Source organism: Sinohyriopsis cumingii, chromosome 15, assembly GCF_028554795.1.
Source record: "Sinohyriopsis cumingii isolate HCF-2022 chromosome 15, ASM2855479v2, whole genome shotgun sequence".
Classification (NCBI taxonomy): Eukaryota; Metazoa; Mollusca; class Bivalvia; order Unionida; family Unionidae; genus Sinohyriopsis; species Sinohyriopsis cumingii.
In genome coordinates, this window is record NC_142975.1 from 118,101,776 (window position 1) to 118,245,954 (window position 144,179).

Genomic DNA, 144,179 nt, shown 5'->3' on the forward strand with positions numbered 1-144,179 from the left:
CAGTTAAGTCCAGAGGGGAAATGGAAGTAAGACTAGCAGAGCAGTCGGAGTCGACAAGTCTAGTCGGTGGAGAGAGTCGAGGAAGAGGAGGAAAAGGAGTTGAGGAGGAGCAAGTGTAGAAGGAGGAGGAGTATAGAGAAGTCGGAGAGGAGAGGAAATTTGGAAAAAGTCGGGAGGAAGAGAAGAAGGATTTGAAGGAATATGAGAGAAGAATACACAGATGAGTACAATGCAAGTCAGGTGGAAAGCTATTTCACACTACTAATCAAATGATGCTATAGGTTAACACAGGGTCGAGCGGAAGGAGAGTACTTCGGAAATTTAAAGCGCATTACTATTGAATCGTTATTATTAAATTGTTATTCGTTCACTTTTTTTGTATATTCAATCATTTAACCGTTGGCACTGCTGACTGGGGTCTCGGGGCTATACGTTTATCTTTCACTAATTTAACTTCCAACTAGGGGCCCCTGAGTGGCCGAGTGGTCTAAAGGACACACGGTACTAATTATACGGAAGAACTGTGAACCAGTCTAGAAATGGGTGAAGAAATGATAGAGTATTTACAGGTTTGGTGGTCCATAATTGGTTAATAATGAAAATTAAAATTTTAGGAAAAATATCTTTTGAGAGCTTGTCCTATATGTAATGTAAAAAAAATATTGACAAATTTCTACTGATGCAATTTTAGCATTTTTACAGGCTTGACTCAGGAGTACTCAATACTGAAAGTAGCACCTGATTCATTTGGTGCAGAATCAATAACACGTGTTTCATGCACATGTATGTAAACAAATTGCCGCGGGTCATATGGTGTTCTCCACACATAAGCTTGCACCAAGGTTAGATGTGCACGAAAAATTATAGGTGTCATTATCAGCACCCATAAATTTTAAGTTATTGAATTTTGAATATGACAGTGTTTCCATATGTTTACCATTGGAGTGGAATTAGTACCGTGAGTCCTAAAGCGCTCTCCGTTACGGGTCACTGCCATCTCATCTCTGTCTGCGTGGGTTCGAGTCTAGGATTCGGCCAATGTGGGTATGTGAGAAAGCTTGCCAGTAGCTTCTCGTGGGTCGGTGGTTCTTCCCGGGGTTTTCCCGGGTTCTTCCTCCACCATTAATACTGGCCTCCATGCATAGCCTATCGTGTGCTGAAAAATGGCGTTAAACCCCACAACAACAACAACAGCAACAACTTCCAACTAAAATCGAGTCTGGGTGGGACTCTTATAATAATTTAAATAGGATATTAGGAGCAACACACCCAACCATAACACACCTAGCACAGTGGCGGCATAACAACCCCGTCAGGCCGCAAGATGAATGACTCAATATTTACCACATGGCCCCTCTAAGTTCATAGACGTATAATCTTGAAAGTACACTGGTTTTTATTTTGCAAAAAAAAAAAAAATTATCATGAAAAGCGCAAAAAGAATTATTTTTTTCTTGAGATTTTGTTTCATTTTAATTCAAATAAATATTTTTTTTTTTATTGAGTTTGGAAATTGAATCAAAGAATGTGAATAAAATTTGCTACCTGAAATAGAGCTTCAACCCATTATGAAACTATTAAATAATGAGTATAAATTTTCAACTTTAACAGACCTTTTCACTATTTAAAGAAAAAAACTAATCCTGCTGAATCAGCAGAATTATCGAAAGTTTTTCTGCACCATTTGACGGTAAATCTTACTCCCTTGTTTATGCAAAACCAAACTCTCACAAGCTCTGCGCAAGTTTACATTATTGATTTTGTTGTTGTTGTTGTTGTTATTATTATTATTATTATTGTTAATTATTATTATTATTATTATTATTATTATTATTATTATTATTATTATTATTATTATTGTAGTAGTAGTATAATGGTAAACAATGAAACCAAAGGTGCAAGGGGAACAATTATTGTAGTTATGTGTTCACAATTTTACCATTATTTCCCTTTAATTGATGGTTTGCAAATTGTTCAGAAACGACTGTGAAAGAAAGGATACTGCGATAAAACAGAGTTCCTGGCTGGAAAAAAGAAAATATAATTAATTTCAGGAATTTAAATAGTTTTAAAATAACACTATTTTTCATTTTTATTTAGTTGTTTGAATATTCAGTTTTGGTGACGATCAAGTTTTTAGGTCGATAAAAAGATTTTGCCAACTTCTTTTCGTCATTAAATTTCTGATAAGAGTTATATCCCTTGATTAACGTAATAGATGGCAGAACAGTCACGGGCGGAGATATGGGTAAGTGGGGCTGTCAAAATTCAACAAAAGTCGACCGTTCGTCTGTTTTTCTATTGTTGAAAGAAGCGTGTATAAATAACATTGTGGTCATGCACTGAATATGCATGAATTTTATAGCATATATATGCATTGTATACATTTTACTTAGCATTCAGTCATCATCAGTAGGAATGTATTTTTCAGGCTTCAGGGACTTCTTACGTTGAAGGCTTCGTGACACGGGCACTTGATTCGGGGCTAAACTAATGTGTACACTGTTAATTGGTGAATGTACACATTAGTTTACCCCGGCATCAAGTGCCTGTGCTTCGTGATGGTCAGTACTTAAGAATATATAGACGCCAACCCAAATACTGGACTCATCAATCATCAGATGAAGCAAAACACTATAGTTACGCGTCGCTGACGCTAGCATAATTTGGTCGACTGACGCTAGCGTAATGGACAGGTGACCGACGCGAGCCAAATGTTGGAAGAAAAAACAAAAACAAACAACAACCCTAGGGGCAAATAATCATACCGAGTGACAGCATTATCTTGCCTCACTTGACCCTCCATGGCCCGTTCTGACACAGGACCCTGTCTATCATACTATGAAATTCTCTTTTATATAGTTGAAAAATAAGCAATAGACTGTACCAAAAAAAAAATCTGAATGATAGTTTCTCAGATTACTACTGTGACCCATTCTGACAACTGACCCTCAGTTTAACAGGATTGCTTTATTGCCTTCTTTAACATTTGACTTATCTCTGCAACCTGTTCACAGAAGTTGGGCCTTCTGCTCATAAAATAAACTAATTTTAGTAATGACAGTTTTCTTTGCTTCCCAACAGATTATGAAAAGAATTTTCATGCACAGTATATTCTTCCTTTCATCACTTTTCATGCATTCATTAGTTAATTTTTACAGTTAGTATTTGTATGCCTTCCAATACAGTGACATGCCACAAATGATGCAACTCCTGGTTGACTACCAGTGCTGAGAGAAAATTTCTGCTCACACACAGGTCTAGGGCTGTTAACTTTTAAAAAGTTAAGCCGTAACTTCAATTTCCATATGCCCCATATTGCTCCCATTTCTCTATTATTTGTCACACAACGTTGCAATTGCTGTACTTCAAATATGAAAAGATACAAACAAATTTGTATTAAAATTACGTGTTTAGTTAGATCTCAAAATAGTTTGCTTAAAGTAATGTTTTCCTGCAGGCAGTGGGGTCTGTCATTGCTCTATGAAGACTTCATAACCATTGGAACAACAGTGTTTCTGTTCATTATCAATTGAAGCATGTCTTGCTTTGTACTGTTTCTATGTACACCTTTGATGTTCATAGGTACCAGTTGTGTATATTTTACCAGTGTTGCATTACACCAATGTAAACATGAGCAAGGGACAGCTGTTATTTTTCATTAAACTTTAACTTGAAACACAAAATGAGACCCTTGAAAAATAAAAATACTTGAATGTTTCTGCTGAAATCATATTTTAGTTGTTCTTTACTTTTTATTTCACCACTGCTGAAAGGTGGCCAATTTTTAATCAAAGACTCAAAAGCCATCATGGAATGTATTTGATCCCTTTACTAATTATGGCAGTTGGCCTAAATTCTGCTGGTTAGGCAGAAACTCAGCAGATTTCAACAATAAAGTGATCAGTTAACAGCTAGTTGTGTTCACATTTTAGCCTTGATACCATTACTCATCCACACATCATTGCACTGGTTGCAACAAATACTAGAACAGTTACAGGTTCTGTGATGAATGATATTTTGTCTTACCTCTAGTAAAATTACATGTGTGTAAAAGTGAATTAAGTGCTAATTATATGTAACCCAGACAATCTGTACTTTATTCATATGTAACATGGTTTGCTTTGTACACACAGTTTACAGCTTTTGTTAGAAGTGTCACAAGTAGATGATCATGGTGAGGGTAAGGGACATAAATTAGAATAATTAATAATTTTACATGTCTTTCATCATCTTGAAAATAATTTTCTGCATTTCATCTGAGCAATTAAAGTTTTCTCAGGTAAATAAGATTTTTGTTTTCAACAACCTGCTGGGCACATCACTTACAATACAAGAGGACCCTAACTGAAATAATAGGGGCCATGGGCATCGGGCTATCCAATTTTTGTATGCACAGATTGTATTGACATTATGGACACAAAATGTGGAGTATTGAAACAGAATGGCATTTACTTGGGGTCTTCATTATTTTGTAATATGACCACTGCAGTTGATAATTTCTTCAAGTCTTCAAGAAATAGTGCATTGTGAAGCTTTAACATAGTCTTTTATGATCAGTGTCAATTTTTTTGTGTGATTAGCAGATACTTATCAGTGTCTTCCAAAAATGGATGTACTTTCAACCATAGTCATGCAGTTGGCGGTGAACAGATGACATTATTAACTTTTCAACTGATTGTGACTAAAAACATTGCTGAGAGACACACACTTGTTGGTGGCTTTCATTTTATTTGATATTTAATAAATGTTTGCACTATAATTTAATGAGTTTTGACTCTACATTTGGCTTTGATGATTAGAAATGTACCTATGTTCATTGATTCATAAATTTAGTTGAGAATCTTTTATTAGCCACCTCATTGTTTGGTGCTTGGTTGTGTAAGCAGTTTAAAGAACAAATGTATGTCAGATATAGTTTGATCAGTGATTGACAGAATACATTAAAGACAAACAAAGAAGACTTAATGTCTTTATTATCAGTGGATCAGTAATAATAAGATTAATACATTAAAGTTAAGATCAGTTTCCAAAAGGCCCAACCATTGATTTAGATATATGTACTCGTATTTCTGATGTTTATTAGCACAAAACTTCAAGAAATTGATGAAAATTACAATTTCAGGATCTGCACCACACTCATTTTATATTTGAGTTTTATCACAGCCTCTTCCTCAAGATGATAAAACTTTTTACACATTATTTTTTATGTTTTAGCTGTATTTATAAATAGATCTTTTAAAATATGTTTCAGCAAACATTGTGACAAAAAATGTTTAATGAATAAAGATAGAACTTTCAGTTGTTTATCATCATTAACTGAACAGTAGCAGTGATTGTGTGTTATCATCATCATCATCATCAGTCTCATGACCTAGTGTGGTTGTTGAGGCACTGTGCTGCTGAACATCTGACCTGTTCCCTCTACTTGTCTCGATCATGTGCCAATGCCTGTGTCTCCGCAAAACTTTTCCTGGTCCATTCTTTGATGTTGTCAGTCCACTTTTTTCTCTGTCTACCTCTCCTTCTGCCACCCTGGACGCTGCCCTGCAGGACTGTTCTGGATAGACTGTTGGCTCTAGTGACATGGCCATACCATTTCAGCTTTCTCTTTTTGACAGTGGTGAGGAGGTCCTCATATTGGCCTACTTCATGCCTGATGGTGTTACACACTTCTTCATTTGTGATGTGGTCCATGTAAGAGATGCCAAGGTTGGTTCTGTAGCATCTCATTTCAAGTGACTGGATTCTTCGTTGTAATTCTGCTGTCAGGGTCCATGCCTCACATGAGTACAAAAAGACTGAGATGACTAAAGCTCGCAATAGTCTGATTTTAGTTTTCAGACATATTCTTGTCTCTCCATATGGGTCTTAGCTTTGACATAGCTACCATTGTTTGTGCTGCTCTTGACAAAATTTCTGCTCTTGATCCCTCTTCAGTGATTATGGAACCAAGATATTTGAACTGGCTCATTGTTTCCAATTCATGTCCTCTGACTTTAATCTTGGCTGAGATTTGTTTGCCACTATTTGTCATCAGTTTTGTCTTCTCAGCGCTTATCTCCATGTTGAATCTGGAAGATGTTTCATCCAGGTTCTTCACTAAGGTGGCTAGCTCGTCTTCACTGCCTGCCAGCCCATCAATGTTGTCTGCAAAGCGGAGGTTGGTGATGTTACACCCTCCAATGCTGACTGTCCCACAGTGGTTTTCCAGGGCTTCGCTCATGATATGCTCTAAGTAGATGTTGAAAAGCGTGGGTGACAGGAGACATCCTTGACACACTCCCACTGTTGTCTGGAACCAGTCCCCCACAGAACCTTGGGCAATTACTGCACTGGTAGCCTTGGCGTACAGCAGCTTGATGGTATTGGTTAACTTTTGACCCATGTTATACTTCTTCATTGTGGCCCACAATGCCTCATGCCACACTCTGTCAAAGGCCTTTTTGAAATCTATGAACACATGATAGATGTCTTGTTGGTGTTGCGAGTACTTTTTGCACAGAACCCTGAGATTAAATATTTGTTCTGTTGTGCTTCTTCCACTCCAGAACCCGGCCTGTTCTTCAGTGATTATTTCTACTGCTTGTGGTTTCAGTCTGTTCAAGATGATCTTCAGCATTACCTACTAGCATGGCTGATCAAACTGAATGTTCTATAATTTTGGCACAGCTGGAGATTGCCTTTTTTGGGAAGTGTTATAATCAGTGACTGGGTCCATTGTGTTGGCCATTCACCTGTCTGCCAGATCTTGTTGCAGATTTTTGTTAGTAGCTCTTTCACTGATTCTCCCCCATTCTTGATAAGTTCAGCTGGGATGTTGTCTACTTCAGCTGCCTTCCCATTCTTCAGTGCTCTTATTGCTGACTCCACCTCTTCTTTGAGAATGGGGAAGTCATCATCATTTGTGTGTGTTATGACAATGTTATATATGCATAGAACTGCATGTAACGACAGACATTACCACTGAATACTGAAAACTTCATGTCCACCATTGTTTTTTGTAGCCAATGGCAGCTGGTAAAATGCTTTTAGTAAGTAGCTAATTAATGAAAGCATCTTGTTGCTCAGTTACAAAAAGTCACTTGGTAATGGCTTGATAATGGTGATTTATATAGATGTCATGTACTTACATTATCCAGTTGAGCTTTGTTTGTTTTGATGAACGTTACAGTTTTTCTTATGTTCGTGTAAGATCAAAAGTGCATGATTTTTGCAAGCTTGCTTATGTTTAAGGGTGATTACAAGTTGTGTGTCTTGCTGTGGGTTTAATGGTTTGAGTCTAAGATTCAGCCAATGTGGGCATGTGAGAAAGCTTGCCAGTAGCTTCTCGTGGGTCGGTGGTTCTTTCCGGGGTTTTCCGGGTTCTTCCTCCACCATTAATACTGGCCGCCATGTATAGCCCATCGTGCTGAAAAATGGCGTTAAACCCTACAACAACAACAACAACCATTTTTCAACACAAAATAGGCCTGGCCATATAAGGTGGAGCAAGAACCCAGGAAAACCCTGGGAAGAACCACTGACCAACAAGTAGCTTTTGGTAAGCTTTCTCACATATCCATGTTGACCAAGCCCGAGACAGGAACCCACACAGGCAGAAGTAAGACATCAGTGAATTATGATCTGTACAGGCTAATGCCTTAGACCCCTTGGCTGCCTAGGGCCTCCTCCATTAAAAATCCTTTTGATCATGTACTACCAGACAAAATCTTGGAATTTATTAAATATAATTTATATGTTGTCTATACAAGCTTATAAGACGAGTCCAACTGTAAACTGTTCAGGCCCAGATCTGCCATTGCATAATATGCCATCAAATCTGGGTCTGTGCAGTTTGTTTGGAATAATCAGTAGAACAAACAAACTAGACCCTGATCTTCAGGCACATTATGATATGGCAGTTCAGGATCTTTGTTGTTTGCAGTTTGGCTCTAATTATAATTGAGTATGCTGGGAAAGACATTTTGAATCATTCTTGGGACTCTATCATTTATTAAAGATTGGTTGATACTTTCATTATAGTGTTTAAGGTAGTGATGAATCATCAATTGTAACAGATCACCTTTCATTTATGGTAGGATGTACTTGTTGAAATGTAAGTAAAAGTTAGATTGTAAGAGATAAAAATTAGATACAGTATTATCAGAGAGATCCATCACTGTTTACAATGGTGAGATCTAACAATAGCACAGGAAGTAACACCAGCACCATAATAAGGATCAAGTTCTCCAAACAAGTTTCTAAAACAAAAATGGAAGGTATCAAAGGTATTTGATTGGAAATGTTTATTCAGGGTCTGAAATTTCACTTCTGATGCATAAGTCCAGAACTAGTAGGACCTGGTCCACACAAGCCAAGGGTTGGTCCAACAGCTAAGTCTGACATATGAATGTGTGTGTGTGTGATTTGGATTTTTAACATAGCCTTAACAACTTTTCAGTCCTATCGCTACGATGTCTGCAGAGTGGCAGTTGGAAGTGATGTCTAGCACTGGGGCATCATTCCGCAGTTATGTGGCATTATCCTAACACCAGATTGACGTCCTAACACTAAACTCTTAATGCTGAGTGCCTAGAAAGGCAGCTGTTAGTACCATTTTTTATAAGTCTTTGGTATGACTTGACCAATGTTCAAACCTGTGGCCTCCCACTTCGAAGACGAATGCTGTAGCGACTAGGCCGTCTGAACGGTCTGACATGTGAATATTTACTACAGTGCATTAACAGTAATGAATGACTGAAAAAATAACAGAATTAATAAAAACTAAAAATTCAGACTGATACCTTATTGCCTATGCAGTCATATAAATATTTTGATAACTTAAATATACCGGTATGTATTTTAAAATTTTCAAATCACAGGGTTGTGCCTTCTATTGTTGGATCATATTTGAAACTTCAAGACAAAGTTATCCCCAAAAAATATCAAGCACCCATATAAAATAAAACATTTGCCATTTAAAGCTCATTCACTTCCATTAAGACAGTCATAAGCCTTAAAATTAACTAGTCGCTTGGCAGGTAGCCTGAGTTTTCTCTGACCTTTGCCACTAAATTTGAGACATTTTGACCTTTTTGTTGTTATAAGTATCTAAAGTGGAGATGGGAAAGTCAGAGAAAACTCAAAATGCCTGACAGATTGCTCAACCTCAGATGAACTTGGCCCTAGGAGTTTATGCCATGGCCCTTGGAGTGTAAGTGTCAAGTGTTGTTTTCTCAGAAGAAAGTAATCAGTGGGAACTGGTCTTATCAGGATGTAAATGAAGTAGTTCTCATCCCTCTGACATTATAAATAACTAGATATGCACTCTGCTTTGTAAATGTTCAGGGAATCAGGGTCTTGATGATTGAAAGGGGTGTGTTTGTTTACTGTATAAATGACCTTTTTGATGCAACTAATATGCAAATTGTTCAAGCTATCCAAACAATGTTCACTGGATTGTAATAGGATTAGGTTTAGCCATAGACAAATAAATTAAGGCAGCTGTTAATCTGTTGCTGGTTTCTAATCATCATTTTGATCAAAAGACTTGTTGCACATTTGTTGATGGGGCCCTGGCTGTGTGGTCTAAGTTGCTTGACTTTATCGATCACTGACATCTCACTCCATCCACATGGGTTCAATATTCTGCCCTGCAAATGTGGGTACATGTTAAAGCTTGCCAGTACCTTCCCATGGGTCAGTGGTGCTTTCTAAGGTTCATCAAGGTTCTTCCTCCACCAAGTGAACTGGCTGCCATGTATAGCTTACATGCTGAAAAATGGTGTCATCCCAATAACATAACAATACCTGCATATGTTTTGACACCTTTTATTGGTAAGCATTGTTCAAAAGTCTTAATCCATAATATTATAAATCCTTTAGCAGTGTTTGGAACATTTCCATTTTATAATACATTTTTATTTATAAAAATTAGTGCCAATATTTTTAGACTTATTTTGTTTGTGGGAGAAATTGTTAAATATCTATGTTTTGGTGTCTGGTACATTTTTTTAGTGATTATCGTATGTGTATGTTTCTATTGGCAACTTGAAATGATTTCTTTGGTACTAAGCTCAAGGCTGCAGATGAGCATGATTTCATGTGAGACTGGCTAACAGAAAGTAGGTTAGAGGTGTCTGGTTTTGAGAAAGAAAACAAAACCAAAGAGATGGAAAAATTTGTGGAATGAATCCTGGAACAGGACAGTCCCAAGGACCGAAAACCTAAAAAATAATAGAACATTATTAGTGCTATGCACTCAGTATCACAACTAATGAAAAATGCAGTGGCAACCCAGGATCATCAGGTCCAGAAATAAAGGATTTTGATCAGCCAGCTGTTGAGAAAGAGAAGTTTGTTTGAGAACACAGAGAATGTAGTAAGCTGTGTTTTTTAAGACTATAAAAGAAAAAATTGTCTGGTTGTGGTTACTTGAAAAAAGAAAACACTAGGCTTAGGATGATGTAGGTAAAAATGTTTTATTATTTTTGGCCAGGCCAATTTAAATGAAGCATAACCTAGGAAACAAATACCATTCACATACTGAATTAAATATGGATTATAGTTACAACCCTTTAATGGTTGATTCTTTTTAGCTAAATTCTAAATATTTCATAATGAATGAACATTAGAAATCTGACACAACATATTGGTGACACAAGAATATACACATTATGAATTATTGCACGTCAGAAGAAATTGTGTTGTTATTAGGACTCCTAGTTTTAGGGCTGGGGCTGCAACTGTTTCCAAGGAAGGATTTCTTTCGGAATTGTATGGCAGACCCTGAATGAGTCAGTGAATTTTCAGGTTGAATGCAAAGCATGATTACTGTATGGGTCCTTTCTATAAAATTAAAAATGCAGAATAATGACAATTGATACTTTACTAGTCATTGCCTATTGAAATTATGAAAACTACCAGTCTGACAGGAAATCCACTAGCATCAGGCTTGCAGACTGACACCATAATATTGAAGTAAAACTTTTGAACAGCACCTATGGCAGGCAATGACAATACCTTTTTTGTAGCTAACATGGATAAATTAGCTTATATTAATTGATATGCATGTATATTTGCTTGTAACTCCTGATAGGTGAAAGACCATCTGCTGGGAAATCAAATTACGAATTACAAGATCATTGTCAAGATTTTAGAATATACATGTACCTCCACATCCAAAAAGTTAACAGATGTATAAAATCTCTCTCTCTCAAATTTTTTAAAATTTATATATATAAATTGAGAGAGAGAGAGAGAGAGAGAGAGAGACATTAAGTATACTTTCACCAAACCATGAATCAGATATTTATGTTAAATAACAGTTTAAAATATATGTTGCAGTTAGTATGGAGAAGCAAAGCTAACAAAATTCCAGCAGAGAATAATGGTGGAAAAATTATGGAAAAGTTCAACATATATTTCCACTCCCTCTAATTCAGATCCAAAAGCAGTTTGCATAATCCCATAACTACCATTACATAACATGCCATCAGATTTGGTTCTGTGCATTTTTTAAGGAGTAATCAGTAAAACAAACAACATAGACCCTGATATGTCTGCATATTATGTAGTGGCTAAACAGGGTTTAGGTTGATTTCCATAGGACCTAACTTGCATGCGAGTATACAGGAATACATTTTTTCATTATGTAACATTGATTTCAAATGGCCACGTCTCCATTTAAAAAAATGTAATTAATGTTAATCTGCTGAGCCTTTTAAATATATTTATTTTTGTCTTTGTAATTTTCTCAAAACTGATGTTCATTGAGCACAATTTCATTTCTTCTCGATTTGCTTTATTGCATAGCTGCGTTTTGTGTTTCAGATTTTCCAGTGACAAAAAGATTTGTCCTTTTTTGGCTTTATATTGATACTTTAAGTGATACAGGCAACTAAAAGTGTTAAGATTATTTATTCTTTTATTTCTTTTATCAGTCCTATGGATCTCTTGTTACTGAGAAATATGTGAGATATCAGCAATATAGATATGAAACCACTGCACAGGCGTTTAAAGAAGATTTATTGATTACTTTAACCCAAACATTGAAGCTTCCTAACCATATAGCATTACATGTGTATTTTTAACTCGGCAACAAAATTCTTCACTTAAATCTATCTGGGATTCATCAGTAGTCGTGTGTGCTTCTGCAGAACACACTTGACACAGTTCTCAACAGCATGTATGTCGGCAGAGGTCATGATTATATACTCTGGAAACAATTAGTTAATGCCCAAACAATGACAATTATTTAAACATAATTGCCTGGTAATAATGCATTTTGAAGAATGCTTAGAGAAAGAGCGAGTATTTGTCTATGGACATGATTTGATGTATGATTCTGCAAAACATTCCCTTCAGAGTGATTTGTTACTACATGTACCATAATCACTGTAAATTGCAGGGATTTAGTTTCCTGAAGATTTGGCCATTTTTATTACCTTTACTATTTTTATTGCATAATTTATAATGTTCTTACTATATAGTCAGCATTGTGCTGATGTGCTTACATACATACATACATACATACATACATACATACATACATACACACACACACATACATACATACATACATACATACATACATACATACATTGGTCAGTTTTAAGTATATAGGTAAGTTTTTTTTTGTTTTTCTTTTCTAGAATGAATATACTGACAGTGTATGTATGATGGCAGATATGTGACAAGACATGTACAGATTATTGCTGAGATTTTCATGCAAGACAGACTTAAAAACATTGAACTGGCATGACAGAAAATCCTACAAATGGTCATGATGTAAGTATACTTAAATTTTACAGTAAATTTGGAAACAGTGAATCCAGCTCTGTCATTACATGATTTGCTAGGGTCCATGCTGTTCACTTGGAATCACAAGTAGATTGGTTTGGCATTTTCAAGCACATTAACGCTTAATGATTAGGTGGAGCCTAGTACATTAAAATGCATGGTTAAAGGACACACTACGATGGCTAATCTGATGGTGGTAATCTAAACCTCTTGCCATTTTTGTCACAAGTCCAATGGATTACTGTGGTTCAGCAGAGTTGTAAGCAAAATAAATAATATATTCTTTTATCTGCTGGCAGGTTTTATAAAATTGCAGATGTGGGGATATGCTGTTTGCTATTGGCAACACGTAAAACAGTGGCAACTAATGGCATGTTGTTCATGATGTTACAGTCATCAGGTGTAAATTCTCAATAATTTCCTCCAGATTAAGTTTTTAGTCTTTTACAGTACATGTACAGCTGTCTAAAATTTATGCCATTTTTCATCTAAAAAAAACTTATGACATCTGGGGTAGAAATCTTTAAACTGTGGTTGTCACAAAACTGGTTGCTCAGCAGATCTGTCTGGTTGCATGATGAAGTACTCCAATTGCTGTAATCAGAATCATTCAGTTACTTTTGTCAAATATACACTTGTAACTCACCATTAATCATGCTAATGGAAAGCGTCACACTTATTGATGCACGTATTTAATCTGTCTGAGATAACCAAATTAAAGTTCATTGAACAATAACAGATTAAAGGAGATTGAACAATTTTTCTTTTTTAATGGTCTTTTGTAGTCCAATAAATTAGTCCCCAAGCCTATAAAGGTTTTGCACATTGTTCATCAGCTTTCAAGTAGTTGACCAAAACTGACTAGAAACTTTTTTATCTTTTACATTTATATTAGTTTACATCATTATAACTGATGTTATTGTTAGTCCAGTACTACTATTCCTATGTCTAAAATGTAAGGTAAATGTTCCATGTGGGTTTTTAGTTTAGGCATTCCTCTACAAGCTAGTATAGTATGTTATAACAGTTGTAATTGGTTGGATTCTTCATACTTGAAATATTCCTTTAGCTAAAGTTAGCCAACAGAAACAAATGTCTTGTGTAGACTACAGTAAGTGCCCACGTCTTTGGCTGGCCATTGGGAAAGCATACTACTAGAGCACAGGTATTGTGTTAAGTCAAAGATTAAAGATACCACTACCATATGTTGTTGTGTTGGCAAAAGACAAGCATTCCCTGGTCTTGTTTCTACAAGTATTTGCCCCAAGGGGCTAGTAGGATGGACTGCAATTACTTGATCAGATATTGAATAGCCAACACATGTAGATTAATGTAGCTTTTTACTGATATATGTCATCCAACACTCATCAGGGCATTTGTATGGAGATAATATGGGCACCTTGCTAAAGGTACCCAGATGGACAAATTATTGGTGGAATGTTTATCACTGGGAAATATATAAATTCCATTATAACTTTTAACATATTAGTTTCTATTAATATTTATTGGGTTGCCCGACTGGGTTTTCACTTTAGGAATAATGGCAGTATTTCATGCAATTTTTCATGCCCTTCAGTGTTTCATTTACCATGAGGCCAAAAAAAATGATAATTAAATGTATCAAATTCTTTCATACATAGAAGTTCATTTAAAAAAAAAAATCCTGTACATTTTCGTACATAACATTTTTGACCGCTCTGGTGGCCTGTGGTTAGATTGTCTGCTCCGGATGCGAGACGTTAGTTGTGTGTTCGAACCCCAGATGAGTCATACCAAAGACTTCCAAAAAATGGTACTAACAGCTGCCTTGCTATTTGCTCAGATTTAAGATATTAGTGTTAGAATTGGTCGGCCTGGTGTCAGGATAATGTGACTGGGTAGTAGTACATCATGCTACATGTCTGCAGTATGATGTCCCAGTGCTAGACATCACTTTAAACTGCCACACTGCAGACATCATAGTGATATGACTTGTAAAATTGTTAAAGCTATGTTAAAAATCTAAATCACACACACACATACACACAAATTTTTCTATTTGGAGATTTACATTTGCAAGAGTGATTGAAAATATTGCCCTTTTAATTTTACAACAAAGAATAGGAGATTAAAATCAGTTGTTTTTGTTGCTTTTTTAATCAGTTATTTTTACTTTCATTTCGATGTATAAAAAACGTAGAAAGGTTCCCATTTTAAATAACTTCAAAAATATACCCAAGTACGATTTAGGTACATCTAGTGACCAAGGCATCATTTTGCTAAGCATGTTATAAATAGTAATGAACTTTGTAAGTTCATAACTGAGGCATCATATAGTGAAACAGGAGATTAAGAAATTTAATAATCATTTATAATCATGCAGAAAGGTTTATTTAAAGGTTTCATTTATAACACATGTTTTGGTACTTAAATCCATAATTAGGTTGAGAGCAAAATTAAATGAAGCAATGTTATTTTTATTTTTTACATTGGTACTGTCAAGTTCCCAAGCATTGTGTCACATTAACCTTGTTTAGGTTCAAGTATGTCACATTATCCTTGTTTAGGTCCAAGCATGTCACATTAACCTTGTTTAGGTCCAACCCTTTTTTTTTCATGCATGGTCAATACTCCCAAATAATATTTTTTTACGTGTACATTTTTTACTCTGAAAACAATAAAAAAAATCATGTACAAACAAATATATGAAATAGAATGCCAGCATTAATATTCAGTAATTCCAGGCTCCCATACAAGGGACATTTCTACCACTGCAGATGCATCAAAGAATAAATAAGCTTGTATCATATAAATGCCTAATGACCTACTAATGTTGGACTATACAGCATATTTGTGCATTTTGTGCAAATAAATAGACATAAAGTGTGTAAAGAATTTGTATTCATTCAGCTAAAGCATTTAGTCCATTGTGTCAGCATATTTTTCCTGCCATTTCCTCCAGTTAGTATTTTTTAATTTTGTGTGCATACAGTCAATATAAACTATGTAATTTGGACAAATTCAAGGTGTTCTATTCACATTTGAAATGAAAGTACATGTACATGTATGATTGATTGCACCCCAAGATAGGCTTGATCACTAATTTCTTTGACACATTCTCAAAGGCACAGTAAACATCTTGATCAGTGATTAAGATTCAATCAGTACTCACAAAATACTCTTTTGATGTTTCAGAAACTAATTAGCTCCAAAACCAGGGAGTAAAATACAAGCTTCATTAAAATCTGATATTGAACTTAGCAGTGTTTATTTTTATTTCTTCAGTTGACAAATCTTAAAAACATTTTTTATGAGACTATTAGTCACCATACAAACTTGTCCTCATTCTCCAAGTAAATAAAAGCATTAAATAAAAGCATCAGACTCACTCTCACGTAGGTCTAGGGAACCATGGTTCTCATGATTAATGTAATGTATTGAAAAGCCAACTGTTCTTCTGTGTTACATACCAGTGCATTTTTGCCAGTTTGTTTAAAATAGCACATGTCCTTCCTTGGAATGTTGGGTAGCACAGTCGTTCCCATCAAACTTTTATAATTTACTAAAACAATTTGCATATATTAAAGTAGTAATATGAAGTTACTGTGTTTAGAGTTTTTATCAGATTTTTTAAAATGTTATATAAAAAAGATTAAGAAATGAATACTGAACCGAATGTTGACATTTACTGTGTCTGTACTGTGAGGATTATTTTTCAAAATGAAGTTTCCTTATTCAAGTCACAGAATCTTAAAGCTATAAATCATGTTAAGATAGACTCCTATATTGCTTATTGTGTACCTTTGCCATGTGAGGGTCTGGTAAAACGATTAATTGATCTCTCTTAGTAATAGAAGGTGCATGGGTCAGACTTTCTGCATGTGAAACTTCTAGGCATTTTTGCATGACTCAGAACATTTCTAGACATTTTTGCATGACACAGAACATTTCTAGACATTTTCTGTAGCTATTCAAATCAAAATAATTTTGGAAACCTCTAAAGAATTTAATGATGCGTATGGTACTGAAAGCCAATCACACATTAAAAATATCCATGTATGGATGAAATATGGCATAGTCTTGGCACCAAAATGATGTAGGGATGACCTCATGTCTTTAACCAAAGAAATTGCCTTTCAAGTTATTAAGAGGAAAGCTTGGATTTGTTTAAAACAAACCCTTCATGACAAAATCGCAGAGAACCATGTAAGAAGCTGATTGAACAAGGATTTCTGCTAATAAAATATGATAATTTACAGTTGTTATATTGAAACAGGTACTTTTGTTTGCAAATTAGAGATATTCCAATATTGTGCCACCAGATTACAACAACCAAAATGAATTTTAATGTAGCCTTATATAAACTATTATTTTCAGAGTTTACCATGATACGCTTTAAATTAGTCATGGTAGAGTGAGATCCAAACACTATTTTGTACAGTATTGATCACTCTTCAGGATCTGATTATTTTAATGGACAAGGAAAACTGCAGTAGTCTGATGCAGTGACTGATATGTTTAATGCTGGAAAAATTGTTGAAGCAGTTAATAAATCCTTGACCTCAATGCATGTGATCATTCTCAGTCTCCCAAATTGCAAGCCTTCCATCAAGGGATTTGAATTTCTCTTGCTCAAGTAACCATTCACCTTTAAATTTTATTATGCACTTTTGAGTCTACATTTTGTCTTCCCTGTACACTGCATTCTTTTTATCATCTATCAATGATGATCAACCTTGTGCTTATGATTGACACCCAGGCTAATCAAAGTCAACAACACATTCTGTAAGCTATTGAAATTGATTGGCAGTGGGCTTCCTCTATTCAGATAGCATAGGATGCATATGATTCAGTTATTTTAAAACCTACTTTATTTTTCTTGGGTCTTATTTGTGTGCTTCAAGGAGTTCATACGGTAGACCTTTCTTGGGTCTTATTTGTGTGCATCAGGGAGTCCATAAGGTAGACCTTTCTTGGGTCTTATTTGTGTGCTTCATAAGGTAGACCTTTCTTGAGCAAAAGAAAATAAGTTAGCATTATAATAGCATCATTGGCAGTCCTAAAGGTGAACGTTGTTCTGTTACTAGTCACATATATTAGACTAACCTGGAGGAATATGATTTTGGCTTAACCAAACACTTTTTTTAAAGTAATATACTTGCAGCACACTTTTGGCATAACAAAGAAATTACACAATTATAACATAATTATTTGTTGTTGAAATCAGATAAAAATCCAGAATAAAGTGATTATTGAGTTTTGGATTAATTCATTACTTTGGATTTTTGTGGAATCATTCAGAGACATTCCGAGTTGTGTCATTGTGCTATATTAAGACATTTCAAGATTTTGAGATTTTAATACACAATATTGAGTCTTTTCTGGATAGACTCGGTGAATCTGAACTTATAATTAATGCATTGGATTTTTTTTAAAGGTAGCAAAATTAAATATATATAGTCAAACATTTCACTAGCAGTTACACATGGGGAAAATGCAAACCTGGCCATTGAACACAGGTGACCTCTATACACAGTAACCCCTTTCAAAATTGACTTTTGAGCAAATATTATTATTATTATTATTATTATTATTATTATTATCAAGATTGCTTTATGTGCATGTTCCAACAAAATCATATATGTTATTCTCGCCAAATTTATGTTCCAAATAAGATTACTGCATCTTGTTTATTTTCATCCATCCTACAAATGAAACCATTATTGATATAAAATCTGCATCAATCTTAGTACATTTATCCTTTAAAATAATGTCTGGATTAGTTAGTTGTTCAACTCGCCAAGATCAGAAGACATTTGACTTGTGTGAAAAGCCTGTTATGAATAGAAATTAAAAAGAAGCCATATATGGCTGTTCTTTATGACACTTGAACCAAAACCTGACCTACAGACATGTTTTGAGAGAGATGTAACTTGTATCTCATCTCAGAGATCAACCTTTTTCCTCAGAGATGGCTTTAATTCACAGGCAGGTAACAAAGATATCTAACTATACCTATCACACTGGCAAACGGTTTCTCCCATTTCTGCTGTGATAACACCACTACCGGTACTTTTCTCTTCATGTAGAAAATGAATTGCTTCAACCCTTGACCTTAATGATAAAACCTGCCTCACTTTTGAATTTGACAGTGACACAGTTACACTATCAATGTTTCTGGAGTAGGGGGAGTAGCAAAGGTAAGAAATATTTGCACATTGATTCACATGATATTGCTTTATGTATAAAATGCCTTCATCAAAAAACTGAGCTGTAGATACATGCCAACAACTACTTAAGCATTGTTTGGTTAGGAAACACCTGGTCATAGTGGAAAGCAGGTGATCATTTCATACTTGACATTTGGATAAGAATTCTGCGGGGAAAAATTAGAATGGTCATTGAGAACAGGTGAACTGAAACATTGTGGAACACCTTGTACAGTAGAACTTTGATTATCCATCACCCTATTAACCGTCATTGTCTGTTAACCATCAGGGTATTATACATCAAAATATTAAAACAGGTACATGTACATATGATTTTTTGATGACCACCATCAGGGTATTATACATCAAAATATTAAAACAGGTACATGTACATATGATTTGTTGATGACCCAGTTAATTGTTTAATATTTTTTATGTAAATATTCTTTTACCTGTCTTTTCTCGTATCGGTCATGATCTCGGTCCTGCACCTTTATGGATAATCGAAGTTCTACTGTAATAACAAATCAGGATGCACCCCATATATACCGCATTAATCAGCAATTATTTTACATTAGTTTTTATGTACATGGGTTATTTTGCATTCCAAAATGTGACTGATCAATGTTAAAATTGTACTACTTCCTTTGCCCTTCCTTAAGCCTTTAATATTGTGCCAGATAATGGCATTAACTACAGTTGATCAGAACAATGATAAGTATCAGATAATTGATTGAAACAGTACAATGAATGAAATCAGTTATTCAGGTTGTTTTGGATTATGTTTCTCCACAAGACAACATGGTTTGTAATGCTAATAAGGACTGGTGCAGACGATATGATTGTGCTCTTACATCTTTCTATCTGTTTTTTGAATCAGTTTTATATAATTTTTTCATGTTTTCAGTATAGATAGCTTTGATAGACAAGAGAGAATCACTGTTCAAAATATTTATCCATTTTCAATCAGGGTCAGTAATTCCAATTGGTACCTATTGGTCATGCAAGGATAATGTAAGGAAAATGGTTCCAAAATCCAGATTTTCATGTTTAAAAGCTATGGGGAGATCAGCTGGTTGAGCATTAGACTCCTAATCCAAGGGTTGATTCTCTCCCATGTCAGCTTGGTTAGACAGCCTGGGTGCTTGGGAGAGATTCTTGCCTCCTATTTCTTTGGTATGACAGAGCCATGATGGTGTTAAAAGTACAGTACCATTAAAACTAGACAATTTTTTTTAACTGGGATAATTTATATTAAAATTTTACTTGCTTTAAACAATGGTTGAGTTAGGTAATTGGCATCCTGTGTCAGCAAATTAATTTTAAAAAACAACATCTAGCTAGTTAAATTGTTTCAAACATGAAATTATTTAAAGTTTTCACAAAGAGTGGTTTAAATTTTGTAAGTTTTTATTTTAGTGATTGCTAAGAAGTGGTTTAGTGTATCTTAGTAGGAACAACCAACAATGTTTTCATTTCCTTACAGAATTTGATTTACACATCATCTCTTCCATCAGATAGTAAAATGATGTCCATTTATTTTGAAATGTTAACAGTGATTAAAGGAAACAGAACATTTCCTGCCTGTGTCCTCCATTATGTGCTTAGTGGATGTTGTGTGTTTGCATTTGCCAGCTGAAGCAGGTGAATAATTCCTAGTATTGTGCATGTCAATGGGCAGATTACTGCATCTTTAAAACTTACTGTACCTGGTGTTTATGACAATGCTTAAAAATATTATTTATGTACCAGTAGCAACAAGACTTCAGGAAACATTTATGTAGGATAAATGTCTTATATTTGCCACACACATGAAGAGAGTCAAGACTTACTAAAGCGTTCTCATTAGATAAAATAGAGGGCTGTTCCATGGCATTTTTGTTTAAGATTTTATTTTGTGTTAATAAATAGTAGCCATAATTATTAATGTTGATACTACATTTTGATAGGATTTATTTTTACAATCAAAATGTGAGACTTCTCATTGACATCAATTTCTCTGCTGCTAAAAAAAAATCTGTATGGTACAGAACGGTTAATGACATTGAAATTGATGCATCACTATGGAGTCTATAAATGTTGTTGTATCGCACATATGAAGAAAATTAATGCTTCTTATCTTGTTACCTGTATTATCTTCCCCTTACCACCATGTAATGGTTTGGTTGGCATGGGTGGGTTGCTATTTTTATGTAAATCTGTTTATAAAACATGTTCACTTCAAAAGCACAGGTCACAAAGTGTTCAAGATACATTTATCTCATTAAAACTTTATATACTTATTGTACTAATGGTCCAGATGTGACTTTTGTAGTTCACAATTCTTTAAATTTCAATATTTGTAATGTCCTCCCAACCAAATTTTGGTACACGTGTTAAGTAAGTTGTGTAATGTTGCTTTTTGATACTTTTATGATGTGATTTGGATTTTTAACATAGCTTTAACAATTCTTCAGTCATATTGTAATATGTCTGCAGTGTGGCAGTTTATAGTGATGTCATGCATTGGGGCATCATGCTGCAGACATGTATCATTATGTCCCACCCAGTCACATTATCCTGATGCACCAGGCTGATGAGTCCTAACACTAACCTCTTAATGCTGAGTGCCAAGCGAGGCAGCTGTTAGTACCATTTTTGTAAGTCTTTGATGTGACTTGGTTGGGGATCGAACCCATGACCTCCTGCATCAGATGTGGACGCTCTAACTACTAGGCCACGGGAGCAGTTCTTTGATACTTTTAATATTCTTAATTCAATGTTTGTTATGTCAACATGGAAAGAAAGCATAATAAAATTAGTACAGTATATAAATTGAGCGTAATACACCATTGCATTCAGGCATAACTATTGTAAAAATTGATAATACTTTGCCTTACTTTAATTAGCCAGGGACCTGTTGGCATGGTTCCTTGGTCATATATATGAACTCTGGATGACTCTAGGGCAAGAAACATTTCAGTCTGGGTTTACTATATTGCAGGACTGATTAGCAACCTGAAATATGTACCTACATGTATAAGGTTGATTCATTATCAGTATTGTATGAAATACCAAAGGCTGCATGCATACTGCCTTTTTATAAGGCCCAAATTTCAGTGTGTGAACATAAAACTAGATGTATGTCTCATCCCATACTATTTTACACCTACCTGTGTATTGTGACAGGTCAGACGAAGGTCTGCATTGTATTGAATTGGGTAGCTGTCAACAGGTTTGTGAGCCCATTTACAATTTAGGTGATAGATACAGGGTATATTCATTAGTTTTGTGTCTGTTGTATCCAAACACTTGTGCCAAGTGATCTCTTTCTGTCTCTATCTTGATCTCTCTCTCACACACACAGGTACACACACACACAGACACATAGAGTATGACACTGTGAACTGTAATACTCTAAAGTTCCTGGAATAAGCTGCTGGAATTAGGAATTCTGAATGATGTTGAAGTGTTCCTTACATGTTATACATAATGGTAAGTGAATTGATGGATCATGCAGACTCAAACAAAAAAATATTTAATATGAAGCAAGCCAGCTTAAATTTGTATCAGTATTTCATGTGATAATGACTTGTATTTTGACAGATTTGTTTCACAACATATTGTTATATAACCCAGTCATGAATTACATCTCCTTAATACAGGCATACCAACGTTTGTAAAATATAGTAGGAATTGGTGGCTGTGCAGTGATATATTGTCATACATCAACAATATTGGTACATTAGCACATTCAAGATTCTTGGAATTCATTTGGAACATGCTATACTTTTGGGCTTGTGATAGAACTTTTAGGATTATTTGGATTTAATTCATAATGCTGTTAAGTTCCTCTTAGATTTTCATTTTATAACTTAACTAATTAAATTATTTATTGATTTTACATAACTTGTTTCTGCGACTTAGTTTAAGACCATAGAGTCTTTATACATGAGATATACTGATTTGAGGTGGACTTCATATCGATTTACAGTTAGTGAAACTTATGGGCTTTAATTCTTAAGAAATTAGGATTTGCGTCTCCACCTTTGTCATTAAACCATGAATTTTGGTCATTATAGGACTCTAGATGCACATCAGTTACAGTTATTTACAATACATAGTTAAGTGGATGTTCATTGAGAGGTTTGTATTAGGCAGATGTTCTTCAAGTTTAGGTGGTTAGATGGATGTTTTTTATTCACATAAGGATTTGGATTTAATAATAATAATAATAATAATAATAATAATAATAATGACTTTAATATAAAAAGAGTAACACAATTAGCTAAGAACTAATCTATCTTGAGGCCGTCAGAAAAAGGAATGTATTTATTTAAGCGGCATCTCTGAAGCCACTGGATATACAGTATGACCACGCTATAGTACGCTCCATTATAACACGAATTCGGATATAACATGGTAGTGGCATGGCTCCTGAAATTTTATGTACATTTATTTTTCTTGTACACACAAAAAAATTCTTTCTTATATATATGGGTAAAAAACTTGTTTATCATTTTGGGGAAGAGATCGCACATGAATAATAGAAGATGATTGTGGCATGGTTCCTGAAGTTTTATATGTATTTTCTCGTACACAATTTTGTTGTTGTTTTTTTCTTCTTAAAAGTTCAAAAAATAATGTGTAAAATTTGTATTCTGGGATTGCATAGGGCTTAGCCAGTGTTGCAAACTGCAGTTTTTTTTCCTTATTGAAGGAAAAATATATTATCTGGCAATTTTTGTTTTTGCGACATTGTTAGCTGTTTAAATTTGTCTATTCAGCCATTGGTTTGGAGTGGAGAAATTCAGAGGCCCCATGAAAGGGAAGCCTCAAACTTGATATAAAATGCACTGAAATTTATCTATTTTTACATATTAAACAATTTCTTTGTCCATATTGACAAACCATCTTAATAGTGCATTGTTATATCATAATCCACTTCTGTTGATATCAAGCATGAGTACTGTATGTTGTGAGATATCCGCTTTTTTCGTTGTTGACATTTATTGTAGCAGAGATTAACCAGATGAGGCATTATCTCCTAATCATCAGATTTTTTACTGCTTGCTAGTAATTAATATATTTGCATTGACTGACATTTGTATGTGGATGGTAAATAAAATTCCTCGTCTTTTCATTCAGAATTAAATCTTACAGAATACTCACATTTTCTGTAGTAATCCTTGTCATCCGACCGGAACACCTTCATCCTATTGGTCATTGACCCTTTGTTAAATTTCTTATGCATGCGTGGAAGGCAGCATTATTCTGCTACCACAGATGTAAAAAAACAAAAAACAAACAAACACCATCTTACTTGTTGGTATATTCAGTAGACAGGGAGGAACAGTAACCACAATCGACCAAACGATGGCCAATTCCTTTTTAAAAAAAAGTGCCCAGATAAAATAGTTTGCTGAAATTTCAAAGAAAACAGATTACCTTTGAAGCACAGATTGTTATGAAAATGTACTAAGCAAATGGAAAAGAAAATCAGTCTCAATCATGCAATACAATTATTTGATGTTGCTGACACAATAAGAAACAGGCTTTTGTTTTGGTTCTCCAAAGCTTCCCTTGAGCACGGTGACTTCAATAATGCATGCACCCTTCATCAGAGAAAGCCAACTACAGTCTTCAATGAAAACAAAGTACCAGTACTTGTCATCAAAGGAAGTCAGCACTAAACTTTTCAACATGACTGGAACGCATTTACTGTGCCATGAAAGTTTCATTTTTGCAGGGAAAACATTTATGCTTACAAATGCTACCTTAAAACAAAAACTAACTTTTACCGACATAGGATGTACTGAAAAGTAAATGTGGTTCATCATTCATTATGTGAGTGTGCTACGTTTTCCACTGAATTCAGACCTATATGACTTGTGACAAAATTTTAAATCTTTGTGTGTGTATATTTGTGATGGAATTGCTTGTATTGTGGAATCAATGTATGTGATGAGATTTGCAGGTGAGTACATGGTGTTGATACTCTATTCATGCTATGCATAAGACATGCATATATAAACAGTATACATGTATATGTACCAATCTGTGGTTCTCTAAATAAAGTAAAATATATATATGCCTTCTCTGTTTTCACTACTGGTGTATTTCCCATTTAATATGTATCTATTTAAGATGGTAACTGTGCCAATAAAGCACACTGCCCGCATTTATTACCTTACCCCCCCATTTAAAATTTTTGGGGGTAAAGGCATAATTTTCTTCAGCTAACTGACCTGGTTGTTTATAACATGGTTCGGTCTACAACACGGTTAGATTCTATGGCTCCCAACTACCAAGTTATCACAGGTTCACACTGTATTGGGTTTGGAAGAATGAAATAGAGTGGGCATTTATAATCTCAACTGGAATGCTATTCCAGAGCAAAGTTCCAGAGTATTGGAAACTTTCACAGGTGGGGAGTATTGCCAGGTAGCCTGTACTGGAATAGTGATTGTAAATATTCAGGAGCACTATTATTGGATATCCTGTACAATAATTTGGCTTTTCTCAAGCGGATTTGGTCTTTAATAGGTAAGATTTTTAACATACCAGCTAAATTTTCCTTGCATTCTTTCTGGATTGGTATTAGCCCAAATGCTCTTTTTTGAAGATGTGCCAACTTTGCTTTGTTTTTATGATTTGAATCACCCCATATTGTATTACATTAGTCTAAATATGGTTGTATGTAGCTGCTATAAAATAGTTTTCTGTGCCTTTCAGTGAGAAAATGTTTTATCCAACTGAGAAGCCATAAACTTCAATTGACTTTTTTTATTATGTTCAGTCCATGATAGGTTATTATCTTCCAAAACACCATGTAGTCTATCGTGACAGACCATTTGCAGATTATTATCCTTCTCTGTCAGAAATAGTTCATCACTATCAAGATTTGTCCTTTTATACCATGTTGAGATAAGTAATATTTTAGTTTTACCAGTATTTCCCACCATGCCATTGCATGTGCACCAGTTGTCCAGTTTGTTTAAGACATTCATTAAAGAAATTTCAAGTTCATGCTTTGTGTTTTGGATGTCTGACAATATTGTGTCATCTGCATAGAGATAAGTTGGTGATATTGAATCCCTTAGTAAAAAGTGTAGGTCATTAATAAATAAAATAATAGTTTTGGATGAAGAATTGAACCTTGTGGTACTCCTTACCTAATTGTTCCAGGTTCAGACAGAACATTATTTATATAAACATGTTGTGTTCTCTCACTTAAGTATGAAGTAAACCATCTAACTGCTTTCATCACACTGGTAGATTTTCAGTTTCTTGAAAAGGATTTCATGATTCACTGTGTCATAAGCTTTCCTGAAATCTACAAATACAGATCCTATAATTCTACCTTGGTCAAGTACTTGAAGCCATTTATCAGTTAGGGAGATAAAGGCAGTCTCACAGGAATGTTTCTGTCTAAAGCCTGATTGATTAGGGTAGAACAGCACCTGTTTGGTTAAATATGACATCAATGGGTCATGGACATGTTTTTCAATCAATTTTGACAAGTTTGGCAGTATTGAGATTAGCCAGTAGTTATCAACATCATCCTTAGAAAACAATTTGTGAATAGGAGTTACTTTTGCAGTTTTCCATAGTTTGGGTACAGATGAGGTTGCAATACTTAAATTGATTATGAATGTTATGCTATCTAAAATAGCAGAGGCAGAAGATTTAATGAGTCATGGACCAGTCTGATCAAGTCCTGTAGCTTTCTTAGCATCAAGTTCACTGAGACATTTTTTAACAAATTGTTTTGATACTGGTGAGATAGAGAAACATACATCCTTAGAGATTTTGCTGCTGCAGAACTTTTTCAGTTCATTAAAGTTGTTTTCTATTGCTGGTTCTTTTAACTTTATGGTAATGTTGCTGAAAAAAGCATTGAAAACATTTGCATTGTCAATGTCATCAGTGACTATAGTGTCATTTACCAGAAGTGAGTGAATTTTTATTTGTCTGATTTATATGTGTTCCTCAAGTTAGTTCTTCAAAGACTTTCCAAATGGAGCAGTGATTGATGATAATTTTTTTTTTAGCTTTTTAAATCATATTTGTTATTTTATTTCTCCATACTCTGTATTGTGCATGGGTTCCCATGGCCTTCAGTTGGTCTTGTGTTTTCATAGCGTCTAGGATTTCAGTAGTAAGCCAATTAGGTTGGATTTCAGTCTTTACTCAGTGTACTTTCAGTGGTGCATGCTTAGAGGCTACATCCATAAATAAGTCAGTCCACATCCTCAGAGCCTCATCTATGTCATCCAAATTCCAAATTTTGGATCATATTCCATGGAACTTTATATAGGTCATTGAAAAATTGTAAGTGATAGTTTTGTGTGTATTTTTCTTATTTCTCATGTATTTAACCTTTCTTGTCAAAAAAGTATGATAGTGGTCACTAAGACCAACATTTGGTCCATTAATACAAGCCACATTGGTTGGTTGGTTGGTATAAATGTGATCAATAAAAGTGCTTGATTTTTCTGTTACCCTTGTGGGCTCATTTACCAGCTGGACTAAGCCTAATGATTCAATAAAATTACATCCAGTTGTTCCTTATTTGAATATTGAGAAGGTCCTTATTTATATCGCTGAGTATATGTTTCTTTCTCCTGTGCAAGGGCATTTTCCATTTGTTTCAAAAAGTTATTATTCCAAATTGTTTTTGAGGAAAGTGGCCTATAAATGAAACCAACTAGGAATATATGTTAATGTTTCTCAGTAGTTGAGAGGTTCCTTTCCTACTTAAATGAATTTTGTCTCTCTGGTAGAAACTTAGGTTGACATCCTGGTTCTGAAGAAAGAAGATGTGTATTGTGGAATGTATTGTAGGTTGAAGTCTTCACATAGGTCAATTATCAGATCACTGATTTCTTTCTCCCTGGTGTCCACACGAGGAGGTTTGGTTTGAACTGGCACCTGCTGTTTTTTTTTTACATGTCATTGCTCATGTTATCTTTGCCAGACATATTTCTGAGCTAGGGAACATTTTTGGATATAGTTTTACAATTGGGTCTTGGTATAGGCAAAGGCTTGCATGGATGGTTTTGGTTCAGGTTGGAGTTAATATGGATATGCTTGCTGCCTGGGACCCAGCTTGTTTTTGTTTCCCTCAGTACAGTTTTCGTACATTTTCAAACATTTGGTTGCCTTGGTCAAAGTCGCCAGCTTCAGATGTATGAAGTATTTTAAAAAGGGAACAACACAGCTTGCCAGAGGTTTGTTTGTTCCCAGTACTCTCCCTGAATACCCACTTGTCCCATATTTTGTTCATAGCTCAGTCACTTGACTTGGCTAGTAATTTCAACATGAGCTTGCTCCATTTGAGGGTCTGAAAAGAGTGGCACATATGGGATTTTCGAAAATCCACTGGCGATCTCTTTCCATGTCTTGGTTCAGTCATAGGCACAAATGTTTGTTCAGAACATACTGCAATGTTTTTTGGTGTGGATTGCTGCTATAGCTTAATTTTGAGATGTTCATGAAGAGCTGTGTGCTCATAGAGAAAATTCAGTTGATATTACTGACAGGATTCGGCATTGTACACATTGATTCTGGTTATTCAGTTGAATTGTTGGACCTCTGCAATATTTTCCCCCAATGGAACCAGAAGTTTTGGTCAAGTCAATCGTGGAGAAACATTTTCTGAAATTCATGCTATCTTTTAGTCACAGAAGATATTTGGTGGTAGGTGCATTGACAAAAGCCAAGTTGATTCATTGATGAATATGTATGAGAGCCTCAGCAGCATTAGTAGATGCAATATGATGGGCATTTTCCTCATTTGCAATCACAAATGCAAATTTGCCCCATGAAGGAATTTTGATACGTAACTGTAATGCTGTTCCATGAAGCTGCTTTATAGTTTGAACACAGCTTATCTGTGTGAAGTCCTAATAATGTTAGCATATTGGCTTTCTTGTGTCTTTCAGTAACCTTATTCCATGGTCTGACACAAGGGTCTCAGAATCGCAGCCTATGGAGTTATTTCCTGCAATGTCCCTCCATGCCTACTGAATAAACCAATAATTAATAAAGCAATTTTTTATTCAAAAGCCTGCCAGTGTTTGTAAATATTTTATTGTTATATGATTTACTTTTTTGTTTCCAACTTTTCAACTGGCTTTCTATTTCCAACATCTCAACTTGCTCTCTGTTTCCATCATTTCAACTGGCTTTCTGTTTCAAACATTTCAACTGGCTTTCTGTTTCTGACATTTCAACTGGCTACCTTTTAATGAGCTGCTTTCGCTTCATGAAGAGATTTCAGTGATGCGGCCCGCTGGCCAATGTACTAGTCCTCGTGTGACACTCACAGTGTGATTTGAGTTTGAGACCCCTGGTCTTGCACAATTAGCTTGAGCTGAATCGTGGTCAGCATAATCTTTTAATGCAAAGCATCATCGAATTGATATGTTTTTGTAGTATCATTTTTTCTTGGCCAGGATTAAAAATAACAAATCTTTCAGTCCTGAATAGTCTTTCATTGACTTCATTGTTATTTTCCTCTGAAACTACATTTTCTGCAATAACAACAGCAACATTTTCCTCATTCATTTTAGCAAGTCTTCTTGAGTGATAATTCTTCAGAATGAATCACATAGTTGGCATAACTGATTTTGCAGCTTGACTTGAATACCACATTTAGGGCATGGTCAAGCAGTAGTACCAACATGTAAAATGAGCAAGCATGATTTAAAGAGGTCATAATGACATGTTTCACCACAAAGTTTTTGTTTTCCAAGGCATATGCCTTTGCATCGATTGCATCCCAGTAAAGTTATATATGTTTGTGGCATTCATTTGCTTCTTCAGTTCATTTATTTACATTGCCATTTGTTTTAACTCCTATGCATATGGTGGTACATGGATAATGAGGTCAAGAAGGTGATGGACTGGAATTTTACCAATTCCATCATGTGATGTACGATGTATTTATTTTTGGGTAATTTGAAAAAGTAAGTCAGGATATTGATAATAAATAGGCTTCTTCTTTCTGGAATGTATAAAGTTCATCTACAAGCCTTGAGTGCTTATATATCATGGCTATGGTTTTGCTTCATTGGATTTGGAAATGGCTTTGGAAAATTTCTCCCACTGTCTATATTGCTCCATTTCTGCAACATCGTACATTGGAAGGCTGGTGAGTGTTGATGCCATTGATGTATTATAATTACCATGGCATTTTTTAAAATCGATTTACCCTTAGTGTTCCTCACTGGTGTAATAGGGTGGTGTATTGATTTGATATCATCCACACTTCTTCAGGTTTTTAGTTATCGTTATCTAGGAGATGATTGACCACTGTGTTATTGCCTGGATTGAATAAACAATAAAATAAAAATTAAATAAATGGATGGAATAACAAATCTGAGCAGAGATATAGAATAGAAAATATCTTATGACACCTGTTTCAAATGGATCTTGTTGAAGCTACGTTAAAAATCCAAAAACACACAGACACACACATTATCTTGAATTCATGGAAATTCTAGCAGGCCAGTAGAAGATAAGTCCCTTTGAGGTTCTCTTACTTACATCATGCAGTGAATACGAAAATTGAAGTTGGTTGTAAGTCTTGATACTAATCTGGTAAAGAATAATTTTCAATCATAATTGAAAGTAGCCTATTCACTGTGTGGCTTAAATGATTGATGAATTACTTTAATTGTACATGGGAAAAACATTTTGATTATGTCCTTTACATTGGTACAGATTATGAGTTGCTAAACATGCAGACAGTCTAAGAAAAGAGCACAAATTGGCAATCAGTTTTGTGTTGATTGGGAGTAGTTCTGTGTGTGTTACTGTAGGTTTTCTTTTTATTAGTTTACACATCACTACTTACTAAGTAAACAAACAAATATTTGAGTTCCAATTTCCACTTAAAAATATTTGCAAACAAGTACCAGTATTTTGATTAGGGGTAATTTGTTTTCCTCTCAGATCGTCTCATGTCAGCATATGTTCTGTGTTGCCTTCCCTCTTTAGCTCAATAATGCCCTTGGGGGACAGCAACAATAAATTCTGGCACTTGCCTGGGCTTTGAATCTACCCTGTTATCATGTACCTTTTGTATTGACATGTCATATTCATTCTTGGAATTGGAATGTGCATAAATATAGATTCTTTATAGGTGTTGAAATTGTAAATATTTGAAACCTAATGCTGTGTGAATAGGCAAGTGTATCAATATTCAGCTGAGATTAATATTTCTCACTTGGGTATATAATACAGGTACCACATATACTTGCTTATAAGATGAGGCTAACTGCAAACAGTACTGAAGTCCATTAATACTCAGGTGTAATAAATGGTTACTGGAGATCTGGTCCCTAGATAGTTTTGGCTATAGGTTACATCTCCAAGTGAAGCATTTTGTACATGTATTAATTCATATGCAGAAAAGACATGACCTTGCAAACTATAATATATTTGTGTTTTGTTCTTGCTATTAAATGTTTGTTTTGAGTTATATAAGGGTCATCATGTGATGTAATTTTTATCTCTACTGGTCAAAGACCAAAAAAGCTTATGTGATGGCCTGTTCTCCATCATCTGTCAGTCCTTTAGCACAAGTTTGTTTTCAAAGTTTTTGATAAAACTAATTGAATGATTACAATGAATCTTTATGCATATAGTTCATACCATGGTCCATTGGTTGGAAAATGAAAATGATTCTGCTTGGATATTTTGAAATCTGATTGCTGGTCCTCCAGGAAAGATGGTAATATTGACATGGTTTTTATTGATCCTAATGGAAAAAGCTGCCACTCTGACCTTTAGTATGGTCAGTATGGTGGCCAGATAAAAAATAATTGCTGCTTCCTTGGAATGTATTGGTCATAGCAGCATTGTGTTTTCAACAGAAGACTTCTTATGATGTCTAGAATGTCCCATAGCCACCATGCTGCCATACTAAAAATCTTGTTTACCAAAGTATGTTTGGTTCTACTAAAAATGGTGCCAATCTGACCTTCACTATGGCCACAACGACATGTTGAAAGTTTTACTACTCTTATGTTGATGGTCATACTGATATGGAAATTTCAAAAGGACTTCTACGGTGTCTAGTAGGCCTTAATGACAATGGTGCTGACCTGATGTCTAATATGGCCACATTGGCAGCCATCTTGAAAATCATAAGATTCTGTCAGAAAGAGGTCAGTTACAGTATTGTTACATCTTTATTAAGTAACAAACCAGCTACAGAAGAAATGTTCAAGTGTAATATTTTACCTGAAAAGCACCATCAAGAATATAACTTAACAGATTCAAGAATTAAAGTAAAGCTGATACATTAGTCAGTAGAATTAAAAATTCACTTTTAAAATTCTTTTATGTTCTCACAATTATTTCTGTATGTTTGTAATTTTCATAATCTTTATTTATTGGGATTTTCTCAATTTCAAAATATGTAAAAGAAATGTTTGTAACTTTCCTGTTTCAAGAATGGTACAGTAATGGTTATTTCATTACATACACTCTTTAGTGAGGTTAGGACTATCATGCTAGAATCAAGAACTTCCTTTCTTTTGTGCCCGTATTAGACATCAGGTCTTCACCATTGCCATTAAGGCCTACTTTTCTTGCCATGCACCAAATTCTTGTCTCTTATCTTGGAGCAGGAAGATTGGATTTGTCACACCTGTATTCTCATTTTCTTGGTATGTTATAGTCAGTAATACCTTGATAGGGTCATTCAAGCCAGCCAACAACAACAGCAACACACCCTCCATTGTTTTCACAGCTGTCAGCTTGTCATGAGATGGTAAATTACTGTAGGTAATGTATCTCAGACTTGTCTTAATACTGATCATAATCTTTGATCCCAAACAGTGCCTGTTTTATTGTACACTAAATTTAGAAAGGGGAATGTAGCTCAGGTTTCTATTTATTGAAGTGGACAGGAAGACAAGGTATGTAACAATTTAAAATAATAGCCTCTCTTTTGTAGATGTGCCTTTCCCCATGTCTGGAACTTTAGTTGATCTCCCTTTATTGAATGACCCAAAGGCATTAGCTGATTGTTGATGGTTTGACTATTATAAATTAAGTTCATGCTGTTGGAGAAAATTTCAACTTTCACCTTATGTAATGGAATTAATTTCCATTCTCATTTAATACTTAGATGTTAGAGTTTGATAATGCCAGTTCACATGCAGAGGTATGTGTACCATATGTACTTTCTTAGAAGTTTAGTCCAACTGCAATCAGCATAGACCCTGATCTGCCACCACACAAAGCACTGGCATATCACGGTATAAGTTGTTTGTTCGGCTGATTGCTCCTAACCAACTGCATGGAGAAAAACGTACAAGTGCATTATGTAATGGCAGATCTAGGTGTTTGCATTTGGACTTCTAAGTGAGTAAAAGTCATAAACATATGCTGATTTTTAGTGTAAGACAGGAAACTTGATTGTGGATATATATGGACTAATTAGAAATTGTGTATCATTATGTAGAGGATGAGTGTAAAACTTGAGTTACATTGTACTTGCTGGACTCTATCACTAAAGCCATTGTTAAAGATTGTATTGGATGTTTTTCTCTGGATGGTTCTAATGTTCCTGGTGTCCCTCATCACAATGTTGAAGGTAAATACAGCATGTAAAATGGAACAAAAGATAACTATTTTGAAAACAGCGGCAAAATGGCTTTTATTTCTTTATTAACTTAAGTTGGATATAAAACATGCAGAGGTATGTGTACCATATGTACTTTCTTAGAAGTTTAGTCCAACTGCAATCAGCATAGACCCTGATCTGCCACCACACAAAGCACTGGCATATCACGGTATAAGTTGTTTGTTCGGCTGATTGCTCCTAACCAACTGCATGGAGAAAAACGTACAAGTGCATTATGTAATGGCAGATCTAGGTGTTTGCATTTGGACTTCTAAGTGAGTATGTATGGCAAGTGATCTCTTATTGCATCATGTAAGTTCTTAAGTTGATAAAAGAATTTAGACCCATGGTTTCATCTCCATTTGATTTTAACTGTGGTTATTGTATACGATTATCTTGAATGTTGTATAGAATATTTGTTGTAACAAGATAATGGGGTTGGATTTTGGATTTACAACAGAACACTTTTGATGGTGACACAGATACACTGTTTAATGATGAATGTCATGAATGAGAAAAGAATTATGATTAAAATGTGCATGTATAAGATCCAAATATTGGACAAATTAACATAATCTGCACAAACCTAATAATGCAACAAATGAAAATACAAATAAATGACCTTAAACAGTACAAGGACAAAGGTAAATGATTCACAGTGATTTCCCATGACAAAAAGAATGATGTGTTTTACTCAGATAGTAACAAATGTGGTACTTTATTCAGATACATGTAGTAAAATGTATTCACTCAGATAGTGAAAAATGAGGTATTTTACTCAAACAGTAAAATGATGAAAACAAAAGGATAGATATACAAAATATCTTTACAGTTCCAAAACACTGGGTATTACAAACCCCAAAACTAGCCCACGGCTAAAAGATTCCATGTATGGAGTTACACACTCCATCACCTGCACACTTGGCTACCAGTCACACTGGTCAATCAAGCACTCAGTATTCCAGTTAGTCACCAGACCACGATTCAATTCCTTGGTTAATCAAGCATTCAGCGCTCACCAATTGGTCAGGAATACTCGATCACCTGCTACTCTACAGCTTTGACTCTGATCAGCTGAAAATACATCTGTGTACTATGCATGACACGGGCATATACAATAAAAAGTAATGATGTTATGTATGGTAAGCTACACAAATTACATTATTGGCACAATAATTACAAAACAATAAATAGGTTCATAATTGATCCTACCAGTGCCTGATAAGAATCCTACGGTACTAAATGTTTCTTAAAAATACAACTTTATATTGCTAATATAAATCTCTTGCTAAGTCACTAACAAGAATAGAAAATATTTACATTATGCTAATATTTGTAAACTGAAGCTACGTAGAAAATATACAAAAATAAACATGGTAGTACAATAGTTATAACTTATACACAAGAAATTAATAAATAACTCACATACCTCTACAGCTGAAGATGCTCAAGTCCTTAAAGTAGACCACTCACTGACAAGACGTTCCATAATGTGTAGATTTAGTCTTACGGTGAGGCATTTATACACAGACTATGCTGCCATTCATCGTTTGTGTGCTGGAAGTATTCATTTCTTCCCGTCAAAACAAAAGCACTTTGCACATGCGGCATAGGATGAACCAAACTTTGTTTCAAAATATTGTACAATATACATAAATCACCCTCGGGTATCGTTGTACACAAAAAACAAAACCCAAGTACATGTATTTAATAAATAAAAGGATTTATACAATTCCATTACATTTGTAAGTCTTTCCTTTTACCAGTGCAAGAGTTCACATCATGTAAATGCACTTTATATACATTTGCCTGCTCTATCTTCAGAAAGAGTATGGATTTAACAATGCATGTTTTGTTGTCAAAACCATTTTTGTGTGTGTTTTGTAAGGGTGTATTGCCATTTTTTAGATCATGGCAATCAGTATTATAACAGGTGGATTAAGAAAGAACCTGGTACGAACCATTGACTTGCCCATGAGAAGCAGCTAAATGAGCTTTCTCACATACTCACATTATAAGGTATATTGTATGAAGGGATTAAACAATTCTAAGATAGATTGTCATTGTGCAGACTCGTTAGCATATCACATTGTAGAAAATCAGTATTACACCAATATGAACTTGTCATTACACTATTTGATCCTGAACATTTAATTCAAATTGGTTGAAAAATGAAGTTATTTAATTTGTATGTGTTGTATAGTGCCAGTGGCTGGGTGATAGACATTGTCTTTGGCCAGTTACCCATGGATTTCAGAACATGCTTGATATTTTTGTGATAGGTTCTTTGTTCCATAATCAACACAAAGATCCAAGATGTTATTTACCAATGTCATAGTTGTACGAGAAGAGATTAATAACTCATAGGCTGTCATCAAAGAAAATGAAATGGGCAATTGGTTGAAAATTTCTTTCAGGTTAATTCAGTAAATAGTACTATATTTCAAATTAGTTACATCACATAAGTTTCACTGAAGTTCAAGAGAGAAAAAAGCATGAAATAAAATAGATTTGGGCAAAACTGACCATCTATTGATGTGATAAAAAAATATAAACAAATTTGAAGATAACTTTACTGCTCCGAAAAATTGACCATCATCACTTTTTGTTAAGTCATTGTTGGCTTTGTTTTTTGTTTGTTCCTCTTCTGTTCATTGATTCTGATTGTTTTGTCATCTTGGGGAGCTACGGATGCTCACTGCTTGGGTCATGGGTTCAGTACCCATCCAGGCTAGACTCAGAAGATTTGAGCGTCCAGTGCTACAGTAACATCCGCCGTCTTATACCCACAAACATACGTGTGGTGAGAATATAGCTGCATTATAGACTTTCGTGATTTTTGTGATATATTGACAAAATGGTGCTTTGATGTACATGGGGAACATTTAACGCAGATGAGAGATATCCGGAAAGGCTGGAAGGAGGCCATTTTGTTCGATTTCCGCCTCCAAAACGTGATTTGAAAAAGGTCATATGATGAATCAAAGTGGTTGACTGCATGAACAGCTTAATGTCGCCAGAATAAACCAACACATGGTCATTTGCTCAAAGGTAATTCAGTTTAGATTTCACTATGGTAAATATGTATATGTAGTATTCTAGAAAGTAATGTTAAATAGAAAAATATCTAATACACATTTTGTAAGGCTGGCTTATGTAATCGTTGTTATCATTTGTTAACTACATTTTTTTCAGTACATCATATGCTTTACATTACGGCCAAGTTTATCACATGGAAGAAAACCCCAGGAAGAACCACAGACTCACGGGAAGCTACTAAAAAGCTTTTTCAAATGCCCACATTGGTAGGTGAGATGGCAGTGACCAGTAAAGGTGAGAAGCTTTGACCACTCGGGCATCATGGTCACCCTGTAATATTAGTGCTTTAATTATAAGTATATAATTATCCCATACCAGCCCTCTTGATGGGGTCCCAAAGTGGCCGGGTGGTCTAAAGCGCTCACCATTCCAGATCACTGCCATCTCACCTGTCTCTGCATGGGTTTGAGTCTCAGGCTCAGCTAACTTGGGTAGGTAAGAAAACCTGCCAGTAGCTTCTTGTGGGTCGTTGATTCTTCCTGGAGGTTTGCAGGGTTCTTCCTCCACCAGTTATATTGGCCAGCATGTATATCCTATCATGTGCTGAAAAATGGCGTTAAACCCTACAACAACAACAACAACAACAAACCCTCTTGATATTTTTATCTTGTATTGAAGGAATTAACAACAGGTTAAATACATCGGGTTATTGTCAGTGCTTGTATAATGGAGCATATTTTTATGTTATGCCTATTATGAACCTCTCCAGTGTCCTAGTGGTTAGAGCGTCCACCTCGGATGCAGGAGGTCGTGGGTTCGATCCCTGGCCGAGTCATACCAAAGACTTACAAAAATGGTACTAACAGCTGCCTCGCTTGGCGCTCGGCATTAAGAGGTTAGTGTTAGGACTGGTCGGCCCGGTGTCAGGATAATGTGACTGGGTGGGACATCATGCCACATGTCTGCGGCATGATGCCCCAGTGCTAGACATCACTAAAAACTGCCACACTGCAGACATCGTAGCGATATGACTGAAAAATTGTTAAAGCTACGTTAAAAATCCAAATCACACACACACGTTATGCCTAGGTCATGAATAAGAATTCTTTATTTCAGACTACATTGTCCATACATCTAAATTAAAATATAGATATAAAATAGGTCTTGAATCAATGCATAGTAACTGTGTGTTTTCTTTAATGATACATGCTCATCCGTCTGTAAATAGAAATCTGGTGTATCATTGAATGCTTTTGCAATGGTCATTTTCCTAGCAGAGAAGGGGCATTTAATTTCCACAATCCACATACTCCATTGTCACATAGTTTCCCGTCAGGCGAGGCACCCAAAAATGAAAAGTAATTATTAACCACAAAGCAATACTCATCGAAATACTTAGAACGATACAATTCAAGATACTTTTCTTTAGCAGTTTTCTCGTGTCTTTTACCATATTCAAGAGCTTTGGCTTTCACATCATTTTTTGAAAATAAACTCTTAAAAATCTTTTCACTGGGTTTAGATTTTCTTGATAACTTTTCCAAAATTAGATGCTGTAAATCTATTTTTTCTCTAATGAAACCAGTGATTCGATAAGGCCTGATTTCTTGTCTGTACCTCAGTGTCACATGGATTTATGCACTTTGTGTTCTCATTGAGTAGTTTGAACTCATTTGGTAAACACACTGGAGAAGCCCTTGGCACAGATGTATTACTGCAATCCTGAGCTATTTGTGTAGTTTCTCTCAGGTACTTTGTCTGAAATGAAGAAAAGGAATACTTTTCTTATTATTTCAGGGATATCAGCAATGGATATGTTAGCAGTTGCAGCTGAGAATCAGGATCTAAGGCTTAAATTGTCAAATAGTTCAGGAGGGATACAAGAGCTTCAACTTAAAGTGTCAGCAAAAGATAATGAAATTCAACATCTGAAGAAAATAATTGCCAAGAAACAAATATTGAGTGTAGCAATTGTGAAATATAAAGAAAACACAGTGAAAAATTTGTTTAAATACTATACAGGAATCACATACATAAGATTTTTTAAAGCTTTATTTGCCTTTCTAACCCCTAGTGAGTGTCCAGTCAGATATGGACCAGGATGAAGGGATACAGAAAGCCTTATCCAGGAAGATGGACTGTATTTTAACAATATGTAGGCTTAGGCATGGTTTTGGTTTAAAAGATTTGGTCACACGGTTTGGACTCTGAGCACAGTCAGCTAGTGTTGTGTTTAACACATGGCTTGGACTCTGAGCACAGTCAGCTAGTGTTGTGTTTAACACATGGCTTGGACTCTCAGCACAGTCAGCTAGTGTTGTGTTTAACACATGGCTTGGACTCTCAGCACAGTCAGCTAGTGTTGTGTTTAACACATGGCTTGGCGCTCTTCGTTACGGATCACTGCCATCTCACCTCTGTCTGCGGCGGTTCGAGTCTAGGATTCAGCCAATGTGGGTATGTGAAAAAGCTTGCCAGTAGCTTCTCGTGGGTTGGTGGTTCTTTCCGGGGTTTTCCTGGGTTCTTCCTCCACCATTAATACTGGCCGCCATGTATAGCCTATCGTGTGCTGAAAAATGGTGTTAAACCCCACAACAACAACAACAACAACAACACATGGCTTGGACTCTCAGCACAGTCAGCTAGTGTTGTGTTTAACACATGACTCAATCTTTTGTATTTAAAACGTGGCCAATTTTCAGTTTGGCCAAATAAAGATCATCATTATCATCATCAGTCTTATGACCTAGTGTCTTCGAGGCACTGTGTTGCTGAACATCTGACCAGTTCCCTCCACTTGTCTCGATCATGTGCCAATGCCTGTGTCTCCGCAAAACTTTTCCTGGTCCATTCTGTGATGTTGTCAGTCCACTTTTTTCTCTGTCTACCTTTCCTTCTGCCACTCTGGACGCTGCCCTGCAGGACTGTTCTGGATAGACTGTTGGCTCTAGTGACATGGCCATACCATTTCAGCTTTCTCTTTTTGACGGTGGTGAGGAGGTCCTCATATTGGTCTACTTCGCGCCTGATGGTGTTATGCACTTCTTCATTTGTGATGTGGTCCATGTAAGAGATGCCAAGGATGGTTCTGTAGCATCTCATTTCAAGTGACTGGATTCTTCGTTGTAATTCTGCTGTCAGGGTACATGCCTCACATGAGTACAAAAAGACTTGAGATGACTAGAGCTCGCAATAGTCTGATTTTAGTTTTCAGACATATTCTTGTCTCTCCAGATGGGTCTTAGCTTTGACATAGCTGTCATTGTTTGTGCTGCTCTTGACAAAATTTCTGCTCTTGATCCCCCTTCGGTGATTATGGAACCAAGATATTTGAACTGGCTCACTGTTTCCAGTTCATGTCCTCTGACTATAATCTTGGCTGAGATTTGTTTGCCACTATTTGTCATCAGCTTTGTCTTCTCAGCGCTTATCTCCATGTCAAATCTGGAAGATGTTTCATCCAGGTTCTTCACTAAGGTGGCAAGCTCGTCTTCACTGCCTGCCAGCCCATCAATGTCGTCTGCACAGAGGAGGCTGGTTATATTACGCCCTCGAATGCTGACTGTCCCACAATGGTTTTCCAGGGCTTCGCTCATGATGCGCTCTAAGTAGATGTTGAAAAGGGTGGGTGACAGGAGATAGCCTTGACGCACTCCCACTGTTGTCTGGAACCAGTCCCCCACAGAACCTTGGGCAATTACTGCACTGGTAGCTTTGGCGTACAGCTGCTGATGGTATTGGTTAACTTTTGACCCATGTTATACTTCTTATTGTGGCCCACAATGCCTCATGCCACACTCTATCAAAGGCCTTTTTGAAATCTATGAACACATGATAGATGTCTTGTTGGTGTTGCAAGTACTTTTTGCACAGAACCCTGAGATTAAATATTTGTTCTGTTGTGCTTCTTCCACTCCGGAACCTGACCTGTTCTTCAGCGATTATTTCTTCTGCTTGTGGTTTCAGTCTGTTCAAGATGATCTTCAGCATTACCTTACTAGCATGGCTGATCAAACTGATAGAGATACTATAATATAAAAAACATGCCATCTGAATATAGGAAAAATATTCCCACTACCATTATTATTATAGAAAAAACTGAAGTTAAAACTCAAATTCCAAGAGTACTTTGCCTACAGAGCCAATTATATAGCAATTATAAATATGCAACACCATAAAGGGGTTGATAGGTTGTGATCCTAATGGTTGTGTAATGTTTGTTTCAGAATTATTTACAGGATCAATTTCAGATAAATCTATCACAGAACAATCTGGTTTTTATGATATGCTTAAAATACTAAAATCAGTTGGTTTTATTAAAGAAGGAGATGCCATGATGGTAGACAAAGGTTTTAACAATGCAAAAGAAATAAATAAACTTAGTTTGAAAATAAACATTCCACCATTCGCATCGGCAAGTAGGCAAATGACAGCTTCTGAGACACTTTTGACTAACAAAAATGACAAACATGGGGTACATATTGAACATTTCATATGTAAGTTAAAACGTACAAACTTTTATCACACTATTCCTACATCTTTGTTTCAAAAGGCCAACAAAATATGGACACGTTTTCAGGATGTATTTGTTAAGGATGAACACTTAATATACTTTGATTGGATAGTACTTGATACAGTAATATTGACCCGATCTGCACGTCTCCTAGAGGTGTTGATACTTTAGGAATGTTTGGTGCAATTCTGCACTCTAGGGGTGTTCCATTGAGACTAGAGAGATGAGAAATGTCCTTTTCATCCACTTTCGGTACTCTAAATGTAAAAGAAATGTAATTAAATAATCATGTTAAACACTGTTGTTTCTGTGTTTACTTATATCAGTGCCTATTTTAGACATCTATAATTTTTGCTCATATTCTCAATGCACACCTTATTACTTGTTCTATTTTATGACACTTTATTGTACATTTACATGAATATTTCATTAGACATCAATTCAAATATGTTGCATCAGCATGATGAATAAAAGCAAAGTATTAAAGCTATATTGTTTGTTGGGTTTATTTTAATGTGGAAGTAATAAATAGTTAAATCTATGTTCCATCAACAGTAAGATTTTAAACAAGTATTTCTGTTGGTAAATAGTTTGTATTTTAAATTAACATTTTTTGTTTATATCTGTCTCACCAACCACTGGCTTCCTTTTCCTACTCTTGTTGGTCTAGTAACCATGACATGGTTAAGTGGCACTGGTTTTTTTTAAATTTCCTTGGTACATGCCATTGCTGATGTATGCTTGTGCAGCTCAACTGGTCAGGAACAGTGGTGAAGTTATATAGTTTGAAACCCTGTAGGGTCTTCATTAGCCCTACTAGATGAGAGCAATGCCCTCTGACCCTGCAACAATACATTTTTCAGATATCATACAGATTAATTAGTAAAATAAATGTTATTGGTGCATATATCTGAAATATACTGCTTACATCACTCTGTGAAATGCCAGAGGAAGTGTTTATACATTGTTTATTAGGTTTCCAAACAACATGCGTCAAAGTTACAGTTTTGATAGCTGCAATTAGTAAATCTTCCCAGTGACATAAATATAAATAAAACATGTCAGATACTGTGTTTTTTGTTTGTCTTTAGTGCTGTTGCCTGAGATTCCTGACATAATTGAGTTTAGTATTTTAGTATACTGTATGTCAGTATGGTCATGTAAGTGAATTTACTCATCTGAAAATAAATATTAATTTTTGTAAAAATGAATAGTAGTATAGTTTATGCAAAGTCTGTTCAATCCCATCTAATGAAGGCTTTGCACCTTTAATGTCAGCAAAAAGCTTCTATTGGCCATCCATCACATATGACGTATACTGAATGGGATTGAACAAGTATGATGATGGGGGTTGGGGTATTTAAAAAATGTGACATCACAAAATGAACACCAGCACCATCTATCAGAGAAATAATTTAGAATGCAGTGTCTTATTGTTTTTATAATGCAAAGCGATTTCAAACCAATTTTAATTTTGACAATTTTTATTGGTTAGGGGTGTCAAAGCTTTTTGACATCATACGAGGGAGCTGAGATTTTGTGACGGAGCCGGGAGTGTAGTACAAAACAATCCGCCTAAATTACATGACATCATATATGGATGACCCCATACTAAAATTATTGATCACAGTGGACAGTTAACAAAGGTGTCCAGGTACTAAATTGGGTCAAGAGAAAAGGACCTCGGGTGAAATCAACAGCTAACATGATAATATGATTTTTATTTTCAACAACTGCAGCTTTCATTGTGAGATTACAGCACGCTAACACCTTAAGGTTGACCTCATCCAAATGTATCCATTTCTGTAATTTAACATGTGTTTGCCAAATGTACATCTCTCGAACAGTGTGTATATAATGACTTTCTAAAGGAATATGGATGTATGAGAATCCAAATAAAGTGAATACTCGCCATTCTAAAGTATGTGCAATCAAATTGTAAAAATTAACACACATTACTGAAATAGTCATACCGAACGCCTACATGACCTGTATGACTATACTATAACAGTTGCCATTACTTCAGGATATTAATCTCTTCAAACATTAAAAATAGTTCATAAAAAATACAAAACATTAAATCTTACCCCGCTTTACATGAACAGTATGCATCTTCACACTTTTCCTCCATAATTTTGATGTGCAGACGGTGCAGAGAGGCTGGTTCTTCTTCATAGATGGCCAGCATCTTGCCTCTATGCGAATCTTAATTTCAAACTACAAAACTTGGATCTCTTGTGTATATCCTTGCATAAAGTAGTTCAAACCCTTCTGCGACACTTTACCGGAATGTTTTTCTTTATCAGGAAGGTATTTAAGTGAAATGAAATGTTATCGGGAATACACGAGAGAGAATCTGACATGGTGCCTGTATTTTGTGATGATTCAGCCATTTTAACGGAAGCTTGGGGTATGCAGTAACAGTCTTTAAGGGATGGGCTTATCTACTCATTTCAAATCTATGCATTGGTTAGAATTCCACAAGATTCGGCCTTGTGAGCATCATCAAAATGTTGAAATCCAGAGAAACTGTAAAACAGGCCGTTTCTTCTGTTTATGAACTCTGTTGATCCATGTATATATGAGTGATTTGGATTTTTAATTTTAAAAATTTACTGTCATATCACTATCATGTCTGCAACATGGTAGTTTATAGTGATGACTAGCACTGGGGTATCATGCCATAGACATGTAGCTTGATGTCCTACCCAGCCATATTATTCTGACACCTGGCCAACCAGTCCTGATGCTAACTTTGTAATGCTGAGTGCCAAGCATTGGCAGGTGCTAGTACCATTTTCTTATACAAGACTTTGGTATGATTCGACTGGGTTCAAACTTGTGACCTCTCACATCTGAGGCAGACACTCTAACCACTTAGACCACCAGAGCGGTTGCTTTGCTGATTCAAGCAGTAAAGAATATATTGAATGAGCTATTATACATGAGTTAACATCATACCTGGAGGAAAATTTTCTTTTTTGTTAAATGTAATCAGAAAGTGAGTTAATAAGACATTGAAGAAAAATCTTTATTTAATGAAATAAAATCAAAATTTAACGAAATGTAACAGTTTTTCTCAATTTATATTATCTTGAGAGGCAAATGAACACCAAAAGAGTCATTTTAAGGCATCTTTATATTTCTTTCTTTCTTTAGAAATTTCAGCATTGTGTCAGAATATATGGGGAAAACAATGAGGAAAAATGGGCCTTGGGTGGAAGTTAATTTGAGCTGTGGCAAGTGATTATTTTAAGCCACCTGCCCTTGGCCTGTACCACAAAACAATTTACTTTGAATATTGTATACATATGGAATACATTATTGCTATCCTCAATTTGTATGAGAACAAACAGTGTAGATTTGATAAAATCTTCTTGTAATTTCAGATCTGTTTTGCATTGAATTAAAATATTTGTACAGAGGACAAAAAAACCCATAAAAACGTGTCCCTGCAGTAGTGGTAAAACTAACTTTGTGGACACATGATTATAAAATTAGGTAAGATTACTTATCCTCTGCATAGAACTCTCACAAATTGTGTCTGCTATTCATCCAACTCAAATAATATTGCTTTTATTGATTAATTCTTTGGGCATTATTAAATGTGTTGTCTGCTGTGGAACAGTTTAAATAAGGACCCTTGAGCACTTAATTATGTTCTAACACACAGAGAGATAGCAAAATGAGAAGAACTAGAACCTGTCATGATGATGTGTATACATTAACACCTTATTAAGTTTTGTGTGGATTTTATATATAAGGAAAAAAAATATTGTAATGAAGGTAAGACATTTTTGTTTTAGAATTTGTTAATGTTAAAAGTTGATTATTGGTTGGTGTAAAAGACTGCAAATAAGTGAGTGTGTGATTTGGATTTTTAACGTAGCTTAAAAAAAAATATCATATCACTACAGTGTCTGCATTGTGACAGTTTATAGTGATGTCTAGCACTGGGGCATCATGCCGCAGACATGTAGCATGATCCGCCCAGTCACATTATCCTGACACCAGGCCAACCAGTCCTAACACTAACATCTTAATGCTGAGTGCCAAGCATGGCAGGTGCTAGTACCATTTTTTAATAAGACTTTGGTATGGCTCAACTGGGGATCGTACTCATGACCTCACGCATCCGAGGTGGATGCTCTAACCACTAGGCCATCGGAGCGGTGAAAATAAGTGGTTTGTAGGTTTGAACCCTGCTTTGACCAACCCAAAACGGATGATGTGGAGTGTCATTGGGCAAGGCACTTGATTTCTGTTGCCTTATTACTAAATAATCTTCTATCTGCTGATGTTTTAAACACCAATCAATAAATCAATTTCAGAAAAAGTTCCAATAATTAAAACAAGTTATGTTCTTTGGTCAATCATATCATATTCCATTTAAGAAGAATATGAATCATTATCCACAGTACTATTTTGTCATCATAAATTTATTGACAAACAACCAGATGGCTCTAGATTTTAACTAGAAGTCCTGGACCACATATCTTACCCAACACTAAGACTGGTACAGAAGAACATGTCTTGAAAAAACATTCCTTCTGCCAAAACATAATGGTCTCTCATGACCAGTAGTCTCTCATTACAGGTCATAACACTACAATCAATAACTGTACATGGAGAAGCTGGTCTTAAGACAGGTGGACTCTCACAGCAGTGGTCTCTCAAGACAGGGTTTACTGCATATAGACACCTGTAGATCAGAGAGTTTAAAAACTTATAAAGACTTGACTCAATGATAAGAAAATGTAAGTTGCTAAAATAGGTATTTGCACTGTAATTTAGGACCAAAATCTACTATCTTTTAGTTGCAGCTACTGTAAGCTCTGGTAATGGACTTTAAGCTCAAAATTTATATAGTAAATTTCTGTGGTTTAAAGGTTTATTATCAAGTTAACCATTGGAGATATGTTTTAACTGTTTGAGTTACAAACCAAGTGTATGTACCATACATAGGCCGTGCCCCACCCATGCTCATGTGCTATGGTGACTATAGTGAAATATACAGCTGTTAATTCAAGTAAACACCCTTGTTTGTACAAATTCCTTGATGTAATGAACACCCATATTGGCCATCACCCCTCAGAAGACTACTTTATAGCAAGAATGCATTGTTATTATGAATACTTAATTATAACGAGTGATATTTGTGGGCCCCAGATTGTTTAGTGACAGACTAATATAGTTAAGTTTCATGGTTGTTTACCTCAGTGATTGACTTGAGTAGATAGTGTAACAAGAACAAAAGGTAGTGTATCAGATTTCATCTGATCTTGACTTTTAGCTTGTAATTTGATATGATTTTCTGAAAACAAAATGGTATCATTACTGGATAAAAGTACCACTTATGCCCCATTATAAACCCTCGCACAGAAAGAATGGAAATACTTGTAATGTTTTTGATCCAGAGAAAAAGCAGCATTTTTTATGCTTGCTATGGTTTGTATTAAAGTATTTATATTGATGAATATGTGCACTTTATTTTGGAAGATTGGAGAAGAGGAAACATTAAAAACACACACAATTGCATTAAGACATACACACAGACATAATTAAATCATAAAAATAAAATAGTAGCTTTTGATAAGAAAAGAGTTGCTTGTCCTTACTCCTGTAACTTGTCAGAATAACAGGATGTATTTTTGAAGCCATGATAAAATATACATTCTGAGTGTTAGTTTTGCTTATCTTTCAGTCTTTATGAAATGTTGACTGTAAATTCAAACATTTATAAGTCATTGTTTTGAGATGTGAATTTCAAATGAAATGCTTGATTATCTTGACACAAGTGATATACCTGTGACACAAGTGATATACCTGTGACACAAGTGTTATACCTGTGACACAAGTGATATACCTGTGACAGATTACCCAAACAGTTCATGAAAAGGTAGTCACCAATGCTAGTCATTCATAAAGGACTTCTATGGTGGGACATATGACACAAAGACTTTCTCTACTGTACTATAATATCCACCCCCAAACTTGGCAGAATCTAACACTGCCCAAACTTGTGGTTTCTTTACAATTAGATTCCTATTGTCTTTTTTGTCTTTGACTCATCTGATTGGTAAACATGCTTGTCTTGGGAGGATATTCTCTGCCACCATTCAGACCCATTCAGTGGAGGATAGCTAAATTAGTATTGATTATAAGCATATCATGTCATAACTTTGGTAATAAACTCTCTCATCATGGACATGGATGTTGAAACCTTGCCTAAGGCCCTGGTTCAGGTTATGAACAATGTGCTACAAGATGAGAAGTGTCTGTGGTGGAGAATTCATGGCTTGCCAGATAAGATTGCAATGAATGTAATGTGGAGTTTAGGACCCTCAAGACATGGGAATGGTTCCACTCCATGTACCTCTAGTAGTTCTGGAAGTGGATACAGTGATCAGGCTATACAGGTACCACAGGGACAACTATTTGTTTATGTATGTCACTAGTGATCCATTTGTTCTTTGTTGTTGTTTTGGGTTTAATGCCATTTCTTAGCGCTAGATAGACTATATGTGGCAGCCAGTACAACTGGTGGAGTATGAACCCAAGGAAAACCCCTGTAAGAACTACCTACCCATGGGAAGCTAATGGCAACTTTCTCACATATCCACAATGGCCTCGCCTGAGACTTGAACCCACATGGATAGAGGGGAGATGAATGTGATTGGTAAAGGCAAGTGCTTTAGACCTCTTGGCTACCTGCGGACACCACTTGTGATCCAGAGATTTTTCATCTTATTTTCAGTATGAAAGTGTTTTGATCCAGATATCTGTCATTTCATTCTTAGTATGAAAGTGTTTTGATCACACTGGTGATCCAGATATATGTCATTTCATTCTTAGTATGAAAGTGTTTTGATCACACTGGTGATCCAGATATATTTCATTTCATTCTTAGTATGAAAGTACAGTAAAACATGTACTGACCACCTATAGGAAAAGGCAAAACTGGCCTTTGTACACAGATGACTCTGTATACAGATTCACCTTTTAAATTAGTTTTTGTTCTTTCATTATAATTATTATTATTGTTATTATTATTATTGTTATTCTCTGTCTGCGCCGGTTCGAGTCTCAGATTCAGCTAATGTAGATATGAGAAAGCATGCCAGTAGCTTCTCGTGGGTCGGTGGTTCTTTCCGGGGTTTTCCCGGTTTCTTCCTCCACCATTAATACTGGCCGCCATATATGGCCTATCGTGTGCTGAAAAATGGCGTTAAACCCCACAACAACAACAACAACAACAACATTATTGTTATTATTATTATTATTATTATTATTATTATTATTATTATTATTACTACTGCTGTTATTATTATTATTTTTATTATTGTTCTTATCAATGTTGTTTTATGTACATTATGCAGCAAATCCATTAAATAATGTAGGACTACTTCAATGGCCTAAGTGGTAAGAGCGTCTACCTTGGATGTGGTGGGTCATGGGTTTGAATTCTGATGGAATCATACAAAAAAATTATGTTATGAAAATGTTATTAGCAGCAGCTTTTCTTGGCATTCAGCATTTTTAGAGGTTAGTGTTAGGAATGGTCAGCCTGGTGTCAAGATAATGTGACTGGGTGGAATATAATGCTACATATCTGCAGCATGATACTGGAGTGCTAGACGTCACTATAAACAGCCATACTGTAGACATAGTGGTATGACTGAAATTTTTTAAAATCTACATTAAGAATCTAAATCACACAAATAATATGTCTGTTGTTCTGTCCCATATTTATATTTCACACAAGATTACACTATCCTGCTAACGTTTTAATCCATCCTATAAATTAAATCATCACCGTTTTAAAATAATTATTGATCTTTGTTTTGTGTACTTAGACAAAACAATAATTTCACTACTGATTGACAGCTTGCATATGACTGTAAAACAGGACTCAGCTTTACCAAGTTGTATAGATTAGGTTTGGAAACAGATGTTCACGCTTTGGAAACTATCTGGATTAGCCAGTTGCTCAACTCGCTAAATTCAAAAGAAAGCTAACTTATGTAAGAAGACTGTGATGAAAAGGAAAATAAAAAATAGATGGCTATTCTTTGTGACCCTTGAACCAAACTTAGTTTTTCCGATGAGTTGTAAAGAGTGAATGACCCTAGGCCTGATTGAAAAGGGACGTAACTCATGTCTGTTCTCAAGATAAACTTGTTCTTCAGAGACAGCTTTAATTCACAGGCAAATAGATGAAGCTATCAAACTATACTTGCACAGTGGCTCAAATATCATAACTACTTTTCCCACCATCCAAGAAACGAATTGCATCAACTCTTGGCCATAATGATAAAAACTGCCTCACTTTCACATTCTGCATATTGATGTTTGAGTTACACCTCATTGTGACTGGAGTACAGTGAATACAAGTGAGATAGAAAATCTTTGCACACTAATGATATTTCTTTATGTAAACATTGCCTTCCTCATCAAGCAATACTTTATTTTGCATAGACTATAAGTGGTCTTTTGTAAATATGCACCGTTTACTAGTTGAGGCAGGGAGAAACTATTGTTTGGTTCAGGAACACATGGCTACTGTCCACAAAAGGCAGGTGACCACTATATACTGGGCATGTATTGGTAATTTGCTGTGGGAAAATTAGAATGGCCATTGTGAACAGGTGACCACTGAAAATTTTAATGGTTGGGACAGGTTCAAGTGTATGTTGTGAATTCCCCTTATTGAGGATAGCTTTCATTGATCAGAAGACCTTATTGGATGGTCTATTCATTAACACAGGTTGTGAATTCCCCTTATTGAGGATAGCTTTCATTGATCAGAAGACCTTATTGGATGGTCTATTCATTAACACAGGTTGTGAATTCCCCTTATTGAGGATAGCTTTCATTGATCAGAAGACCTTATTGGATGGTCTATTCATTAACACAGGTTGTGAATTCCCCTTATTGAGGATAGCTTTCATTGATCAGAAGACCTTATTGGATGGTCTATTCATTAACACAGGTTGTGAATTCCCCTTATTGAGGATAGCTTTCATTGATCAGAAGACCTTATTGGATGGTCTATTCATTAACACAGGTTGTGAATTCCCCTTATTGAGGATAGCTTTCATTGATCAGAAGACCTTATTGGATGGTCTATTCATTAACACAGGTTGTGAATTCCCCTTATTGAGGATAGCTTTCATTGATCAGAAGACCTTATTGGATGGTCTATTCATTAACACAGGTTTGTTATTGCTATTCCACCTAAACTACTTGAGGATTGCCATTAAACTTGTCATTCTTCTCACGGTCTAGTTGGTCGTAAATAAAAATTGTGATTCTTTGGCATCCGGTCTAGCTGCCACATTTGCCATCATGACAGTTTTGTTATTGCTACTCCATCTGAATTGATGGTCATATCAACATTGGCACATGAATTCCTTTGAGGGACACTTGTAAATTATGCTACCATTGCCATAGTTTTCAGATGACAAGACCTCCCTTGAATTTCATTTCAATTCTTTGATTCATGAGCCATGTGATTATTTACAGACACGTATCTTATCAAAATTGTCACAAAGTACAATATTTGTGTTTTCAAGTAGGAAATGTCACAGTCAAATATTTCCTTTAATATTGCATATAATCCTATAGACGGTTAACCCAAAAGATGACAGAAACCTTTTTCATAGTAAGTAATTCTGATCGACAGTACAGTAAATACAAATGCTTGCATCCACCATCAAATCTAAATGCTAAGAGCATAGACCCAGATCTACCATCACATAATGTGGAGGCATATGTAGAGTGTAAGAACTAGTCAGTTGATCAGACATCATGAATCCAGATCTTCTGGGACTGCAGTTTAGTTGTTGTTTGCAGTTGGATAAAACTTAATACACGACTATAAAGAAAGGTATTTTTAGACGTGTTTTTCACTGCTTCTGGATTGCACTTGTAATTGCTCTTGAATGACAAGATCACAGCATTTGAGGTCAAATATATTTTATAATTATAATTTTGTTATATTTGAGGTCAAATATATTTTATAATTATAATTTAGTTATATCTTCATTTTAATGAATTTGTTAAGTGGTTAGCCAATAACTGCTAGCATCTTTTTATAGTCATTCTTATGTTAACTGTTTGTAAATTTTTGGAACATCAGAATTTTTCCTCATCGCCTCAGAAATTTGTGATGTTCGACATTTTGTAAACAACAGGGAACATACAAGATTTTAAGTAATCTTAGGTCATTATATCAGAAGAAATTGATTGTTCTGTAGAGAATAGAATTTCATCTTAACCTATGAGTTACAGGATACAATAAATTTAAATATTTGCATGTTTGATTATTTATCAGTCACCTATAATTTTATATTTCAGACAGCCGATGTCGATTTAGCTACAGGTACCAAAGATTTGGAGGTAGAGGAGGAAGAGACAAGTGTCAAACCAAGAGGTGAGAGGCGGAAACAGCTTCCATCCATCCCAGATTCCAAAACACTCAATGCTATGGCCAATAACAACAAGCCAGCTACAACACACAAGGGAGGAAGTGGCGGCTACAGCATGTTCTTCCTTGAGTACACCCTTATGGCAGAATAGTAATTACTGTTGATACATTTATTGTTGAGTATCAGTTTCCATGGTTTAGAGAAAAATATATTTTTATTGATATGTAAATTCATTGATTGGGGAAGGGGTAATTTTGTTTTACTAGAGAGATCATACTTGTCAGATATTTGTATCAATAACATTTTCGATGAAATTTGGTACCCCATGAAAAATAGCAATTTGGCAGTATTTTATTGTTGTTCAGAATTATAAGGGAACAAAAGTTATTTAAACAATTTACAGAATTGATCTTTTATCATGTAATAATGCATCTATGTACACTGACCACACAAAGTGATGGAGCACTATATATCCTATCAAAAGTTGGTTTTCGTTCTTACTGGTCATAAATTGGAAGCGCTTATATGATGGGATTTTGCTTGTCATCTGTCTCCTAGTACAAGTTTGTTACCCGGTCTCCTAAATTACTTGAAGAATAGCAATGAAACTTTAATGCTTCTTTAATACCAAGGTCTAGATGATCCTAAATGAATATGGTGCCTTATGGGCATCCAATATAGCTACCACAATTGACTGTCTTGAAAATCTTGTCACTGCTCCTTCTGATCAGATAGTCATGTCAACATGTAATTTTCACTTAAAGACTTCCTTTGAGGTTTAGTTACTCCTGAATGGTGCTGATTTGACATCCAAAATGTCCACCATGGTGGCCATCTTGAAAATATTGTTTTTGCTATTTCCCCTTAATGGATAGTCATAGCAATAAAGGATTTTCACTAAAAGAATTCTTGTGATATGCAGTTTGCTTTGATTGAAAATGACAGTTTCCAATATTGCCATCAGGATACCCATATTTGAAATCCTGTTATTGCTGTATCTCTTTGAGAATTGGTCAGATAGATCAAGGATTTACAAATCCACTTATCTGACTTCTGGCACAAACTTGACTTCACCTCAGGCAGGCTTTCCATGTCTAAAACATTGATAAAAAGAGGGACAAAGGGGTTGTGTTCCATTTGTATTGATTTATGTTTTATATCCAGCGATCTTTAATAGTACATATATTGGTACTTTTATTTGGTGTTTATATGTACTGTATTCTTCTGTTACATAACTGGCCAGTTTCTTTCATCCGTGGTAATGTTGTTTCCTTTTTTGTAGTCATTGTCAAATTAAGTATTATTATTCATGTAAACATGGTAATTAAAAAATTTACCATTTAAAGCAAGTTTATAATAAACGCAGAATAAAGACGTCTTTGAAGGTGCATTTGGATATAAAAGACACTCATCTCTAATGATTGTCCACCAAGAAGATTTCGTTCAGAGTGTGATCAGTGTGCTAAAAAAAGTAGAACCCACAAACGGTATTTGTGATTGTTGTTTTGCATGATAATTGCCGGAGACTGATAATACTTGCTGCTTAGCAAACAATTAAATGGATAAAACTTTGTGTTCTCACTCTCAGAAGTTGTCTTGTCAAATATTTTGGTGTATTTAGCCAAATTCAAGGTGACTAGCTGATAATTGCTAAGTAAATGGATAAAGTAAGTGTTGCAAATCCTTCAGTTGTGAGTATGCATAAATCATTACAGTCTAGTTTTCGTTGTTGTTGATGCAGTTCATGATACATTTCTGCCTTTTATCTATTCAAAACAAGAAATTTCCATAAAATATTCCATTCTGTATTTTTTCTTATGTTTTTAGTCATGTTGGAATGTTGTTGTCTGGAGCAAACTAAGATTTCCTATGGGCAAGTTCAGTTTCCAGTCAGCATGCCATGGGCAAGCTGATTTTTATAAAATTTCTTGTTCCGTGTTTAGATTTGAATAAACAGTAACACAAGAAAGAGTGAAAACAACAAGCTTTGAATAATATAATAATTTATTTCCATGGAAAAATTCTGTAAAAATGAAAAAAATATGAACTTACGGGTTTTAAGAATCAAATCCAAAAATAATCTAAAAATAATCCATGAATAAAATTTTAGTTGTCTAATAACAAAATGTTCTAATGATTTCAAGTTCAAGTCCCTACGAAGAATCCAAGATGGAAGACGATGACGTATGCTGTAATCTGTAGTGTTGAAGTCTACAGTTCCTTGTAGAAACGGCAAATATCACTCACTTTTGGAATTCTGAATAAATTTTTATAAGAGCTGTCTTTGCTCAGGAATTGCTCATATGAGCACACATATTTTCCAAGAAAAACAGAATTAATCCTTTTGAATCCAAGTAATTTGAAATGACTCCAAACTGCACAACATTAACATTCCAGTGTAAAGAAAAAACCCAGCCACTGCTGAGAATATCTCTCCCAAACAAAGGTTATATCATAATCTAAAATGCAAAAGGGGGTCACAGGATTATGTTCCAGAACCTCGTAGAAATTGTGTACTTGTTAAAGATCACGTACACCCAGTGTGGCCCAGATGAAAAACAATCATTTTACTCTAAGAAATAAAAAATTTTAAAAATTGTTTACATCTTAAACACTTAGTCCCATCATGACCTCGATAACCACCGATCATTTTAAAATAAAAATAGAACTTATATATGTGGTTGCTACTAATTTTGAATCGAGATCAGGATCTAGATCAACACCTGATGTTTAGAAAACGAACAGTCAAGGTCAAACTATTTTCTGGAAACAGTATCATCTCCAGTGAATAAATTTACATTACAATAGCATGTAATGAAAAATATAAAAAAATTAAAACTGACAATTAATTTGAAATAAATATATATTAAATCAGATATAATTAAATTTAATATACATAACACACTGTAGATATGGTTTTTTTATGACAAGACATATTGTGATGCTTAGTTGGTTCTAAAATGACACTGTTGATCAAACCTCTAGCATAATATTTATAGTGGCCATCTTTTTAACATTACTCCTCCAGAAAGTATGGATATCGATATAGAGTTTTCATTAAAACACTTGTCAATTCGTTGAGCTTTTGAACTTGGTGACTTGTACATATACAAACAAATTTTGACCAGACTTGCATGTATATGAATGAATTTTGATCAATCTTGTAATATATTATACAAATGAATATTGGCGAGACTTTCTGCAGTATGTTGCATTCTAATAAACAAAGTTGATTTTCAGGTCAAGGGTATATTGTACTGGTATTTGAGCATGTTAACACAAACACGTATATTTGGATTTTTATCACAACCATTTTGTGGATCCATCTGAAGAATACCTTAGATGATACCTGTAGTAATTATAGATTTAACCAGATTTAACATGTATGTTACTGTAACATTGTCTGAGATGACTAAGTGATTTACCAATGATGTCAGGTTCAGTTCAAGACAATAACAAAGAATTACAGGTGTCTTGTGATTTGTTAAGAAAATATGTTTTAGACATTAGGTTTTTTGGAGTTTCTCAATAATATCTGACATTGTTTCAATACTCAAAAATTAAAAAGAAGAGTACAGAAGAAATCAACTTGTAATTGAATCCTGGAAATGTTGTACCACCAGTAAAGCATCAGTCCCTTTAAGGGATTCTTGTTATTTAGCTGATTTGTCCATAGCTCCCATTTCCTCAACTTTAAGTCAGTATTGTGTTAAAAGCACCAATGCAGCTAACCACACCCCACCCATAACCCATAAGCAAAGGTATAGATCATTATTACGAATGCACTATACCCCATGTTAATATGCTAAGGGAAACAAACTAGTTTGGAAGCTAATCATTGTTTATTTACTTGTGACCTCTGTTAAAGGGCACACAAGCTATCTTGAACTAGTCCCAGACTTATTTGTCATGTTTAATGCTGTGTTCATTATTTTTTTTCAGTAATAAGTTACACAAGCAGAAGCTGCCAGGAGTGTACGTGATACCATCAGCTCTGACCCCACTAGGTAGGTCTGATCCTAATTCAAAAGTTATTTAAAACCATGGCATCTTTGTCTCGTGAGTTTTTATTAGCTCTCTATTAATGTTGGTGTATGAACACCAAATTTGAACTTTCACTAAAGCTTTTTAAAATTTCAAAATGGAGTTTCTACATGATTTAGAAATATGACATGTAAACAACATGACCAGCATTCATTAATCAGTGTGAAATTCACACAGTTCTGCTGTAAATTGAAAATCTAAAGATAAAACTAGCCTTAATGCCAGTGTTCTAAGTTTCCACTCATGAAATTGAAATGATTGCAAGAGCAAGTTGTAGTTAAGTGTCCAGTAAGACAGTGCTAAAAAAATATGTTAGCAAGTTGTAGTTAAGTGTCCAGTAAGACAGTGCTAAAAAAATATGTTAGCAAGTTGTAGTTAAGTGTCCAGTAAGACAGTGCTAAAAAAATATGTTAGCTCAATGCACCGGGTCCCTCAAATTTTAGATTGTTCCTCTCCTGTATTCTAAGTGAGATGTCTGCTGGCTTGTTGAATAAAATTAATTTGCACGTGGAAATTTTGATCACGCTGATGAAATGTGTAAATGTATTTTCAAGATGTTGACATACCTGCCATAACACTGCACAATCCAAATCAGGTCACCACTGTCCCACGTGAAATTGAGATCTGATTTTAAAATAATGATGTTGTCCCCCCAAACCAGGTGTTTTGAGAAAACACAATTTTCAGTAAGCTTAAAAAAAAACCATAACACTTTCAGTATATGCCTGTTACATGTATCATGTGTAAAGTCATGATTGGAGCTGATGTAAAACTGTCCCTTGGGCAATTTAAATTTCAGCAGTTAAAGGCAAAGAGATCAGGTATAAACTACCATTTCACGTATTTACTTAATTGGCTGACAGTAGTTACTGAGATGTGTTTGAAGGCTACAGTGGGTGATCCCATTTTGCTAATTTGCATAGTTAGGATCAGGAAGGGGAACAAGCCGTTACAGGTATATCAAAGAGATGCTAGATCTGTGTCAGTTTGTGAACAGTGGCAACGTTTCTTTTAAGTCGATTTTACTGCATATATAGAATTTCAGTTGTTGGAATAGTGTTCAAGTGTAATTCATTTTTTAAACCAATTTAGGTTAGCTATCTGCAAAGCCCCAAAAAATCAATTTCAGAACTCTTAGTTGACAGAGTTTTACTTTGTGAAGCACGCCAGTGTAGCGATGAACACTAATGATACATCCATTACCTTCCAACCCCTTGGAACCCAATTGAATTTATATTTAAATTATAGCTATTGCAACATTGTGTGACATTATTAAAAAAGGGAAAATTTTGGGCATGTCAAAATTGGAGTCCCAGCTTGTGGAATTTCAGTGAGGGCTTGTGATTTTATTTAAATCACCAGCCTGGGGCCTGAGTCTAAAAGAATTCTTTGAGCACTGAGTAAGAGTTCTAGTTTACTGTCCAGTAAGATACATGTATGTAGTTTAATGTTCCATAAGAGTTGCTGTTAAATGTCCAGTAATAGTTGTAGTTAAATGTCCAGTAAGAGTTGTAGTTAAATGTCCAGTAAGAGTTGTAGTTAAGTATCAGATAAGAGTTGCAATTAAATGTCCAGTGGGAGTTATAGTTTAGAATTGCACTTAAATGTCTAGTGGGAGTTATAGTTTAATGTCCATTTGGAGCTGTAGTTATGTATCCAATAAGAGTTGCAGTTAAATATACAGTAGGAGTTCCAGTTTAATGTCCATTAAGAGCTGTAGTTGAGTGTCCAGTATGAGTTGTAGTTATGTATCCAATAAGAGTTGCAGTTAAATATACAGTAGGAGTTACAGTTTAATGTCTATTAAGAGCTGTAGTTGAGTGTCCAGTACGAGTAAAACACTGCACTGTTTTAAACATCATCAGACCTAGTTATTAAGGAAAAATCCATGATCATCATATTATTCCTGCAACTTGGAAATTAGTTTTAACTTCAAATGAGGGGATGACATTTCCTATGCCCATCTAGACTCAGTGACTGTAAATCCTAGTTGGATCAGCAAGCTTTCACGTAACTAGCCCAGATATTTACAGAAAAATTAAGAGAAATTCTTAAATCAGGATAATTTCCCATGCATTCTCCACTTGTGGTTATTTGCTAATCACATCCTACAAATAATCTGTTTTTCTGAGCTTGATTAGCCATGTGTTGCAGATGGACAAATTTGATGCACAAGGATCTCTATTTAAGTTTTGATGATTATAAAACAAATACAAACTAATATTTTATACAGTACTTGGCTCTTATCTCAGTGATATCAGTGAAGTGGAAAAACAGAAACATATTTTGGAAAGTGGAAATATGTTCCATGTAATAAAACTTTGCTCCTTGTGGTAAGAGCAAAGAATAAATTTATAAAGATCTAATAAAAACAAGATACAAAAGCCGAATGGTAAATATGAAACTTGGTCCAGACAGTTATGGTGTGCAATTGGTGTAAATGAATCATCAAACTCTTTTGTTTTGACCAAACTTTGTACAAAGGACAAAACTTATTAGCTTTAATTTCAGACTGCTATTGCCACAAACCAGTTTTTGAATGGGATTAATTTAAATGATAATGATACATCTGCCTTTTGTATAGATGGGACAGAATAAATTGAGCATGTATTCTATGACTGTTCAGTTACTGAACATTTTTGGAAGTTATTTTGAAATGGATCCAAACTTACTTTCCAGAGTTTAAAATTACATCAAGAGATGTCTTTGTAGGAAATAAAGACTTTGATCATCTTATCAACTTTCTAATCTTGCTTGCAAAAGGTGTTACATACAGATCATTTCGTGCATAAAAATCCCAAATCTCAGCTATTATAAAAATTGTGTTTAACACACAAAAGGCTGGAAAAATATGTCACCAAAGTGAATAACAGAAGTGATGAGTGAAAGAAAAAGTGGACCCTTTTGTGTGATTTCTTAGTTTTTCTTTATCTTCACTTCAAAGAAACAAATAGAAAATGTAAAACACCTTAGGGTTTGTAAATGAGTGGTTCTTTTTGTACAGTATTTGGGAGTGTATGTGTCTGTTTTGAATGTTGTTGTTGTTGTTGTGGGGTTTAACGCCATTTTTCAGCACACGATAGGCTATACATGGCGGCCAGTATTAATGGTGGAGGAAGAACCCGGGAAAACCCAGGAAAGAACCACCGACCCACGAGAAGCTACTGGCGAGCTTTTTCACATACCCACAATGGCTGAATCTGAGACTCTAACTGGCACAGACAGAGGTGAGATGGCAGTGATCCGTAATGGAGAGTGCTTTAGACCACTCAGGGCCCCCTGTTTTGAATGTGTGTGTATGTTGTGTCCTAGTAAGTAAAGATCAGGATGGAAAATAATCTTAAGGTAATGCCCCATACACCTGATCAGGTGGTGATGTAGGGGAACATGTAAAATCCGAAAAACTTATGTTTAGTAAAACCAAAAAAAACAAACAAAAAAAAGTAAAAATATAAAAAACAAACTAGTATTTAGGTTAGCATTTGAACTTTGAACATTTTAGCTTTTAAAGAAAAAAAAATAATACATATCTTATTTTATCTTTTATTCCACATCCTTTTTTTGATACGAAAGACACAATTAAAGTGATAATACAAAAATGTCAGCTTTTAATTCAGTGCAACATTACAACAAATACCTCCATAAGTCAGATTTCCAAACACAGCACTTTATTGGGTTCTTGGAAAAATGCTCACAGACATAGCTGTTATGGTAGATTGACATGTTTTATGTTTGAATACAAGAGGGTACATTGCACTTATGATCATGAAACTTAAACCTAACTAAATGATAGAACTAATATACAAATTTCACTTAAAGTACTGCCTCCACTAGGCACAAGTGACATTTTCATTGATCATAATTTCAGTGAATATCATTACTTATATACTAAGAATGTCATTCAGAAAGAAAATTTAGAAAAAGGATGAAATATTATTAAAAGTTGACAATTTCATAATGTTGGTTCAAATTTGCAGCACCTGTGTACTGCTTTCAATGATTAAACAAGCAATATATCAAAGTTTCAGTTACCAGATGTGATCACGATTTTCTTCAACAAGTAGGGGTCATTTTTTTTTTTTTTTTAAGTTAAAAAAAGTGGGATCCATGCCTGACAGCGCAAGCGGGTTCACAAGTTATCAGGATGCGAGTTATTGAGGCAGTGGTTTGTATGTGTGTGTGTGTGTGTGTGTGTATATATATATATATATATATATATATATATATATATATATATATATATATATATATATATATATATAAGGTTCATTCATAATTTGTATGATTCTTATGACAAAAACATTTATCAGAATAATTCCTTGTATTTGATAGATGCCAAAAAGATGAGTGAGCTTAGATAAACATGGGACTTTGTTGTTTCTTTTTATTTTGTATTTCATTTATACAGTAGCATACCATTGATGAGTTATTGTAGCATACAACTAGTAATTTATTATAGGTGGGGGCGTAGTCTTTTGGGGTTATGTTGCACAGCCACGTGAAATGGCAAAGCTTTGGTACTGCACACTTTTCTCACAAGCAGAGTGTGTTAAAATAAAAGGTCTCTGTTATATCAATGGTGTACAAATTTATGTTGATCACCTTCAGAGATTTCATTTGTGTTTTTTGTATCAGCCCATCAGTCGGTTCTTCCATTTATTTGTACCTCTCAGCTTCTCTCTCCTCTAGCATCATGGAGTGTCATTTTAAGAGGCAAATTACAGTGTGATCTCTAAGGAATCACATTAAAAATATGAAAAATTAGGATTATGGTGACAAGATAATACCAGATTCATTTCCACAATTCCAATTCTCCTAATGATTCATCAACACTCAAATTAGTTTGATCATTTGTTGTAGCTTGATTTGTAAGTGGAATAAATTACAAAGTAAATTATAAGTCATCTATGTGTTTCAAAAATAATTTTTTTTCATTCACTATGCACAGGCATTTTGTAATAAAAGGTAGGAAAATATTGAACCTCGCTGACCATAGTGATGCATCTTCAACACATGATGATGCACTTGAAGAAAAATCCATGACATATACCTGATATGATGATGTATCAAGTATGACATCATTTTATGTGTAGAATCAGTTTACCTGATATCATGATGTATCATGTATGACATTTTATGTGGTGAATCAGGGTACGTGACATCATGATGTATCAAGTATGATATCATTTTATGTGTAGAATCAGGGTACCTGATATCATGATGTATCATGTATGACATTTTATGTGGTGAATCAGGACACCTGACATCATGATGTATCAAGTATGACATCATTTTATGTGTAGAATCAGGGTACCTGATATCATGATGTATCATGTATGACATTTTATGTGGTGAATCAGGGTACGTGACATCATGATGTATCAAGTATGACATCATTTTATGTGTAGAATCAGGGTACCTGATATCATGATGTATCATGTATGACATTTTATGTGGTGAATCAGGGTACCTGACATCATGATGTACCAAGTATGACATCATTTTATGTGGTGAATCAGGGTAGCTGACATCATGATGTATCAAGTATGACATCATTTTATGTGGTGAATCAGGGTACCTGACATCATGATGTACCAAGTATGACATCATTTTATGTGGTGAATCAGGGTACGTGACATCATGATGTATCAAGTATGACATCATTTTATGTGGTGAATCAGGGTAGCTGACATCATGATGTATCAAGTATGACATCATTTTATGTGGTGAATCAGGGTACCTGACATCATGATGTACCAAGTATGACATCATTTTATGTGGTGAATCAGGGTAGCTGACATCATGATGTATCAAGTATGACATCATTTTATGTGGTGAATCAGTATGTACAGAAAAAAAGTAATTTGTCTTTAAACTTGAGCACAGAGTCTTAAAGTTTTTTTGTTTTTTTTAACCTCTTTATTTTATTTAGACTAAATTATGGAAATTTCAGGATCTTCTTGGCTTTGGTTCCTTTACTGGCATACTGAAGTTCATTGACATAGAATTACCTGCATAATTAGTTGTGTTCATTTTGATTTTGGACTTGGAGCTTGGGTTTTATACTCTGTTGTTTTGAGAAAATAGGGACAAAACAATGAATAAGAATCAATATTTGTAGTTACTTATATGAAATATATAAAAATTGACAGCTACACAGATTTTATTGAGCTGATCAGTGGCATAAATTTTAGTGCTGTAGCCAGCTATGTTTAGAGGGGTACAGCACCTCACCCACATTTCCAAGTACCCATCTACTTTTCATTGCACCAATCAGTTTTTATGATGCCTTTCTAATGCTCAATAACTTGCCTCATATTTCCATTAGATTTATACATTATATAGAATGAAGACAACCATAAATAATAAGTATGCTCATTCTACTTACTTTTTTTAAAGATTTTGTCTGAACAATGCTCTGTAGTTCAAAATGGTGGATTACCAAGGACGCTTTCCTTGCTCATCAATTGGTCACATGCTTTGTACATGCTGTTTCATGTTGGTAATGCGAATTACTTTGAATGATCTGTGCAGTCTGCAGTATAAATTGCCTGTATGTGGGTGCCAGTTCAAGTTATGTTTTGACAGGTTCTTAGTGCCTAATAAACTCGCATTAGATGATGCCTCTGATTCTTTTTACAAAATGCCAAGAGACAAAAGTTTATGAAGCAGATAATTGAACAAGATCAGATTCTAACCACCATTACCAGCTGATAATTAAACAATATCCAGATTCTAATCAACATTTCCAGCTGATAATCAAACATGATCCAGATTATAATCAACATTTCCAGCTGATAATTAAACATAATCCAGATGATAATCAGCATTTCCAGCTGATAATTAAACAAGATCCAGATTATAATTAGCATTTCCAGCTGATAATTAAACATGATCCAGATTATAATGAACATTTCCAGCTGATAATTAAATATGATCCAGATTAAAATCAACATTTCCAGCTGATAATTAAACATAATCCAGATTATAATCAACATTTCCAGCTGTTAATTAAACATGTTACAGATTAAAATCAACATTTCCAGCTGATAATTAAACAAGATCCAGATTATAATCAACATTTCTAGCTGATAATTAAACATGATCCAGATTATAATCAACATTTCTAGCTGATAATTAAACATAATCCAGATTATAATCGACATTTCCAGCTGATAATCAAACTTGATCCAGATTATATTCAACATTTCAGGCTGATAATTAAACATGATCCAGATTATAATCAACATTTTCAGCTGATAATCAAACATTATCCAGATTATAATCAACGTTTTCAGCTGATAATCAAACTTGATCCAGATTATAATCAACATTTCCAGCTGATACTCAAACATGATCCAGATTATAATCAACATTTCCAGCTGATAATTAAACATGATCCAGATTATAATCAACATTTCTAGCTGATAATTAAACATAATCCAGATTATAATCGACATTTCCAGCTGATAATTAAACTTGATTCAGATTATAATCAACATTTCTGGCTGATAATTAAACATGATCCAGATTATAATCAGCATTTCCAGCTGATAATTAAACATGATCCAGATTATAATCAACATTTCCAGCTGATAATCAAACTTGATCCAGATTATAATCAACATTTCCAGCTGATAATCAAACTTCATTCAGATTTTAATCAACATTTCTGGCTGATAATTAAACATGATCCAGATTATAATCAGCATTTCCAGCTGATAATTAAACATGATCCAGATTATAATCAACATTTCCAGCTGATAATCAAACTTGATCCAGATTATAATCAACATTTCCAGCTGATACTCAAACATGATCCAGATTATAATCAACATTTCTAGCTGATAATTAAACATAATCCAGATTATAATCGACATTTCCAGCTGATAATCAAACTTGATTCAGATTATAATCAACATTTCCAGCTGATAATTAAACATGATCCAGATTATAATCAGCATTTCCAGCTGATAATTAAACATGATCCAGATTATAATCAACATTTCCAGCTGATAATCAAACTTGATCCAGATTATAATCAACATTTCCAGCTGATAATTAAACATGATCCAGAACTTAATCACCCTTGACATCACCATCTGATCCAGATTACATTATGACTGTCATTTTTACTGATGCTGCACATTCAACAAAGAAAGATCTGTAAAGTCACCATACCCCATGCTTACTGACTTATCTAATCTGTAAAATCACCATACCCCATGCTTACTGACTTATCTAATCTGTAAAATCACCATACCCCATGCTTACTGACTTATCTAATCTGTAAAGTCACCATACCCCATGCTTACTGACTTATCTAATCTGTAAAATCACCATACCCATGCTTATTGACTTATCTAATCTGTAAAATCACCATACCCCATGCTTACTGACTTATCTAATCTGTAAAATCACCATACCCCATGCTTACTGACTTATCTAATCTGTAAAGTCACCATACCCATGCTTATTGACTTATCTAATCTGTAAAGTCACCATACCTATGCTTATTGACTTATCTAATCTGTAAAGTCACCATACCCCATGCTTACTGACTTATCTAACATGGATGAACCTGTAATCATTATTCTTACATAGGTTATAGGATTTTAATCACCAGCTGATATTGATCAAGATCCAAATTTTAATATGTCTGCATTAATAAAGAAACTCCTATTTGGTCTGAAATATGAGCAAGATGACAGTGTTAAAGTATAGATCTTTTGGTGACAGGTTAGAAATTATAAATTGATGAATGAAATAACTAAGTTTGGTGGATTTTATATATCCTTAATGCTTTTAGTTTTTAATATGGGAGGGGGACAAACTACTGAGAGGGGATGGCATTAGTGAATATTGTAAAACAATTTCAGAAAGTTGGGTGTCAACTTATAAACATAGAAATATGTCTTAAGTAAATATTAGTCCAAAATGAAAGTGCGCAATAGACTTTGCATCAAGGATGGGCTTTTTATTGGATAAATATGGTAACAATTGTGCAACTTGAACTTTCATAAATGTGGTATATGTCTTGATTAGATTCACTTGTAAAATGAACTTTCCATTTTTTTGTTTACAGTCTGGAATGGAGTTCTTTTTATCAGACAAGGGCAGTACCAAGATGGTGTCTTCAAATTTACAGTCAACATTCCAGAAAATTTTCCACATGGGGAATGCCCAGTAAGATTTTTGAATATTTGTTATAAATAAACAGTGTAGTAACATTTGCAATGGAAATTTGATCACGGCCATGAATTGTTTTGTAGTTTTTGCTTAGCATGAAAATGACATGTCAGTGCTTCAAATGCTTATTAGACTTTTAGTTGCCAGTCTGACCTACTTAAAACTGTTCTTAGCCAAGTCAAATATTTTAGGTCACTAAGTTCTGAAGAATTAGCGAACCATAGATTAGGGGTCTAAAACTCAAACCACCCCAAGGGCCGCATGAGGGCATTTTCAATGGCCCAACAGCTGCACCACCTTTGTTATCTCTCATGACATAATGTGACACCAATCATTCTGCGGGCCACATGATACGGCTTAGCAAGCCACATGCGGCCCATAGGCCATGTGTTTGAGACCCCTGCCATAGATACTGAGAACAGAAATTCATGGTAGAATGTGACAAAAGTGTAGGTATTTTAATAAGTAACTGTAAGCATTTGATCAGTTTTAATTGTATAATATCCAGAACTGTCAGAGTTGTCAACAGTTCTTGTGTGCTTCATCTTCCAGGAAGCCTATGAAATGCCTTAATTGGAGTTATCTATACCATCTTTCTACATATTGCCCAACTTTATATTCACTTACCTTCATTTTCTTCTGATGATAGTTTCTATTAATAAATACTGAGCCTGATCTGAATTTATGATAGCTGACAGTTTTAATGGCAGCTGACTTTTATCTAAGCAGGTTATAGACCAGACTAGATAATGTGATGACCTTTCATGTGGTATCTGGCATCTGTTAGCAAAAGTTTGTTATCACAACTACTTGCCACCAAACTTAAGACACATTCATTCCAAGATCTAGCCTGTTCTGAATGTGTGTTCAGTATTTTACAGTACCTTGGGACATAAGACACTTCGAAATAAAAGTAAAATTCAGCACAAGAAGATGAAATATAAAACACAAATATGTTAAAATTCTGTAAAGTGTATATAAAATAACATGAAGATAACACATGTAAAATCCTTAAACATAAATAAAATTTGTCATATAAACTCCATTCCCTTCAAAAGTTCAACATTTTCTCAAGTCACTGTGGTACATCTTCACCTTCTTCAAGCAGTTTGTATCAGAGTACACCTGTCTCACTGGGTAAAAATTTAAATAGATGGTCATATTGACATGGGGATTTCACTTAAAGACTTCTTATGATGTCTAATTGGTCCTTGCTGCTGGTCTGACATCTCTTAGGCCATCATAGTGGCCATCTTGAAATAGTGTCATCTCTTACATCTCCCAAACAGATTGTCTTATTGAAATAGATTTTTCACATAAAAAAATTTCTTATGATTGGTCCTTAATAAGAATAGTGCCAATTTGACATCCAACATGGCTGCCATGGTGGCCATTTTGAAAATCCTGTTATCACAGCTCCTCCAGATAAAATGGTCATACTGACAATGAATTTTCATCAAAAGACTAATGATAATAATGGTGCTGATCTATCATCCAATATGGCCACCATGGCAGTCATTACGAAAGTCTTGTTATTGCTACTTTCAGTTTATCAGATTGGTACCATATCCACTTGGGTTGATTGCACAGGTGATGCATTAGACTGATCACTAGGCTCTGAGCCACACTTGTCATTTGTAAAGATGGCAGCTTTATGTAGGAACCAGCAGTCTTGCAATAAATAATGGATTTCACTGTCAATGAAATTATGCAGTTTTTAACGTAAAACATAGTGTACTTGTATTTGAAGGTATGGGGCCAGTTGGCTCATGAATGCAAGGACATGAGTTCATATGTGCTTATAAGTAAAGATGTGGTACCTTGCACATGCAACATAAGGAAGTGTGACAGATGCATTATTGTAACTTGATTTTTATGCCCTGCACATTGAAGTTTGGAGTTGACATAGCAATAGGTTCCATCTGTGTCTGACCATGCTTCACATTTCCGTGGTATACCTCCAAAACCATTCAGGCTATTTGTGTGATATTTGTTACACATATTAGCAGGCCAGATGTGCCCTTTGCTACATACAATTTGTCAGTTTTTTTAATTTTTTTAATTTGTTGTCGCTTTTGTCGTACTTTCTATTCATTTATTATCACATCTCATTTTCATGACAAAACTTCCAAAACCATTCAAGATATGACTTTGAAATTTAATACACTTACTAGAATAGTATCATTTGCTATTCATTAATCTAAAGTGTTTTTACATTTTTTTCACTTCATCTGTTCAGAAGTTTTTGGAGGAGAGTCCTAATTCAGTCAATATAACTTTATGAAATTTTATATACGAGACTTGTTGTCAAGGCATACATTTGTTATTAGAAATTCTTAAATTTCATTATTTTTCGTTGGTTTATTCCTGTCAGTTTGTCTATCCATCCATCATTCACATGGTGTTTTTGGAACAGACTTGAAAGCTGTATATTCACATGACACTGATATATATATATATAAAACATCTGTTTCAGAATCTTTAAGTTTTTTTAATCTGTTTGTTCATTTTTTCATTCTGTCCATCCATCCATTCGTTTGTTCATTTCTGGAGTAAAATCCTAAACTGTACCAGATATCTTTGAAACTTTAAGGACATAACCGTTTCATGATCAAGGTGTGTTTTTTGCTGCTGTGGAATTTTTCTATTAAAATGATAGACTCGTACTTTTGTTGTCTATCCACACATCACCATAAGCTTATTGCCAGTAATGAATATGACCCAGGTTAATCATGGGCAAACATGTTATGCCTGTTACTTCCCTGGTTACTTTTGTAAACATGAACTTCACTTGAGTTAAAAAGTGTTTTACTTTCAAAGGTGACTGCTTTTTAAAGTAAAAAATGTATAAAAACAAATGATTTGAAAATTATCCTCATATGACTATCGTCACTATTTTCTTACATGACCATTTGAAATCAAGACTTGTTTGCAGTATTTTTGGGCATTGACTAATAAAGTTTCTGAATCTAAAAAAAGAAACAGTTTAGTATTCCCATGAGTAGGGGAGGTGTTCATTTGCTCTGGGGTTTTTTTTGGAGGGGGGGTCACTCTGAATTCCTTCCCATGGCCAACCATGTTGGGTTGTACATCCGTAAACATTGTGCTTACAGTGCAGATTTCTGGAAGGGACATGTACTAAATAGACACTCCATAAGATATGCTATGTTTTGCTGTGGGGGAAACAATGTATACTTAAAATGGGTCAAGTAGGTATGCTATGAAGGGAATTGTGTCAGCCAAATTGAAAATGAAATCTGTCTCAAATCCTGCAGTCTCCTGACAGTTTGGCAGGAGGGGGATTTAGGTGTCACTGGCTCCTTGTTTTATATTTTCCAGAAAAGTACAAATACTTTAATAGGTTGGCAGTTGTTAAGAGATACAATATGTTATACTCAGTGTCCCAAGATTTGTTACTTGTTCTTCATAAAAAAATAGTCTTATTTCAACTGAGATACACTTGTAAGTAAATTTGATTGGTACAAATGTTCCTCTTCTGGTGATCTTTGGGATTCTGGGTCCACTTTTATATAAAAGTAACCTATGAGATAAAGAATAAAATTTTGTGTTAGGGTGAGTTATGTTACTTTTCACTTTCATAAATATGAAAGCTGTAATTTGTGAATATAAAGGTCAACAGAACATAAACTTATATCAGTCTATGTCAGATCTTGATTTTAATCTGATATACACAAGTTTATGAATGACACATCCAATGCAACTATGTAATGTAGTTGTTGTTGTTGTAGGGTTTAATGCCATTTTTCAGCACACGATAGGCTATACATGGCGGCCAGTATTAATGGTAGAGGAAGAACCCAGGAAATCCCTGGAAAGAACCACTGACCCTCAAGAATCTACTGGCAAGCTTTCTCACATATCCAGATTGGCCGAATCCGAGACTCGAACCCACGCAGACAGAGGTGAGTAGGCAGTGATCCGTAATGGAGAGCGCTTTAGACCACTTGGCCACTCTGGGCCCCCACTATGTAATGTAAATAATGTAAACTATTTTTAAAAGCTTTATTCCTTTCCATGCATTCTTGTCTGATGGATTGAGTTGCATATGCCTCATTGAATTTATGGCTACACCATTATTGCCAAAAAACCATTACAATATTTTGCTAAATATTTTCTGCTCATTTTTTCATTCTTTTTAATGCACCAAACCTTCCCTAAACTTGTCCAATTGTAGCTTTGTTACTTTGGCAAAAAAAACAACATATTTTGGTCCCAGTAAGACCATTCTAATGCTATTTCAGCTGCTTAGTGCTAACCACCTGTGTAACCCTGCCACAATTTTGGTTCCAACAGTATCCAGTTTATGAATGTTTACTGTACTTTTATTAACTGGTATGATTCATCTAAATTTAACACAATTTAATTCAAGGACCTTTCAAACTGCAGTGATCTCAGATTATGTTTTCCTTTCAGCGAGTAATATTTGAATTTCCAGTGTTCCATCCAGTTGTGGATCCCCATACAGGAGAACTAGATGTCAAAAGAGGCTTTCCAAAGTGGAGGTAACATTGCCCTCTCAACTATGACTATATAATATTTGTAAAGTGTTTTGGGTTGCCCTCTTGTTCATTTTGTCATAAAATCTGTAGTTTGAAGTTTAAAGGTATTCACAGTTCTAATGATCATCATTTCAAGAAGCATGTCAATGTTTTTATCAACAGGGAACATCAGGTGAAAACAGTATGAAATGGGAATCGATTCCTGTTGTGAATAGAATATGTATAAATAGGTAAACATTGAACTAAATGTAATAACATGTGTCAAAATCACAACATTTCATGTGTGGGATACTCTTTGGCGTATTAATAGGCAACACAGTAGAGCATTAGCATTTAGTGTAGAAAATCAAACCAGCCTTTTCCGGATTCCTATTGCCTTGTATTATGCATATAAGTAGTTTTGTTGTAGAGAACCCATGTCATCAGATCTGTGTGTATTTACAGCAGGCATTGAGACGAAAACCTTTTGATTTGCATATTGTTATTTTTTATTTTTTTGATCTGTTGAAATTCATTAATTATCTCCCTTTACGATTGGCCATTGCCTTTCATTTCATACTGGCTTATTTCTAGTTTTGTTCTTCACTTAAAATGAAAGTATGCCAGTTTACATTGTCTTATAAATCTAAAGTTTCTGTCTGTAACTACATCAAGGCAAGTAGGCAGATATTATTAGCGATCCACTCAATGTGGTCAGTGAGGCCTGTAGTAACCAATGTCAGCCCATTGGTCATTCCATCTATCAGTCATCTTTCTCTCTGTAAACATGTGGTTTTCACAAATAATTTTACTGAGAATTGTTGGATTTAACCAGATTTTCTATGCAGCTTTATGCTGAAGAAACTTCAAAAAAGTTTGATTTTCGGACTTCTTTGTCATCCAGTAAGGGACCTTGTTACCCATTTGCCTGCCTTTAGTTTTCAAAGCCTTTATATTGATGAGACCTGATGAATTTGATGTGTAGTGTTCTTGGATATCTTTAAACAAGAATTGTTGCTCCTAATTGTCCATCTTGTTTCTTTAATATTCCTTTACCAAAGATCACTGGATTTCCTCTCAGGATGTATACTGATAAGAACTTGAAGTAGTTTAACTTTAATATTCCACAGTGTAATTTATAAGAGCTATGATTCTGATTGTATTCCCTCCTGACAACCTCCTAACATGGAGATCTGTTGTGTAACTTTAGTAATGGATTTCAACAATATTACTTATGTACATTTATAATGATGAAACCTTAAGTAATTCAGTTTATGCCATTTCCTGTAATCATTTATAATGTTGAGACCTTGAAGTAATTCATTTTACATAATTTCCTGTCATCATTAATAATTCATATTTGATAATGATTTTCTTACTTTTCAATCACATACACAAGCAATATCAAGAAAGCTATACTGAAGCTTTCGTCCTTATGCCAAGCACTTGATCAGCAGACTGATTTAATCTCTACTGACTGTTAACATCATTCGATGGAATGGTAAGCAATGTCAGCGGGTTGTCCCAGATATGCAGCAGGTTGTAGCAGCCCCTGTCCCTGTTCAGCGTTGGTTTGTGCACATGGATGTAGATCAATTCTTTAACCCCCTTGTTCAAACCAGGCTTGTTCTCAATCTAGCATTTTTACTGAGTTCCAGGTTACAGTAGGGCATGGGCAAATATTGTGGACATGCCGTGATACTTCAGATGAGCTTGAACTTGGTCTTCTCTCTTCATTAAACCTCACTATCAATGTCCTTTCTGTTCCCCCAACATAGCCATGATGGCATTGATGTTCATCCTGTCCTTCACACTTAATGTGTTAGATAGGTCCACTAACATCTGTCTTAGAGTCTGATACATTTTAAAACACACATTAATATTGTGTTGTTGGAAAATGTGCTTCAGGCATTCATAAGTCCCTTTTATATATGGTGGGATGACGTTACCTTTCAAAACTTTTCTCTCAGTTGGGGACCGCTTCGGTGGCCTAGTGGTTAGAGCATCCGCCTTGGATGCGGGAGGTCATGGGTTTGATCCCCGGCCGAGTCATACCAAACACTTACAGAAATGGTACTAACAGCTGCCTCGCTTGGCGCTCAGCATTAAGAGGTTAGTGTTAGGATTGGTCGGCCTGGTGTCAGTATGATGTGACTGGGTGGGACATCATGCTACATGTCTGCGCAATGATGCCCCAGTGCTAGACATCACTATAAACTGCCACACTGCAGACATGGTAGCAATAAGACTGAAAAATTGTTAAAGCTACGTTAAAAATCCAGATCACACGCACACACATTCTCCCAATTGGTCTACTCTCCCCGGTATTGTCATTAGGATTAGACACCCATTCCGGATAATGACACCTCTTGATTGCAGCATTGACGTGATCTAGTTCTTGATTTAAATCTTTTGGGTCAGATGTAATGACTATGATGTGTGATGTAATGTTCTGACCAACCCAAGTTTGTGATCTAATGGATGGTATGAGTCAAAATCAAGGTACTGGTCGGTGTGTGTAGGTTTGCGATAAACCATAATTTTCATTGTGCTGTCAATGTTTCTGACGTTATTGTCCAAAAAGAATATTCTGCCTTTTCTTTCCTTTTCAATGGCGAATTTAATATACCGGATTAATGGTATTAATGTTGTCTGTAAATTCTGTTACATATTCTAACTTCTGCTTAGTATGTGTGTGTCATCCACATCTGTACCACGAACACAGGGGATGTGGAGCCAAGAACTAAACAAAGAACTAGAACATGTCAATGCTGCCTTCAAGAGGCGTCATTTTCCGGAATGGGCGATTAAGAAGGTTTCCAACAGGATGAATGCTAGTCCTAACGACAATACCGGGAAAAGTAGACCAGCTAGGAGAATAGTTTTGAAAGGTAACATCATCCTACCTGTATGTAAAAGGGACTTCTGAATGCCTGAAGTTCGTTTTCCAATGACACAATATTAATGTGATCTTAGTTCACCCAAAGGATAAGTCTGATAAGAAAGATATTTTTGGACCTATCTATCACCTTAAATGTGAAGGGCAGGGTGAATGTCAGTGCCATCACGACTATATTGGGTAAATGGAAAGGACATTGAAAGCAATGTTTAATGAACATATAAGACCAAATTCAAGCTCATCTGAAGTACACGTATCACTGCAAATACACTGTGTTTGTCCTGGCCATACTGTAACTTGGAACTCAGGAAAAATCTTAGATCAAGAATAAGCCTGGTTTTAGTGGGGGGTTAAAGAATCAATCAACATGCATGTGCACAAATCGTCGCTGAACAGGGCGGGGGCCATTACAACCTGCTTCATATCTGGGACAACCTGTTAACATTGCTCACCACTCAATTGAGTGATGTTAACAGTCAGTAAGGATTAAATCAGTCTGATGATGGCATGAGTGATGTTAACAGTCAGTAAGGATTAAATCAGTCTGATGATGGCATGAGTGATGTTAACAGTCAGTAAGGATTAAATCAGTCTGATGATGGCATGAGTGATGTTAACAGTCAGTAAGGATTAAATCAGTCTGATGATGGCATGAGTGATGTTAACAGTCAGTAAGGATTAAATCAGTCTGATGATGGCATGAGTGATGTTAACAGTCAGTAAGGATTAAATCAGTCTGATGATGAAGTCCCTGGCATGAGAATGAAAGCTCCAGGTTAACTTTCTCTTTCGCAAATATGAATAATAGCTCTACATGGTCAGTTAAGTTTTCACCAAGTATCATTTATAATGATGAGACTTTGAAGTAATTTGATTTATACCATATCCTTTCATCATTTATAATGATGAGACTTTGAAGTAATTTGATTTATACCATTTCCTTTCATCATTTATAATGATGAGACTTTGAAGTAATTTGATTTATACCATTTCCTTTCATCATTTATAATGATGAGACTTTGAAGTAATTTGATTTATACCATTTTCTTTCATCATTTATAATGATGAGACCTTGAAGTAATTTGATTTATACCATTTCTTGTCATCATTTATAATGACGAGACCTTGAAGTAATTTGATTTATACCATTTTTTTTCATCATTTATAATGACGAGACCTTGAAGTAATTTGATTTATACCATTTTCTTTCATCATTTATAATGACGAGACCTTGAAGTAATTTGATTTATACCATTTTCTTTCATCATTTATAATGACGAGACCTTGAAGTAATTTGATTTATACCATTTTCTTTCATCATTTATAATGAAGAGACCTTGAAGTAATTTGATCTATACCATTTCCTTTCATCATTTATAATGATGAAACCTTGAAGCAATTTGATTTCTGCCATTTCCCTTTATCATTTAAAATGATGAGACCTTGAAGTAATTTGATTTCTGCCATTTCCCTTCATCATTTAAAATGATGAGACCTTGAAGTAATTTGATTTATACCATTTTCTGTCATTAATTATAATGATGAGACCTTGAAGTAATTTGATTTATACCATTTTCTTTCATCATTTATAATGACGAGACCTTGAAGTAATTTGATTTATACCATTTTCTTTCATCATTTATAATGATGAGACCTTGAAGTAATTTGAGCTATACCATTTCCTTTCATCATTTATAATGATGAAACCTTGAAGCAGTTTGATTTCTGCCATTTCCCTTCATCATTTAAAATGATGAGACCTTGAAGTAATTTGATTTATACCATTTTCTTTCATCATTTATAATGACGAGACCTTGAAGTAATTTGAGCTATACCATTTCCTTTCATCATTTATAATGATGAAACCTTGAAGCAATTTGATTTCTGCCATTTCCCTTTATCATTTAAAATGATGAGACCTTGAAGTAATTTGATTTCTGCCATTTCCCTTCATCATTTAAAATGATGAGACCTTGAAGTAATTTGATTTATACCATTTTCTGTCATTAATTATAATGATGAGACCTTGAAGTAATTTGATTTATACCATTTTCTTTCATCATTTATAATGACGAGACCTTGAAGTAATTTGATTTATACCATTTTCTTTCATCATTTATAATGATGAGACCTTGAAGTAATTTGAGCTATACCATTTCCTTTCATCATTTATAATGATGAAACCTTGAAGCAGTTTGATTTCTGCCATTTCCCTTCATCATTTAAAATGATGAGACCTTGAAGTAATTTGATTTATACCATTTTCTTTCATCATTTATAATGACGAGACCTTGAAGTAATTTGAGCTATACCATTTCCTTTCATCATTTATAATGATGAAACCTTGAAGCAATTTGATTTCTGCCATTTCCCTTCATCATTTAAAATGATGAGACCTTGAAGTAATTTGATTTATACCATTTTCTGTCATTAATTATAATGATGAGACCTTGAAGTAATTTGATTTATACCATTTTCTTTCATCATTTATAATGACGAGACCTTGAAGTAATTTGATTTATACCTTTTTCTTTCATCATTTATAATGACGAGACCTTGAAGTAATTTGAGCTATACCATTTCCTTTCATCATTTATAATGATGAAACCTTGAAGCAATTTGATTTCTGCCATTTCCCTTCATCATTTAAAATGATGAGACCTTGAAGTAATTTGATTTATACCATTTTCTGTCATTAATTATAATGATGAGACCTTGAAGTAATTTGATTTATACCATTTTCTTTCATCATTTATAATGACGAGACCTTAAAGTAATTTGATTTATACCATTTTCTTTCATCATTTATAATGACGAGACCTTGAAGTAATTTGAGCTATACCATTTCCTTTCATCATTTATAATGATGAAACCTTGAAGCAATTTGATTTCTGCCATTTCCCTTCATCATTTAAAATGATGAGACCTTGAAGTAATGATTTATACCATTTTCTGTCATTAATTATAATGATGAGACCTTGAAGTAATTTGATTTATACCATTTTCTTTCATCATTTATAATGACGAGACCTTGAAGTAATTTGATTTATACCATTTTCTTTCATCATTTATAATGACGAGACCTTGAAGTAATTTGATTTATACCATTTTCTTTCATCATTTATGATGACGAGACCTTGAAGTAATTTGATTTATACCATTTTCTTTCATCATTTATAATGACGAGACCTTGAAGTAATTTGATTTATACCATTTCCTTTCATCATTTATAATGACGAGACCTTGAAGTAATTTGATTTATACCATTTTCTTTCATCATTTATAATGATGAGACCTTGAAGTAATTTGATTTATACCATTTACTGTCATCATTTATAATGATCAGACTTTGAAGTAATTTGATTTTTACAATTTCCTATCTTAAAATTGTAATGATGAAACCTTGAAGTAATTTGATTTCTGCCATTTCCCTTCATCATTTAAAATGATGAAACCTTGAAGTAATTTGTTTTTACCATTTCTTGTCATCATTTATAATGATGAGACCTTGAAGTAATTTGGTTTATACCATTTCCTGTCATCATTTACAATGATGAAACCTTGAAGTAATTTGATTTCTGCCATTTCCCTTCATCATTTAAAATGATGAAACCTTGAAGTAATTTGTTTTTACCATTTCTTGTCATCATTTATAATGATGAGACCTTTAAGTAATTTGGTTTATACCGTTTCCTGTCATCAATTATAATGATGAAACCTTGAAGTAATTTGATCTATACCATTTCCTTTCATCATTTATAATGATGAAACCTTGAAGCAATTTGATTTCTGCCATTTCCCTTCATCATTTAAAATGATGAGACCTTGAAGTAATTTGATTTATACCATTTTCTGTCATTAATTATAATGACGAGACCTTGCAGTAATTTGAATTATACCATTTTCTTTCATCATTTATAATGATGAGACCTTGAAGTAATTTGATTTATACCATTTACTGTCATCATTTATAATGATGAGACTTTGAAGTAATTTGATTTATACAATTTCCTATCTTAAAATTGTGTCTTGTCAGGACATTTTTATGGAATGATTAATTTGCATGAAATAAAATCCTATAATATTTTAATTTTAAAAGATTTATTTACATATTCAAAACCTCTCTGGTTGGCATCCACTGGACCTATCAGTTTCATGTGTTTGACTACCCAGAGCAGCATAATGTGCAATAGCCCAAGACTCAAATTATCTTGAATTCATAAATAATTTTAAAGCTTGGTGTATCATGGATATAATTATTTGGTTTGTTTTAAGATCTATTCATTTTTTCACACATCATTCTTTCTAATATTTTCTTTTCATCCAAAGTTGTTTTGGTGTTAAAGATTGTCATGTTTATGAAATTCCAGGCCAAAAGTGCATGAAATATGTCAAGTTCTTCTCTACACACGAAGAATATTTTACAAAATAGATACAAAGTCTCCACTGAATGAAGAGGCAGCACAGTTGTAAGTATTTCTTTATAGATATTGACCCAAATTGAATAATGGATGATGGCTTGGAAAAATCTTTTCCCTTCAAAATGAATTCTTCTTTGCTATTTAACAGGAAATAGTATAGAATATATTTAGAATTTTGCAGAATGTTGGATTATTGGATTATAGAATAAAACATGTTCTTACTAAAATTGGATTGGAGTTGTTCCACACTAGCATATTCTACTTCTGTAAAAGCAAGAGTGAAAAATATTTTTAGATCTTTCATTATTCATTATTCTTGATGGAAACTCAACTATACAAGCAGGTAACCAAATTTGAAATTACCTCCAAATGTTTGCTGTAATGAGATAACCTTCCTGCCTTATCTTTAAAGAATTGTTTATCTTAATTTTTACTTAACTGACCAGGTAAGATCAGGTTGAAAGATCAGCTGATTCTGTGAACATGTTATCAATAGCAGTTTGGTCACACCTCAGTTAAAATGTTTTAGATCTACCTACATGATAAATTTTCACAACCTTTAGAAGAAATTCCAGCACAAGGAACACAATTCAGCCTTCCCCAAGTATTATAAAAATCAAAATAATTCTCTGTTTGCTTTCTCATTTTCTTTTAATATACAAACAAACTTTAGTCCATAGTGAGAGAAGATGGTATACAAAATGGCTGATGCACTAAACAAAATAATCATTATAATTTGTCAAAGGTTTTTAACACATTGCCATTTAAGCTTGTTTTTGAAAAAAACTTGAATAAGATGTTTTAAATTCTTGTGCGTGCTGTGTATGCTTTTCTTTTTTTAATAACTGTATTATATACACTGATATACATGTTATACTGCTGTAAAGTTTATTTCATCTATTTGCATTTTACAGATATGAACAGGATATGGAGCAGTTCAAAAAGAAAGTTACAGAGACGGTACAAAAGAGTAAAGATCTACTTTACAGAGATGATAAATCCCAGGATCCACATGCAATAATGTAAAGTATTGAATTGAATTCTTTTGCATTTATATATTATTGTTTCTTTATATTTACTTTCTTTGCCTTAAAAAAGATGTATTTTGACCACAAGAGTAGTTTCAGCCAAACTAGGTACAGCATACTGGCACGGAAGCCTTTCAGATTTGCCCAAATGATTGCTGATCTGCCGTCAAATATGGTTGCCATTACTGAAAATATAAAAACCTTTAAACGGCTTATTCTATAAACACCATGTAATAGAATTTAATCAAATTCAGCAGGAAACAGTGTGTCATGCAGTTCTTTGAATATTGGACTGATGATGCTGTGTGAAGTATGGATGATGAAAAAAATAGAGAAAACTTGAAATATTGGCTTTCATAATGTGTGCAGGTAACTGCATTGGTAGAAAATTGATACTGAGCCAAATTACTTAGAAAATTGCTCTTACATTTGTCTGTTGAGTGTATGTCAATCAGGTGAGAGATCTCAACTCCACTTGAATCTTTTTTTAACATTAGTGTTACTGAGTGCATTATTCTCTGTGTTGTTGTCTATTACTCTTGCATGCTCAAACACACATAGAGTAAAACCAGTGTTGAGAGACTGCACCTTCATGTACCACAAAATAAACTCTCAAGGCAGGTGATCTCACCGTTAAAGAAGGAAAAACGATAACCAAAATCACTGTACATATATTCTATTATTTATGTGTTTGTGTTAAAATATTTTATTTATTCATCTGAAAACAAATTTATATAGCAATAAAGATATACATGTATCATTAAACATTGATCCCATTTATATTTGTAGATCAGACTTATGTGTAATAGAATGTTAAATTGTTTCTGATTTACTCCTTGTTTGTTAGAACACACAGAATTTGTTTTACTGACATTTAAATTGCTAACTTGTGAATGGTCTCCTCTTTTTTGCTTCTTTCAATTACATTAATTCTTTCCTCCAGTGTTAGAATTTGTCTCTTGTTAGTTGGAGGTTCTGCCATTGTTACAGGTGTTAACTTTATTGTGTCAGTTGTAATAATGACAGTAATTAAATCACCATGAAACAGAATCGTTTATTCAGAGACAAAAGTCAGTGGCTTAATTCACAAATAGCATAAAGAGATTAACTCTATAAACAAAGCATGTAACTGGTGACACCGACTTAAATAGATGACAAATTTTTTTCGAGTTGTAAGTTGTGGGGCACCATTTAAATCATTCAAAAATTACATGTCAGAAAATGCACTTCTAATGAAACTTTATTTTAAAAAATATAAAACTGTGTACTTGAGATAAAACTCTTTAATCCACTGCAGCAGCATCTCATCAATGCAACCCTTCTCCTGCACATGTATGATCAATTCTTTCGGTGCATGAAATTTTTTTCAGCTTTCTCATACCATGAAAAATTGTTGAGACGACACATAACCTGAAGTGGAAACTGCAAGGACTAAAGTCAGATTTTTCAAATCTGCACCAGTCTAATTCTCATACTTTTGACCCCCATCTTATCGTCAGTTCATCCAGGAATGTGATCAAAGTACACTAGAATTTCATTCATGTTAATTATCATATTGTTGGTGAAATCATTTGCTTCTGGCCTTCACAAATTCATCATTTTTTTCTTCTCCAAATCTTCTGGGTGATGCTGGGTCATTGATGTCCATGCATGAAGCACAATATTGTGTCACTTTAAAAATTGTTCCATTGTTTCAATTTATTTTCAAAATTACCATGAATACCAGTGAAAAGGAACCAAAGTTAGCTTTCATTTCTCTGCCATCTTTTTAAAAAAAATTGGCACACTTAAAAGAATCCATAGTTGGTTTCCAATGTTGGATTGCTTTACAATAAAATAACCTTTGTATTTATATCCTTTAAAAATAAAAAACGGCTTCAGAGTATCCAAAGTCGGCTTCCGAGGTTGGCTTGCTTTGTAATAAAAATAACCTTTGTCTTTGATGTCCTGTCAGTAAGTTCAAAGAAGGAGTTTACTGCTCGCTGCCAGTTGTATTTATTCACCATCCAGGCTTTTTTATATGCTTGGCATCTGTAGTAATAATTAATACAAAGGAGCATTGATGTCTGCGGGTAAATAGTAATGATGCTTTTGTAACCTGTGCTGACGAAAAGATTGTCACTTGCACACACCTGAATGTGTTTTCAAATAATGATTTTTAGTTGCAAGATACTCTCATATAGTAGACCTGGATATAATTCAGTCTTGGTTATTTTGCACCAAACAGTGTCATGTGTGAATGGCAGCTGTCTTCAATACACTGGTTGAATATTTCCCTCTCGTTTGTGAAATCATCTGCTTCTCATGTGGCCTGCACAAATTCATCACATGATTTTATTTTCTCCAAATATGCTGGGTGACACTGGGTCATGAACATACATTGTTTCAATTTATTTTCAAAATTCCGGTGAAAAGAAACCAAAGTTTATATCCATATCTCGGCCATCTTTGAATATTCACTAAAAAAAATAATCAGCACACTTAAAAGAATCCATAGTCGGCCTCCAGTGTCGGCTTGCTTTGCAATAAAATAACCTTTGTATTTATATCCTTTAAAAATAAAAAGTCACCAAAATAGGCTTCTGAGGTCAGCTTGGTTTGTAATAAAAAATAACCTTTGCCTGTTGATGTCCTATCAGTAAGTTCAAAGAAGGAGTTTACTGCTTGCTGACAGTTGTGTTTATTCACCACCCAGACTTTTATGTGCTTGGCATCTGTGTTAATAATTAATACAAAGAAGCATTGATGTCTGCAGGTCAATAGTAATAATCCTTTGTAACCCATGCTGGCGAAAAGATTGTCACTTACACTCAAGTGAATGTGTTTTCAAATAATGATTTTTATTTGCAAGATACTGTCATACAGTAGACCTGGTTATAATTCTTTCTTGATGATTTTGCATGAATGACAGTTGTCTAAAAGATATCAGTTGATTATTTCCCTCTTGTTTGCGATTTTGTTGGATCCAGTTTTCAGTTAGACAACATATTCAAACCCTTGAGCACAACCAAACACAATTTGTTTCTCAATGTTCATGTCAGTGAACAACGTGGCATGTGTTATCAGACATAAGTGATACATGATACAGTGTGGAACCCTACACTACATATACAGATCTCATGGACATATTTTATTCTTTAATAATCATGTTGAAAGAAAAGGAATAAATTATAGCAATACAAGGCTAGTTTCTTTCTTTTTATTATCAAATAAGCGTTTTGTTTATCTATTTTATTGCAATATGCATTTGGAGGAAAGCACAGATGCAATACAAATTTATTTCATTTCTTAAGTCTTGGGACATATGACCTAGGTGAAATGTTTGACCATAAGTTCAGGGACAGGAAATTTTTTTAATTTTTTTTTCGTGTCCCACTATAAACAGTAAATATGATAATAGAGGGATGCCCATTTCTCATTTTGGAAGTAATGGTAGCTCAATTGGTAGAACACTGGGCATGTAAGCTGAAGGTTGCAGGTTCGATATCTGCACAAACCCATCATGGGTCAGCTGGCTTGGTTTGACCTTGAGAAAGGCAGTTAGCAGTAATTTCCTCTTCATGATGTAGCCATTAATGTGTTGAAGGTTCATAATAAAAACCAACTTCCCATTTCTTATTTATAAAATTTGAATTGTTCTTTTGCTTGTTAGATGTGTAACTGACATTGACGGTACTCCTATTGGTTGTAGTTCATAGAGCAGGGACATGCTGAATAATGTTGATTGATATATTTAAACTGTTAATTGCAGATTCAGTCCCTGGGATCCAGAAGTTCATGAAGAGGCCAGGAGACAGATGTTGAATTCAAAGGTAAAATCTGCAGGTAAACATGGGGTTATCACAAGTCATTGTTCACATAAAGAACCCCTTGAACAGTAAGACTTTCTTTAACCCACTATGAATCTGGAAAGGGTTTATAGTGTTACCCTTGTCTCTTTGTTGGTCCATCTATACATCCAATTGAGTTTGTGGGTATGTGGGAAAGCCTGCCAGTAGCTTCTCGTGGGTCACTGGTTCTTCCCTTTGTTTTCCAGGGTTCTTCCTTCACCAGTTATACTGGCCACCATGTATAGCCTATCTTATGCTGAAAAGTGGCGTTAAACCCTAGAACAACAACAATAACAACAACAACAAATTAAGTTTTGTGTAAATAAATTGTATGGTAAATAAGAAGCTGATCAGTTTTAGAGTCCAATAGTCAAAGGTACAGTCAACGGGACTTAAAGAAAATAAATGGTTTCTGAATAACAACATTAGTATCACAGGTTTGGACCACAAATGTGAATGGATTGTACTTGGGGACGAGGAGGAAACCTGCAATTTGAAGGTTTAGAAAATCCAAGGTCAAGATCAGTGACTGAGGTTTCCAGACAATAACATATTAAGATCTGCCTCACAAAATTGAACCAAACTTTGTGGATGACTTGCAGTTGGAGTAGAGTTGAATGGGAGTAATGGTGTGTGGTCCTGAACAAAACTCACTGTGCAGAAACCATTATCTTTCAAACTCCAGATTTGTATACCCTGTTTAAGTTCATGCAAAAGTAGTCCAAGGTCATTGACGTTTGTCAAAGCTACATTGGCAAAAGCTCGACCTTGTGATTGCTTTGACCTTGGTGTGCATCTCTATCCATCCATCCCTATTTCAGTCAACACTCTTAATTAGCTTGATGTTAAAGGCTTTTTTTTACATTCCTCTTTTGAAGCTCGATTTTTTCCCCACACACTTGGGATTTTAAATACAGCTTCAATAGGCACTTAACTTTATCTAACAAAATTAATGCTCTCAAAGATTGGGTGCTGACTTTGACATGCAGGCCATGTCTAGCTTTTTGTATTTGGATTATCTAGTTTCCTACACTTTTAAGACCTTCCAGTACTAACATCAGTTTTAATAGAGTACTCTATACATACTAAAAATTGACCTCTTGGATTTGAGAAAAATGTTCCATGCTATAATTAGAAGAGTTTTTTATTTTAAGTTGGTGATTTTGTGCCCACAAAAAATAATTATTATTAACCAAACACTGAAGTTTTAAAACTTGAACGTAAAAATAACATGATAATTATTTCTAGTTACAGAGATTTGAATTGTACACATTATATATAGCCCAAAGTGGCCACTTGGACAAACTCTTTTCAGAACAGAACCCATTACATGTATATATAAAAATCCAATTGGGTAAGCACAAGTTTATATGTATTTCAGAATGATTGAATAATATTGTGGAAAGTTCAGTGTATTTTGTTATACTGTATACTTTATACTTTTTGTTATTCTGTACAATTTGTACATAATAGAGAGCCTCAAGATAGATTGTTCAACTAAGTTACATTTGCTAAAACATTTATTATTATTATTATTATTATTGACACCACATGGGTGATCATATTTAGCAACAGTGTATGATAATGTTTGTTGTGTAATATTTGACTGACAGATGCTGTGCCATTTGAGAGGTTCAGTCATTATTACAATCTTAAAATACTAGTTTAATGTTTACTGCCGATGCTGCAGTACTTAAACAGGGCATATTTTTGATGTTATTTCAGAAAACCCCAAATGATGAGGATATAGACCTGCAGAGAAAAAATGGACTAAGCTGGATGAAATGTGGAAGCAACCAGATATTCTCTAGGGAGGATTCGGCCACAGCGTGATTCCACTATCATGTAAATGTTCATTGTCAGCCTGGTATTGGCCAAAATTTGGTTATCAATTTGATATAAACAAGATATTCCTTGTCAACCTGATATTGTGTTGCTGTTCCAGATAAAACATTTCTTGTCAGCATGATATTATGGATATTTCTTGTTGGCCTGATTACAATTTGACATTCCTTTGTCAACTGGATATCTTGTTAATGGTTCATTGCTCAGTGTGACAAGCATACTTATTGTGTTCACAGAAAATTATATATAATAATTCCAGTTTAAATGGATTTGTGTCTTTTGCAGCTGTGTAACTAACTTAGCAATGGCAACTTTAATTATTAATAATGTGTGGCTACTTCAAAGTAATCCGTGTCATATGTTGAGATTCAGCAGTCATGTGCATTGTGGCTGTATGTTGGATGTGAATATTCTTAATTTGATAAGCTCTGGAAGAGTACATTGTTTGTGTGAAATGCAGTTATGCTTACAACAGGTCCACAGGAATATTTAGTGATAATGAGACTTTTAGGTCACAAAATATAATAAAGAAATTGTAGTACTGAAGTATTATGCTAATTAAAATGTAATATTGTGCCTTCTATGAAGCTTATGATATTCTAGTGAAATTTTTTAATCATAAGGTTTATGTGTAAAAGATTTTTTTAAGATAAGTGTTCAGTCTTCCAAGAATATTTTTTTATTATTAGGGCCAATTAATGCCATAATGGCACTTTTTATGTTATGTTCACTTTAGTTTTGAAAATCAGTTTTAGTGACCAGAGTTACCAAAAGTTAGGACTGAAGATGGCTTATTAATTGCACATAAATATAATGTACAGTTTAATAATCACTATTAATAAATTTGAAGACAGTTTTCCTTACAAGACATCTAGTGTATGTTCATCAACCTAAAAGACATTCAAAAATTTTTTTTGTTATTAGTACATTGTTTCTTAATAAATAAAAATTGTGCATGTAAAAGCTGCACATTCAGTTCATGAATATCACTAGTTTTACAACATTTTATTAAATAGAATTTATATTAGTAAACCAGAAAAACCAGCACTTGTTAATATAAACAACTGTCACTGTTCTATCCAACACAGGGGCAATAAAACTAGATATACCAGTACATGTTAATATAAACAACTGTCACTGTTCTATCCAACACACTGGCAATAAAACTAGATATACCAGTACATGTTAATATAAACAACTGTCACTGTTCTATCCAACACGCTGGCAATAAAACTAGATATACCAGTACATGTTAATATAAACAACTGTCACTGTTCTATCCAACACACTGGCAATAAAATTAGATATACCAGTACATGTTAATATAAACAACTGTCACTGTTCTATCCAACACACTGGCAATAAAACTAGATATACCAGTACATGTTAATATAAAACAACTGTCACTGTTCTATCCAACACACTGGCAATAAAACTAGATATACCAGTACATGTTAATATAAACAACTGTCACTGTTCTATCCAACACACTGGCAATAAAACTAGATATACCAGTACATGTTAATATAAACAATGTCTCTGTCCAACCTAAGACACTGATGTTGGGACCCCGATTGGTCTAAAGCGCTCTCCATTACAGATCACTGCCATCTCACCTCTGTCTGCATGGGTTCGAGTCTAGGATTCAGCCAATGTAGGTATGTGAGAAAGCTTGCCAGTAGCTTCTTGTGGGTCGGTAGTTCTTCCCGGGGTTTTCCCGGGTTCTTCCTCCACCATTAATACTGGCCACCATGCATAGCCTATTGTGTGCTGAAAAATGGCGTTAAACCCCACAACAACAACAACTGATGTTAAAACCAGAGATACCATTTCATGTTAATATAAACAACTGTTACTGTCCAGCCTAACACACTGACAGTAAAACCAGAAATACCATTTCATATTAATATAAACAACTGTTACTGTCCAACCTAACATACTGATGGTAAAACGAGAAATACCATTTCATATTAATATAAACAGCTGTTACTGTCCAACCTAACACACTGATGGTAAAACCAGAAATACCATTTTGTGTTAATATAAACAACAGTCACTATCCAACCTAACACACTGAGAGTAAAACCAGAAATACCATTTCATATTAATATAAACAACTGTTACTGTCCAACCTAACACACTGACAGTAAAACCAGAAATACCAGTACATGTTGATATGAAGAACTGTCACTGTTCAGCCTGACAGTAAAAGCAAAATACTAGTACTTTCTATATAAACAAGTATCACTGTTCTACCTAACAAAATGGAATTCTGGCAGCAAGGTCAGTGGAGAAACTCTTTTTAGCTGTGTAGTATTTGCAGATAAGCATGTTACAGTTTTTACTTGTGCTTGTAATAATCCAAACATTAGCCTAGGGAGATAATAAACCTTGAGCCTATGCAATTTCTACTGGTCTTGTACTGCAGACTGATTATTTTCTGTGCTCTGTCAATGTTGATTTGGCTTGTGTACATACACAGTAAAAGAATGTTCAGTTTTGCTTTGGGTACAGTGCAGTAGAAAAATATTACAATTTTCAGCAATTACAACTGAGATTATATAAATAATTAAAATGTCATGGTATTAGAAAAATTGGTATGCAAGTCCAAAAGATGAGAAAAATCTTAAAATTACTCTCTCCAGCTTTTAGTATTCACAAAGAAATTTATATATGTGGACTTATAGCATTAGTTCATCTGTTTCTACCAGAATACACGATAGAACCTCTAATTCATGACATAAAAACAGCAGCTGTTTGTCTGAAAATGAATTACACTCTGACCCCATTATAGCATCCTCCATTATAACATAAATTTCAATATAACACACATTTTGGGTTTGGAGTGGAGAAATTCTAAGCCCCAGACTGGGATAAATGCACTGGAATCTATCTAATGTTACTTTAATCCTTTGTTCATGTTGACAAACAGTCTTAACAGTGCATTGTTAGATCATAATGCACATATGCTGATATCTGGCCTCTGTATGCAGTGAATACACTCAAAATAGTCATGCTACTGGACTGTCAAATAACCTTTGAAGTTGGGAACAGGAATGATTACAATAAACCAAACAACAGCTGATTTTTTTATGTAACCAGGGAAAGAGTTTTGCTGAAACTTCAAAGAAAACTGATTACCTTAAGGTATTGATAGTTCTGTACAAGTAGTGAGCAAATGAAAAAATAATTCATTCGGAATCGGTGATCTACAATTATTTGATGTTGCTGCCAGAAAAACAAACTGGTATTTATTTGGTCCTTTAAAGTTGTTCTTTAGTGGTGACTTCAGTAACATGCATCCTTCATCGAAGCAAGCAGTCTTCAACAAAAATAAAGCACATTTCATCACAGGAAGTCAGCACCAAACTTAAAAGCAAATGAATCAGATGGATTGTTGTATTTTCCAAAGTGACCAGAAGATGCTTATTGTGCCGTGAAAGTTTCCTTTTTGTAGGAAAAACATTTTTGCTTACAATTGCTACTAATGGCAGATAAAATGCAAATTAAATTTCTAATCTTTTGAAACCATAGATATCTTGCCCTCAATTTAATTTTTAATTTGTTCACATTTTCAATTACCTATAAATGCCTCATCCCTAGGATAGCCTTGGAAGGATGATAACTGTCTCCAGCTGCCCAAAATCTTGGCCAGTTTAAGTACATGTACATGTAAACAACTAAAGTGACATGCTACTGTTGGCAATATTGTAATGACTTGTTTAGTGACATGTGCTTGTGGACAGTGGTATAGATCAAACAAGGACTACCATTTTTTTTATATGTGTTATGTGTGTTTTCTCAGGATGTGACTGACAACATAAAATTTATAACATGATCTATACTTGAATTCATGGATTACACATGTATAGTATTTAATGCAGTATGGAATATACTAAACAAATGTATGTTGTCAATATACAAGTGTATTTCAGACTAGTCTTGTCTTCGTTTAATCAGAATCGGCCATCATTATTTGGTACATGCATAATTTTCTTCCGCTAATTGACTTGACTAATTGATTATGAAACAGTTCGGTCTGTAACACAGGTTCAGTGGACCACAACCATCGTGTTATAGCCCTTTACCTCATGCAAGCGTCTTTGGACGCCTCCATTCGCATGGAAGCACCTTTTGACTCCTGTACAAGATTCGCATGGAAGCGCCTTTTGACGCCTGCTGTAAACATCAGCCATTTTGAGCTGGTTTTCGTAGCGCCACCTTCGGGGGAAAACCCCCCTATTAGATACTACATTCATTTCTGCGAATGACAATTACGTCAGATCACATGGTCGCTATTTATGCACTGGTCGATATCTGCTATTTAAAGTAACTGGGTCATAATCTCCACTCTCCAAAATGGCGGCTGCAGATTTCATTCAGTACGTACGAAGTTGTCACGATTAGAATCACAACCACGAAAGATTCAATAAATTAGGTAAAGTCTCTGATATTGATGTAGGCAGTAATTAGTTTTTATAAATTATCAAATTCAGATGACTCAGTGATGTAGACGCAGACGAAAAACATGTAAATTTCGAGTATGGGAAATGGCAACTATGGTTGGTCACGCGGCCTCACTGACATGACGGTGAACGAGGTCTCTCTCGATTTTAAAGCACATAAAAAATTCTTCCGTGAAAAATAATTATACAGCTATAACAATTGGACTTTACTCTTAAATTTTTCCAAATATAATAGATGTGTACCAAAAATGTAAAATGGTTAAAACTGCTGTTAAACGTAACATACACTACATTGCTTAACAGTTCACAGGCAGGCCTATGCGTATGCTGTCGACTAGGTAACAGGTGTTCTATTTATAGCATGCTGCACTTTGTCACTATGCTCTATGAGGTAAAGGGATAGCAGGGTCACACTGTATTATGAACAATATTTTTTGGGTAAATGAAACTCAAATAAGTACCTGGTAAACATATTTATTAACACAAACAATTTTCCGTACTCAAATTTTAAAGATTGTAAAAATAAAAAATATAGATATTTGTGTACTGGGATCAAAATGTAATTTCAAATCAAACCAGTTTTGCAGTATGCTTCATACATTATGTATGCAGTTATATGGAACATATATCAATGTTTATGAAAGATGAGACCCTGAACAGAATTAGTGAACAGTTTTGCACTGTGAATGATGAATACATCTTTCATACAGCAGCTCATAAAAAATAATAGATTTATTGATGGTATAGATTTTCAAAATGCTCTGTTTCACCTCTGAAGTTTTTCACACATATAATTGTTTATTTGTATGTAATTAGTAAAAACCAGTATACAGAGATATTCCCTTTTATTGTGCACTATGGCAAATTCTTGTCAGGTAAACCAGCATACCAAGATATTTCTTTTTATTCTGCACCTTGGCAAATTCTTGTCGCATAAACCAGTATACGGAGATATTCCTTTTTATTGTGTCTTGGCAAATTCTTGTCGCAAAAACAAGTATACCAAGATATTCTTTATTGTGTCTTGGCAAATTCTTGTCGCGAAAACAAGTATACCAAGATATTCTTTATTGTGTCATGGTAAATTCTTGTCGAGTAAACCAGTATGCTAAGATATTCTTTATTGTGTCATGGCAAATTCTTGTTGCGTAAACCAGTATACTGAGATATTCCTTTTTATGGTGTTGTGGCAAATTCTTGTCATGTAAACCAGTATACCGAGATATTCCTTTTTATTGTGTCTTGGCTAATTCTTGTCAAATAAACCACTATACTATGATACTTTTTTTGTGTGTCATGGAAATTTTTTATAGAGTAAACCAGCATACTGAGATATGTCTTTTATTGTGTCCCACCACAATATAGGTAAGCGAATGAAGTGTTAGCTTTGTCCATACTCCTATCTGTCACACATTGGTTAAGTTTTGCATTTATGTCATTGTAAGCACTGTGTATGGACATCTTGTGTTCTATGAAAACATTGCTTGTCATTAGTAAAACGGTCCTTGGGCAAATTGTTCCAAGATTTTGCAAAAGCACCAATAACACATTCACAAGTTCTTGTTTGTTCTTGAGTGTGCTTGCCGTAATAACTTGATCTCAGTAATAAGTTGATCTCAGAACAAAATATATAGGACATCAGTACTTCGCATATTCTGTCATCTTTGTTCCTTCTATTCCTGCTTCATAGGTGGTGTTGGTTCTCAGCCCTTGAAAGAAGTTTTTGACAGTTTTCAAACAAGATTCTTGATGATAGAGCCAGAAGAACTACAGGAACATTATACTTTACAAGAATCACAAGAAAATTACTATTGGGTCAAGAACTTTCTTTGGTCTATCCAAGGATAAGTGTGTGGATGATTGTTCATTCCATCTATTACAAAACTCAGTGTTGATACCATGGAATCATTAAAATAGTATTAAATCCATTCAACTATCTCTGCATATATCATCTGTAATAATATCTACATAGCCAATCTTAAATAATCTTTAATTTTTTTAAAGTGCACTGTAGGATGGGTTTAAAAGAATGTAGCTTGGAGGAAAATCTGAGCATTTTTGTTTTTTACCAACAGCACCTTTAAAAGTAGCAAGAAGTAAAATCTAAACTGGGGCCAGGGAGTCCATAAATTCTGAGTTTTAATGGCATACATACATTTTCTGTATCAAGTCTCGTATTTAACGGGTTGATTGTTGCTTGGTTTCTGTGAATAAATGGAGCAGGTAGATTCAAAGTTTGATCTGTAATTCATTCCTGAAGTACAAAATTTGCTCACCCCACCCACAGATAATTTCAGCTGGTTTTATCTGTTTTTCAATGTAATCAGTGAGAATGAGCTGTTACTATTTCACATATTTTCCGCTATATATATATATATATATATATATCTTAAGATCAAGTTAACAAGCAATGTATGTCTGTGTATGTTCTATTGATATAGCATCACTATTTAAAAAGTAACCATAGATACAAGCTGTGTAGGAAGATGATAATTAGATGTAACCTGAAAAAATGCCAGTCTTCCAATTCTGTACCTTTATCAAGGGAAATAACTTGTGCCTTTTATTGATAAACACAGGTCCCATTATTCAGTATTTCATAAAAGTAAACAGAATGAATACCATCATTTCAGAAATTACAGGGGATAACATTTTTTTAAAGAGAAAATCCTAAGTTCAACACCACTGTTGTGCACAGTTACATGTAATGGCATGTGTCAGAACTTTTACACAATGTTATTTTTTAAATCGAGAAAATTTATGAATTATTAATGAAAACATGTGACATTCAGAACATTCTTTTTAATTTATATCATATTTGTTCTCCGTGATATAACATGTTTAAGTCAAGAAAAACGTTTTTTGTCTCATTATTACAAATATACAGAGAAGATATGTATCCTTTCTAAATTGAGTGAACTCTAATTGAAATGCATTTATTAGCAAATCTAGTTTAACAGTATCACCATGCAACTTTAACACTGCAATTAAGAATAAACCATATTATCTATGGTCATATAGCTTGTTGATCAGATTGTTTGAGGATATATTATTATCGATGGTAATATAGTTTTTGTTTATCAGATTGTTTGGGAATATATTAATATTTATTGTAATATGGGGGTTGGTTGATAAAATTGTGTCAGGATATGGTAATTTTCACATTTTTATACACCAACAGATTATTATGTTCACGATACTGACCCTCCATTTCCAGTTTTGTTTGCATGCCATGTTTGGTCTAAAGTGGTCTGAAAATAACAATTGTTCATGGACAACACACGATGCCAGGCTAGCATAATAACATTAGTTCTACCTCAGTAATCTTGACATAGTTTTGTGGTTTAAAGGTCATTGAAAGAAGAAAGATGCATTCTGCATATAAATTGCATGTATTGACCATGAAACTTCCCTAGAATTTGTGGTTGACTAAGAAACCTGTTGATTTTGGAGTTTAACGTCATAGTCATTGTAACTGAGAGAAAAAAGAGCTTGTTGTATAATAGCATTAATTGTAAAGTTTGTGTTTGTGCAGGACGTGCACATCAAATATGGGAGAGGCCAATTTGATCTTGGTGTCAGTGTCTCAAATTAAAACCTGTTTCAGAGAACAACTTGTAAGGTTAAGGTGTTGGAGACCCTGTGTTCAGTAACGTCCAATCATTTCCTGCTAGTGTCCATTAAACTCAGGCAGGTGTGTAAACTGTTGTTATGGCCTTCCTATTTTCAAGCTGTATATTTCATTTTCTGACTCTCTTTAATCTCATCATTTTTTTTGGGGGGGGGGCAATGAAATTGTATTTGACTGAATTATGTTTTCTAAATTGATTATAATCCTGCTTTAAGTAGGAAGTGCAAGTTGGCTTTTGTTAAGGTGATTGTGAATGAAGCATGCAGTGGGGAGGGGCAGGTGAAAATGCCTTATTCTTAAACATTTGATCGACAATAGCATAGATGGTAATAGATTTTCTATTGAATCATTATAGATTAAAGCTGGTTCTGGTATACAAGTTCTTGCCTATCAGTTTTTTGGATTTGTCTTGATAAATTGGTGCTATGTTAGAAGCAATGGTCCAGTGCTTGTCTGCAGTCAAATCTGTCAACCTTGGGAAAAGGCTAAACTAGCCTTTGTACATGGATGAAACATTAAAATTTGCTATTTGAACTTCATCACTTTCAGGTTGTACACCGACACTTTGGAGTTGCATTGAGTATAAGTGAGGTAAATCTTTACTCATAAATCACTTGACATGCCTGTGTCTAAAGGTTTACCTCTGCAAACAAGAAGTTTAATTCGCATTCAAAGAGTGGTCACAGTTGAAAAGTTACACTCTCTGCTTACAGCAGTGATTAGGAAACACCTGGCCACATACCATGGAAAGCAGGTGACCTTTATATACATGACTTTTATAAAGATAATTGGTATGGGTGTGCGAGGGTTAGGGAATCATAATGGCTATTGACAAAAGGTGACAGCAATATCAAGCTGACTAGACAGCTTTGACTGAATTAAATGGTTCAGTATTTATAAATTGGTACTATGTATTTTAAATATTTCATGTTGTCAACATATTAATGAACTATTTGTGTCAGAAGTTATATCATTTTGAGACTGACGACTTTGCAAGTCAAATGTATGAATTCTCCAGTAAGATGCGCCAGAAATGATAATACCAAAAATATATAAGCTGAGCATTTTTACAGGCTAAATATTTTATAGTCTGATAACCATTCCTCAAAATAAATTAGCCAACCACCATTATACCTTGTCATTTTTTCGCAGTGAAATTATTTGATCCTAAACTTAAATTGATACTAGTCCCAAAGTCCAACAATGGCAAAGTGATCTGTCTCTTATTCCATTTTTGTATGCAAGATAAAATTAGTTTGAAAATTGTCACTATCAATAAAAATGATTGCATTGGACAGATTCAAAGGCAGTTATGAAAAATTATTTTCTTTTGTTCTAAAATTGTAGGCTTATAGATGCTACTTATGGGTGCCAAATTATTTTACTTGTGCTATTATTAAAAACACAATCACAAAGCTTTTTTTCCTGAGTGGTCCTTTATTTTTTTCCAAATCATGCAGTTCATAATTTGTAATTGTTATGACATGTAGCGTTGAATATGTTCCCCAGGTTAGTGACAGTATCTCACACCTTCCAGATTTGGGGGACAGACAACATTTTAGAGGGACAAAGCAAAATCAATAGAACATATTGCACTAAATATAAAATCTTAATTGCCTCAAACATTTTTACCACCTTCATTGTTTTGTGATCTGCATTGTACTAATTTTCCTTCGACACTTACCTTATTGCATTATTGTCACATGTGCAAATAACTTGTGAAAACATCAGCATGCTTAAATATATGGTTAACATGAAATGAGCTGCACCATGAATTTTTCTGTTCAAGATAATACTATCATTTAACATAAAGTGTACACTCATTATTGACAAGCATTTATTATAATAAATACCAGTATTTTTTATTTACTTTTCTTTCCTAACTAAGAAATCATTAATTAAATGAAATTGTATTGTGCAAAAGTTTTGTCTCCTTTTTATTTCAACTTTAAAATAAATTATTCTTCCTTGCCAATGTGGTAACTTTATCAAAAATAAATTCATACACTAATGGCCATCCAAGATTTTACAATGCAACTCAGCTTACTATAAGCCGTAATATTTTCATTGCCAGATAAATTATATTAAGAAAAGATATTCTTTGCCATCTTACAGTTTTCAGTACCTTTTGCAATATTGGTTATTGCTAGTGCCAGAGACATGGATGGTCTTTTGTTACGTGTTTAGGCTCAAATAAACTGTAACACAAGAAAGAATGTAAACAACAAGCTTTGAAAATATAATTTATTTCCTTGGAAAAATTCTGTAAAAATTAAAAAATATGAACTTACGGGTTTTAAGATTCAAGTTAAAAAATAATCCAAGAATAATCCATGAATAAAATTTTAGTAGTCCTAATAACAAAATGTTCTAATGATTTCAAGTTCGAGTCCTGATGATGATGTATGCTGTAATCTATAGTGTTGAAGTCTACAATTCCTTGTAGAAACAAGAAATATCACTCCGGTTTTGGAAACCTAATACATTTTTATAAAAGCTGTCCTTGTTCAAAAATTTCACATACGCACACATATTTTTCCACAAAAAAAAAAAAAAAGAATTAATCCTTCTGAATCCAAGTAATTTGAAATAAATCCAAACAGCATGACATACACCTTCCAGTGTAAAGAAAAAGCTCAACTACTACTGAGAATATCTCTCCAAAACAAAGGTTATATCGTATTCTAAAACGCAAAAAGGGGTCACATGATCATATTCCAGAACCTCGTCGAAATTATGTACTTCTTAAAGATCACATACACCCAGTGTGGCCCTGACAAAAACCAATCATTTTACTCTAAGAAATAAAAAATTGAAACAATTGTTTACATCGTAAATCAGTAGTCCCATCGACCTCGACAACAACCAATCATTTTAAAATAAAAAATAGAACTTATTTACATGGTTGCTACTAATTTTGAATCAAAGTCGGGAGCTAGGTCAACATCTGGTGTTTACAAAACGAACAGTCAAGGTCAGACTATTTTCTGAAAGACGTACTAGTGATTCAATTTACATTACAATAGCATGTAATAAAAAATAAATAAAATTTAAAACTGACAAACAATTAAATTGAAATAAATATATACCAAATCAGACAATTAAATCAAATATACATAACAATGGGCATCCACTAATGAAAAATTGTCAGCATATTTTTCAATTTTTTCTTTCAGAAAAGCTCATGCAGAAGTGTGTACAGGGTCAGAATTTAGGGGTCATGAGACAAATTTGTGGAAAATGTGTGAACCTGTGCTCAATGTGCAACACTATATACAGTGTTCTCTTAATTATCCTGCGAATGCCACTATATAGAAAATTCATTGAATAAACCCAACACTGATAAACAGAGGCTACCTAAGGACCTTATACTGTATGTTTTTTCTTTTAAAAAAAGTTAGAATCAACAAAATTGTTCATGCTTCTAATTTCAACTGATTCAGAAATAAAAACTATGTGATAAAAAGATTCTCAAATGGGTAATGATTAAATTTATGAAACTTGTTGAATAATGTCCAGCTTTTGGGAGCCTTATCCAGCAATTCATAAATTCACTTTTAAGTCATTACCCATTTGAGATCCTCTTTAGATATGTGTATGTATGTTCTCAAAGTCAGAATGCATCAAAAGAGTAAAGACAAATACTGTTTATTATTTACTACATCAGTGTCTTGTTTATTTATCTACTATACATGTTGCACCAAAACATACCTGTTAAAAGAATTTTTGTTTAAAAAAGAAATTGTATAAATGCTATCCCTACATGTTTCTTGTGCCTTATCACCCATTTTAACCCCCTGGTAAACCAAGAAAACGTGATATAGAAAAGTTTGCATACATTAACCTCAGAATTTATTAGTGTAATCATCATTAATTGGTAGAATTAATGATAAACAGCATATTTGATACACAACTCTGCTAAAACTGCTTAAAGACATTTTTAGAACGCATGTCAAATTATGCAAAACAAATATAAGTAGTTAAGCTCATATATCATGGGAATATATTTTCATTGGGTCACATATGTAAAAAGATCATGGAGATACATGTCTTGGGATAATATATTGAAAATTATGAGGATACATTTTTGAGGGGTCAAATATTTAAAATCATGGGAATATATTTTTGAAGTGTCACATTAAAATGATCCTCAGAATATATTTTCAAGGTGCCACATTTAAAATGATAATGTGGATATATTTTTGAGGGGGCACACTGTTTACCATAACGTTAATTTCAGGCATACATTCATCACCCACAAAGGAGTAAATAATTGTCCATGAATAGTTTATATTCTGTAGGAGGTTCCCTCTTTTCATTGAGAATTTATTCGGAAACATTTGCACTTTGAGTTTACAGCTTGCCACGCACCTTTTTTTGCCTCCAAACAAATACAAATATATATGTATGTCTCAAGTTGTAACGCATGTTTTAAAAAAAAAGTCTGAATTTGCAGTGCATTCTAAGGACCTTCTTAAATAAAATTTGTAAAGCATTTTGTATTCATAACCACTGAACTCCATCTGACAAGTGAACTTCTCAAAGTCGTTGCTATATGAAAATCTTTTTCTTATGTAGACTGTTCTATGTCACAATGTGTCAACAACAGTGATGTGAATGTAAGAAAAAAGAAGTTTTTCTTCCCCCGATTCCATTTTATATACTAGGTCATCAAAAATGGATCATGACAAGTCTTGGCATATTGTTTGGTAGTTCACAATGAAACATTGCAAGTTTTATCATCACCTTGATAATGAAATTTATTTAAAGACCTTTATAAACATTTCAGGGACAGTTCCAACACAATTTATTGCAGATTTCTGGGGATTTTTAACATGTAGTTTATATGATTTCTAATTTCATATCCCTCATTCATAATTTTATTTGTTGGAATTTGTTCCAGATGTCCTTACATTGCAAATTTGAAATTATTAAATGGATTTATATACATGGTTCCCACGCTTTTCTAAATATTAATTTTCGGGATGAAATTAATTTTTTCATGGTTAACAAATGACTGTTACAGAATGGAATTAAAGAACATTTTGGATTATAAAACCTGCATTTTCCGTATTTGAAGATGTTTCTCTTTCAAGACTCTCCAAACATATATGTCAGAAAAGATGATCATGTAGAAAACCACAAAATGAGTCCCACGAAACAATGTGACTATATGTCCATCAGTTGGCATTTAAAGCCATTTCAAATGTACAGAATACAAATTCTAACTTTACTTTGCTGACCAGCAATTTGTTGGTACATGGAAACAACATAATGAGCATAAATTATTTTGTTTCTTTTCAAACTTTTAATTCTAAAGAATTCTAGAGCAATATGTGTGCATGTTATACAAAGTAAACATTTCCTATCACAGTATGCAAAAACCCCAATAAATGCAAGGTATTAGAATCTTATCTTGTAACGAAAAAAGTTTAACCCTGAAATTGTGTGCCAATAAAATCTCAAATATTTTTCAACCAACCTAAACTCAATAAGATGATTTGGCTAAAAATTCCATCATTTAAAGACATTTACGAAAGGGTTGATTTAAATTTTGACCAAAAAACCTTCAAAATTATATATTGTTATATTCTGTACTGTTGCACAAATAAGGACTGTATTTTCTGTAAAATCAGCAAGTCTTCTTGTAGTTCAATAAACCAGTCCCCAAACCTGTATCGATACATGGGCTCTTATAGTTTCTTAATATATAATAAAAGGGATGACAATTTCCAATTTCTTTTGTATTCCATTTAAGATCTGAAACCAATGCTTCAAGCTACATGTAACTTTGTAATAGTTTCACACCAAAGTTCAGCTCAGAGATAAAAAAAATTTCTAATCAATGTTTCTGCCAAATATTCCAACCCCATTATTCACATTTGAATATTTTGGATGGAGTTTGGGTTCAGAGCAATTACATTAAAAAATTTGGAATCTGCTGCCACTGTAAGATAGCTTACCAGCGGGCCTTTCAAATTTAAACTCGCATGAAATCGATAGGAAAATTATTTATTTTCTCAAAAATGTTAAGTGTTGTAATTGTTATGTCTTTAATCCGCTGACAGGCTAGACAAAACTCAGCATAGATATGAAACCTGACTCAGTACTCGCCATTTGTGTTAATAGTCACATGACTTCACAAATCTCAACGACATCCAAGTCCAATAGTCACATGATATCAACATCAAACTAAAATAATGTTGCTGTACAAAATTTCAATTATATTAAATGAAAGTCTGATACCTTTTGTAAAAACCAGAAAGAACATATTTTTCAACATATTTATTTCAAGAACTACAAGAAACCTGGCCAGTCTGATTCATCAAGCAGAGTAGTCTGGTTCCCTGCTTTGTATGCTCCCTGCATGAGATAGCATGTCGTTGTGGTAGTCCTGTGATACAACAAAACTCCGAAGTTAGTCTCAAAATAAATATAAATTTTGTGCTCTTTCATTTTTGTATTCTAATTACGACTTTCTTTTAATATTTTTTCTACAATATTTCAAAATGACTTGTTAGATTCTGTGTGCTCGTGCAACATAATATCAAAATCACTAGTATCAGCTCAAGTTTCATCAATGCATTAGTTTCATTGTCTTTCAGCAGATTAAAGACATGACAATTTTAATACTCTCGCAATTTCTGAGAAAATAAATAATTTTCATATCGATTTCATTCCAGGTATAACTATTTAACATTTAAGTTTGCTAGCCCATCTGCTAAGCAGCTATACTTGAATGCCATCATGTTGGCCTCTGATGCTAGACTGGTTTTCATACCTTCCATAAAAAAAGAATACAGATATTGAGCTGTCTGTGAAACAAACAGTCTACTAGATGAATCTAATCCACTGAGCACTTGGATTGTCTCAATATATTTATGGCCTGCACCCAAATGATCCATACTGCAACCACCTAATATTCTGGTTAGAACTCGATAAATTTAACTCTCGATCAGTTCAGTTACAACTCAATTACATAACTGTTTCAGGCGTCACGTTGTGGAGGAAAATTCCCAGGTTTTCCCAGACTTTTGTTAATATTTGCAAAATTCGAGGACTTTTCACGGATGGGAAAACAAATTATCTTCTTTTTTCCCCAATTTCCCGGTAGCGTGGGAACCCTAAATGTATGGTGCAGGTCAGAACTGGTCAGGGCTGTTCCATTAAAACATACCTGGGGCCAAGGGAAGGCACTTTCAAAATGCCAGACATTTTTCACTTGCACCATATTTCCTGTGAGCAGCCATATTCCCACCTTTCTCTTCCACAAACTTTACAACATCCATCTTAAAAGCAGCTGTGCAAGACTTGTGATTTGACTGAAGCGTTGTGAGACAAGTATGATTTATACGGGTATATTCATATGAATGATTATGACTGAAAAGATTAATCAAAACACGCCTAACTTGTTAAAATGTATCAGTACTACAGCAATGAAAACTATGCCCACAACTAAATTCAATATTTCCATCCAGAGGAGGGAGTGAGCATCATTTCTTGTGGTTCTTAATCCGCTTGATATTAAAAACGAGTAGCATACTTGATGCGGATTAACGATAAAAAAACAATGGGGTATCAGCAATATTGTAGCTAGTATCAGTAGCCAAAGCCAAAGCCAATATCGGGGTTTAAACAATTGTGGCAACTGGCTTTGTTGTTGTTGGAAACCAAAGACCAATTTATTGAATATTGGTATAATCAAAGACATCAAAACAACAGCTGGTTAAGAATGAATAAAGGTGGTGTTGACATCACTTTCCTTTAAACTGAAATGCAGAACTAAAAATGGATAATCCATCTATGTATCTGAATTTTAGTAATAGTTTAAACCATATTTATTTTTGAGAAACCTTGTCAAATATAAATACAAACATTTGATTTGTGGGATTCAGTAGAAAGTTTAAGCTTTGTAGGATCAATCAATGAAAAAGCTATACTGGTAATTGCTCGCATGTGTCAAACAGTATACTGAATATCAAATAATGGACCAGTGGCTAAAATCTGAGCTGGAAGAAAGAGGTATGGTTAAAAAGGATGAATAAAAAACTTTCTTACTTTCTTTTAGGAACAAACTGTTTTGAATTAGTATAGTACACTATCGAGTATAGGCCATAAGTGTGCTATGCAGCTATTGATTTTTTTTAAACCAGTAATTTTTTAAAAATTTCAGGCTTGAGAATTAAGAAAATACAAGCAGAATGCAAACTAAATGACAAAACGTTTAAATATTAAAGTCATATTAGTTAATAATTTATTGACATAGTAATTTAACAAGAATTGCTACTTCTATGTGACCTGTATTCAATTATGCCTATTAGAGAGCAATTTTAATAGCATAATGGGTACCATAATCCATATACAAGTCAATGCAATTTCAATTACATAATATATATACAAGACCCGACTTTCAAGTAAAAAATTGTATCGACTTTATAGGCCAGAAAATATGGTACCAAAACTAGGTCATTGAGAATTCATTTCAACCATTGTTTTGTTTTGCCCCTGCACTGATCCAATTTTTATTTATTAATGAAACTTCATGAGAAGTATGTCGCAGTAACATTTCTGTCCTCCGGATTGTCACTCAGTTGTTGTTTAAACACAACAGACCGAAATTCAGTAAAGACAAGCCTGCTGGTGTGCATATCTTTGTAAGGCAATTCACTCTTGGACTCCCACAGCATTAATGCATAATATTGTCAGTTAATACCCTATGTGTTTTGTAGCAATTTGAAGACCAGAAAAATGTGCATGCATGTCTATAAACATGCACATATAAAGACAGAATACCGAAGCATAGAATATATACATACAATAAAATATGGGCTTTGGGTGAATAAACAACAATGTATCTTTCTGTCACAATACATTTATTGTTGAAATAGACAGTAGTATTGAGGTATTTAAGAAGCAGATTTACAACAACAAAAAAGAAGAATATGCTTACAACTATCACTAATATGCAAAGTAGGTTGGAATCCATCAATTCCTTCCCAAGAAAAACTATAAATAATGCACCAAAGACTGCCACGTACAATTACAGCACATAGGTTAGTCAAGCACTTTTAACAAGCATTGCTACACTGATGAGTCGGCACACTACTAAGAGAAATGAATCTGAAAGCAAATTGGTCTATACAAGGCAGATTTTGGTCACAAATAAAACTTGGGCATTACTATCCCATCAACAATATATGGCACTACATGCTACACATTCCTTCTTAACTGACAATCAAGAAATGATGGCTCACACCACTTTAAAACTGATGGAGTTGACGACAAAAATGGTAGTTAAAATTCCACAAATCTCTGAAATGAGCCTTTCACTATGGTCTTCACTTGACAATTATGTAAAATTATAAATCAACTGACTGAACAATTAAGAAAACAATATGTTCAAGTACAATTAGGCTGCTGCATAAAGATATTTGGATTAAACAATTGCTTCCTACTGTGCATTCCACACAACTTAAACATGTATAATAATGGGTCCCCTAAGTCATAAATCTGTTTAAACAATCTGACATGCATTTCAGATCTGTGGAGAAAAAGAATCAAATTATTCGAATAATCTCAGTATATCTGGGAAAAAAGTAAATGTTTCCCTGAAATAAATATTTAACTGATGTTAAAAATGAACAGAAATTCAAAATAGCAATAATAAGCATTAAAACAGGTGCAAAAGATCTAATACAAATAATGAATGTAGTTACCATTACATAAAATGAAAGACCACAAGATTCTTGTTTAGACAGCTAGCAAAGTTTTAATTTTACCCTATGATGCCAAATGTAATCAGAATAAAACAGGTTGGATCAGGCCTGCATAGATTGCAAATGCAAAAATACAAAGTAAAAAAAAAGACCTGTATTGTCATGAATACAAGTTTTACTTTTGTATTATCCTCAAACTCATAAATTTCAAAGTTATGATGGACAAAACCAGTGCTTTCAAATGCAATTCTCACAAGCAAAAACAGAAAAAGGACTTAGCAAAACTGACTTGAAAAAGAAAAAAATTTAGACAAGAAACTACTCTAAAGGTTCTCACCTTAATCAATAAAATGAAAATTTACATATATTGCTACTTCAATGAGATGTTAGTTTTGTATTGTAATCTGCAATGAACCAAGATAATGCAATTTCTATTTCTTCTCCTCTTGCTCTCTAATACAGTTTATATCCTTGAGATCTACCTTATTCTGTACATAAGCTTTTATTCTGCCATTACCCATTTTACTTATGAATCTGATGAATTTCACTGATACTGTTCCAATGTCTTTGTATTCCTTATCGAAAATTTGTTGGCATATAGTACATTACCTTGTCTGCACTTAAGTCCGAACTTAAATTGATGTTACTGCAATTAATTATTCTGCTTGATTGACAAGACTGATCAAAGCACATGGGCTAATTCTGAGGCATATCTGTGACATTTATTTCAGCCAGAAGTCTCTCAGAAAGTGAAACTTCTAACAAAAGATGTTTGTGTCTGTGGCTCAGCTATTATGTAAAGTTTATGTATAGTCTGAAAATGTTGAAACCTGTTCAAAATTGCAACACAAAAACTGAACTACTTGACCGCTAGTGGTTTCTTTGTAATGGAACACTCTACAGCTCCTCTTTAACACGTTTTTCCAGGTCATCCAACTCTTTCCAGATAGCAGCAGGAACATCACCATTGGCCTGATCCTCAAGGAAGCGTCTGCTCTCACGGATATCATCCTCCCAGTAGTGTTTGGGCAAGCTGAAAAGTTCATTCCAGTCTACTGGAGGCAGACCATCCATGTTTATAGCTCCTGAAAAGCACATAGAACCAGAATGTAATAAACAGTTACACAGCTCTCCTGTACAGACAGATTTCAGTAGCCTCTGCAGGCCATTATGTACATTTATATTCATGGTTCCTTTTCTAAAGATAAATTTCCATATCATTTCCAGGGTTTTTCGGAATGAATTTTTTTTCAATGTTCACATATGACCATTACTGAATGGAATTAAAGAACATTTTAGATTACAGAACATGCTTTTTTCTAAATCTAAAGTAAAGATTATTCTCTTTCAAGGCTCTCCAAAAACATCAGTCAGAAAAGATGATCATGTACAAAACCACAAAATGTAACACGAAACAAGTTTGATTATATTCCTATAAATTGGCATGTAAAGTGATTTCATTGTACAGAATAAAACTTATAACTATTTTGCTGCATTATGTTGCTAAGTGGGAACAACATAAGGAACATAAATTGTGTTGTTTCCTTTCAAACCTTTAATTCTGAAGAATTCTATAGCAATATATATATATATATATGCATCACAGAAAGTAACATTTCCTATTATAGTATAAATAAAAAAATAAACGCAAATAATTAGAATCTTGTCTTGTATCAAAAAGAATTTAACCCTAAATTTATCAGCTCACTTTGCAAATATCTTTCAGTTGATGCCACTAAAACACTTGTGTGTTCATTAGTACTTTCAAGACTGGACTATTGTAACTCAATTCTGTTGGGTTCATCTCAACATCTGCTCCAGAAACTTCAAAAACTTCAAAACACAGCTGCTCGGATCATATTTAGAGTACCACGATCAGAGCACACCTCCCCGCTGTTCTGTACCCTACACTGGCTATCTGTTCGATCCAGAATCAAACACAAAATTTGTTCTCTGTGCTACGTTTCACTGTCGGACTCTAGTCCAACATACCTATCTGCCCTCACCCATGTGTACACACCAGCAAAATACTTACACTCCTCTTCTGACAATCGTATACTCATTAATCCCACTATAAAAACAAAGTCATATGGACAGCGTTCTTTTGCATACCAGGGCCCAGCAACGTGGAATGAATTGCCCATTGAACTTAGACACAAAGACACAGTGATCACATTCACAAGGGCTCTCAAAACTCACTTATTTCGACTGCAAGAACAAACTTAAAGACCTAATAATGTTTCTTACCTAAAATATTCTCAGCATGTTTTTTATTTTTTAATGTTTTTCTAATTTCATGTTGTTTGTTTTTGTAATAATATTATGTTTCTTATCTTATAGGTGTTGTCTAATGTTGTAAAGCGCTTAGAGCTTTTAAAGATTAGGCGCTATACAAAGTCCTCATTATTATAATAAACAAGAACTGAATTTTCTGTAAAATCAACTTGTCTTGTAATTTGTTAAACCAATCCCCAAACCTGTATTGATACAGGATCCCATATTGTTTTTTAATGTACCATATAAGAGACAATTTCTCATGTCAGCTCCAAGATTCAACAATTTGGACTACAAATTTGGCTTAAAATGAATAGCAGTCCGTTTTCTAATAGAGTTTCCTCAGAATATTCCCACCCCATTTTTCATATTTGGACATTTAGGGTGGGGTGTTGTGTCATTGCAACTGCATATCGAAAATTTGGAATTTGCCACCACTGTGTAACAGCGACATATGGTAATCGCTTACCGGTGGGCCTAGAAAATGTAAACTCATGTTATATCGACTCATACCTGCATGAAATCAATAGGAAAATAATTTATTTTCTCAGAAATGGCAAGTATTATAAATGTTATGTTTTGTGTGATTAGGATTTTAAACATAGCTTTAAAAAAAAAAAAGTCATATCGATACAATGTCTGCAGTGTGGTAGTTTATATGCTGAGCACCTAGCAAGGCAGCTGTTAGTACCATTCATTTTTGTAAGTCTTTAGTATGACTTGGCTGGGGATTGAACCCATGACTACCTGCTTCCGAGGTGGACGCTCTAACCACTATGCCACCGGAGTGGTTGATCCTGCCCCTAAAGTGATCTCATATTGTAACATCCATCAGGTTGTACAGACAAGATGAAAAATGACACATCGCCATTTGCAGTAATAGTCACATGACGTCACAAATTTCAAATGACATTGGTAGTCCAATAGTCATGTGATATCAACAACAAACTCCTTTATAATGTTGTTGTACAGAAATTCAGTTACATTAAATGAAAGATACTTTTTGTAAAACCCAACAATCTGGCCAGTCTGATTTATCAAGCAGAGAGCACATGTCAACATGGTAGTCTCGTGATACAACAAAACTCCAGAATATGGAGAATTTTGTATTCTTTCATATCAGACTGGTTTTCATACCTTCCATGTTTGGAACGATATGGATTTCGAGCTGACTTTGAAAATAAAAGTCTACTAGTTGAATCTAATCCACTGGGCGTTTGAACTGACTCAACATATATGTTTCTTGCAAGCAACCAAATGAGCCATACTGCACTCTCCAAATATTCTGGTTAGAACTCAATAAATTTAACTGATGAATCAGTTTAATTACAATAGGCATCAAGTGGTGGCGGAAAATTCCCAGGTTTTTCCAGACTTTCATCAATATTGCAAAATTCAAGGACTTTTCACGGTTGGGAAAAAATTATCATTTCTCCAGACCTTTTTTTCCAGATTTCCCAGTAGCATGGGAACCCTGTATATTGCATGCTTGAATTCTGTGTTAAGAAGTTTTGCCCCCATGACATTTGTCAAGTTTGTAAAGATATTTACTCAAATTTGAGTTCAAGGCTTAACCTTGTTTACAAGTTTAAAAGGTTCTGGAAGCAAACTTGTTTAGAATTTGGTGGAATTTTCCATTTTTGTTTTTCAAAGATATCTAGTGTGTCACAGGTAGAGTAGGTATTTGTATATAATTAAGATCTGGTAAACAAAGTGTTCATTCCTGTTTCATATCAGTCTCTGGAAACCTACACTCAGATTTTGCAGCTGTGTTCAGATATAATTTAAGGATTTATTTAAATTGTTCATTTGAATTACTAAGTGCTCACTTTCTTTTGGAATAAAATACTACTTTGGGATTTATTGAGAACTCATTCAAAGACATTCTGGATGACATCACTGTCATACATCAGAATATTCAAGACTTGGAATTCATTTGAAACATTTTATACTTTTGGACTTGTAACAGGATATTTGGGATTTAATTCATAATATTGAGCCTTTTGAATTTTCACTTTATTTCTAAAGAAAGAAATTGTTTATTTAATTATTTAAATTGTTGGCTTCACTCCCTTTGTTATATTTGATGACCACGAGTCATAACATTGTAAACACTAGTAGGCAAATGAAAAACAAAATTCTGATTACTATGGCAATCTTCATAATGAAATGTTGGTCCCATTTAGTGCAAGTTGTTTTACTTGATATGTTGTTAAACCACACCCACACATACACTGGGCATAAAAGGCAAACAAAAGGCATGCGTGTCCCTAATACTGACTCTACTTGTATAACTTAACAGTAAAATATTTCATTAAGCAGGCAAGTGTTGTACTAAGAACAAAAACCTCCCAAAAACATAATGTTACCAATCCTACTACATGCTGATGAAAATTATTTCTAAAGATATCTACAACAATGATAATAAAAACTCAAGGTGGAATTTGGTCTTCAGATTTGTAACAAGCTCAGCCAACCAAAATAGATTCCATCCCTTCAACACAACTATTTAACAACCATGTTGAAAATCTGATAGTTTCTAGACTGATGAAATGTTCAGCCAACTTGATGCAGTCATATCAGTAACATATATAAATTTCACGTCATCACCTTCCACTCCTGATGACAATGACGATATTTGCTTGAAACTAGTGAATAACGGATATAATTCATCGAATGGATGAAAAACTAAGTATTTTCACGAGTGGCATAGCCACAAGTGCAAATACTAGAGTTTTTCACCCATGAGATAAAATGTATCCGTTATATTCACTCATTTCAAGCAAATATTCTTTTTATTTTATGCTCACATAAGTTGTCTACCTAAAGTTTGTGACACAGTAAATTAGCAGATTTCTTACGGTAATGTCAGCTGTTTACCATACATGTTCTGCTGTGCTATGTGTACCTGTGCACAAAATTAGTTCCACATCAGAGTGATAAAAATTAACTGATCTTTCCAGAATAACAAACTACAAGTTTCAAGGATAACAGACAGGGATTATTAATAATGACAATGACATGTACATAAGAAAAGTAGTTCACTGACAAAAAAATCAAAGGTAAGTATGTTCTGACCCAAAAAAGTAGTTCCTGCAGTGAAAAAATATTGTTATTTTTTCACTGCAGTGAAATATCAATATTATTTTAATTAGAAAATCAAGTAATTCACTGTTTAGCATAAAATAAAAAGGACTATTTGCCAAGTTTAATCAAAATCCCAAATAAAATAAAACACCTAATTTTTTTCTTTTTTTAAATCTGCATATCAGATACAAGATCACCTCATAAATATGCCAACTTCAATCATAATAATCTTCTGGTCTATGAACAGCATGGATGACCAACCCTTTAGATAACACTAGGGGGAAAAAAAAACCATTAAAAATTTCAAAATACATTTTTGATATAAATTCTGTACTTAAACAAGAACACACAGCATATCTGAGGGGGTACACAGATAAAACACTAGCCTCTTTTTTTTTGGAATGGGGGTGGGGTGGCATCTGTCTGGTGCCCCCCCCCCCCCCCGAACAGCATGATCACATCATTGGTATGCATGGATCTTTCTCATTACTGAACTCTCCAAGATCTTAATGATATATACACACAGAACATTCAGATATGTCGAAAGTGGTGACATACACTAAGATTAGGATCATCTCATGTGTGTGGATCTCATTATGAAAATTGTAGAAGATTTTTAAGCGAGTATATTTCATACATGATTTTTCTCCATTTTAAAGTGGAATTCCACTTTCTCCAGACAATAAAAATAGGATTCTTGAGTGATTTTTTTCACCTTTCCAATGTTTTTTTTTTAATATAAAAAAAAACTCTCCTGCCCCATTCTGCAAGGATCTTTGTTAAGTATTTGGTCTGTATATTATTTAACACATGATCATTGTAAAGAGTATTTGGACTATTCAAAAGTTTCTGTTCATACAATGGACCTTTGTGCAATGATCATTGTAAAGAGTATATGGACTGTTCAAAAGTTTCTATTCATATAATGGACCTTTGTGCAACAGAAACTGATGGAAAGAAGGATGCTTGCAAAAAAACTGGCATCTGAGTTTTTGTGGGAGAACAAGACACAAAAAATTTGGACCTAGGTTTGAAAAATGTGGAAATGGGATTGGCTCAAGTGGAAAGTCAATGGAAATATAGTTCATCAGTTTATATGAAAGACAATACCAGAGGGCTGGCATTTTGTGAGCTTTACAAGAAGGATTTGAAAATTACACTTAACATGGTTGTTAGTAGTTATGCTCATGGTATTTTGAAATATGCATTTTCAAGGAGTAATATTAACTTTGTGCAATTTATCATGGCTTCATGATTACAAATTTACATTTTCTTCAATTGTAAATCTTAAGATATTATGCCAGGAGCTGTCAAAAAATTCAAATCTAAAATTCTAAAAATTTCCATCTTCTGAAGTGTAACTTATTTTAGAGTTCAAATGAATGCTGATCAAATTATCTTCTAGACAAAGGTGAATTTGCAAATATGTAAATCATGAAAACATTTCCCATAATACTTTTTAATAAATGTTCAGGTATTCATACGTTGATACTAGTAAATAAAAAAAGACATTTAAAATGTGTTAAATTATTTCCTATGTACAGTAATTGGAGGTAAATCGTCAGTGACTGTTCATTACAATTCATCTCTTTGATTTACTCCCAAACAGCACAATCTGGGCAAATCAGAAACAAAAAAATGCATGTTACTTTCCATTGTTTCAATGTCGTGCATTCTTGTTCCTTAAAACTGAGTAGTAAATTAAAGACCAAGATGTAATACTTTGTCAAGATGGCGAAGGGATGAAGTCATATTTAAAACTCCGTAGGTTGGGCTAAACCAACCTTCAAAATAACAGCCCAGAAGTTAATATCTTTTAAGCCAATGATCAGTTCTTTTAAAATTACATATCTGGCAATTGAAAAGTTATAATATTGGTATATGGTGTGCCAATTTTGGTCCAAAAGTTGATATACTTTTGAAGTGTAACTTATTTTTTAGAGTTCATAAGAATGCGGTCACCAACGGGAAATTTTTGTTTCTAAAAGTACTTCAGGAATTTGTAACAACAAATTTAATTGCCTTTTACTCTGGAAATGCAAGTTTCGGAGGCTGCTCATTAATTTTTCAAGAAAAATCTTAATTGTTGTGTGATGACTAGTTTTAAATAGGAGCCAGATCTGGGACAGAAATGTCCAAGGTGCAGTCTTACTTTGGTACAGCACACAAGACATGGCATTTTTTTCTTGTCAAAATTTGGCACTGGCAATTTTCAAATTAAAAAAAGAAATGGACTTTGCTATTTTCTTCAATGTTTCATGTTTGCTGCCAAATACATGATATACCAAAATGCACTTTTTCTGGCATGTCCTTTATGGCAATTGTGCAGCATTAATATATGCAGGTACAATTTCTGGTATGTTGTCCGTCATTGCCTCTTCCACCTTGATTGATGGTCTTGTGCAATTAATTGATAATTCAATTTCAAGCAATGTGCAGAGGTTAAAATTATCAAAAATAGTTGTAAAAAGTTTTACAATTTCCAAAAGCATATTAGAGTTACATGAACCTTGCTTGAGCACAGCTATTGTAGGAGTTTGGAGCACTAGCCAGGACCTCTAAGAGAAGATGCATACAGAGAAATTGAATATCAGAAGCACAAATTACAGCCAATAATGTGCTTGAAAGGAAAATACAACTTTGTTCAGGGAAGAAAAGGATGGAGCACTGAACTAAAATTGTCGGCACTAACAAAAAGGAAAGCAGAATAAATATTCATCTAGGTGGCAAAAGAGCAAGACTGGCAGAAGAGACAAGTAAATGTATGTGATTATTTGTATATAGTTTTGTATTTGGGTGTTAATTTTACCAAGTAAACTGTGACATGATATTTAATGCAAAAATTGACAAATTATTGTAACTGAATTACTGTGTAAACACTGACATGCACAATGAACATGTGACATTCTGCAAGTGTTGTTCAAAGTTTAATTTTTCAAATGACTTTTTTTTTTGGGGGGGAGGAGAATAACGTAACAACTTTGCAATATATTCAGGCAGTAAGGTACATCAGGATCAGTTTTGTACGAGTGTACAATGCATTTTTGGCCCATACCCCCAGATCATTGGAGCCATCCATCGAGACCCCATTGGGGGAGAACCCCCAACTCCCCCCAGCACAGTTGTTTTCGTCTTCAGATGATGCACTACATGAGACATGGAGCCATCTATCTTGGTCTTAAAGCAAGATGAGCCAAAACAAAGTAGCTGTGCTGTGTAGAGTCACGCTACCATTTATTACTATACTGTCCAACATGCGTCATCCATACTTCTGTTATTAGCGCAGAATTTCCACTACCCCTCCGGAACTCTGAAGGATTACCATGAAACTTTCATAGTCATCCCAAGGTTCAGCCAACATGAAAACGGTGTCACTCAAAACATCCGATATAATGACTATAGCAGCCATCTTAACAATCATGCTATAGCCACTTTTTCTGAACAGATGTCCACATCAATTTGCAGCTTTCACTACAAATTTAGTATGACATCTAGTTGGTCCTAAATGATGACGGCTGCTAAATAGTAATCAGCAAGCAGAACAGTAGTTTTAAACCTCCACCCCTAACTATATTTTCATATCAGAAATGCATTTAGCTTTCACTACTGTTGAGCTAATTTGTCAGCGAGGAAGGTGAATGATCAATTGGATCAAAATTATCATAAGAAAAGCATCCACTGCTATTAAATAGTAGCAGGTTAGGTCACTGTGATGCAACTACTTACTGGACCCACAACCACCACCACTGTCACCATCAAAATACCTTGAATCTGGTATGACAAAGACTAATAAATAAATGGAGGTCACATGTGACTGTCAAGATGAGACTTCAAAATGTCCTCCAAAGATGAATAATGGAGATAAGCCAAAAAAGTAGCAACAGCCCTTACTCTGTGGGCCTTTATTCATATACATGAATTGTCCCTCTCTGAGTTACAAAGGAAATCCATCTGGAAAAAGTGGATGCTGAAGTATCATCAGAGCCTTTTATGAGAAAGAAAAGCTGTTTCTTGCCCTTACTTCTCTCTGACAGATGCCATATAGAACCTAAGTGCTATAATTCGGCAAAGGAGGCTAACCTGATGATCCCCAGCACAGATGAGACTGCAACTGGGGATCTCTACTGAGAAGTTGTTTCTTTGTGAAACAACTTGACCGATATAAGAGGAAACTGTGGTAATTCCAATTGAACCAAAAGCATCCATCTTCTATAGAAAGGGCATTCCTAGTTCGATTTTTCACTGCAGTGAAGCTTCAGCTAGAACCTTTTTAACTGTTGTTGTTGTTGTTGTTGTTGTTGTTGTTGTAAGGTTTAACGCCATTTTTCAGCACACAATAGGCTATACATGGCGACCAGTATTAATGATGGAGGAAGAACCCGGGAAAACCCCGGAAAGAACCACCGACCCTTGAGAAGCTACTGGCAAGCTTTCTCACATACCCACATTGGACGAATCTGAGACAAGAACCTACGCAGACAGAGGTGAGATGGCAGTGATCCGTAACGGAGAGTGCTTTAGACCACTTGGGCCCCCTTTTTAACTGTATGATCTTCAAACAATGCTTCACTCAAAGGCTCACAAGAGGCCTTTGCCAAGGTCCATAAAACATTAAAAATTCCATCTTGGCCATAATGAGTGAGAAACTGCTCTCTGTAGCCCAAATGACTTAATAAAATCCAGTATTTCTGGATCTGAGCCAATGTCTGGGCCCTTGGAGAATTTAAGAGTGTTTGAAAGGGCTGCCCTATAACCTTTGATTGTGTTAGCCAAACATTATCTCTCAAAGAGGAAGAGTAGAAAATAGAAATATAGGTGCAGCTAGGACTAACAAGTTTGCTAGTCCACCAATCACAAAAGATTTTCCCTTTTGCATCATAGACTTTGCAGGTAGACTGTATCCAAGTTTGAATGATACAGCTGGCAATGTTGTCTGAAGACTATGCCTGGCTGGCTAACATATTACTTGATACATGAAGCATAAATGTGCGGAATCTAACAACTGTTGTGAAGAGGAGGTTTGGTTTGTCAGTTTGCCATATTTTTTTCAGCACTTGACATGGTGGTTAGTATATATCGTGGAGAAGAACTGGGAAAACTCAGGGGAGAGCCACCATCCTAAGGGAGGTTACTGGCAAGCTTTTTCACAAACCTACATTGGTAAAGTTGAGATTTGGACCAAGGCGAGATGTCAGTGATCTGTCAAGATGAGTGCCTTTGGCAATTTGGCAACCTGGGGGTGCCCTGTTGTAAAGTCTTGCCACAGTAGCTCTCTCTACTAATGTAACACCCTAGATTGATCTATCAATGGATCAAGAAGGCAGCTGAACCAAGACCTTTGAGGTCAAGAAGATGCTAACAGGAAAATCTGAGCATTGGATGTCCTGACCAGAAGTACCAGTGGAATCAACTTAAGGGTGGTAATGCCAAAGCAAAAGCCAAACCCACCTATAACTGATGGAATCCACTGCCCAGGATCAATAGTACAGGACTGGGGAGAAATAAAGTAGAGGGATCTTTTTTCAGTCTTGTAGCAAACAGGTCGACTCTAGGCTTCATCCATGGCCTGAACAAGGACTCTGCAAACTGCCTGATGTAGACATCGTTGTTAGAACTACCTTGCCTATCCTGTACAAATTTTCTGCAAGGACATTTTTCTTTCCTGGGATGTGACAAACACAGTACAATTCCTTGTCACTGCCCAAATTGGCAAGAAAATTCATTCCTATGGAAACAAAACCATGAGATGGAAGGACCTAATTTCTCCAGGTTCGCTAAGTTCTTTCAGAGTTAATGTGATGTAACAGGGACTATTTCCTGCCGTTGTGCAGGAGTTGGTCACTGAAGTACTGGAGAAGTGAAGCCCCCAGATACTAGAGATGAGCAAGTCATTGGTCTCATGACCCTGGAAAATATCCTGTACATTCAGGTTTGACCAAACAGCATGGCTCAGAATTGGACAACTTTGTCGAAATGCAAGTATTTCTTCCATGGCAGAAAAATTGGGATGCAAAAATAAATACACTGAAGGTAAATAGAACTGAACAGTCTCAGGGCCTGATGGCACTATGGATGAATTCTGCAGTCTCAATTTTGAAGGTTTCTTCTTGAAGGAATTGTTGAATGGGGGTGGTCTATTACAAGCCACAGCTTCCCTCTTTTACTGGAGAATACCTGGTTGCCACCTAGTCCAAGGAACTATCCTTTAGAGATCATGGACATATCACCTATGACTGCACGAGTTAAGATTCTCTTGCTTGGGCAAGATGGTTATGTGAGAAAGCTTGCCAGTAGCTACATATGGGTTGGTGGTTCTTCCCAGTTTCTACCTTCACCAAATATACTGGTTGTCATGTCGAATCTATCATGTGCTGAAAAATGGTATCAAGCCTATGACAATTGACCAACCATTTTTGGTACCAGAAAAAAATCCAAGTAGGAGGCTGGCAACCAAATGTTTTGTACCCTCTCTATTCTGCTCTTTTGAACAAGAGTGTGCACCTCTTCTTTCAATTTGGTTACATGTGACTTCTAAAACGAGATGGAGTCCCTTGAGAAAGTTTAGCGAGTGCAGCCAATAACAATCCTTCACTATAGAAAGGACCCACCAATCGTCCATGATGCCCAACCAGACCTCAGAAAGAAGGCAAGTCAGCCTCTAACTGCTCGTACAGGACAAGGTATGCATGGCAGGTAAAGTATTGAATCCAGTGGATTGTCCTGCCCCACCACACCACACACCACCTATGCCCTGTAGATTTGAAAAGTGGAAGGAGTCAGTAGCCTTTCTTGCCTTGCCTTTCCATCCTATCCATCTCAATGATGACTGCTGTGGAGGGGTTTCTGAAATAGTGTTCCCTACAGGGCTGATGTGGTTGCATACCCTTTTGGAACATAGTTTCCCCATCCGAATGAATACATTTCCTCGCTGGTTTTGATGAGCCAGGAGCTTAAGCAAAAGACCCATGATGAAGATGGTCCTTCAGATCCTATGAGGCAATGAAAGGTACAAAACTGTCATACAAGAGCTCTGATCACAGGCACGCAGCCATATAGAGGTTCTTGTTATGCTCAAGCAATACCTACGAGGTCTCGTAAGCAGCATCTGTGGAGATGAAGCAACTCTGCCACAGTAACATCTCCCTTCTGTGCTCTAGTTTACTATTATTAGTTTATATATTACTGCATTAGAAATTTGTAGCAATTCACCAGTAATTATGTTTCAATTTTGCCTTGAAAATGTAAATAATTAACTTGCTACAATGCAAAAACAGCAGACAAAAAAAATAGTGTCCTGGTTTCTACTAATGGTTTCTAGTTGTACTAAATAAAAATAGTGCTGATCTTACATTCAACATAGCTACAAAAGTGGCTATTTTGAAAATCTGATCACACAAGAATATCCAAGATGACTTTAAACACTACCAGTTAAAAATAAATTCTTCTTGGGCATCAGCCCCATAATAATATTCTTGTTAAAAACCACTACAGAAGCTTTTATCACTTTCTACCCAAGAACGCCGATTTTACTGGGATAAAGACCAGGCACTTTGGCTTTGTGGAAATGGCCAATTTAAATGTCCTAAAACCCATTTATCAAATACAATAATTAACAAACTGCAGAATACAGTAGTAGCTAATTAGAGACAAATAAAGACAAAGTAAATTTTATGGCTGAACAAAGAACTCTATATTCGAGCTATGAAGTTTACATATGGAATTACGTTAAAACAAGTGTACTGTAATGAAGGATAGATGTTCTTTTACAGTTGTTATTAAATCTCATCGTAAACCAACAACTTTGTACTGGGTGGGGGAAGAGTTTCTTGAAAATGTGCCAGGTTACCTAGTTACCCTGGGTCACAGGAACAATTATTGGTATATGTAATTCAAACCTGAATACAGAAGACTCGAAATTTAAAAGTCATTCCATGGATAACAGGTATGCTCTCACAGATCATCTCTGGCATAAGGCTGATGATTTCATTGCATTACCTTTCTTTGGCAGCCATCCAACTGGAGATTTCACAGAAATATTTTCCTCATTGTGTACTCGGCGGATGACCCAGTCTAGAACACGGATATTGTCTCCAAACCCTGGCCAAAGGAACTCTCCCTTTTCATTCAAACGGAACCAGTTCACATGGAAGATCTTGGGTACCTATTAAAAGGACAGCAATTTAAAACTAGTCAATTAAGATACCAAACAGTACAGTAAAAATGTGAATAGTGAGCAAACATGCTATCTTTTAAATAAGTAATGGTCACATGCTTGCTGCTTCCCTTTGCTAAATGATTTGTTATTCTGGGGCTTGATGCCATTTTTTGCACTCAAGTCCATATACATACATGCCAAACCCTGGTGAGGAAAAAGTGTAATCCAAGTGGACAAAAAGAGTAATCCAAGCAGAAAAAGAGTAATCCACATATAACATGATAAAATTCAATAAGCATATGTACAAAATGATTTATTTACCCCTCTGGTCTTTTAACATCAATTACTGCTTCAAGTTTTCATATGTAGCACTTTTAGCTTTAAAAAGCGACAGACTCTCATACCGCATTTCAAAACACTTTGTACCAGCTGTGACTATGAATGTTTTGCACACCTGCAGAGCACTTAGTTCCAGGTTACTAAGCCTGGATCTGAATTCAGTTTTACTTTTCTTAACAATACTGAACAATTTCTCACAGCATTAGAATGGTAAAGAACCAATATTCCTTTCATAACCTGACAATTTTTTAAAATATTTTTGTGTCGTTTAACTTGGAAATAATATGCCATTTCACATCAACTCTGTCCACATGAAGTACGTTGTCAGATAGAATACCAACTTGATACTTCAGAAGTTCTTCTAATTTATCAACAGCCTTCCTGCAGCAAGGTGCATCAAATGACAGGGACAACCTGATTCATACACTGATGAGACATTTTTCAAAATAGAGAATGCAACTTCTTTATGAATTCCAGTCATCACTTATGCATTATCAGCTGAAAACCCCATACAGTTCTGTCAACTTATGTTTATTCAAAGCATTATCAAGCAAATCAAAAATATTTTCTCCAGTGGAATCTACTGTTAATTCTGGTAATGAAAGAAGAGCACACTGATCTTTTTGCTGTCAAAGTCCCTTACACAGTTCAATTTTTTGTCATCATAATCACTACTCCTGTCTGTGGCAATACTAAGTGAAGTATTTTCTCCAAAACACCAAACATTATTAGATGGTTTTGTTCTTGCACATGCATATATTCTCTGATTTTGGAATCCAAAAACAGCCTTTTGAACGACGCAGTCTTCTACTGCTAGGGGTAGTCCGTGTTCTATTAAGAACTTTGTAAATAACAACTCTGCATTTATAAAATTTGTGTCAACAATTGAGTTCTGCTATAAAAAAGAAGTTTCCTTAGTACTGGAGTTAGTAAAACAAGCTAATAAAAGGTTTCTTTGTTTTACCACCATGACCAATATTAAAATCCTTTCCATACAGCCTGTGTAGTATCAAATTTTGACCCTCAATGTGGTCGCATTAAAATCATTACTGAAAAGAAAGTGACTGCTAAATTCAGTCCTTTGAAGCTATGCCATTCTCCTCAAGTCAGTGTTGTTTGATATAACACTGTCAAAAATTAATACTACACCGCAATGGGCATGTCAGTGCCCTAGAATGGAATGCTATATTCATGTATTCATCTTTGAATCGATTTTTGGTCTTTTTCTAATCCATTTGTGAAATTACTTGAAAAACACTTTTGCTCTAACACACGCATCTACTAGAATAAATCTGATGACTTTTAGCTCCAAACACCAACAAAGTGGTTCTCTACTAGATACAAATTAAAACAAAGAATCTGCGAGCAAAGATTAAAATGTTCTCTCCTAAGCCATATAGCTGCTATGAATAGAAACCAAGGGTCAAAAGTTTGAAAGTGAAACCAGCATGTTTTTTGGAAATAGGGCAGCTGCTATAAATAGAACAATACTGTTAGGAAAGTGCATGCAAGTCTATGGACACGTGTACTTGTGTTATAGTTATGTAGAAACCGTCTTGTCTAGAATACAGTCTGTGGGATTAATGGGATGTTAATAAAAATGAGAAAACAATTTTTAGAGGGGGATATACTGAAAAAACATAATCGAATACGTTTAAGTGTAAGGCATAATTTAGTGGGGAAAAGCGTAAATGATTATGCCAAAAGCTTAATGGTTGGCATGTATGCATATATGGTGGCGAGTATATTTGGTAGAGGAAGAACACAGCAAGTGCCTGGGAAGAATCATTGACTATGAGAAACTATTACTAAGCTTTCTAACATGCCCACACTGGTCAAGCCAACATTCAGACCCATGCAGGGAGAGGGGAGATGTGTGTGATCGGTAAAGAAAAGTGCATCAGACCCTCTGCCACCCAGTGAGAATGAAAAAATTTCACAATGTTGCAAGAGTTGTCAGAGATGACCAAGCTCACTTATACCCTGGTGTGTGCCTGAAATTGTGAATAACCTGTACACAAGTAATCAGCATGAGAAAAGTCACTGTGACCTAATTTTTTTTTTTTTTTTTGGGGGGGGGAGGGCATAATAATTTAAGGAACATCTTGACCATTTCTCTAATATAACAGGTCTACAGCTGAGGGACTCACTGTACCACTTCAACTCCAATAGTAAACTTGTACAAAAACTATGATATTAAAAATTCAATAAGTTTCAATTTCTGAATATTCATGATACAAGTTATATACAGAAATATCCTCGAGGACAGCCTTTGTACAGAAAACCAAACAAGCAGCAGCATTTTCTGCATCTGTATGTGTCTGAAATGTGTTTTGAATTTTTATACCAATATGTTGTGTGCTAATTTTAGTAAAGAGTTTTCCAAACTCATCTGTTAAAAAGGACATCTTCCATCAATCAGACAAGGTCTCCATTTTTTCCCTCAAGAAGCTGAAGCCGGGCTCAAAATCAACACTAATTCACTAACACGTGGTTCACGGCTTTGCTGATGATCACTAGTTGTAGCAGTGTAAATTATAACCCATCACTCTTAATATTTAGCAGATGGCCCTGTGCTGGATGTATCAAACGTTGGATGTTTTAATGATTAAAAACTGTATCTCTGTTACCGGAGTATCTGCCAACATCCTGCACGTCAAGTGATGCAATCAATTCTTGTACCACTAATGGACAAGTGTAAAGCCATTTATCGAGTGCTTATTGTCAAAGCAATCTTCATGTGAATGGAACTAGTCTGGTATACAGCCCCCAAGCACTGTTCTCATTATTGATGATAACAAAAGGTATAGAGTATCAGGCTAGTACTGACCAAATGGAAATGACTTCACTAACCCAATGAAAAATCCAGAATTACACTAAACAATGTGTTTTAATCTTTTTATTGCTGTTGATAAATTTTCAAAGCAATGTGTGATAACAACTGAAGACCAATGGAAAGATCTGCAAGTTGTGTAGGCACCTCCAGAAAGCCAGGAATTAAACAATGACGAGAGCACGATCACAAATATGTTGAGTTTGATTAAATTATTTCTGCAACAAAACTGAGCAAACTAAAATCACAGTTTGGTTATTAAATTAATTTTAAGATACATATGCACAAATGCATTCACTTAATTGCACTACAATTACAAATAACTACGAACATCCACAATGTTGACACTCACTTATACATGTGCTAACGAAGGCTGTCACTATATGATCAAAAAGGATTTAGAAAGTACTAGAAATGCAAGGCAAATTAATATAATTGAAGTATGATCCAGGAAATGCTGTGGTGTTGTGCACTTTCTGCAGCAAAAAATAGGAGAAATACGAAAGTACACCATATACTTCATTCACTGATGGGTCTAAACATTTTCATACAATCACACAATGCATGTTCCCAACACAAAATGGCAGAGGGATGATACATGAAATCAGAATGTTAGTTCCTCATAAACAGAGCAAACTGTGGCATATCCGAATAAGAAAGAGCATCTTGAGGAAGCCTGAGCATGGACTTTCAACTTCTCGTTTTGCTTATGAAATAGTTATTGTTTCAAGTTGATTCTAATAAATACTGAATTCGAAACAAGTGGCTTCTGTTGATTTAGCAAGATTAGTGAAACTATGGCATGATCAGAAAAAAAAACCCTTATGGTGATCCTGTGGATGAGTGAGGGACAAACACGCCTAATTTTAATACAAGGTTGTAGGCATATTTTTGATCATTTCCCCATGAAAAAAGCCTGGGGATTCACAGACTCAAGATTTGTGGGATATTGGTAAAATAAATTTTACGAGAAACCCACAATCCCATGCTCAGAGTGCAACACTGTTCCACAGCAATGTGATCACATCTTGAATATACCACATTTATCTGAAAACACACCCAACCACAACAGCAAGGACCCAGAGCTATCATCACAAAACACGCCGACACATCTGGATATATTATGCTAACTTGAAATCCTAAGTAGAATGTAAATAAATACAGAAACTGAGAATCATTTAAGGTCTTTTAAGAAAATCTCACCTTGTGAGGAGGTTTGTTCAGGGACAGCCAGTGTCCAAGGTACTTTCCAAAGTTGTACCCCATGAAGGGACGCATGGCCATTGGATCATGCATGATCTGTTTACCTGAAGAAAAAATTTTTTGTTTTATGAATCACTCTACGCAAACATAGACCGCACTATAAGCAAGGCGCGAGTTACCAAGGGACCTCCAAAAATTTAGGAAAAAAAAATCACTTTGACATCGAGAAAACAGTGGGGGGGGGGGGGGCAGCGTTAGGGAACTGGGCTGTTTAATGACTGAATCCTCATTTTACAATCACGTCGATAAAAATTTTTAATAATGCGCTTTTTCTAATGAAGTTGTTCGTTATTCTGTTTAAATAACATTTTTTTCCCTCAAAATATCCAACATATGAAAGATCATTCCAACTGGTTTGAACAACCATCATGTGTACGCGAAAAATCTGTATTACATCACTGCTTTTTGTTTTCTTGACGAGTCTGGTTCCCGTAGTGGTGTTTAATAGTATCTTGCCAACTTGGTAGTGCATAATTTGGTAACTAGACTAACTGCTGACACACCACCAAACAAGATTCCTTTTTTTTTTCAAAAACACGTGACATTTATTTCGTGACACATCTATGTCGAAACTCAATTTTTTATTGTTCAATTAATACAATGTTAATTCATGATTTCAATGGAAGCAATTCTGAAAATTCTTGTCATCCCTGAGGATATCTCTAAATGCCAGTTCAAGAATTCTCTGAAACTCGCTTGCCCACAATGGTCCATATCTGTGAAATCAAGCTCTACATTTTACGAAGTATTCATTTTTCGCTTGGCTGCCTTTTTATCTTTGATCAGTTAAGAAAGAGTCGGTTAATTTAAGGTAGTTTCTGTTACATACACAATAACGTTTATTACAGTGTTCGATTGATCAAATGAAGTGAGTTCACCCGACATACGACCGAGGCCACTAGATTTTGAGTTAGTCCGATTTTTATGGCTATTAACTTTTCTTTTATTCCACCTCCTTTTTTTAATTCAAAAGACATTAACATGATAATACCAAGGAGGCCAGTTTCTGATTAAGTGCAACAATACAACAAATTCTTCTGCAAGTCAGTTATCAAAACACAGTTGGCACTTAATTAGGTTCTCAGAAACGCACGCGGACATAGCTGTTACGCTAGATTCACGCATTTTACGCTTAATTACAAGAGGACACATTGCATTTATGACGATTACACTTAAAACGAACTAAAAGATGGAACTAGAACACAAATTTCAATTGATAAAAAAATTATTTAATTTGTATTTATTTATTAAAGTACTGCCTCCACTCTGCGTAATTGACATTTTCATTGATCGAAATTGCCTTACATATCGTTAATTGCGGTGTACTAGGAATGTCGTTTGGAAAGAAAATGTTAAAAATTGTATGAGCTATTTTTAAATTTGATATTTCACAGTGTTTAAAATTTCCAGGTCCTATCTACCGTTTTCAACAATAAAACGAGCGATACATCAAAGCTTCCGTTACCAATTTTGATCGCCATTTACTTCAAATTCAACAAATAGGGATAAATTTTTGGGGTATTTTCATTTAAAAAATAGGATCCACACCTGACACCACGTTATAAGCAGGTTTGCGAGTTATCAGAGCGCGAGTTATCGAGTGGTGTAGTTTGCAAAAGTTATTTTTAATTAATGGCTTATACTGCAATGAAAATATTTCTACCTCTTAACTGGTAAGGTGACATTCAGAAATTTTATGATTGCATGCAACACCAGGCCAACCACATGGTTTTGTACAAAATTCATGACTTTTCCAAGACATTTTCAAGTCTTTAAGGATTCTGCTTGACAAATAAACTGTTGGGTTTTTACAATTTTTGTCTGCAACACATCATTGTGATAATCAAGCAACAACAAGGTTGAAGTCTAAAAATAACATCCATTTAAAACATTACATTTTAACTGCTTTGGTGGCCTAGTGGTTAGAGTGTCCGCCTCTGATGCAGGAGGTCACGGGTTCAAACTCTGGCCAAGTCATACCAAAAACTTATAAAACAAATGGTACTAACAGCTGCCTTGCTAGGCACTCAGCACTGAGAGGTTAGTGTTAGGACTGGTCGGCCTGGTGTCAGGATAATGTGACTGGGTGGGACATCATGCTACATGTCTGCAGCATGATGCCCCAGTGCTAGACATCACTATAAACTGCCACACTGCAGACATCGGAATGATATGATTGAAATTTGTTTCAAGCTATGTTAAAAATCCAAATCTCACACACACAAATTTTTATTTGAATTTCATTGCTATCACACCTCAAGATTAGCACAGAACTGTACTGTACTATACAAACTTACATTTTACCATTTGTCTTTATTTTTTCAATTTTGAAATTCAATTCTCTTATTTCAGTAGCTTTTTCTTTGGTGGTTCTTAATGAATTGGTCTGGGTAAGACATGACATTTAGTTGGTCTTTTGGGCTCTTTTGTGTAATTCATCTGTAGGACTTGTGTAGCAAATCAATGTTAGATGCTAGTCCTTTTTCTTTTCTTCTTGATCTTGTCAATTTTCTTCTTTCTTTCTTTCAGCCTCCTATTCCCCTTCTCTAAGATTTTATCCTTTTCTCCCTCCTGTTTATAATGTAGTTCATACTTCTGTCTGGACATTTTTGCTGAAAGCAGCATTTTCAGTATTTCACACGGAACAGCCAAATAATGTCACAAATTTCTTTGTTAATATTAAAAGGCAGCTGCCATACCTCAGTTCATTGAGCATCAAACCTATGATCAATGGGTTTGATGGACACCTAGGCCAGCATGAGACAACTGTCTCAGTGCATCATTGAAAAAGCAATCAAGTCCTATTTCTTATACATTATATAACCACATATTAAAAGTGCCCTGAACTCTTTCAGCCCTAGTGCTGTTATCAGCATCACTGCTGCTATGCCCCAGCATCACTAAGCTGTGCCAAGATGCTTGTGCCCCAGAAACCTTTTAACTTTAAACCTCATCCTCATGCATTCACTTATTATCTCTTCTTATATCCAATAAAAATTGATGAAACTTTAACCAACTGTTCCAAATAAATTTGTCTACAGTCATTAAGTTTTCATTTTTGTTATCTGTCCAAGTCATTCAGAAATTACTGACAAACTACTAACTATAATATGTGCATCATTTTTAGACTGACGATTCAGAATCAGAAACTTCCATGTATGTCAAAATCTCATAAAATATGAAACTGCCCATCATAATTTTCCTCTGCTCAATATCAAACGGAAACTGTTTTCACTCTCACAATCATCACACATCAACCACAAGTCCACCATTTGTTTTCCATTTTTCATCAAAAACAGTGTAGTAAAATTGCTCAATTTGTAACCCTGGCTTATGAAAGTAAACGCATTTCTAACGGGTTTAAAATCATCAGATTCTAGGAAAAAAACAGTCTGTAACCAATCTTAGATGTTTTTACTAGGACTTTAGGCAGGATTGGCCATTTAATACAGCAAACAAATATGAGTATAGGTGGGCTTTGCCAAACGAGTTGAAACCAACAAACCTTGTTAATGCTAAAACCTATCTCTGTTGATGCCAGGTTAAGTGATGGTATCACTGAACTTCAACAACTTCTAGGCATTCTTTATAGTGCTGGCCAACCAAGTCAGGTGATACATTCATGATACAGACTGTACTGAATCCTGGGTTTTGTTTAAGCTGGCAAATTTTTCACTTTTGAAAGCTAGAATACTAACCAAAGACTACTGTACACTGTTCTAGAAGGATCTCAGTCACTTTTATTCCCCATTTTTTTACATTCAATGAGAAAGTAAGCACCTTCCTGAAAATTTCCGTGCAACTCTGTTGCCATCTTGATTGACTTAAAATAGGAATGATGACTATCCAAGGAATAATGATACTGGGCACATTGTTACAAATGTTTTTAAGGTGTACAACTGTTGCATCTGCATTTCACATTTTTCATTCATAGCCACTGCACTTGAGAAACCTAGAACCACATCTGTATTAATTTACATGCAAGTTCTTGTCTACTACATCTATTTGTACCAAATTTCCATAATCTGTCCCTTCATGTTGTTATAGGGTTTAACACCATTTTTCAGCACAAGACAGGCTATACATGGCGGCCAGTAAAAATGGTGGAGGAAAGAACCCAGGAAAACACTGGGAAGAACCACCAACCCATGATAAGCTACTGGCAAGCTTTCTGATGTACCCACATTGGCCAAGCCCAAGACAAACCCATGCAGACAAAAGTGAGATGGCAGTGCTTCGTAAAATGGTGAACACTTTAGACTACATGGCCACCCAGGACTGCCCATCCTTTCAAGTACAAAAATCTAATGACAGATCCTCAAAAAGAAAACCATCTGTCATAAGTGTGATGAAATGATCTTGAAAAAGGAAAACTTTCCTTGATAACCTTGTATTTTGTTTTGCCTTGATCATTAGGCTGTTTTGTTTCTGTGTATAAATGTGCCAATAATTTGTCACAGAGCAATACACAAGATACATTTGCTGAACCATCTCTATTTAATTTCAAATGTATCAAACTACCCATGAGTTCCAAGTCTTCTGCACTGCTGAAGAAAAAAAGCTGAAAATCCATCCTACATTTGCTGCAGTCCCCATTTTAAGACTTATGAATTGCACACAGTCAACAAGGTCCAATCATCCTCTGAAGTTTTATTCATAAGATCACAAGTTTAAAGTATGAAAGCTGCACTTACTGTAGTAAAGCTGAATATTCTGAAAGGTTGTTCAGTGACGGGAAACAGGCTATAAGATTAATCCTTTCCATCTGGGCTGTCAAGTGACAAACTTAAGTCTCCTAAATATGTTTTGTCTTACCCACGTGTTCAGCAGCAGCTGTAGCCTCAGACTTGACACATGCTCCAACTGTGACACCATGTTCCCAGCTGAAAGCTTCATACACCAGAGGAACACCTGCCATTAGAAGCGAATATATCAATATACAGTCAAAAATATTCAAGCATTTTTTTTAAAAGTGGAACCTGTGCTTTGGTGACAATTAGTGATCATGTGTATAAACTTGTATAACACAAGAATCTTGCTATAGTGCAAGCAGTTTAAATGAAATATACTAAAACCTAAAATTGAAAATTGTTGTAATTTACATAAACAATAAGCTAACCAAATAAAAATAATTGGCAACAGCTGAACAATTACTATGCTCAAGTACAAATTCCAAAATCTGATTTTGCCCCATTTTTGTTGGCCATGTTAAATATCAAGCTGTCCACAAAAATATGGATGAAAAATCCAACAGTTAAGAGTTACTGTGCAGCAAATAAAAACAGGGACTGAAAATCGTGAACAACTCAAATGATTCAGAATATTGACTATCAACAAAAAAATATGCTGCATAACAAATTTTGTTGAAATCTTGAAGAAACAGCATTGTTCACAAATGAAAGTGGGTGGATCTGACATTGGGGGGATTGGGTTTACAACCTGATGAAACAATGCTGCAGAACACTGACAATGAAACAAAGATTTTATCAATAACAAGCCACATATGAAATTTGGTCAAAATCAGACAATACTCACAGTATTTACTGTGGGTAAGAAAGTAGTTGAAACTGACATCAGGTGCTACAACTCTGATGATGCAGAAAGCAAACAATCAAACTTTGCTAAGATCTATTTATATCAAGCTGCATACAAAATTTAGCTGAGATATGATGATATTGAAGGGATTTACTGTATGGAAATGAAAGTGGCTGGGTCAGGCAATAAGGTACTGTAACTCTCCTAAATGATAAAATGTTAACCAAGTCCAGTAAGATCTCAATATCAAGCTGCATGCATATTCCAATAATAATTTTAAAAAACTTATGCAGGAACAAATGTGGGCATGTCTGGCAATCATTAGAATGGACTCCCCTAAAGAATGATGCAGAACACTGACAATATTTAGCCAATATCTCGTCATTATCAGTCTGGATACCAAATCTTGTTGTGTGAAAGTGAAACTGGGACAGATAGAGCACCGATAGATTGAAATTGATGTCATCACTTTTGCATGAAAAGATGGGACAATTACTAAATAGTAATTCAGCTGGCTACCAGATAAAATGAGCGCTGTTCAATTTTGTTAATCATATTCTGAAAATTCAGAATAGTAAACTAGAAAAATTCATCAATATCAACCAATAAAACAAGTACATCTTTTTTAATCATAACAGTCACTTAATCAGGGAAAACTACTCAAATAAAACACGTACATCTTTTTTAAAATCAGAATAGTCACTTAATCAGGGAAACTACTCCAATAAAACAAGAAATTACTGACTTGCATATATAGAAAGAGACAGAAAAAGAACATTTTTCTTACCTGTAGGTCTGCGGCCACCAAAGATGATAGCACTGATAGGAACACCTTTCGGATCTTCCCACTTGGGATGAATAATAGGACACTGACCAGCAGGGCAAGTGAAGCGGGCATTGGGATGGGCTGCCTTTCCAGGTTGCCCAATTCTCCAGTTCTCTCCAAGCCATGTGGTAATGGCAATGTTCTAAAAGAGAAAACAAATTAATAATTATTAAACATCATTGTCTCTTGCACATACAGTAAACATATTTAAGTGAAACAAAACAATGCAATATCATAGTTGCACAACTATATATAACTCTATTCTATATTTTACTATGTCAATTTCTATTCATTTTTAAACACCGAATCTTGTAATTTCAACATTTTCATAAAAATATAAGTTTAAAAAAATTATTTTGAACAACCTTAGTCTTTGCTAAATAGTAAACATAATAAAGAGGTATATCAATATTTTCTTATACGAGCAGGTGTTCCATACTTTCAGAGTCAAGACAGATTTGACATTATCTTGCAAGATCTGATCTTTTCGGATGTCTTCCATGTGCACTGAAGTATCCTTTGGGTTCTTCATTTCTTATTGACGTATTTAAGTAAACTGTTGATTGTGTTGAAATGAGCATTTGACAATTGCTGAATATATTTAATATATATTTCATAAACAGTTTATTAAAACAGTCACCTGAAGGGACAGATGCTCTACTGAGTGAAAACAATTTTAGGAGTGTTGAAACCATCTCTGATGTTCTTCAGCAGTAACAAGATTTTAAAATTCACAGCTGTGGTACACATATTAGATGTCAGCTCAGTTCTATATTCATTGGAGTAAGTCGACATTAGAAGTCTTTTGGTGAAAATCCCAGGAGGACAAACTTGTGCTAACAGATGAACAACAGACAGCATACTATCCCATACGGGCTATTCCATTTAAACATACATGGTACCCTGGGAAGGCACTTTTGAAAATATATGCCACGTTATCCAGAAAGTTCATATGAAAATTACACAAAATTCTAAATGCATCTATTTTGTGACTATTCTATTTTAAAAGTGCCTTCTCTGGGTCCCATGCATATTTTACTGAAACAGCCCTAAGATCTTCTGGTCTGGTATATGCAAGGTATTGTCCTTTGGTTCAAAGTATCCCAAGGAAAACTAGGCCAAAGCTGTCCTCTCATATTATATACTGGTCAGCAAGGCATATGTAGTAATAAGGTGAAAGCCATGCTATGTCAAGATATTTCTAGCTATTTGATAGAAACTGGTGATTATTTTACATGTTTAACTGCATTTTCCATTCCAAGTAATTTCAGCCAGACTAGATAGTGCACTGGCATTTTTGTATGAATTTTAAAGGTGTCATACTAATTGCTATTTATGCTAGAACTCTTGAGAGTGGCTGTGTCCAGTGAGCTGAAAATCATGGCATATCAGACCGCAGTATTGGGTAAGGAATTGATGCCAAAGATTGAGACAGATGGTCCAAAATTCTGTCAAGATTTGTTCCTCATACTGAGATGTCAAATGTACAGTGTTATCTGTGCCATGGTATTGGCAAAGATTGTTTAATTTTATTAGTGTGTACCTTGTCCACTTCATCTTCCAGACCTTCCCAGAAAACTCCACCATCAGCAGTCTCAGCCACATTGGTGAAGATGGAGTTCTTCATGCAGGTCAGCATGGCATTGGGGTTAGTCTTCATATTTGTTCCTGGGGCCACACCAAAAAATCCAGCCTCAGGGTTGATTCCATAAAGGTCTCCATTCTCATCAAATCTCATCCAGGCAATATCATCACCTGCAACATGGAACAGATGTCTATCTGACACACTGTTCTTATCTGCAAACACTACATGGACTGAGGACATAAACAATCAATGCAAATTTTTTTTTGTTTAATAGGCCTAAAAGGACATTTAAAGACAAAAATGAAGGCAAATTTTGATGAATGATATAACACAAGTGTACTACAAATGGTTCTAAGGAAGAAAAAAAACAACAAATGTATTCCATACACTGGCTGTGACCAAGTAGTCAGACTAGGATCATGTTCTTTTCTTTTTCTGGCCCCACAAAACTAACTGGAGAAGGAAATAACTTGCTTGGACTAAGTCTAAAAAAGGGAAAGGAATGCAATAGTAGTAGCTAATGTATTAATGTTAATGAAAGTTGTGGTTAATGTCTTTGTTCACTTCAAAATACCAATTTGCAAGGTGTTGTCTGTCTGTTCTTCTAATGTATTACGGCTACAATGTATTTTAAGGAGAGAAACCAATCACAAAGGGTATCACATGCACAACTAACCAACAACTCGGACTTTGAAGCCTGGAATGGTAGGATTCAACATGGCCAGGTTAGTTTTGCCACATGCACTTGGAAAAGCAGCTGCAATAAACGTCTCTCTTCCGGTCTTCTCCTCTGTGACACCCATAATCTGTTTTGTTTAAAAAGAAAATGCATTATAAAATGGGTCCATTGAAGAGACTGACATTTTAGTGGGGAAAAGAATTTCCAGGAATTCAAGACAAAACCATTTATTCCTATAACTGCTATTATTCTGTGATATTCTTCAGCAATAACATTTTCAAATTACCAGCTGTGGTGGACATATTAGATGTCAGATTGATACTATTTTCATTTAGGACCAAGTAGATATCATTAGAGGTCTTTTGGTGAAAACCCCCATGTCAATATGACCATTTATTCATGGATTAGTTAAAGACTTTCAGGACCGCCCTTGTGGCAGAAAAACTGGAAGCACAACTGACAGTTTTCATTTTGGATGAACTAGGTATCATACAAAGTCAAATGGTGAAAACCGTTATGTTGATATAGCCATCCATTTTGGAGGGGTTAAGAAAACTATTTTCAAGACTGCTTCCACTGTCGCTATATTGGGGTTCAATCATCATTTTCATTTAGGACCAACTCAACACCACAGCAACCTTTTTGAGAAAAACCCATGTCAAACTGACTTTCATTTAAGCAGAGTAGTGACAATATTTTTGATATGGCCATCATAGTGGCCATAATAGCACCATTTTAATTTAAAAATTCCGTTAAGACATTGTAAGAGAACCTCAAGTGAAAATCCCACATTGATGCAACTTTCATTCTGAAGGGGCTACAATAAAACAATTTTCAAGATAGCTGCCTTTGTGACCATACTGGATAGCAGATGTACACCATTTCCATTCAGGACCGACTAGACATCTCGAGTCTTCTGGCTATAGCACACTATCAATATGACCAGCTGTCAAGGAAAAAAAGTAAACCTTTTCATGATGGTCATTGTGGATTCCATACCGGACATCAGACTGGCACCATTTTCATTTACAACCATTCGTTCAGAAGTAGCAGCAATGACTAGATATTCAAGAAGGCCACTGTGAAGGTTATACTGGATGTCTTAGGCCCAACATTTCCTTAAAGACAACCAGACATTGCAGGAAATCTTTTAGTGAAAACCCCATCTTCTATTCTGGAGGACTAGAGACCACAAAATATTTTCAAGATGGCTGATATTGTGGGCACACAGGAGGTCAAAGTGGCACCATTTTAATTTAGGACCAGCTACACCATGGGTTGAATAGGAATCCTCAATGTAGTTTATGAGTAGCAATAACAAGCTAACAGACAGGCCATACCACTAGCTCTTCTAGTCTATGACCAGTGCGGCTAAAAGTTCATGAAACCTTAAAAAAAAATTTGTTCATAATGAAAAATAGTTGCCTAAAATTCTGAGTGACATGAGCTGTTTTTTATTTTATCTGCGATCATTTAAAATGCAACTGAAAAATGAACGTCATTATTTTCATTCATCTGCTGATTTTTTTATGCATGTCTTGCTGAACAAGTATAAATGACAAACAATAATAATGCATCTTATTCATTATGCTTTTAAGGTTCATATGCCCTTCTTGGTCAATACACTGTATTTTGGCCAGGACTTAAAATGAGTACAGAAGAAACTGTACATTGTAATAATTTTAACCAACTACCTAGATGATGATGCTGTAGTTACAAATAGGTGTAAACTGTTCGTCAACTGCCACCAGACCAAGAATTTTTTAAAAAATTTTTAGTTTTCAAAACTTCACCAAAAATATTTTTTTTTATTAACTAAAGGTGGTCCTGTAAATATGTAATGCAGGCAAGAACACATACAGGAATTAAGTAGAATTTAGTATCCTGTAATATCCCAAATCTGAAATGAACGGGGTAAAAAGGTCATTAAAACTTATAATGAAAAGGTGTCCTACCTACTGATCCCATGGCTCCAACCAAAAACCTGACCGAAGGGTGGATGTAGTAAATCCACTCGATTATGATGTGATGTTACGGTGTTTCTTGTAGCATTTTAAAACATTAGGTCAAATATCAACTGCAGTGTCAGAGAAAAACTAATTCCACATGCACAGTGACATCACTTCTTTTTGTTTAAAGCTCAATCAATCATGGAGTTTTTGTGTATCATGTCTGCAACTTACTGAACCATGTTACAGTAGCTAAGATTAAATCTACCAGCACAGGCATGTTGCCCAGTAATTCTTGTTTCTTCTCTAAGCTGTTACAATGTTATTTTGTTTTTACTTAAATAATCCCAGATCTATTGAACATCTGATGCAGATTGTGCACAGGTTAAAAAAATATCTGTATATGATTGACCTGACTGATGACCAGATCCATCAAATGAGCTTCACTGACAGGACTTAAACTTCCAACAAAATTTCTTACAATTGCCACCAATGACGCTGGTAAACAAATACGCTGATGCAAACAAAAAAGCTTGTTTATTATGTAAAATTTGCCAGAATTTAATTGTATACAAAAACATTTGTGTGTGCATGCAGATTTATTCGGTGACAAAGTTATGAAAAAAAATTGGTTAAAATGCAAATGAAAAACTCTTGAACCAATTTAAAACATGTTCTTATTATAATTCTTAACCCATCTCCATCCTGGGACATAAGACAATATGATAATTGACATGTTCTTCCAAATATGAAATCAGAAAAAAAAAGATTACTCAAAGTGCCTGAAAAAGATTTAACCAACAAATCTAACCAAAGTGTGTCCTCCACAACAATTCATGACCCATCACCTCACCCAGAAATAGGTGCGGTACTGACTGTATGTGATAATGTTATATTTCGAACATGGAATGAACTAGTCAAAAGATTTACAAAAAGTAAAGAGATGAAAAACTAAGAAAAACTATCCATTACTCAGCCCACCCCACAGACAACTCAAACACTAGATACTACCATCTCAGGGACATACAAATAAAATAAACTTAAATTTCAGTACTTTTATCCTTTTGACCTCCGGGCCAAGTAAAAATCTGAAAGAGTGCTCAAATACCCTTCCTGCACATGCTTATATATAGAGCAAATATACTGCCAAATTTTGTGAATTTCATGAAAGAAGTTTAGAAACAATTGCATAACAGATGAAAGATCTCACATCCCTTGTAATCTCTTTAAAAGTGCAAGGGAACTAACCACTCACCAGCATATGTTCTGCCAGCCAGCCTTCATCCTTGGCAATGTTCATGGCAATTCTGAGGGCAAAACACTTCTTGCCAAGCAACGAATTGCCACCATAGCCACTCCCATAGGAACAGATCTCACGGATTTCTGGGAAGTGTGCGATCAGAATCTTCTCTGGATTACATGGCCAGTGATTGATCACCTTCCCTTGAAAACAATTGAAAGACAAAATTGATCAATATTGTGGCTGAAATTTTGGAAAATTTTAACATTCAGGTTTCTCACAGAAGTAGACCAAGTATTTCAAAGATGGTTTGGTGTTTCAAAAAAGAACAACAACACAAGCAAGTTACTTAGTTTTGAGGCAACCCCAGTGAAGTGCCTTGCCTATGGATGCACTACAGTAGCTGAACTGGGCAATCAAATGGTAGGATTCAAAGCCACACCCTTTCTGCAACAAGTCCAGCATGCTAACCAATGTGCCACCATGGCTCCCACCTACATTAGTCGTCTCTTACCAAATTCCAAGCCCACGGAGAGATGTTTAAACATAAAGAAAATGATCTGAAGCTGCCTTATTTAATACAAGATTGTGAAATTAAGCAAAGGCTTTATTAGCCATTTGCAAGGAATAATGTAGATCAAATCCAGTCATGTGACTAGTTTCAAACACCTGTGGATTTCTCATATGACACATGTGCACTTAGGATGCAAACATCTATATACAACAAGTATAATATTTAAAAGTATCTGTTCAATTTTATCCTCTGTTCAGTTCATTAAAAAAAAGGATTAGACAAAAACTGAACAAATGGCTGATAATAGTTGTAAATTTTAGTCATATGACCAGAATAATTTTCAAATGATTTGCTCAAAAGTTTCATCTGATGGTTCCTGGATCTGGTGGAACTGCCAGATGCAGGCATTAAATCTAAAATGATGACAGAAGATTGGTTGTATTATTCCACGTGTTTACATGTCAGTCATAGTAGTGGATCTGGAATTATTTATATATTGCTGAAAGTCCCTTCAATTGACCATGAGAAATATTAGCAAGTTTCTAAAATGTACCCTGGTGTGTTGCAGGCAGTTTTGTTTGCATCAATTGCACGAGTCCAACCATCTATCAGTATCAGTACAGGTGGTGGTGGTGGTGGTGGTGGGGGCAATTTACTGAACAAATTTTTATTGCCTGTGATCCAACTGACTCAAATAAGCATGCATTTAAAATGTAATGAAGCAACAAATGATGTACTCTGCCACACTTCATCTCCCCTTATGTAGACATGTCATTCTAGCCACTGTCTATCACTAGCTTACCAAAGTCCTGTCAATAATTTTATCCATATGACCCTAGTTTTTCCTCCTAATATAGACAGGCAGTCTATATTATCAACAGTTTCTGAATGCCTCACAAAGTACCTACACTGCTATTTCTAGCAATGAGGATTATCTATTTATATGGCATAGACACAAGCGTATGTGCACATACACTATTTAAAACTAAGTTTTCTTTAATTTGCATGCAGTGGCTGATGGAAGGTCAAGATTCATGGTGTATATTTTCATTCAAAGTAAAGGCACCTGTTTAATCAGTATTCACAGACCCCACTGCTCATTTCCTTCTCAAACAATTCATCCCAAATCCATATCCAAGGGGTTGACATGTGATGGTACTGTAACTAAAATGCTTGAAAATACATTACATTAAAATCAAGCACTTAAGTGAAGAGATCCGGCAAGACTAATAAAGAGAACTCTGGCATGCTGCCACTTTGTGGAAAAAAGCTCATTAAACTTGGTACCTTGAACCACAACCATTTTTCTTTATAATTTCCAAAAGATATGAAATTACAAAAGTAAACAATTATACAGTTGTCTATGTCAAACGGTATTTGCACAATGGTGCTAAAAGATGGTTCATACATACTTGGCAAGACAAAAATTTCCATGACTTTCCAGGACATGTTTGGTTTCATAGGCTGAATGACATTTTCAGCAAATGATAGGCCATACATGGCAGCTAGCACCAGGTAAGGGTACCAGCTCGCTGATTAATAACCCAGGTAAAATAACATGAGCCATTGGGTACCCATTTACCGTAGACAAGTTTTCTGCCTGTGCGCATGGTTCCATAAGCTCTCGTCTTGTAAAGGCAGCGCTCATTTTTCAAGTTGACAATCCTTTTGATTAAGCTGCAAATTTAATACATGTACTTGTTCATTGCCAAGTACACTGAAGTTGTCCATTTAATTTTGACATTTTACACATCCCTCCCTCCCTACCCTGATCATGTTGGGCTGATCTTTTTTCTAAAATGCAACTCTACTCGCTGATGACAAGTCACCCCTTGTGATGGATCGAACTTGAAAAATACACCATACCTTGTACACTTTGAATATGATTTCCCTTTCATCAGGTACCTGGGTAACTTGTCAAGATTGATGGGTACCCTGTTTACTAACATTTCCACATTTCTAATGGTGGCCAGCATATATGACCACAAGAAGAACTACCAGACCATGGGAAGCTATTAGCAAGTTTTCTCACATACTTAAAATGACAAAGTTGAGACTTAAACAAGGACAGATGTGAGTGGCCTGTAGAGTGCTACAGACCACTTGGCAATACGGTAAATGGTCAAATTCTGTTCTGGAGAAGACATGTAAATAGCAATTGTGAACAGATGCCAAGACATGCACTGCAAGCAGTAGAGGCATTCATAATACATCAAATAACATGACAAGCAGTGGCAAATAATGGTACTCACTCTGAACGGGCCTTGGACATCCCATTGAATGGACACAGCGCACAAATTCGTCATCCCCAAGTACTTCCCACACCTTTGGGGAAATACGGGTCATTATTCTCATGCACAGCAACACGTAGTTTGAGTCAGTTAACTGGACACCAATCTTACTCAGTGGGGACCCAACTGGACCCATGGAAAATGGTATAACATACATACATCTCCCTGAAAAATAATAGTAAAGCATCAGCAAGTGGTGTAGTCAAATTTAATACATGGCATTAATGAACCCATATAATTTGATGTCATATATTAAATTTTATTATATAGGTGTGAAATATATAAACCTATTGGCAAAATAATTTTTCATATTTCCCTCATTCTTATATCTTCCATATATTTTCACTTTTAAAAATACAAGATTTCCCATAATGACACGTAATTCTTGATTTTGTGTGCCTACATAAGTTATACCTGCAGCAAACTAAATGACCACTGAGTTAAAGAAACTAAATAAAATGCATTAGATTGCAGGCATGGAAATATTTGCTAAAGAAATCAGACTAGATGCCGTTCACGCCTCATGGATGTTATTTCACCTCATTTCCATGACAACAATAAACCTGCTGTAATGCACTGCTGAATCAGATAGGGTCAAATGCTTTACAAAATGCCACACATGTAATGTAATGATCTCTTACCACTCTCTCAAGTCACTGATATTTCTATGATTAGCTTAGGAAAGTCGGTTAATTAACAAAACGGGGCTCAAGAAATGGGTTTACTCCTGTTTTGATTCTGGAGCAAGTCTGGTATATAATACAAAAAAAAATGTTTTCCTATGTAAATATCAGATGCATGTCATCTTGTGGTACCGAATATATACTTTAATGAAAGGGAAATATATAATTTATTGTATGACATGATAAAAAATGTGTTATTAACTTAGGAAAAGAAAATATCCTCGATGAATTGTGAAATATATATAATACCATGGCTTTTATACTATGTAAATTGTGAAGGCTCTATAACAGATAATTTACAGCATTACAAAACCAGAACACAAGATCACCCACAGTAAAACTCACTTTTCTTAGTATTTAGTAACCTCCAGAAGCAATTGCAGAATAGAACTCTCATGAACAATTGCTGATGACCATACTATTTGGCCTCGTTTTCACCTCTCAGATGTCCAACAGTGCAAGAAATCATGTTGGACAAAAAAAGATTAAATTCCTCTACAAGCAATGCCTACTTCATGAACATTCTTGTGAGTGAATTAAGAACTATATGAAACTATGCAGTAGCCCCTCAGCAGAACAGTGGCTAATTAGGCAAATGTAAATACTGATTACACACAAGTTGTAGAAATATAAATCCTTCAAAATGAATGGTGGTTTGTTTGTAGCAGCACTTCCATAAGAATAAAGGTAACAAGTGTAAAATCCTTAAAACATGGTTAAATGAACAAATGGACAGTTATATACTCCGTTTTGTTAATCATCTATCAATGTATCATTACCAAATCGCTTTGTAAACTACCTGGAATTTCACAAAACTCTGAAGTTAAGCTGCCCATGTGATAAACATCTGCAAGAGCAGTGTTATTTTTGGTCACCACCCCATGCATCCTGTGTCAAGGATAAAAGGTAAAATGTACCAAAATTTCAATTACTTCTGACATTTTAAACTCTCTTCAGACCAAACTTTATATATGCTGTCACATCAGGAAGATGTCTCATCTATGTGATGGATTTTGCACAATTTATTATTACTGTCCCGAGGTGAAGGTTAGCAGCAGGGGAGGGAGGTTTGGAAGATGCAGTAAAAACATGGGGCTGCCAAAAGAAGGTAACTACAGTTCATACTTTTTAATCCTATATTTTTCAAATAAAAAATATATTCTCATAATTTAACATATAAAAAGAAAAGATTTCTTATAATAATATGATAAACTTGAAGGTATTTTATAATAGAATGATATAGTGGCCAAGAGGAATAAATGGGAATAGGTCCATTATTTTGATGGAAATTATTTTTTGCCCAATATATTTAACATGCTACCATTCATAATTCTATGAAGTCAAATCCTCAGGCTGCCTTGTCAACAACTTTAAAAAGCTGGACAGATGCCATCCTACCTTGCTCAATCTGACTTGCAGTTAAAAAATTTATTTACTACAACAGACCAAATAATCACAAATCTAGACTTATCTTAAATTCCTAATTACAATGGTCATATTAAGGTGCCCTTACAAGGGTGGTGGTTCGTATTATGAAGGCAAGTTTAAAATCCTATTTCAACTCGTGGCTTCACACTTTTTCTTTATCAACCACATGATGAAATCTACCAAGGAAATGAAAATGTCTATTTTAACACTACTGACCTGCCATACAACCAGGAAATCTGCTGTGCATCTCTTTCTCCATCAGCTCTGGGGACATCCACTGCCCCATGATGCCCTGGACTCCTTCTCTAACATGGGCAACTGAATCGTACTTGTCCTCTGTTGTAACAAATGTCTTTGATTCCACACGGGCTACGTCAGCAGGATCTGTTCTACAAATATAGCTGAAAAGAAAAGATTCCTAATGTAAATTTAGCATTCCAGTTTTAGAGTTTTAATGTTTATCATGTTGCCAGACCTGAAAGTGGTCCTGTTTGTAGCCATAAACGAATCAATATGCCGCAGATGTAATTGCCAATATGATACAATTATAGGGCAAAGTCAAACAGGAGCCACAACTCTAAGATTGCCAGAAAACATTAACAGTTGGCTCAAGTGGGCCTGATATCACTCGTATGGCTTGCAGAACTTGACAGCTAACCATTTGTGTGTGTGCGTGTGTGTGATTTGGATTTTTAACGTAGCTTTAACAATTTTCCACACGTATCGCTACGATGTCTGCAGCGTGGCAGTTTATAGTAATGTCTAGCACTGGGGCATCATGCCGCAGACATGTAGCATGATGTGCCACCCAGTCTCATTATCCTGACACTGGGCCAACCAGTCCTAACACTAAACTCTGAACGCAGAGTGCCAAGCGAGGCAGCTGTCTGTACCATCTGTATACGTCTTTGGTAAGACTCAGCTGGGGATCGAACCCACAACCTCCTGCATCCAAGGTGGATGCTCTAACCACTAGGCCACCAGAATGGTCTGTTTTACTAAGCAGGCTTATGTTATAGTGTACAAATACATCCAATGTACACAATCCCAAAATTTATATGTTAATTTTACCTATTTTTACTGTACCTGGAAAAAAACTCTTGTTAAACAGGAAGGCATAATTAGCATGTACAGTCTCTTGCTTGTAATTGAAATCATCCATGAATTTGATGGTAGTCGGCACAACAAATAAAAGCTAAGGCTTCAAGAGTGGTAAGAAGTCCAGTCAACCAAATGCAAGATCACTCATTAATATGCATTGATTTCACTCTTTATTGAAACAATCCAGATTTTGATGACAGAAGCACATATTCCAACTAATTCAAGACCTTGATACAAGCCAATACTGAATGATTTGTCAGATGAGAACAGAGTAATAAACCTAGTCAATGCAAGATGAACCTGTAAATAGGCATGCATCTTACTCATTACCAAATATGAACAAGATCTTACTGATATAAGCACAAATTCCAAATCTGATCAGAATTGGATCAGAAATTTGAAGTCCTGAGTCATAACATTCTTGGCCAGTTTGTTAGAAAGACCACCTCAATAATTAGCTACAATGTCAAAGCCTCAACTTGGGTTGAGGCTATGATATGATCCTATACCTTGCAATGGAGCAAATAAACTTGTCAAAGACAAAAAGATGACTAGTTAAAATCTACCACCTAAGCAGAGTTATGTTTCTCAAGAAGTTTGTTCAATCATAAAGTTGGTAAACCTATATCAGGTAAATTATATTTTAATGTTTATGCTGACCATACTTTGTCTGCCATGACATACAAGTCAAGATTCTCACTGTAATTCATTTTCCAAACAAGACTTGTTATGCCTAATATGTTATTCAATAAATACCAACCATCGCTTTACAATTCCAATCTCCTTATATGCAGGGACTTCAATTAAAGTTGGAGGATGATTTGCCAAAGTAGGCAGGGGTGTAGGGTACATAATTCCGTTGGCAGCGATGAACCCCAACTACAGCATTATAACAAGGCAAAGCAGTATGTGCATTAGGGCATAACCGACTTTTGATCCGGAAATCGGATTCCACCGGATAGTATGAACTTCCGATTAATCGGAGTCGGACAAGGCAGGAATGACCGATTCGGATAATAAAAATAATAAAGTTGAATTTCTATAGCACCGTGTCTAACACTGCGTGTCATTCGATAGTGCGTTAATAAAGTTAAATAAGAAGTCAGAAAAGTCCAATATGGTCAATACAACGGGGTGAAACGATAATACTTGAGTTAGACCGAAAGATTTAAATTTATTAAAATATATAATACAGTCCTACCCATTTATGTCAACATCCTCAATAATGAAGGCATAATATTGAATACATTGACACATGCTAATGAGGTATTAAAAGAAAATGATTCTTACAATCGTAAATATAAATAAAGTTAATAAGGAAACTTTCACAGCACAATGAACTTGTTTCAATCACCGATCACTTTGGAAAATGCAAGAATCGATCAGATTTCATTGCTTTTATTTAAGTCGCCGCAAGAGGCCAACTTTATAGGACCAAACAAAAGCCTGTTTTATTTTTATTTGACCGCGACATTAAAGCATGGCGGCAAGATCAACTAATTGTTGAATAAAGTACAGGATGGAACTGGCCGCTTGCCGACATAAATGATTAAGGCAGGAAAATTAAAGCCTGGCGGCAAGATCAACTAATTGTTGAACAAAGAATGGGTCGGCACTGTGGCTTTGAACTTCGTTGCATTTTGCTATAGTCCTGCCATATCCTTCCCCTTGTGACATCGGTGTGATATGCAAAACGTGTGTAACACGGTTTAAAAAGTTAATTTGAAAAACCTTTTAATTTAGCATTTCCGATTAATTGAATCGTATCCGGAATCGGAAATATTTCATGATCAAAATCCGGAATCGGAAATCAGTAGAAAAATGCTAATCGGTTATGCCCTAATGTGCATGTAATAAGAATACTACATATAATAAAGCAGTCAATATATTCATTTAAGGCTAATTTAATTATTCAAAGGTTATTATCTTGATAATAACTCACTTAAGCGAACATACTTTGGAAGTTTTTGTTTCTTATGTTTGAAATGTGAATTGGGTATTGTTGGCATGCACAAGGCAAAACCATTCAAAAACATTTAAATTTTGGTAAAATATTGCTTTATATTTAGAATCATTCTTTTCCCATTTCCCATTTTCCCACTGCTGTAGAATATCCTCATCTTGTCAATGTTTATTTGAGACTTTACAACATCAAATTATCTGACAAAACCTTTTAAACTCTTCCCATTGTCATAGAGTCAAATAACTTTTACATTCTCCCATTTCTCCTGTGACCTATTTAAGATTTAAACCAATACTTCAAGGTACATGCCGCAGTTTAATAATTTTGCAGGAAAGGTCAGAGAATCAACATTTCAGACTATAAATGTGACATAACGAATCCATGTTTCCTCTGAATATTCCCATCTCATTTGTCATATTTGGGCATTTATGTTGGGGTGTGAGATCAGAGCATAAATTCACTACCACTATGCTGTAGCAGCATACAGTAGCCGCTTACCAGCGGGCCTACCAAACATAAATGATGTTACATCGAGCCATACCTGCATGAAATTGATAGAATAATGATTAATTTTCTCATAAATTCTAAGTTTTTTAACTGTTAAGTCTTTAATCCATTGACAGGGTAGATGAAACAGCATAGATGAAACCAGATCGGTTCCTTGCCACCTGATTTGCAAGTCACAGTAGTACATGAATCTTAATTTAAAACACTGCTGTCCAACAGTCATGAGGTATCAACAACAAACCCCTTTCCAATGTTGTAGTAAATAAAATCACTTACATTGAATGAAAGTGTCACATCTTTAATAAAAACCCAAAGGACATAACTCTCACAACTTATCTATTTTAAGAACTACTAGAAACCTGCTGCTGCTGCAGCAATCTGGACAGAGCCAGATTTATCAAAAAGAGCACATCAACACTGACAGTCACCTGTTTATTTGTCCTCTGGTAAATATATAGAATTCTTTCATTTTTTTTATTATTATTACAAATAGTATATAACTTTCATTAAAAACAAAATTCTTTCTACATCTTAAATGGGTTATTAATTATAAAACTACTCGACCTATGATAGTCATGAATATATGGGTTGCGAGATTGTGGCTAGTACCTGGTCAAATTTCATCAATGCTATAGTTTCATCTCATCTGTCAGTGGAGTAAAGACCAAATGATTGTAATGCTCGCAATTTCTGAGAAAATAATTTTCATACTGATTTCATGCAGGTGTTACAGGGATTAAGTTTGCAAGGCCCTCTGGGAAGTGGCTACGCTTTGCTGCCACCATACTGGCTTATTGTGGTGGTAGACTGGTTTTCATCCCTTTTATTTAAGAAAAGACATACTGCGCCGTCTATTAAATAACCAGTCAAAAAGAAATCTAATCCACTGAGCATTCGGGCTGACTATACATATATGTTAATGGCAAGCACCCATATGATCTGTACAGCATCCTCCAAATATTCAAGTCAGAACTCAATAAATTTAATTCACAATCAATTCAGATAAGACTCATTTGCGTAATTGTTTCTGTCACCAGGTTGTGGCAAAACAATTCCCAGGTTTTTCCTGACTTTTATCAATATTAGCAAAATCAAAGACTTTTCAAGGTAGGGAAAAACACTGCTTCTCCCAACCCCCCAACTCCTGCTAGGGTGGGAACCCTGATCATGGCAAATAAATGATAAAAATACATTTATATCATCATTTTAAATTTAGAGAATGTTTTTTCAATTAGAAATGTTGCAAAATGTTAATGGGTTCCGTCACTTTTTCAACAAGCTATTTCCACTGCAACCAACTGGTGAACAAACAATTTGCATTAGAAATGAAACAAAACTACCCTCTATATGTAATACTTGTATTATGATGAAAACTTGAGGATCTGAAAGCATGTGTTCTTATCAAACAGTCCTTCATAGGCCCAAAGAACCTCAATTATTTCTGGCTGATGTCTATTTGAGAGAAAGTAAAAAAAAATTCCACTAAATACAAACCTTATAAACTATTAAAAATATTCTCTTTAGTGTCAACTCTGCTTTTCTATCTGTGAAAGAGCTTTATTATTGTGTTTTGTTTAAATTTAATTACTTTCAGGTCTATACCAAAATATATCAATCATAATTTCTGTTTACTGTTCATGCAAATGTTAGAAAAATCGGACATACACATGCTACATAAAATGAAGTGAAGATGTTTATCAATAGATGTCTGCAAAATTTGAGGGTGCAAAAGTTTACAAAAATATGGTCACAACTATGCACAGAAATAGAGGATAATATACTGGATTTTGTCAAACGTTCTGGACAACCAGTCTGACAGCAAAATCATATCATGCCTACCATTCCTCATATTTCTTAAGTTTATGCAGCAATCCACGTTCCTCAAGCTTATGGATTATCTCATGGGCTTCTTCATCTGATCCATCACATATGTAGACAGCTCGTGGCCTGCATTCTTGCACCTGTCAAAAATATAAGTAGATAGCTATTTCACTCTACTAGACAAAACAACAACCTTTGGGTACTCGAATATCAGATACAATACATCTGTATTAGGACTGTTCCATTTAAACATATGGTACCCAGGGAATGATTTTTTTTAAAAATATATGCCAGGGTACTTTGATTTCACATAGTTCATATTAAAATGATAAGAAAATTCTAAATTGCATCAATGGCCGAGTACTCCACATTAAAAGTGTCTTCCCTGGGTCCCAGGTATGTTTTACTGGAACACTGTAAAGTCAAGATATAGAATAAGTCAGGATTATGACATATGAACATAGCTATCATTGGCTGTCAATTGTTTATTAGCAATTCCAATGATTCAATTGCAAATCTTGTCAATGGCAACTAATTATCCCATAAACAGCAGAACTAACTGTGCCAAGTTTGTGTGACTAGGACATTTAAACCTAATGGTTAGACAACTAGACTGTGCCAAGTTTATGCAACTAGAAGGACATGTACACCTAATGGTTAGACAACTAGACTGTGCCAAGTTTGTGCGACTAGAAGGACATTTAAACCTAATGGTCAGACAACTAGACTGTGCATTATCTTGTATTAATTAAAAGTAATTTGAATATGCAATAACCTAATCACTTTTATATCCGAACATTTTCATTATTACACATCTGCCAACTTTCCAAACTGTGGTAGGATTGTTTCCTCACTTTCGTATGTGGGAAAAGGGGGTTCACTTTGTACAAGGGTGAAACGATACACTTGTGATCCATATCAATAAAATTCAACATGCATGCAATATGATACATATCGATACCCATGTGAACTTGATGGTCTTTCCATCTTTGGACAGTAGGTGGTGCCCTTTTAAGATAGTATGCTTAGTGGTTGTACTTCCAGCATGCAGATTAGAAACAGATATATAGTTATCATATTTATACGCAATTCTCTTTGATGACAAGAGAACAATACTGCTATTTTAATGAAGGTAACACAAATTTTATTTCATATTCAAAGACAATGCCCAAAGTTGTTATTTCCCAATTTGTTCCATGATAGTCATTTCCTGCATCAAAACCACTCTAAACCATCATATCCAATTTACTCCCCGGTATTTGTTTTCCCTTCTCCCTCTCCAATATTCTTCATACGATTTTCACATAAGTGAAATGCACAAGATCGGATGGACTCGTAGAAACGCACCTTTCCAAGGCAGAAGTTGACTTCATCTTCTCATGCTAATATTTTATTACTGTGTTTACAATGGCCACTGCTTTGATTCCACAGAACATCTGCTAAGTCAAGCCTTTATTAGGGAATGTCGTAAACAAATGCCGACTATTGATAACTGAAACTTATTAGCCCATCGGACTATTAACATTATGAAAGTTTCTAGTCCGACAGGAAATCTGCTAGCCTCGGGCTAGTGGACTACCACTAAATTCTAGTCCTGATGTATGAAACCACAAAATGTATCACACAAAACAAGTTTGATTATATTCCTATAAATTGGCATGTAAAGTCATTTCAATGTACAGAATAAAACTTCTAACTTTATTTTGCTGCATTATGTTGCTAAGTGGGAACGACATAATGAATGAACATAAATTATGTTTTGTTTCCTTTCAAACCTTTAATTCTAAAGAATTTGATAGCAATATATATATATATATATATATATATATATATATATATATGCATGCATCTCATAGAAACTAGCATTTCCTATTACAGCATAATAAAAACAACAAATGCAAATAATTAGAATCTTGTCTTGTAACGAAAAGAGTTTAACCCTGAATTTATCTGTGCCAATAAAATTCCAAACACGATTTTTCAAACAACCTAATCTTCTTAAGATGATCTAGTTAAAAATCCATCATTTAAACATTTTTAAAGGATTGATTTAAAACTTCACAAAAGACCTTCCAAATTATATATGTTGTATAAACAATGACTGAATTTTCTGTAAAATCGACAAGTCTTGTAATTCGTTAAACCAGTCCCCAAACCTGATATAGGGGCCTGTATCGTTTTTTTAAATATATAATACAAGGGATGAAAATTAATCATTTCAGCTCCAAGATTCAACAATTTGGACTACAAATTTTGTTAAAAACAAATAGCAACCCGTTTTCTAATCAGTTTCCTCCGAATATCCCCACCCCATTTTTCGTATCTGGACATTTAGGTTGTGGAAGGGGGTCATTGCAACTACATATCGAAAATTTTAAATTTTCCACCACAGTGTAGTAGCAACTTATAGTAATGCTTAACAGAGGGTCTAAAAAAATTTAAACTTGCGTTATATCGACTCAAACCTGAATGAAATTGAAAGGAAAATTATTTATTTTCTCTTAAACGTTAAGTATTATAATTGTTATGTTGTTAAGACAAAACTATTGCGTAGATGAAACCTGACCCAGTACTCATCATTTGCATTACTAGTCACATAACTTCACAAATCTCAAACGATGCCATCAGAAGTCCAATAGTAGCATGATATCAACAACGAACTTATTTATAATGTTGTACAGAAATTCAATTAAATTAAAGTCAGACACTTTTTGTAAAAACCAGTAATCTGGCCAGTCTGATTTATTTATCAAGCAGAGTACATGTCAACATGGTAGTCACGTGGTACAACAAAACTCTAGTAGAAGTTCTCAGAACATATAAATATGGAGTTTTGTGTTCTTTCGTTTTTGCATTTTTATTACAACCAACATACGACTTTCATTTAATATTTTGTTTCTTTTTTTCCTCCATAACATTTGAAAATGTGGGTTGTTAGATTTGTGTATCCATGCGACTAGCA

At 34.8% G+C, this 144,179-nt stretch overlaps 2 protein-coding genes across 8 annotated transcripts in view; one reads left to right on the forward strand and one right to left on the reverse strand.

Annotated features, from left to right (window-relative positions):
* Positions 1-2,223: 2,223 nt before the first annotated feature.
* Positions 2,224-92,559, forward strand: LOC149782567 (AKT-interacting protein-like). Of its 7 annotated transcripts, none has more exons than XM_089934025.1 (10): positions 2,224-2,248; positions 12,636-12,771; positions 51,506-51,726; positions 55,519-55,583; positions 64,706-64,806; positions 69,244-69,332; positions 76,578-76,676; positions 77,543-77,650; positions 81,408-81,468; positions 83,212-92,559. In XM_089934025.1, the coding sequence occupies exons 2-10, from the start codon at positions 12,742-12,744 to the stop codon at positions 83,317-83,319; spliced, it is 882 nt and encodes a 293-aa protein (XP_089790151.1). In that variant the 5' UTR covers positions 2,224-2,248; positions 12,636-12,741; the 3' UTR covers positions 83,320-92,559. The 7 variants fall into 7 exon arrangements, with proteins under 7 accessions (XP_089790151.1, XP_089790149.1, XP_089790150.1 ...); XM_089934023.1 differs by lacking the exon at positions 2,224-2,248 and adding an exon at positions 2,253-2,284; XM_089934024.1 differs by lacking the exon at positions 2,224-2,248 and adding an exon at positions 8,732-10,363.
* Positions 92,560-100,284: 7,725 nt separating this feature from the next.
* LOC149782568 (phosphoenolpyruvate carboxykinase [GTP]-like) overlaps positions 100,285-144,179 on the reverse strand; it is a 51,226-nt gene continuing 7,331 nt past the window's right edge. Inside the window, exons 3-13 of the mRNA XM_089934027.1 lie at positions 141,236-141,357; positions 136,042-136,226; positions 133,676-133,879; positions 130,925-131,112; positions 127,718-127,847; positions 127,000-127,211; positions 125,418-125,598; positions 123,911-124,006; positions 119,036-119,139; positions 114,501-114,666; positions 100,285-102,229 (exon numbers count right to left, since the gene is read on the reverse strand). Coding sequence (XP_089790153.1) covers positions 102,042-102,229; positions 114,501-114,666; positions 119,036-119,139; positions 123,911-124,006; positions 125,418-125,598; positions 127,000-127,211; positions 127,718-127,847; positions 130,925-131,112; positions 133,676-133,879; positions 136,042-136,226; positions 141,236-141,357 — 1,776 coding nt within the window. The 3' untranslated portion in view covers positions 100,285-102,041. The remainder of the gene's footprint in view (positions 102,230-114,500; positions 114,667-119,035; positions 119,140-123,910; positions 124,007-125,417; positions 125,599-126,999; positions 127,212-127,717; positions 127,848-130,924; positions 131,113-133,675; positions 133,880-136,041; positions 136,227-141,235; positions 141,358-144,179) is intronic.

Excerpts from the sequence above, each read along its gene's own strand:
- LOC149782567 (XM_089934020.1), top strand. The coding sequence starts at position 47,350 with ATGGACATGGATGTTGAAACCTTGCCTAAGGCCCTGGTTCAGGTTATG. Across the intron at positions 51,727-55,518 it reads TACACCCTTATGGCAGAATA|TAATAAGTTACACAAGCAGA; the intron begins GTAATTACTGTT and ends ATTTTTTTTCAG. Across the intron at positions 76,677-77,542 it reads AATGAAGAGGCAGCACAGTT|ATATGAACAGGATATGGAGC; the intron begins GTAAGTATTTCT and ends TGCATTTTACAG.